Consider the following 130,119-nt stretch of genomic DNA (forward strand, 5'->3'; position numbering starts at 1 on the left):
AAAAAAGAGGGATTACCATGTGAAAATGGTTTGTCTCCTTTATTACCTCTCCCATTTTCATATAAACGTAATATCAGTTTTCTGCTAATTGTAATTCATTGACAACATAAGGAATTTAATTGTAAGCATTTTCTCTTTGGATATATAGACTATGGTTTCTTAAGCTCAGCGCTAGTGGTACTTTGCGCCGGATAATTCTTTGCCCTGGGAGGTTGTGTGTGCATTGTAGGAATTTTAGAAGCAGGCTCACTTGATGCACACATATCCCCACTTTGTGACAACCAAAAATGTCTCCAAATATTGCCCAGTGTTTCCTTAAGCAAAATCATCCTGAGGTTGAGAACCACTGATATAGACCAACTATTAACCTTTTTATCTATGAAGCTGTAGCAGGCAGAAGCGGTATTTCTTCCTAGGATGTCTTAAGGGGGAAAAGAAAAAAGAACTTGAATTTTGGTCATACTTGGTCTCTATTCTTTAGTCAGTTCCTAAAGTGTATTCATGAGTATCTTCTGGGCAAATGTTTTCAGATGTATCCATTGCTATCTTATTGCCCAGTTCTTTACATAAATAAAAGTTTACAAAAGCTGTTTCACACATAGATGTCTTCAATTCCACAATGATAAGAAGTGGGTATGAATAACCAGTAAACTAGGAGTATGGTGTCTTGTAAAGGAAGATTTGTAGGAAGACAGGCCAGAGCCTCAATTCTGGCACCACTGTGCATTGGTTATGAAAAGTTAAGCCACTTCTTCAGCTTCTGGGCAACTCAGTTTTCTCATCTGAAATGTGTGATTATGAATATTTTACAGGGAAGTTGGGAGAATTAAAATAAGGTAAGATATGCAACAGTATATTTTGCCAGATATACTGATATACTGATGCCAGTATATCAGTCAGTTATAGCTTTTGTTTGTTTTTTTATAACTGCAAGACAAGAGCTTTGTGTACTACACTACATTCCTTCCTTCTTGAAGAATTTTCTTCATTTGGCTTCCAGGACACAACTATCTCTCGTTCTTTTCCTACCTCACTGACTGCTTCTTCTTGGTCTCCCAAACTCTAAATGTTGGGTTACCCCAGGGCTTAGGCCATAGACATCTTTTTTCTTTATCCGCTCTTTCTCGTCAGGTAACATTAGCCAGTTTCATGGTTTTACAAACCATCTTATATGGTGATGACACAAAAATTTTACCTTGCCCCTGACCTTCAGATTATACCTTTATTAGGATCTCTAATGGGTATCTCAACATGTCCTAAATGAAGCTTCTGATTCTTACCCTTCCCCACAACCTATTCTTCTTGCTGTTTTCACCAGCTCAGGAAATAGTAACTAACTCCATCCTTCCGGTTGGTCAGGCCAAAATTTGTGGCATCATCCCTGACTTTTTTCTTTCTTTCATAACCTATGTTCAATCTGTCACAGACCATGTTGGTCCTACCTTCAAACTGTATCCAAAGTTCAACATCTCACCACCTCCACTGCTCTTATCATGGACCAAACCATATAATTATGTTGGTAGTCTCCTAGTTGACCTCCCTACTTCTCCCTTGCCCTATATAGTCTTGTCTCAACATCACACTCCTTCAGTGTGCTTGTCAACTAAATGCCCTTAAAAACTGGTACCTTTGACTGTTGATGGAATTAAGACAAAGTTGAGACAGACGCTGACCAACTTTTTGGGGAAGGGCATTCTTCAGCTTTTAGGGAGGTTGTGGTTTTATCCTGGGATTTTCACTCCCTAGCCCATTTATGTCTATTTCCGAAGTTCTTGGCTATGACTAGCCCCAAAGTCCTGCCGGCAGTTTTGTCATTCTTAATTCATTTCTCCCCTCCAAAGTACTTTCCTTGTTCCTCTGTTTTCCCACCTTGAAGTAGAGGTCCTTATCTTTTCCCCAACAAGACACTGAGTACCTACAGGGCAAGATTTTGGTGCAATATGGCTTAGCCCTCCTCCTCCAAACACACACAGGCTCTAGGCCCCTCCCCTGGAACTGCAACCTTTTTAAAAGTTTGATGGATTTCAGCGAATGGAGTTTAGCAAACAAATAATGAGTGCCTAGTAGGTGCCAAGCATTGTATCTACCATGGATGCATGGATGGTACCACGCTCAAGGGGCAGCCAGCAAGGCCAGGAAGGGGCAAGACAGGACAGGGGGGTCTGGGAAACCCAGGGTGAGAGAAGGAGGAAGAGAAATGAGAAGAAGGTCGGGGAGGGGGGAGGGGGGGAGGGGAGAGAGGGGGGCGGGGGACGAGGAGGGGGAGGGGGGACAGGGAGGAGCTTCAGGTGGCCGCGCGGCCTGCTCCGCCCTGTCCGGATCTGTGGCCACATGGCTTCGGCCTCTGCTGCTGCCGCGTCGGGCCGCGGGGCCCGGAACCTGCTGCAGTTTCTGCGGCTGGTGGGACAGCTTAAGGTGAGAGGGCGACGGCGGGGTGTCCGGGGCCGGGGCGGGCCGCATGGGGAGAGGCCTGTGCGGCCGCGGGGCTACGAGACTCCCCGCTCTCCGCTGGGCCTTCACCGCCCTCGGCATCCCCGGGGCTCGGGAGAGGAAACACCCGTGGGTGCTGTGGTGCGCCCGGACTGTAGGCGGAGGAAGCGAGCCGCGGTTACCGAGCGGCGGGGCTGCTAGGCCGACCCCAGGCCGGGTGGGTCTAAACCGCAGAGCATCCCGTGTCCGGAGGCGAGCACGGTGCTCGGCCAGGGGCCAGCCCAGGTGGCCGTTCCGGGGGTTTCTGGGGAGTCGCGGGCGCGGTGACGGCGGGACCCTCGGCCCTGGCCCGGGTCTGCCCTTTGGGAGTCACGACCCCGCAACGGGGCGGGTGGGGATGGGTTTCTGAGCAGCAGGTGGGAAGATCAGAACACACGGGTCCTGCAGATTTTAAGTGGGCTGCTCAAATCTGCCTCACACTTCCTTCCACAAGTAGCAGGACTTTGACATTACATTCCTCTGTGTGTGTGTGTATACTGTGCCTCTCCCTCCTCTGCCGCCCCTTAGTGATTTTGCAGAATTTCTCCACGTGCAAAGCAGATTATCTGTTTTATGCTGCTATCGCTAAAGTTTATGAAAGTCTTGAGAAATGGAGACTTCAGAGGAGAAAGGGCAGTCTCACGAGATCACGTTATGATCTGAATAAAAAGAAGAGGCATGATTGCTGGTAGCATGGAGCGGTTAGAAATGCCTTTATCCCTTCTGCTTCAGAACGTGGAAGTCTGTCACTTGTACCAGTTCAGAGCTTTCACCACAGTATTTTCTACTTGTGTCTGTCTAATGGGGTTGTTTGAAGGCAAAACTTTCCAACTCTTGTAGTTCAGAAAACTAATCTACTATTTTGTTTTTATGTCTAAAGGACTTGCATGTTCTGTAATTTACATATCAGTAACAGAGTAACTTGACTATTGGACTTTTGTATACTGGTGAATTATTCCTCCCCCTCTCTCTTTCTCATTCGCTGACTTCACTCGTTTAGTTGATTACAGATATCAATCATTTTGGTTAGTTAAGTGTTTTCTTAATATGTTCTGAAACCATTACCCTATTTCTGTGCCTTATTCCCTGGGCTTACGTTGAAGAGCATAGCAAGTAGTTAAAATATTTATTTTTATAAACTTCTTTTTGTGCTTCATTTTTTCAGAGAGTCCCACGGACTGGCTGGGTGTATAGAAATGTTGAGAGGCCAGAGAGTGTATCAGATCACATGTACAGGATGGCAGTTATGGCTCTGGTGACCAAAGATGACCATCTGAACAAAGACCGGTAAGCTGGGAACTTTGGTGCTTGGTAGGGTCTCTGGTCTATGATGATGCACTGCTTTTCATGACTGAGGCCTGTGTCAAATTCTTGTAGATTAGTTTCATATATCAAGAAACAGTATTGGAGGCAAACCATAGAGATTTAGGATGTGGGAAGGGGAATGACGTGTGTTGATTGCTTCTGTTATTAATTGTACTCTGGGTTTTCTCTTGGCAAGTGAAAGAGCCTGCCTTGGTCTTAAGGCAACGTAAGTGTGGTATGAGGGTTTCAAGGGCCTTTGCAGGTGAGTGTGTTATGTGTAAAATTCTATGATTGTATTAGTACACTGTGTGCTTTTATCTAGCCCCTTTTAATGAATAGTAGCACCCACCTGTGAGGTGACATTTTGCAATGATATGTACAAGATGTAACTGAGAAAGAGATATCCTCTCTTCCTTTGATCAATCGACCGTGTTTAGAATGCTTTTTGAGCACAGGTCAAAGTTTCCTAGCAATATAAGACAGTAAATAAATCCCAAATGAATGACACAGGCCCAAAGTGGCTTCTATAAAAAGTACAAAATAAGTTACGTTAGAAACTTAGCATGATGTTCTAACAGGAGAGATCACCTGTTCTTGGGTGATCTTATTGGAGGTGATAGAATCCGAGATGAGCTCAGAAGGGTTGATTAGGCAGAGAAGTAGAAGAAGGCACAGCACGCAGAGGGAAGGGCATAGAAACCAAAGCCCTGATGGCAGGAAAATACATTGAAAATGATAGGTAAATCAATTTAATTGCATCAAAGGTTGTTTAGGGAGTCTGAGAATCCCTGTACCCTGTAGATAATGTGGAGCTGAGATTTGTGCCATAAGTACACGTGTCGAATGGAGATAAACCTGAGTAGTCGGTGATTTGAAGTGGATGAGAGAGAGACTAGGTGGGGAAACCTAAGAAGAGTAGGTTAGGCCTGTACTGTCTTGGTAATAGTAGGAATATGAAACAACTTGGCCCTCTGGGGCATTTATCTCATGACCCGCCTTCATTGATTTTGATGATGATTATCCTAATTATGAATCATTATCACTAAGAATCATAGCCATTTTTTGAATGATCAACATGTGCCAGGAACTTAAATTATCAAATTTAATTTTCATACTAACCTTATGAAGTATATTCTTTTTTATATAGATGATAAAATGAAGGCTGAGAAAACTTAGCATTTAAAGAAATTACGTAACGTGGCAAAGGTCACACAGCTAATAAAATGTTTCCTGGATTTAGCCCCCATCTGTCCAACTCTGTTCATTTCTCTAGAAAGGGCCTCATTTTGATATCTAACTATTTTATTGAGGAAATAATTATTTCTGAATTTTGTGTCAGTAAGTAAATGCTATAACCTGATTATCTCCTAGCTTTGTAATCTGAACTTATCAGTCTTTTAAAGTGATATTTGAGAAAGCAGCCATTTAAAAAATAAAACACAGGCTAACAATTTCCCCTGCACTCTCATGTATTGTGTTGAATATTATCTAGCAGTTTTGATTCAGAACTTTTGAAGGTTGGTAGAATATAATTACTTTAGAGAAGAAATTTGTAGTGAATATAATTCTGTGTAATTATTCACCATTTCTTGCCTGGTCAGATGTGTACGCCTAGCCCTGGTTCACGATATGGCAGAATGCATCGTTGGGGACATAGCACCAGCAGATAACATCCCCAAAGAAGAAAAACATAGGCGAGAAGAGGTCAGTGTTGACTCTTGACTGTCCAGGAGACCACCAGAAAAACCTGTTGCTGAAGCAAAGCTAAGTTTATCAGATCTGTTGGAGTCAGCGCACCACTTTGACAGTCTCAGTGTCTCAGGAAGGGAAGGTCAGGGGAGGCTGTTTATAGAGTTTTAGGGTCTGGGGTGGAGGGTGTTTAGGTGGATCTTAGAAGATGGGTAACTGGCTGAGACTGCATAGAGTTAGAACACGGTAGCTTTGGGGTGGTGGCACTGGGGAGGCAAAGTCTTAAAGAGACTCTCGAAAAGTAAGCCCTTAGTGTTTCCTCTATTTTGGGTGGTTTGCTATCTTATCTTCCAGAAGCAGGGATTTCCTGGAACGAGAATGAATTGGTTTTTGCTTATCCTCAACCTTATTTAACACACGAACAGGAAAGTATGCCTGCTCTCAGGGAGGGGAAACTGTGTTGGTGTCAGTTCTCATTAGTATGTGGGCATAGATAGCACGGCTTTCATTAGAACAATGGAGATAGCTGGAACTTGGCGGAATTCTCCATGTGAGTTATGCTCTTTGGAGAAAATTTCTATGTATTATAATTATAATCATTTTTATAATATCATTTGGTGAATTTTAAATTAGTCATTTAGTGGTCAGAAGTAAAGAAAAATATTTATGTTAGTAAGGAATGAACAGCATCAGTAAAATATTAAATCTGTTACCAATTTGGCCTCTAAACCCAGAGGCCAGGACCAAAGAGGAAAACATATTTGAAGGAGAGGCTGGAAAATCCAGGAAGACTTTTTTTTTTTTTTAAATAATGCTAAATGGCTGGTTCTCAATTCAGGGATTATTGCAAGCTACTTTTATTATAGGCCAGAGATCCTAAATTGTTAAGTGGACACATCCTTTATCAAGATGGTTTAACAGGGCAGATGGCCTTAAATAGCTGTTCTCAGATCAGCAGCATTTTTGCCTTTCTAGAGGCAAGAAAATCCACAAGGAATCCCAATTTAGGAGATCCAACACATTCTAAATTACGGGAATAAGAGGAATAGTGTAAGGAATGTGTTCTTCCAAAATGCAAGCCCAGAATACAGGCTCAGCATCATGACAGCCTGTAAAAAGGGAGGAAACTAAGGAAATGTTTCTCTGTAGTTTAGACTGTCGTCGTGGGGTGATCACTTCATAAAGTATATAAATATCTAATCACTATGTCGTACACCTGAAACTAATACACTATTGTATGTCAACTATACCTGAAAACTAAATTAAAAAGAAAAAATCTAAAAAGATTAAAAGCCATTCTTAAAAAAAAAAAAAAAATTCCTTGCTTGATTGACAGAATTAATTTAAAAAGAAACCAATTAGCTCAAGATACTGAGTTACAGAAAGGAATTAGCCCTGAACCAGAGGATGATGCTATGACATAGAGGAAAAGAAGGGGAAAAAACCTCCTCAATTATACAGCTCAGTTCAGGATATATGATAGTTTTGTTTGGTGGTAAATCTGGACATTGTGGAGGAGAAACCATATACTGAAGTACCAGTGGGTAATGAAAGACCTTAAAGTGACACAGAGGAAGAAGAAAAGACAAGCTGTCCCTATGTAGGTATATAGTGAATATGAAGCTTACCCCACAAAGAAGCAAGTCAGAAGTTTCTGAAGAAAAAAGAGTCAGTAGGAAGGATCTCCAACCACTGGAGGTGAAGGACCTACCACTGTCCTGACGAGCTGAGTCCTGGTCCCCATGGAGGGGCAGAGAGGGGACCGGAACCATCAGAGAGTGTTGTTGTTTTCCCAGGCATGTATCCTGGTGATGATGAAAAACGTTCCTGGCCTCATTAATCCTACTGGATGCTGCCCACTCCTCCTGATTCACAGGATAATTAATAACTTAATCAGAAGGGACAGAGGGAAACATCTTAGAGAGCCACAAGGTCTTGGATAAGAAACCAAAGGCTTGGTGAGTGCTGATATTAAATCCTGCTGCTGGCTAGGATTTGGGAACAGAGAAAGTTTTGGGAGGTGAACCATTCTTTATGCAGAGGGTGTTTATGAGTAAGATACGGATGTCTGAATCATGCATTCAGATAATTAAATGAGGGTTTCTTGGCTGAGGTGGGATGCACATAATGAGAACCGGAAGCATCATTTGCCCAGAGGCTGGCTGACGACTTCAGGAAGGCTTTCAGCTGAAGGAGGAGGGAGGAAAAGCACTTGATAAAACCTGGAAGACTGGCTGTTTTGGAGGAGAACAGGTGTTAGGATGAAATGGAGGATGAAAGCATACAAGGGAAAATTTAGGGTCCAAAAGCAATACTTGTAGTGTGATCCCCCTCCTACACAGGATAAAACATACTTTATATTACGTACAACCTGAGTTTGTAAAGGATGCCTGGTCGAGATCATCAGGAACTGGTGGGATGGAACTTGAGGCTGGAATACAGCAGTGGCAGGTTATTATATTGCTTTGCAAAGGGAAAAATGTACTAAGATGGAAGGAGAGTCAGGGTATGTATGTATCTGTGAGGGTTCAAGTTGCAAGAACCGAGAGTAAAAGAAGAGCCAAACTTTGTTATGAGCTTGAACCTGGCAAGATGGAGAAAAGGAGAAATACAGCGAACATTTTACAGATTGCTTAGTATGTGCCAGATAACAAACACTTCATATACATTACCTGTGACATCCACACAGCAGTGCTTCCAGGTCGGTAGCATTACTAACCTCATTTCCCAGATGAGAAACCTGAAGGACAGGAAGGTGAAGGAACTTGTTCAGGGTTCCACAGCTGGTAAATGATGAGCCAGTTTCAAACCCCATCTGAATCTATCGCGTGTAACTAACTCCTGCCCTGTGCGGCCTCCCCAGTGATGTCTGAACGATGACAAATGCTTTCTGGGTCCTTGTCGCATAACTGACACAAGACGTTTGCTGAAAGCTTCATTCAGCTCAGGACTTGAGGCATATTCTTGACAGGCTTTGCTAATAGGAAGAAGCTAGGGAAATTATCACTTTAAATCTAGGTGTGAAAAAGGCAAAACAAGTATAGAAGAGAGAGTGGCAGGACTCACCCTCAGGAAGGAAAAGTCTGGCATCTTCAGATGGACCTCAGCAAAGTTGGTTCAGAGAGTTCATGGAAAAAGGTGGGCAGGCATCTGTGGCATATGCTGCCAAACAAGGAATCTCGACTACCTGAGAGGTCTCAAAATGCAATTCTGATTGTATCGTAACAAATGATACCATGGTGTTTAGATCCAGAAAATTGTTGCTCAGTTTCTGGAAGAGAGTAACAACAATTATCTGTTCTGGGTTTTTTTTTGTGTGTTTTTTTTGTTTGTTTTTTTTTAATGGACATGATAATTTTAGTCAACAGGAAGCTTATTAATAAGTCAGTAATTGGATGTGATCTCCAAAAAGCCAGTTCAGGCTTAGGTTGCATTTATAGAAATATAGTGTCCAGTATGAGGAGGCTATGGTTTCATTCTGTTCTGCTGTGATCAGACCACACATCAGTAGCTACATTCAGTGCTGGGTACATCCCTGAAATGGAATAAAAAAAATCACTGTCAAAGCAGGACTTTTATGTTTGTGTTCTAAAAGTTTAGATTTTGACATGCCCACACATAATATGTTATTCATTTTATTCTTTTCAAACAAAAGCAATGGACAAACTTGTGTTTTGGAATAGTGGAAAGGAAGGTGAACTATTTATGAAGACAGCTTTAATTTTTGAAAATGCAAAGTATTTTCTCAAGTATTTCACCAAGATTTATGACAAAGAAACAAGGGAGATGCAGGTACAAAATCACCTAAATTTCCTACGTCTAACGGTGGTATGATGCTGCAGGCCATTCCAGGTGGTGAAGTTATACGTGCAAGAGCAGATTGTGGACACTGGCAAATACGTTTTGCTCTTGAAGTGGTTGTGTTCTATAACATGTTTTCCTCGCAATAATAAATAAATATACACACAGATACCCATTTTTATTTTTGTTGATTTTCCCCAGTTCACTTTTTGATTTTATATAAGATCTTTGCCACTTTTATATAACCACTTTGTCAAAAGCGATTTTTACAACTGTATTCTTAAGGACCCTAACCTCTGGTTAGAACTGAAGCAGATTAAGAGTTGTAGGATGAAGATGGTCAAGGGATTTGAAGCCATTTGAGAGTAACTTGCCACAGACCTTATCCCCTCAAAATAGGATATTTTAGGGCACCAGACCAATACAGAAATGAAGGAAGTGATGGGAAGGAGGGTGGCTCCTGGAACGTCAGAGATGAGAAACAAGTACCAAACACCCTCCACTCCCTCATTCTCGCTTACCCGCTTCTCTTAGCGTTTTGCTCTTGCAGGTTTCTACTTTTGGCTTCTCTCCCAGCCTCTGCTGGACAGATCATGCAGATGGCTCCCGAGTGACTGGTTTACGATACATGGCTATTCCTTGGACCAATCACTGGCCACAAGAGATCCTGGCCCCTGGATCACTGCCCACCTGTTTGAGCTTGTGTTTGTGTGAGAGGGAAGAAAACACGAGATACGGGGTTAGGTACAGTGGAAGAACTACAGGGACAATTTTCAGCTTGATAGAAGAAGGTACTTGCTGTCAGTGCTACCGAAAGCCCATTTGGCAGTGTCGTGAGGTGCTAGGTTCCCACCACCAGACATGTTTGTGGCGGGAGGGCAAGAAGTGTTCAGTGATGCTGTTGAAGGGTTCAGATGCTACATGGATGGTTTGGCTAATTACCCTTTAGCATCCCTTTTCAGCCTGTGAGTCTATGAGCCTACACGATGCTGTCATGTAATTTCCTTTATGTTAATGACAGCTGCTCATTTGTGTGGTGCTTTACATTTTGCAATAAAAACATTGATAGAAAATGAAAATAGAATACAAAACATTTCTTTGAGCTTGGTAATTCAAAGTTATTTTCCTATTCTCCCCACTCTCGGGTTTGTTTTGAACTCTAGTACGTAAGATTATGATTGAAATGTATGTGGGCATCTTGTGACTTATCCACAAGACGTAAAATCCTTTGCCTCATTTCTGATATTTGTATAACCATCTCACACCTTCTTTTTGTCCTTTTCCGTGTGTGGTGTGCTGCAGGCTCAGTGATGAGCTTCACTTATTTACTTGACACTTATTTACTTAATGTACACAATTGCCCTTTTTGTAAGCCATAAATATTATCCAATATTCTGCTGCCCCTTTGGAAGTTATTTGTAAGAGCCCTTTACTTAGCTTCGTATATGTATTGTTAACTTAGATAAATGCGAACATGATTAAAATAATGATTTTGATATTTCAGGAAGCTATGAAGCAGCTGACCCAGCTTCTCTCAAAGGATCTTGGAAAGGAGCTCTATGAACTTTGGGAAGTAAGTCTGTATATGATGGGTTGCTTTTTATTTATTGTAACTGAATTTATATGCCTTATCAATGTTTTAGTTAATTCATATTATCTTAACAAGCTGTCTCTAACTTACCATTTTCAGGTTTGTGTGTGTTTCTCACCTTTCAGCTGCTGTAGGAATTTCTCATGAGTAATCGAAATTTTTCTTCCCTCCAATTTCCCCGTTTCCCTTCTCATCATAATGCCTGGTATTGATCTTGACTCACAGCCCCTGGATTTCCTGATGCATTGCTCTCACCTCCAACCCTGACAATACCTTAATTTCGAACTTCTCGCTTCCAGAATTATAAGACAATAATTTTTTTTGCTTAAGCCACGCATTTTGTGGTACTTTTTACAGCAGCCCTAGGAAACTAACTCATTTCTCTCGCTCTCGCTCTCGCTCTCGCTCTCGCTCTCCTCTCTTCTCTCTCTTCTCTCTCTCTCTCTCTTCTTTCTCTGATACCACTGGTATTGTGCAATGGATACTTTATTATAGTCTTACCTGTTTTTTAAATTGTTTCTGTTTTTTGTCTCTATGGCTTTTACTATATCTGTTGGAATTTTATAAAGTTAAAACTGAAAGAAAACCATTTCCAACTCCTTTATTTTGTGGATAAGAAGACTAAGGGCTGAAGTGCCTTACCTTGCCCAAGGTCTCTTAGCTAGTGGGTGACAAAGCTCGGCCACAAGCCCATCTCCCTAGTTCAGCATTTTCTTTATGTCATTATGCTGTATGTTGGTTAATTGAACAAGCATTTATAGTTCTAGTGTACTCATGATACTGTGTCAGCTACTTATTAGTAAGAGACTCTTAGATTCCAAGGGCTGTTGTAACAAGTTACCACAAACTTGGATGGCTTAAAACAACAGAAGTGTATGGTCTCACAGTTCTGGAGGCTACAAGTCCAAAATCAAGGTGTCGGCAGGGCCATGCTCTCTGAAATCTCTAGAGGAGGATCCTTTCCTTGCCTCTCCCTATCTTTTGATGAAAGTCTCTTTTAGCTTTGGCATTCCTTGTCCTGTAGACACATTGCTCCAATCTCTGACTCCATAGTCAGATGGTGTTCGCCCTGTGTCCAAATCTGTACCCAAATTTCCCTCTTATAAGGACACCAGTCATTGGATTAGGGTCCATCCTAATCCACTATGAATTTATCTTCATTTCATTACAACTGCAAAGGCCCTATTTACAAATAAGTTTGCATTCGTAGGTTCTACGTAGACATGAATTTTGAGGGAACACTATTCAACCCGGTACGCTGTCTTACATTAACTTAAGCATTTTTATAATTCATGTCCAATATTCAGTATCAGATTTGGTTCAAATACTGGTTCCTCTGTTTACTAGCTGTGCAATCTTGGGATATTTTAATGAACCTCTCTGTACCTTAATTTCCTTATCTACAAAATGGCAATAATAATAGTATACTTGTCTTACAGAGTCATATGGCAATCAACTTAATTAGCATATGTAAAGCACGTAGAATATTGCCGGATGCATAGTAAGCTCTATTTTTCTTGTCTCCAATTTATATGTTCTGATTTTGGTTTAAGAAAATAAGGTCTTTCCATACCCATGGAACTTAGAATAGTACTAATAGAAAATGCCAGTTGATTGATTTCTGAAATGTTATTCACAGCTATTCACCACTATAAATAGCTATCAGCCCAGAGGGTCACATCTGTTTAAAGCAATTAAACATCCTTGATTATAATTTATCTCTCGCCATAGAAGTGTGAAATCAAATTGCAGCAAGGCGAGAGGAAACATTTTCATTTTTTTTCTCAAATTACCACAGAAAGAGGCCTATCCCATCACCTGCATTTCACTTTGAAGAAATAAATACCCCTTTGCATCCCTGGGCATAGCAGGAGTTGCTCCCCCTACCCCCCTGTGCCCAATGCCTGGCACACCCACCTGCCCTTGCACTGCCCCCCCCCCCCCATTTTTCCTCCACATTATCTGAAGTTCAGTCAGCTGGAGATGCAGTCAGGTTCACAAGAACTCTTTAAAACCTGTCTCCCTGTTCTATCCTTTGAAGTACAGGTACAGTATGTTATTGTAGAGTTTAATGCAGAGCAACAGGATGCTGGGTCCTGGTGGGAGAGTTACTAGGAGGAGGGAGAGCGGAGGATGCAAGAGATGAACTTCATATACATGTCAACGTTAGTCAGGGCCAGCCTTTCCCCAAGGGAGAGGGAAGAAAGTTTTCATCTTCCTCTCCTTTGCTCCCCTTTTCGCTTTAGTCCTCCATTTTCAGGACCTAGAACCTGCACCTCTTTCCTGCTTGAACTCCTGGCCCTTCTGTTGCTCTCCAAAACCCCAATCCGAGTCATGTCTGTCATCTGTCTCCCTCGCCCACCTGATGGCGGCAGAGTGCTGATGGAGGGACCCTCCCATCCCCCACTTAGGAACTGGAGTCACCACCCCTCAAGGCTTCCGAGCTCTGCTGAGCCTCAGAGCTGCCGCACCTCCTCAGTGGCACCCAGTCACCTCTTTCTCTGGCTCAGCAACTGTCTCCTTGTTCAACCACCTACTTTGCCATTTCTCCCCCAACTTTATAGCAAGTAATCTTCCTTCTTTTGTCTAGACATGCTGTCAGATGGGAACTTTTTGAGCTTTTCGTGAGTCTTGTAAATATGTTCGCACAACCCGATTTTGAAGATTTTGAAATAAATCTCCTTGGATGCCACATTCCCCTTGTTCTCTTCATTGTCCACACTCCCCGTTTCCTCATAGCCCACCAGTGTGACTTAGCCTCACCACGCCCTGCTCTTGCCAAGGTCACGGTCTCCTCTGTGTGACTCCATCTAGCAAGCCCTTCTCTGCCACGTGCCACTCAACACCTTGGCTTCACAGGTGATGTTGCCACTCGTTATGGACGTTCTCTCATCCCTCAGGCCTGTGACATTGCTCCCTCCTGGTTTTCTTTGCGCCTTTCTGGCTGTTCCTTCTTCACGTGCTCCGCTTCCTTGGCCCATCTCTTCAGAACCTTGTTCCTCTTCTAGGGCGGTGTCCTAGGCCACCATCTCTTTTCTACACACTTCTTGTAGGCTTCAGGGACCACGTGCTGATCATTCCATGCGTTCTTCCGGAAAATCTTCCTCCTACGCTCCAGACTCATGAATCCAACAGCTCCACCTCAATAGCCACAGGAGCTATTAACAGGTTCATGCCCCACTCATTGTGGCCGTTTTTATTATTTTAAATCCTTTTCTTGAAAAGTAAAACACATACACTCACACAAAAAATAATGTATAGCATAGGGAATTCTTAAAAGGATAACTTCCTTATAACTACCATCCAAGTCAAGATTTGGCACTTTTGCTGTTTTTTCCCAGCAGCACTTTCTTATCCCCTGACCCCACGTAATCCTTCCCTTTCTCCAGAAGTAATCACTACCCTGATTTTCATAGTGATCACTTGAATTTATGGTTTTATCACCCAAGTGCTCCTCCCTAGATATTTTAGTTTGATCTTGCCCATTTTTGTAAAGCTTAATATGTCTTTTAAATGTCTTTTAATGTACAGTCTCTACCACCCACCCCAGCCCTCTCTTTTTCTTACAAGTTATCTGTTGAAGAGTCCAGACCATTCAGCCTATAAAGCTTCCCATTCTCTGGGTTTGGCCAGTTGTACACTCATGATGCAGTTCGTGTTTCTCTGTCCTTTTATTTTCTGCAGATTTGCAGCTGCATCCAGAGGCTGGATCAGGCTCAGGTTGTCCTTTTGGCAAAACTCGAGGTGGTGTCGGATTCTTTCATCATGAGGCTCAGAATGTCTGAGTTTTCTTGATCCTATATCCCTTAATCCTTTGGGGTTGTAAAATGGTAATCTAATGTTTTTATTTTGTGTTCAAAATGATTTTATTACCAGATGCTTCTTTCTCATCTACTCTTTGTTTACAGTTCATACTGGAAAGGTGTGAAAATGCTTGACTTTGACAGCTTCTTTGATAGCAGGAGTGCAGCATGTTCCAGCTTCATTCATCTTGACCATGCTCTGGCCAGACCTCCTGTTTTGTTTTTTATTTATTTTTAAATAGAAACTTTTATTTCAAGACCACAAGATGGACACTAGGGATGCTCCTTGCTATTAAGTTGGTTATTGTTTCTATACTTTTTAGTGAACAGAGCTAGCAGATATATACAGATATACCTCTATATATCTGTATATATCTATGTACCTATATCTATATATCTATGTGGATATAGATATATAGATATCTATGTATATGCATATAGCTATATACTATATATCTCATAAGTTCATAGTGATATTTCAAGTTCAGCACTACACAATTTTTACTTAACCTCTTATATATTATGTCGCATATCCTTTCTTTTATACCAGGAATCCTCGCTATAGGCTTTATCCCTTTTTACACATGTGCCTACTTAAGAATAATAATTGTATATACTACCATCGTCAATTCTGATTATTGAGAACAATTTAAAAAATTGTTTTATCTGTGCTCTGTCCATTCTCCCCCTATTTTTTTTTTTTTCCGGTTGTACTATATCTACATTGTCAATACATTTAACCATTACATACCGTAACCTTTCTCTTTTAAACCTCATTTAATCTTAGTTCTATAAGTACCTGTGTAGTGATGCTCAGCACCAGTCCTTAATGTTAGTCGCTGCCCAGTCATTCTGGTTTTCTGGAACTTGTTGTCTGGTAGGTTCTTCAAGAAAGGCTCACAGGAATAATATTCTCTAAATCTTGAATGTTTTTAAAAGTTCCTCTTCATTCTTTATACTTGAAGGTCAGTTTCGCTTGATATAAAATCCTGGGCTTCCAGTTGCGTTCCTTGAATATCTTAAATATGTTACTTCCATTTCCTTGTTTTCAAGCATTGTTGTCAAACTCTGATCATAATTTTACTTTCCTTACATATCAGATGCTCTTTTTGCATAGGTGTCTAAAGGAGTTTTTAAAGATTATTTTATTAGAATATTTCTTTGTGTTGGATATTCTGGGTTAATTATTTAGATTATTTTTTTTAGATAATTTTATTGGAGTGTGTCTTTGTGTTGGTTATTTGGGGTTAATATCCATTTTTAATATATACTTCCAAATTTTTTTTAATTTCAAGAAAAATTTCATGAATACAATTTTTGCTTTTGTCTTCGTTGGTTCATCTTTGCCTGTCTTCAGTATTTGTTACCTTTCAAATCTTTTATTATCTTCTTCATTTATTTTTGACTTTTAAACTTAACCTGCTTTTGAATGTCTGTTTTTTGTAAGGCGTTGTTTATCATGTTTAATTATCCGTGTTCTTTATTGCTTAATCTTCATTTCTAAAATGACTTTTTCTTTTATAGCTAATTGATTTTATGTTGCTCTTTTATCTTATTTTCTTAATATCTGTTAGTTCTTTTTGAAATACGTAGTTTGTTGTAGATTTGATCCTTTTAAAAAAAGATTGGGAATGTGTTTCTGATGTCAATTGTGTGTAAAGATGTTATTTTGTTCCCTATTCTCTGTCTTATGGTAAATCCATATGGAATCTGACCTCTGTGCTTTTCTTGTTGCTCATTTTGATACATATTAGTTTTACTGAACTTTGGGAAGGACACTGGTTCAGACAGCTTTTTTAACTTCACAGAGCTTCCTCCTCTGTTTTTTGTTTGTTTTGTTTTAATGTAGTGTTAAAAACATGGTGGCTTGCTTTCAGAGATTTCCTGACTTTGTGCCCCTTCCCCACTTTTATCTGGATCTTTTGTTTATTTCTATTGTCCATATCCCACTCAATTTTGATTCCATCCCTAGAATTTTCTCTTCGTGTGGCGCCCTGTCCTGGCAGGGAGCCCCAGCAGGCCAGACTGGCGAATTCACCAGAGCTGGCCTTAAATCAGCTGCTGTTGGAGTGGACAAAATCCCTCCAGTGTTTTCCTCTGTTCTTAAAATGTGATAATTCAATGAACACGTGTCGGCTCTTTGGAGATTCTCCTGTTCTTCAGTCCATCAGATGCCCTGTTGCTCCACCTGGCTTCCTGACAGACGCTGGTTGCACGCAGGGCTTATGGCTGGAAGTGGTTTGTCCCCACTCATGTATATTTTGCGATTCATGGTAATGTTATGTCCCTCAGTATTGTTATAAATGTTATCCACACAGGTTTTGGTTTTGCTATTTTTTGGTTCTCTCAAGGGTCTTTTTGTTTGTTTGTTTTGTGTGTTTTTTTGTTAGCTTCTGTTTTGCTCCCTATTGAATTACCCAAGCCAGAAACTAGGGAGTCACTTTTGACTCTCCCTTTAATTCCCTTTCACATTTTCGTTTGCTTCTTTATCCTTAACATTTCTCAAATCTGCCCCCTTTCCCCCATCTTCATTGCCACCCTCTTAGGTCAGACCAGATTCTCATAACTTCTCTGCTAGTGCTACAAAGTCTCAACCTGATTTTTCTGCTTCCAGTGTATCCATTTTCCACACTGCAACTAGAATGATGTTTCTGAAATACAAATCTGATCATGACAGTGACGTCCAGTCGCTGCAGGATAAGCTGAGACCCCGTAGCACAAGCCACAAGCGCATTCAGGAGCTGGCTCTTCCTTCACCTTCAGCCGCTTCTTGTTCCCCCTCCTCCCTTCAATACTTTGTCCTGCCAGTATTTGCAGTAAGTTCCCCAAAAATGCCGTGGCTCCTTTTACTTCTAGAGCTTTGTCTGCAGGGCTCTTCTCCCTGCTCTGCCTCCTTATTGGAAAATGAAATTGGGGAATCCCAGTATCATTTTTTGAGAGAAAAACCAGCAATTTAAAAGAAATATGTAATTTCACTAGAGTGTGTCATTTCCTACTGGTCTTGTAATCTTTTTTCTCACTTTCAACAGAGAAAAATCCTGGACTGCTATGCTTAGAGTATTCCATTTTTTTTTGTTTAATAATGAATTTAAATTTATTAACTATACATATATAACTATAATATAAATACACATTTAAATTAAATGAATTATTTCTAAGTGCCTTTGAAATAAAACAAAACGTATTTGGTTTCATACTAAAACTATTTCCCTGTACAATTTTAAGCTCTATCAAAATTCAAATAGTTGCTTTTTTAAGAATAAGACATTTAATAAAAACCCAAAAATCTTCAGTGATTCACATCCCATTATCCTGCCAAGAAAGCATGACAGGTTCATTATCTGAACACATCTGGGGTGGAATTACAAATGAGAACTTTGCAGGAAAACCAGTTGGGAACACTTTGGTCTTAATAGGAGAATGATTCTATACGGTATTAATTGGGGCTTGTGGTTGTGTGGCATGTGTCGTGCTGTAAGAAGCAGACTTCCTGTAGCTTCTTGTTTCAGATCTGCACTGAGGAGGGAGGGCAGTGGGAAGAGGAAAGGTAAAAAAGCTGCTCCTGTCCACTCCCTTCATCACCTCCCTGCTGCCAACACATGTGCACACAACACTGCATGAAGAATCCACAGATCCTGACTAGATCCTCAAGAGTCATAATTCAGAGACTTGATTAAATCCTTCCTATTTGGAAAGTAAGGACAGAGATTCCTAGTGTAAAGTGATAACCACAATTACATGAGAAAGCTAGAAATTCACTTAAAAGGGAAAAGGAAACCTGAAATTACCGTATTTTGCCATGTATAATGCTGTCCTGTGTATAATGCGCACCCACATTTTTGGCCAAACTTTCAGGGAAACGGAATTAGTACTACCCATGTATAATGCACATCCTTATTTTCCCTGACAAATTTGGGCAAAATAGTGCACATTATCTATGGCAAAATATGGTACATGGAGGAAGAAATAATTTGAGAAGCATGAGATGAAATATTAGCTTGAACTTAAAAAGATCCTACACCACTCAGGTGGATTAGAGAATAATGATCTTGAAATGAAGACAAGATACTGAACAGGAAGAAAAATGCTTGGAAGTGTCAATATGAACAAGTGAGACTTCCAAGCACCTGGAACATGTGAAACATGTGAAACTGAGCAGCACATCCTTCTTGTGTGGAGTGCTGATGTTAGCTGTAAAATTACAGGTGGAGCGTACCTGTGAGGGTCTGCATACCTGGAGAAATGTGGCCAATACAGGATGTGCTTTTAGCGGTGACTGATTTCAGGTTCCAGAATCGGAATTGCACCCTCTCATGCAGCCCTAATCATTCTGCTCTGATTGTCCCTTTACTTAGGAGTATGAGACCCAGTCTAGTGCAGAAGCCAAATTTGTGAAGCAGCTGGACCAATGCGAGATGATCCTTCAGGCCTCTGAATATGAAGACCTCGAGAACAAGCCTGGGCGACTGCAGGACTTCTATGATGGCACAGCAGGTACTCAATGCTACTTTTATTTCAGTTTGGCTTAATCCTAGTGTAGTGACTCACATTGCATTAGTGCACTGTTGTTACCCTCTTCTGACCCTTTCCTTCTGGAGCATCGAACAAAAACAATGGTGGGATTCATGGTGAGAAGTGGCCTGGCGCATGAGCACACTGCCACGGTGCAGTCTGAGTGCCAGGTTCACATTCACACCTGCTGGCTGTGTGCCCCTGGGCAGTCTCCTGCCCTCTCTGTGCCCTCTTTGGAAAATGGAAATCATAGTATTTACCCTACTTCAGTCATAGGTTGGTTTTGAGATTTAAGAGCGATAATGGATGTGAAAGTGCAGTATAATCTGTAAGTGCTATATAGATGGAAGGTCATGTAAGCTGGAAGTAGAAATAGAGATTTAACACAAGAAAACCCCAAATGGCTCTAGTCACCATACCACTGTTATTACAGTGCTTCATAGCACAGATCTGGAGTCAAACTGCTTGTATTTGAATCCTGGTTCTGTCACCGAAAATCTCTGTAACTTGCAGTAGATTACTTAACCTAGCTCTTGGCCTTAGTTTCCTTATTCTTAAAATGCAGGTAATTACAGAATCTAGTGTTATTTGAGGAGATAGTGTGTTCATTTATGTGAAGTGCTTAGAATAATACCTGGCAATAAGCCTTAGCTAACTTCATTTTGATAGTTTCCAGAGTAAAGCGCGAAGTACCCTGTACTAGTGATGGCTGGTGTTCGTATTGTTCCCTGGAGTAAAACTCCATCTCTTTTCCCTGGGAGCCCTTCAGGCTTTGCTCAGCCTCCATCTTTCCTCAGGGTATGTTAGAGACAGTCTTTCTGGGACCTCTCAGGACCTCATGTGGCCTCACCAAATAGAGTAAGGTCCCAGCTCACAGACGATGGTCCAAAATACAGTTTGCATGATAATGATGTTGGTTTGATTTTCCTCCTCTCTCTTCCAGCCCCATTACCTCTACTCTAGACAAGGTCCTCATTATTTCTGTATTGGACTGTTGTTATAACCCCTAACTTAACCTGCCAGGCTCGCTAGTTCATCCTGCATGTCTCAGTGTTTTCCTCCTTTGTAGATATAGATGTGATCACATCTTTGTTTTAAAAACTCTTGCAGCTTTCCTTTTCCAAAAAAAAATAAATAAATAAAGTAAAATCCTGACACTTTTGAGTGGCCTAAAACTCTCTGTAGTCTAAGGCCGCTCATCTCTCTGGTTTCCTCTCCTAATCCTCCCTCTCAAAATGAAGTGTTCCCTTCTTTTTGCCCAATCTGCACGTGGCCTAGAGATTGCCCTAGTGTTGTCACAGTCTGAATTGCGTTCTCCTTAATGATGTTCCTCGTTGGGTCTCTCCCCAAACCCCCACTTGCTTACCCCACCCTATAGTAAGCTATTTGATGGCCAAGACCAGCTATGTCTCGTCTGTCTTTGATACCAGTGGTACTCAGAGATGTTTGACTTAAGTTAAATGAGTAACGTTGTAAACCGGGGGTCAGTAAACTCTGGCCTATGAGCCAAATTAGCCTGCTGCTTATTTGTATAAATAAAGTTTTACTGAAACAGCCACCCTCATTCTTTATGAATTACCTATACTGCTTTTCTGCTAAGCAGCAGAGGTGAGTAGCTGGCAACACAGACCATATATAGTCATAGTTCACCACGCCTGAAGTATTTACTCCCCGGCTCTTGAGAGAAAAGGTTTGCTCACTATGTTCTAAGCAATGATTGAGTTCCATGCTAGCACGTTTCACCAATGGTATAACTAAAATACAAGTCCTGTTATGTGGTGCTTTGCATTTAACACTGTAACCTTTTATTTTGATACATTCACAATGAAAAATAGAAAATGAAGCATGAAAATAAGAGTATAATAAAAAATGTGGGAGCTGGAAGGGTCATCTAGCTTAAACTCCACATTTTACGGGTGAGGAAAAAACTTGAGCCTGGAAAGAGGGTGAGATGCCCATAGCTGAGTTGAGATTAAAATTCACTGCACTTTCCACTCTAGTGCATGACCTCTTTTAAAAAATTAATAAATACAAGTACTGTAACTGCTATAAGAAATGGTTTGTTATTGAAATAATGCTTGAAGAAAAAAAGAACAACACGAGTTTAATTAGAGACGAAGGTGTAGACTGCGACCAGTACGAGGGTTTTGAAGAGGACTTTCTTTGTTTGGTAACACTTCCATTTTTATTTCTCTAATTCAATCACAGCTTAGTGCTTTCTTTTTCTGTATTTTTTATGTGAAACCTTGTTTGTTGAGGAGCAATATGGAGGCCAGTGTGGCTGATGGGGGTGGATGAGAGGAGAGGGTGGGAGAGGAGCCCAGAGCAGTGGACTGAGGGCTGCAGGGCCTCACAGGCCAGCGCTGGACATTAGCTTGTGCTGAGTGAGATGGGGACCCCTGGGAGGAAGTGGGGCACAGGACTAATGTCACACGACTTGTGTTCTCAAAGGGTCACTTGTGCTGGAAACAGGGAGACCAGGTGGGGGCTATTGCCATATCCTAGTGAGAAAGACGGTGGTTTGGACCAGGGTGGTAGTGGTAGAACAAGTAAGAAGGGGTCAGATTCTGGCTATGTTTTGAATATAGAGTCGATGGGATTTTTGTGTTGCTTGTTTATAAAGAGAGTCCAAGGATTTTGGCTTGAGCAACTGGAAGAGTGGATTGCCACTAGATGGGGGAAGAGTGGGTTTGGGGGCAGAAATTCAGGGGTTCCCGAAAGCCAAGGGAAGAAAGTGTTTTAAGAGGGAAGGAGTGCTTATCAGATTGAGCAACGTGGAGCTACGTGGTGTCCTCAACAGGAGCAGTCGTGGTGATACGGTGATATAGTAACAGTCTAGCAGCATGGCCTTGACACGGAGGGGCAGAGGATGGCCTGGGATTAACGACGAGTGTGGAGCACAGGTCCAGACCTGGGCGGAGAATCTAGTGTGAGGGAAAAGAGCTACTATGTCAGAGGCCTGTAGGGCAAGGACGAGCCACGTGTGAGTTAGGGCCAGAATGAAGGGAACATTCAGAGAGAGGCTGAGGATAGGGAATACGTGGACCAGAGTTAAATAGGAATGAACAGTAAGCAACACAAGGCACTGGTAAGAACAGACAGGGAAGAGGGTGGTTTTAACATGCCCGTGCCAGCCGCCATCGACCTAACATAAGAGAGCTCGACCTTGTTGCCACCCAAGGCAGAATTCTAGGGATGACTGAGGAGCAGGCGACACAGCACAGTCAGCTGGTTTCAGGAGAGATGTTGGCAAGATACATGCTTGCGTTCCTGTTTGCATCCTGAATAACCCCCTGGATCTTCCTTCTAGTCTTTTTATATGTAGGTGCTCTGTTCCTCCAATTAATTGCAGATTCAGAATAGGCAGAGATTGTTTTCAGCTCTCTGGGCTCCGTCCTACGTGAGTTTCCCTGTAGTTTCTGATAGAGGCATTCAGAGGCTGTCTGGTAAAGTGTCTCCTAGCTCTATGAATCGACAGTTCTTTGCTTGATGCTCATCATTTTGCACAGTGGCATGCGAGATGATGGCGAATAAGCTCTGGGTGGTTCCCTTCGGCTCCTCTCCTAATTGGAAGGACGGACCTGGAATTGTGGTCTTCTGTGTTAGAGTGAAGCATGGGCAAGATCATAGAATTGAACCCCTGATGAACTGGAATGAAGCTGGAGAAATTGACGTGTTCTCTTGTCCTTATCTGTTTCCTGTCTTCTTGTCTTGTAGGAAAATTCAGTCACCCTGAAATAGTCCAGCTTGTTTCTGAACTTGAGTCAGAAAGAAACGCTAACATAGCTGCCGCCACCAGTGAGCCGTGTTCCTGAGTTGGTCTCTGTATTGTTGCACTTCTGTAACAAACTTTTTTTTTTTTTTTTTTCCATTTCATGGTACTGTGTTTTGCCACTGTTGGTCTGTTGATTTCCTCAGATGTGAATCTGTTTATTTTCAATTCCCTGGACTCCATCAAGAAACGTGATACAATTTGGACTATAAAAGAAGCTACGGTACCGGATGTGGTCTTGAAATGCGTGGATGAAGACTTGGGTGTGCGTGCCTTTTTATGAACTAAATTAAAAAAATTTAAAGACCTTAAACTTCGGAATATTTTTTGGAGATTTTAAATCATCTAATTTTGCATTAATACCCTACATCTACGAGGGCGAGATTCATTGAATGATAGAAAATTTAATTATGATTGCTTTTAAGAACAGATTATTCAGCTGACTTCATGAGAAGGATTCAGGAAAAAGAAGGGCGTCATGCACTCTCTCCTCAGATGAAATGGAGCCAGAGTTTTCACTTTTTCTTGCTTTAGGCCCCTGATTATAGACTTGTAAACCTGCTAACAGGTTCCTTCCCTTCCCCTAACCCCCAATCCTTTTTGTCATTTGATGATATAAATTGGGGCATGCACTTTCAAATGCCACTTGTCTTCCTCTGTTTTTCCCTGTCTGATTTACAGATCTTCAGACCTTGGTTATAAGAACATCTATCACCAGGTAAGAAACTTATACTAATAAGAATATTGCTGGGGGCACTGGGCCTTCTATAGGGAACACACCAGAAAAGGTTTCTTCTCATTTCTCTTTCATAGGATAAGGAATATGCCCCCTTGCCTTTAAATCCTGTACAATCATTGAAAGGCAAGGAAGGGGAAGGCTGTCTGTGCAAACCTGCTCAGTATTTTGGTGTGGAACATGATGACTCTCCCTTTAATGCAAATGTCATTTGCCATTTGAAGAAGGGCTTTCAGGCTGGCATAGTGAGAATTCTCGGCAGCGTTTCTTTGGAAACTGCAGTATCCATGGATACCCAATGTGCTGGAAGCAGGGCGCACAATCTCTTCAGCAGCAGCACACACGTGCACATCTAGCTAATCTGCACTGAAAAGAGCAGTGGCGGTCTGCATCCAAATGCTGCTGCATCATAGCAAGTCTGTAAACAGTGATAAATGGCTCAGGATCAGCAAAGTGTGATTATGGGAGATACGGTTAGTTGGAAAACAGAACTACATTACTCAGTATTTTGGAGACTTTTCTCCTGGCATGAAAACATGCACACAAAATAACCCCAGATAAGGTTCAAATATTTATAACCAAAAAATTTTCTGTGGCCCAGGAGTTTTATTTGGATTGTTTTGCCTTCTGTGGTTTTCATAAATTCGCAGTGAAACTTTGGAAGCATCTACTGGGTCAGACTTAATATTGGTCACTTAATCATTATCCCAGTTTTCCATTTACCTACCAGGAAAGTGTTCAAACAGCTGTAACCCTTCCTTACTGAGGTAATACCTTTAAAACCAAGACTACCTAACTAACAACAATTGATTTAATTATTCTAATTGATGATGTGGCTTATTCACACACATCTGAAAAAAGACTACTCATGTCATGGCCATTCTATCACTCCCAGATCAGAGTGAATAGAGTGAATAATTAAATACCTTTTCAATTATTTTTGGTGATTGAATATAGTTTTTACAAAGCTGATGAATGAAGAATGGTTTCAAATAAACAGCTAAAATATATTTGAAGCTCTGAGGCATGAACACTAACTTTCTTGATTGTTTTTCTATCAAATTTTGATACTGTGATCTCAGAGTGTAAGACAGACTACCGTGTGCGGGAATTGGTGAATGAAGAGATTTGTTTACAGTACCATAACTGCTTTTTCTAATACATTGCAGTGTGCTCAGTGTGATCAAAAAGGTGGTGGTGGTGAGTTTACAAAAGGTGGCCATTTCAAATGCACCAGGCAAGAAGTACAGATTGGGCACGGAGAAATGAGTACACATACAGCAGTGGGTAAGCAACATGGTCACAAGCCAGAGGGACTGGGTTTGGCTTCAACCAACAGGCTGGAAGGATAAATCAGGGAGAACGCCAATGCTCCTACTGGCATGGTTTCTTTGTCCACATTTGTCCACTCTGGTGCAAGCTTACAGACGCATAGCTCTCTCAAAGTCCAGGCCACAGAGATTATGTGGCCCTGAACCAGCTTGATTTTTGGTTAGGTGTACAGATTGTCCTGCTCCATTAATTATAGAATTTTTTAGATTAGCTTTATTTCACATATATCCACTTCTATTTAATAACAAATTAAAAATGAACAAACATTACATATGCTATGGATTACATGGATTATAAATATATGTGATAAATGTAAATATATTTAAATTGTGTTTGAGTTAGTAGGACTAGTCTGCATTTAAAAAAATGCATATATAGGATGCATCTCTGCTACCTAGTAATAAATGTCCCATTTAGAAAAGAGAAGCATATGATGTAGAAGGTACACATTACTGCAGAAATCTGATTATATTAATGCTTTTTTTCATTCATGTGAGCAATTTTATAAACTGGAAGGGGTTCCAGAACTCTGCTTGTCCCATTTTCTAGTTCCTGTATTCCCTTTGCAGGTATCCCTTACCTACTTAGTACTCGTTACCTGAATTAACTACTATTTCTATATAGACTAGAGAGAATTTTAGAATTGAAGATTGTTTTAGCATCCTAAGGTAGCCACGTTTATAATTACTTACATTTCCTCTCTTCTGTTCATCAGATTAGCAGAAGTTGAGTTAAAATAACGTCTGCAGAGTCATAGCTACCACCTTTTAAGGTCATCAGTAGCCCTGAGGACTTAAATTAAAACTTCAAAGTCATCATTAAAATCAATTATTTTAATTGCTTAAATAGACATGTAATTGATGTAGGTGAGGGAGATCACAAGTAATTTGATGAAATTTGCAGGGTCACCCCATTGCTGGAGACAGAAAGAGCTCCAAGTGGACTGACTGAACCGAAAGGGGGCGCTCACTCAGCCTTCACTCAGCTTGGTCAAGGAGTCCAAGCAAAAGTCAAAACAAATAATAGCTCATGTTTGGAAAACATGTTGAATTACAAAAAAGGAGAAGGGTCATGACGAAGTGTATGTGTACCTGCCCAAGTCAGGACATACTACTAAAAGCTGATAATCTATGAACACTGAAGTGTGATGGTCAAGTGGTCCATTATCAACACAAACAGAAATGGAAATCATTTTATTAAACTTTGTGGAGAGACCATTTGAAGAACAAGGTCAAGGTCTGGTTTTCCCAGTGGGATTTTGGTCTTCATATCTGGTGTGCACGGGCGGTGGCGAGCCTCTGGAGGTGGCTGCGGGCGGGTGGTTCTAGCACTGCAGTTCCTCCTCTGCGCGCGGGGTCTCTCCCCCCGAGCTCTGCGCGCTGGCGTGGGCCGTGGAGCTGAGCACCTCTTCAAAGCTGCCTCCGCCGTGGTTGGTTCCGCCTACTTTCGTCTGAAACCAGCAGAGACGCAAAAATGCAGTTAGTTCATTATTTCTGTAATTTTTTATAAGAGCGATTCCTTTCAAGTTCAGAGATACTTTTTTTCTTGAGAGGTGATGTAAACAGATGCAGAGAAATTAGTTTCCTTTAGCGGAGTGCTAGGATGTCATTCATACTTGGGTTCTGGGATTGGATTTGAAACTCATTTTGTACAGTTTTTACAACACTCTATCTCTTCTACGTTCAAGATTCTTAATTCCTTTCAGGAGCATAACCAGATCTGTGGATTTGCACCATCTACTCACTCACCCAGACAATCAATTTAATCAAATTGTAACTGGATTTTAGACATAGTCCCCTAATTTTACAAGTGTATGAATATCTTTAAATGACTTCATCTTAGGTTTTCTACTTGAGATTTAGCCCGCAGTCTGCATTTCTGACAAATGTCTCTTGAAAAAGCAGTAGCTCAACTTAACATGATTTCTGGTCTCTGCTTTGAGATTTGGAGATGAAGTTTTGAGCACTGGTCACTTTACAACTTCCTCCACAGCTGCCTTTATAGGAGGAATATCCCTTAAAATGCAAAGTTATGATGCTTTACGAGGCTCTCTTTTTGTGTAGGACTTGTTATTGGCTAATAAGAATAGACTCAGGAAGAAATCAATTTATAATTAAGAAATATAGTTAAATATTTTGAAAGATTCCTCCTTCAAAAGAATATCAAATGGTCCACAATGCTTAATGCGAGTCATTAATAGTCACATTGGCTTTCCTTGAAGCATTGACAGTATGGAAAAACACTGAGGTAAAGAAAGGTATAGAATAGATGATGCTATTCCCAAAATGCTGTCTACACCTCAATATCACCAAAGTGATCAATCACAAGAACATAAACCACACAGGAGAATGAATATCTACCTACAGCCTGGCCTGCCCTTTAAAACCTTAACCAGGGTTTAAAAGCATGCCAATCACTGCAAAACAAGCATACACTTTTCTCCAATTGTCACTAAAATCCCTCTCTGCCTTTTAAATTCAATTACTAAGTTGAATTTTCCCATCTGCTGGAGGTTGGGAAACTTGTTCTGGAAAGTGACAGATAATAAATATTTTAGGCTTGGGAATCACATGGTCTCTGTCAAAAATACTCAAATCAACCATGGTAGAAAGCAGCCAAAAACAATGCATAAGTAAATGAGCATGGCTGTGTTTCAGAAAAGGCTATGGAGACACTGAAATGTGAATTTCACGTAATTTAATTTTCACACATCACAAAATATTATTCTTTGATTTTTTTTTTTTCAACCGTTAAAAAATGTAAAAAACATTCTTTGCTTATAGGCCATTCAAAATAGGTGACCATATAGATTTGGCCCACGAGCCTTAGTTTCTAGACCTCTGGCACAGAGCTTTGATTTTTCTCCCAATTGGTGTTAATTGTTGCATTGAAAGAAGCGGGGATGCTTTCAACTATGTGATTTTTCAGTATGCTTATTTCTTTCCTGAGAGAAACAAGATTAATCCAATGTAATGTACCTTATTAATAGTTCCCATTCTCCTCTTTATGTTATTTGTATTCCCTTTTGCAATAGAAGTCACACACAGTACTGAATTAGATGAATACCAATTACTGATGTTTCCTTTTGGGCCTGTTTCACTCTTCTCTCCTAGTTCTTGATTTCCTCACATCAAAATAGAAAGATACAGAAGGAGGGAACCGCTTTTAAATACAGCAATTTGGCAAAAGGGAAGTGGAATAAAGGGGTTTCCTAACCTTGTGGGTTTAGTGACATCACACTTCAATACCTTAGGCAAGGACCTGCGTAAGCAAAGATGTGAACAATAAACCTCTCCTGGACCCTTCCCTTTGTAATAGTTTTTCATCCAATAATTTGTCACTTTGTCCTCAAAATTATAATTGTCCTTTGCAAAAAATTTTATTTGAATTACTGAATTGGGGCTTCCTGATCTCATAATAACTGGTTGAAAGACACAAAGAAACAAGTATAATATATCTTGCCTTTTTAAGTCAAGTTTTTCATTCAGGCCATGCAAAATGCAATGTATTCATCAACAAAGAGATGCACTAAAAATATGGTCTGATTAACATGGATACAGGGCGGTTGAAAGGGATGTAGTTACTTGTCATTCACTGGAACATGGCAGAATATACCAAATACAATTTCATAGGAACAGATTGTGGATCTGCTCTGTTTTAGATGAAATAGAAAGTGTGCTCACTGAGGGTACAGGTGACACCAGCTGAGATGTAATCAAGTAATACATTGATGTAATCAAGTATTTCTGGTTAAGGCAGAAGGAGTAAATTTTATGATTATGATGAACTAGGAAGTTTTTCATGGAAAGTCAATCTACAGAATTGGGTATAACGGGAGAATAATCAGTTGGGTGCAAATGACACAGTGTGTGACAGCCTGTGTGAGAAGATGGCAGGAACGGACCTCGGTTCACAGCAGAACATTATTTCTAATAGAACACAAATATGAACGTAATTCCCTTTAAGTGGTGGTTTAAAAATTAAGCTTAAAGCAGTATGTGAGCGAAGATGCAGCACATAGGCCTGCAAGGACTTGCACTCATCCTCACTGATTCGTGCGTCATTCCCTCAGCAGCAAACAGCCTCACAATTGAAGAAAGTTACAGAAATTTTGTAGAAGACTTAGGACACAGAAGTAAACTGTGAAGAAATTAAGCTACATAAAGAAGGGTTAAACATCATTATTCAGTCTGGAGAAAAAAAGGACTGAGAAATTTGTAATGATTGAGGAAGTGGGAGGTTTTACACAAAACCTGATTATTTGCTAGTCTCCATTGCCTGGGTGGGCAGGAAAAGAGGAAGTAGGCATTGAGCGTGACACAGACAGTAGGTGGGATGTGAGTCTTGTTAAATCCATGGACAATCATGCAGACACAGAATCCACTTTCAGGAGGTCTTGACACAGGCTAGTATCCAGTTGGCTGAGTTAGTTTTGTGCAGGTCTGAAGGAGAAGGCAGGCTCTATACCTTTCATCCCAATGAAGCAATAAAGTAGGCTGAGAGTGGGTCAAACACTTAAATCATAAAATCGTATGTGAGCTGTGAGCTTACCAGTTTCCTAAAAGCAAATGAAAATAGGTTGCTCTTTATTCTTCTTTTGCTTCTTCATAGCTCCTTCTTCTAAAGAAAACCTAAAAAGTACAACTTTTCCTATGTCAGAACTTAGACGTCTAACAAACAGCAGAATCTATTCTCTTTGGATGTATAGGGCTGAGAACCAAATGTTGAGAAATTGACTCCTAGAATTTTTTGAGGCTTTTGTTTGGAAACTAGATATTCTGGCAAGAGAAATGTCCGAGATACTGCATGTTTTCCCTATTAATGGGGGCAATTGAATGGCTCCTGCTGGTCACTCAATAAGGGATTATGTTAACAAGCAGAATAGTGAAACTGCACAACTACTGTGTTTCCCAGAAAATAAGACCTAGCCGGACCATCAGCTCTAATGTGTCTTTTGGAGCAAAAATTAATATAAGACCCGGTCTTATTTTAATGTAATATAAGACCGGGTCTTATATAATTTCGAGGAAACAGAGTAGAAACTGCTGGTAAACGAAACCAGTGAAGGCATAATAAATGCTGAATAATAATTTCATTCTTGGGCCTTAAACATCTAACCACAGGCCTAATAAAGTAGTAGATTATGTTAAAGACCCTCCCCGAAGGGGAAAGAGCTTCCAGGCCAAAATCAGTTCGAAATGAGAGCATCTCAGACCTCTAGTAAGGAATAATTTATACTCTCACAGACCCTTCTCAGGCAGCCCATGTGAGAGTAGAGTGGTGACAGAGTATTCAGAAGTAGCTGGATAAGCATGTGCTTTTGATCTCATAAAAGGTCATATATATTCTTAATTTTCCCAGTAATACAGTAGTACAGAAATGGATTGTATTCAAAATAGTGGTAATGATTATCAAGAAATAATTACGTCATTGTTTGGTGATATCTTTAAAAAATATCTTAGTAGTTTCAACGATTTTCTGTGTTTTAAAAGGTCCATCCATTTTAAGATTAGATAGATTTTAGCTTTGCTCTTTTTTCCTCTGTAGACTAACTTACCTATGTGCAAACAGTAAATTCAATGAATTTTTTAGCACCTACTATGCAACAGGCATATTTTTAGTTTATACTCAGGGATCAAAAGCACTATTATAAAATAATGCATTTTGTGACTCAGCTTTATTTTCCCTGCATGATAACCAAACTGCGCTGTGCTCAGCGTGTGAAATGAGTAAACAAGTCTAGACAGTTGACAGGGATGGCAGTTTAACACATGGAGCCAAGTGTGTTTTTGCTAGCCCATGTCCAAACAGGAGGAGCTTGATCTGTTCCTGAGCTTTCACTTACACTCTAAATTCCGAATGCACAGCTCCTTGTGCCATCCACATCCTCTCTCACATATCTACTTTTTGGGGAATACCAGTAAGAGTTCTAACTAGCAAAGAGATGAACACAAACCCCAATTTCCTATAATGAACAATTCATCCCGAATGGTTTGTATGAACAACTTTGTAAGGATACAGTAACACCATTCCATACTGGGTTTAGTTATAGATTTTTATGTGAAAGAAAGGACTGACTGTGCAAGGCTGCCTTCTTCCTGGCACCAAGGGCTGGTGGCCCCACCTTTGTAACTAACTGCACCAATGTCTACACTGTCCTGATTCAATGGACCCAATCACACAAAAATCACTTCATCTGTACCTTAAGGCTTGTGACAGTTGTCTCAACCCTCTCCTCAAATGATTTGAAAGTAGGAGAATTCCTAAAATAACAAAAAAAAGAGAGGTCAGCTCTAATGACCTAGCTGTCTCAGCAACCACACTGTCAGGTTTCCGCTCTTGTTAACATCACCGCTGGACCAGAGCTAGCTGTTGGCTTACTACCTACACCGACCATGGGCTAATGTATTATTTCACTTCTGCTAGATCCAGAAACCATAACCTGACACAGACTTTTCCTAAATAAAAGAGTCAGATACTCAACTGTAGAATAAATACTATAATATTTGACAGTGACACTACTGTAATAATTCCATGGTGAACCGTAAATCATTTTCAATGAGGCAAAGGAGTAATAGCTTAATTTTCATTTACTAATTGTTTCTATCACAACACTCTTTTTCCAAACTCTTTTTTTGTTTTGTTTTGTTTTTGGAATCATGGAAAGTCTATCTGAGGAATGTCATGTGTGACTTGAACCATTTGGAATTTTAAAGTTATTTATTTCAGTGAATGTGAGACCAGGCAGAAATTGCTCAAGGAAAAGAAGGTTTATGCGTTTTATCTGTTCAATGCCTTCAAAAGTAATCACTTGGTCAATGTCCATGAAGTGGTGTTTCTGAAAGTCAATGCTTTCATTATTCTACATTGCAATAACACATAGCTAATGATTGATTAAAGTGGTGTTATTAGCACATGGTAGTTTTCCTCCCGAAGAGGATATACCTATTTGTTCTCTTACCAGAGAGAACCTTCACCATCTGTTGGCATTTTCTTTATGACTCATCATTGTGTTAAATAATCTCTATACCATTTTGTTAGAAGGGTTAAATACTTCATTTGGTTCTTTTTGGTTTCCTATTCTGGACTAGGCCACATGACATTATGATTTAATGACATCATCATTAAAAACGATATTAGCAAGGCCAATTAAACAAGAACTGAATTAAAAATATGTCTTAAATTTTGTATCTCTGTCAACTTTCACCAACAATGACAGCCATCATTTTCCGATCAAATAATTCAACTGAATGTTACTATATTTGATAAGCCACTTGTAATTCTCTCTTGAGTGCAGAAGAGATAAGAGGAATGGCCTAGAGTAACTTCATAAGGGAGAATGGCTATAAAATATGGGCTTCATTGTATGGTGTGGGATGAGGCATGGCTCTAATACTATCAAGAGGAAGCTAATACAGAGAATATGTTTTTGAGTGAATTTGGCTTTGTTAGGAATTTTCTCCCAAGACCCTGATGCTCCAGATGGTCCGAAATGCATTTGCATTTAGGCTGTATGAACTAACAATGGTGAGATCAGGGAACCCCAGCAGGGCATCACGTCTTGTATTTGATTCAAACATAGTCAAATTCCTATGAGCAATCCTCCATAATCCCTCTGTTTCATGATGAAATATTAGTGAAATTATACTTGAATAACTCAAAAGTATACACTTATTGGCACCTGACTTCCACTGCAGTTTCTATTTAGCCAGGTCTGCTCACATGACTGCTGTCATCCATCAGTTACACAGGACGGCAGGAGGCAGACCGTTTAGCCTAATGGTTCCTGGCTATATGTTAGATGAGTAAAATCGTTTTTTGAAAAGTTCATTTCAGTGCTCGCTTTGGTAGTACATATACCAAAAGTTCATTTCAGGCAAGCTCATGAAGACTGCATTTGACCCATAAGCCACTAGATGGATTCCTGACTCACAGAGCAAAATCATGTTAATTTTTTGCTTGCCTTCTTTGGACACCTAGACTTAGAATCTGACAAGTAAAGGAACTCAGAGCCTCAGGTTGAACTACTCAATTTGGGTAGTCTTATGTTAGGGGGAGCAGATCATTCAAATATGAAGTAAGCAATCTTGACTCTCTGCTCTCTAATTTACCACCAAATTAAGGAAATCAAATACTGTGGTTAAATTTCCAAAGTAACCAAATAACCCCAGTATAGAAAAGACATGAGACATAATAAAACAGTCTTTGCTCTAATGAAATTACAGTAGAGCACATACTGGAAAACAGAGAAACGGTTTACTCAGATTTAATCATATCATATACAACTATAAAGTTTTAGCTCTGCAAATGACCCCAGAAAGACCTTGGCTTCAGTGCTCTCAAACTATTTAGAGTAACTGAACCCCCTCTATAACATATTCACACCACAATAGACGCTATGCTGCAGGTAGAAGAGGCATAGTTCTCACTGAAGTGGGGGAGGTTCTCAGAGGCTTGATTCCTCCCTTGATTCCTCCCTCAAAACCACATCAGACAAAGTCAAGCACCCAAGCACCGTGGGAAGAGCAGTAAATCTGGTTCCAGCCTCTTATTGTAAACATGGTGAAACTGATATCACTGAGGTGAGTTCTCCAAAGCTGCAAAATGCATTCTTGGCAGAGTTGGGTTACAACCTGCCTCCCCTGATTCCCAATCTAACATTCATTCCTCTATACTCCCATTACTATTAGCTTGATTTTATCTGACAGTATCGCAAAGTCAAGCACAGTGGAAGTGGAGAACATCTTTCTCAGTTTTCATCCAGACAGTAATTTTAATGACATTTTTATCACTCAACAGACACCTCACCTTAATATATACCTTAAAAAGTCCTAATGATATCCTTTCTAGAACTGTAGCCCTCTTAATCGTCTATCCTTTCATTTATCTTTCCAGGTTTGCATTTAATTCTGAGGAAATAAGAAACATTTCCACCTTTGCAAGTGTGCTTAGAATGTTCTAGGCCCTGTACTAAGTACACAGGTTACTTTGTTTACATCTCACAACAACCATATGAGATAGGGTCTTATTTCTCCCAGTATACAGATAAAAGAATGAAATCAAGGTGGGTTTTCAGGTCACACAAGTCAGGAGAGGTTGGATTTAAGCCTGGGTGCCGGTCAAACTCATTGCGCCTACAATACGTCCACAGAACTGTCAGCCTTTTCTCCTGCAGGCCATCAGAAAGGAGAATGAGGCAGTTTATGGCACTTCCTTTCAAAGGCGGAGAAAAACCCACAAAGTAAATATTAATAAAGTAACACTTCATACACATTCTGCATTAATATTATTTATGTAAAATAATTTACACACATTACCTCATAGCAGGCATACTTATGGAATGGCGAATGGAGTAGCTTCAGGGCAAAAGCAGATTAAAGGGGAAAAAAGGAAGAAAGAAGACAGCAAATATAAGTACATGAGAAACTCCCTATTCATGGTTCTAAAATGGCAATGTCAACTATCTGAAGTATTTCCTGCCCATCTCACCAAGATCTTTGTTTTCACTGCATGGCGTGGGCCAGTCACTTCCAAGGGTATAAAGGAAGAGTAGGCGGTCCACAGCTACTCTAATAATATAGTCCATATTATTTTACTTCCTGTAGGTTTCCTGTAGGCCAGGAAATCTGAGGAGAATGTTTGGTTTCTCCCAGATCAACCTAGTAGCCCCTGGCCATCCTCTCCAGGTCCAACTCCCTCTCCTCTCCCTGCTCCAGGAAGGGCAGTATCCAGGAAGTAGAACCAGGCAGGTAAAAGCTAATTGTTCCATTGGAGAGAAACTCTCTTCAGAGGAACAGACATAGTTAACAAAAGACGATGAAGAAAACACACACCATACAAACACACTTCACAGAGTCTGACATGGGAACCGGGACCTCTGCATCCATTCTACAACATTAGTTACAAATATCAACATTTCTAGAGAACTCTAAGACCTTTAGCCTTCTCACCCTATTAATCCAACAGTAGCTGACTCATTTTCCTTCTGATTGATTGATTGTTATTTCTATGTGAGTTCCACTTGGAAATTAGACGGGGTGGAGGGAGGAAGCAACATTGGCTCCATTTTCCTGGGTTAGGGCTCCCCCATCGCACCGTCCACCACCACCCCCTTTCTTTCCTCTCAAGCAGCTAATTGGTAAGGGATCAAACTCATCACCCTTCCCCAGCAATATCCACTGAGGTCATTAGTACGGGCGGCACTTTACTAGAATTCAGAGAGAAAAGGACAGAAAAATTCAGGGGGTACTTATGGTCCTACCTAAGACACTCCATTTGGAAACTATAGGCAAAATAGTTCCTCAGAAATGACATTAAAAAAGAATTACTAAATGAAATTCATCAGCATTATCAGTCTATTAATCTTCTTAAATATAGGCAGTTTTCTTTGAAAAACAAATCCCCCCAAAAGTATATGAGTCCAACTAAAAAAAAAAAGCTTAATGATGTCTGTACATCTCCTAACACATGTGCTTCCCCAGTAATTTTTTCACTCTTCAACTTTAGAAGGTACAGAAAGTTGAAGGTGAACCATACCCATAAGTAACAGTTACCAGTTATAAGAAGTTCAGAAAAACACGACACTTTAGAGAAAATTATTTTCGGTTTCTCGACCTTTACTTTCTATAAGTTTTATAAAAACACACAGCTCTCAATATCCACTTTCCTGTTTTTCTTCTTTCAGTTCCATTTCTTTGCCAATACAGAAAGGAATGATGCAGAAAAAGATTCCTAAGCAATTGCTTAGCAAGTGAAACTGATGTCACTGATTCAGAAAAGAGATAAGTGCTTAAATAAATTCAAATGCATTAGGTACCCTATACTCTGTAACTCCCTGGTCAGGAATACTTTCAGGAAAAGAGATCTAGGTTTCTGGCTGAGGCACACCCACAGGGAGGAAAAACCAGCGGGCTCTGGGAAGAAAGGGACAGCGAGGGAGTTGGCAGGGCCCCCCATGCAGTGCTTACCCGATGGAGTGAGACCTGCAGCCAGGACAGCACAGGAGAGAAGAGTGGGAGCAGAGTTAGCACATCAGGATGCAAAGACAAGACCACACTGCCACTGTCCCCAAAGCAAAGGTTAGGTAACTCCATGCATTACTCTTTTGGAATATACTGACTTTTTAACGTGTCTTAACAATTACTTTACCAACCGGTTATAAGTTGTGCTTCAAAATGCTATTCTCATGAATACATAGAGATGGTTAGACTCGCTACTAAAATGATGTGTCCCCTCCAAAGATTTCATCTCTGCTACATCACACACAGTTTGAACACATTTACTGAGAAGTTCCAGGAAGATGCCAGCATAATAAAAATTATCCAATGGCTTGCCTTTATTCAGAGTACTTTCATAAATGTGACCTCATTTTAAATTCACAGGAAACATTTTAGTTAGGTAACTATTCACAATGTTACTTTTATGGATGGAGAAGGAGACTGAGCAATTCCCTGACTGGGCTAACACTTAATGACCATCAGGTTAGAATGAGAAGCTTGGGAAATACTACTTATTTTTACAAAACATATAAATTAAATTCTTACAGAGGGCTTTTCATTCAGTTATTTAAAAGGCCCAAATTCTAGGTTTTCAAACTCTGTATATATTAACTTGGAATTATTTTAAACAAAAATTAGAGGTACTGTTTTCCTTCCCAGGTATCTGAATGTTGGTGGCAATCTTTATAAACAAATTCAGAAATTTGTTCTCAGAACTCACAAATGAATTTTTATTATGTAACTAATAAAGATATGGAATATACTCTTAAACCAAAAAGGCATTCAAAGCAAAATGTCTGCAATAAAATTTAAAAATGTTCCCATCATTTTATAAATTGACAAATTAATGTGAACAAAAAAATAAAAACTATTTTTCTCATTTAAGACTCTTTACTAGAGTAAAGTTAAGCAACTCTCAAATATGACTTTTACTTATATTACTTCTAGCATAATTTAAAACTGAAAATTCTTTGCAAAACTTGTTGCTTTCACAGGGATTGTCTTCATTTATATAAAATGTTAGATACTATAGAGAAAAATATAGCTCTGAAAATACAGGTCTACAGAAATATCGTAGGATCATTATCTGAGTCTCCAGTAACGTAGGCTACATTTCCCATTATATTCGGCCACAGTTCATAATGAAAATGCTGTATCCTCCAAATAGAGCAACAATTAATGAAAACTTTGGGACTCCTGGGAAATAGGTTATCTATTACACTAAAACAAAGCCACACGGAAACAGGAGGAAAGACAGTCAACACAATCTTGATATTATACCCAATTAGTGTATGAACATGACTACACCAAGATACTGCATACGTGAAACAGTCTTCATTCTTCACTGCTTAGAAAAATGAGCACAGCCTTTATGAAATACACTGCACTCCTGTTAATGGACTCTCCCTAATTTCTGTTGTATGGGGCCACCTTATAACAGAGATGGTCACTTAGCAAAGATGAAAACTAGCATTTATGAGTGCTGAATACATGGCAGGCTCTCTTTTATAATAACTCGATGTTGTTACTCTTCTCTCCATTTCATAACTGAGGACACCCAGGTACAAGCAACTTAAGTTACATCTGGCCTTCTCATAAACTCACCACCTGAAGTCAAATCACCTGGGAGCTTGTTACAATTGCAGATTCCTAGACTCCACCCAGGACACTATTTCTTGGCTATAACAGGTAATAGGGCCGTCCCTTTTTAAAGAATTATTTAATTAGCTTAGATACATGTTTTAATGCCATTGAAATGACTGCAATTTTTACTTATAATAAAAAGCAGCAGTTGCCTTCTGCCCTGCATTTCTTGTTGCTAGAATTAACTTTTATTTAATAAAATTAAGGTTAATTAATAACCCAGAACATTTACCTGTTCATCACATCATCACATGCTGCTTCTGAATGGCTTTTCCTTACTGCACTATTAGTAAAAATTAAGACAAAACAATGTCTTCAGATTCATGCATATGTACTTAACTTTAGCCTCATGAAAGCCAAGTGGTTAAGATGTGCATGAATATTGGGCACAATCCAGTAATTTGTACCAAATATTTGTTTGTACCAAATAAACACAAAGGTACAAATATTTACCTTGAGGTATGAAAGCAACAGAGTAATAAAAAATATAAAGTAATAGTTTAAGAATCCAGTGAAATAATATTCACAGATCTTTTTAAAGAAGAAATTTAAAGTGTAGTTAAAAAGTTTTTAAAAGATGAATTTGATTTCTAGTGAGAAAACTGATGAAATTGTTTTACAAAGAAAAATCTAGGCATGTCAGCTAAATTCAAAATAAACCATGACAGGTATTTAAACAAGCAAAAAAAATATGAGAGTAACAACTCTGTGTGAGATAACTTCCTAGAACACAATATACACTCGTATATACTAAAGTCAGTACTACACTGTTTTTCTGGTGCCTTTAGTGAAGACATTTGGTTCTCAGTTCAAAATCTTGATGTTTACCCTAATTTTATATAACAGTGAAATATTGAAAATAACCACAATGTGCAAGGGACTCGTTTAATAGTTTTGCTATAGCTATGAACTGGAAGATACTACAGCTATAAAAATGAAGATATCATAAACATTTATTAACATCTTCACAATAGATTGCTAAAGTGAAGAAAGGAAACTACCCAAAATATATACCACATGGTACCTTTTTGGAATAAAATAATAAATATGTATGTATTTAGCATAGAAAAAATGTACTAGATGGACATATACACAAAAGTAACTAGAATAGTTTATCAGAGCATATTTCATTGAATGCATATTTTAACATACTCTTTAAATTACAATGATTAAAATTCAGTGTGTGCTGCATTCTTTTGCAATCCACCTTCATTATTAGTGATGAAAGGCACCCTCTATCTTCAATTTTTACTAGGTTGTGTCCTAGTGGAAAAGGCATCTTTGGGTCCAGGCCCACTAAGTTGACCTTCAAGCAGAAAACATCCCAATATAAAAATTTATCTCAATCACCAATCACTCTCAGCCACATATAATTGTGATCCAATAATAATAAAAAAAAGAGTATGGTAGAACTCCAGCCGATACATTATGAACTCTCCTGCCATCTTGTAAAGAAAGCCAAGGTCTCAGCACCATTCCCACGATTCTTTCCCACATTACCTCATATCTCCAAACTTCTTGCTGATGGCTGTCCCAACATTGCTGAAAGCAGCAGTTGCCTTCTGCCCTGCATGACTCAGGGTTTCATGTGTTTTCTTGTAGCTAGAAGTAAAACAGAACAATAGTAACACAGTTTACATATCATGATCGCCCATAAAACATTCATTGTCCTGCTCTCTTCTTACTTTGAAAATTTCCTTTCCTAAGCAGATTTAGGAAGAAAGATGATCCACAGAAGTAATTGTTTCTATTCATCGTTTGGGAATGATGGGTTGGCCGCCACTCATCAGAGGGAAAGTCAGATCATTAAATCTGAATTCAGGAAGGATATACAAGTACAGATCTGAATGTGCAGATCTTTAATCACAAAGACTGGAACTGTTCTGAGAGTAAGCAGTTATTCTTAAAGAAGTATATTAACTCTGTTTAAGACACTTGCCAGTGAAAGCTCTAGCCACCAAAGTTAACACAGAAATTAGAAAATGTATACTTCAAAGAGAAATGTAAGCTTTCACTGTTATTGTGGGTAAAAGTAACCAGAAAAAGGCAAAACATAATTAATATTTAACTTATTTTTCTAATACTTACAATTGGGAGTAAGAAGGTCACATAATCTTAAGCTCATATAGAGACTTTTTTCAAAATAGTTTTAGGAATATAGTATTGCAATGATCTGTTCATAAGCCTATGTCCCCATTAGACTGAATCCTTGAGGGCAAGGAAGCCATTCATCTTTGTGTCTCCAGTATGTGGCAGAGGGTTGCAGGAGAAATACTAGATGAATGAATGGATGGTCAAAGAGAACACTCCTCTGTGGCTCTGAATTGGGAGTCGTGGCAGTAAGAACGGAGAGGAGTGTGGGGGAATCAAAGAGGTAGAATGAACAGACTTGACAGGAGGTAGTAAGTGACAAACAGAACAAGACGAAAAGATTGGCTTGGGGTTTTGAGCACAGTGACAGGAAGAACATGAGTATATCCATAGGGACGAGAAATTTCTAAGAGTTGTTTAATAAAGTGGGAAACAAAAGGCACCTAACCTGAGGGAATAAAAAGAAATCAACAAAAAGTATCCATCATTTCACAATTATGTGTAATCAAGTCATAATGCTGCACACCTTAAATTTATACAGTGCTGTATATCAATTATAGCTTAATCAAATTGAAAACAAAACAATAATGCTTTTATAGATTTAAAAACAAAATTAAACTAGTTCTTACAGTGCCCATTACCGTCTTCTTCCAATATATGCCGCTCCCAGGTAAATCTGCCCAGAACTACCTGTGTAGCCTATAAAACTAGCATGTATGTGGTACCTCTGAGAAGTCTTTATATCATATGAAATCAGTTGTGTAGGAACTTTACTTAGTCCTCCATCCTTTCCATCGCCCCAAGTCATGCAGTCCTAAATGTACTACCAGGCTCTAAGGCAATGCTTTAAAACATGCTCCTTGGTCTTCCTCAGGACTGAAATTGCTTAATTAATATAGTATTGTATTGTCTTTTTGTTAGTAGGAAGGAATGAGTTTACAATATTATCAGCACCACGTTATTTATTTACATAATGCTTGTTTTCCAGGAAGTGTAAAAATCATATTATCGAGATCATCAAACCAAACCAAATATTCATTTACTAAACAGACACTTCTTAGAGACTATGTAAAGACTGAGAGGAATAAGGGTCAAAAAAGAATCTGGTGATTAGGAGCGAATCTGTGTCTCTGGACAGAACTGTGTGAGTAAAATGGGGAAGGGGGACCCCAGATGGCTCTGGGTCAAGCAGCAAATGAGAAGTGAGAATATGGAAGAAAGGAGCTTTTGGGATATTTGCCCATTTTGTTTTCCATGAAGGTACAAACATATCAGCCTATTCAAATTACAATTTAATTTTATATTTTACTGTATGACATTAGGTTTTAATTACGGGGAAAATGTTTTTGATTACAGTGAAACCGTGGAATTTCAGGCAGTTTACATGTGAAATAAAATATTAATATCTAACTTGTTATTAGTAGTAAGGCAGTTAAAATAGTACTAAATGTTAATGACCAGAAATAAAAACATCAGTCATTATTACGAGACTTTAGCGAGACCTGATCATTCTTCAGCAGAAACATGCTGCTAAACAGGTTCCCAAAGCAGGTCCCAAACACTTGGATTAACTGGGCTTAGAAATAGTTTTTGCTAAACAAAATAAGTCAAATGGAAAAAGTTGAGAACCCTACGATTTCACTCATATGTGGGATATAAAACTGAAAGCAACAAACAAACAAGACAAATAAACAAAACTCATAGACACAGACAGCAGTATAGTGGTTACCAGAGGGAAAGCGGTGGGAGAGAGGTAGAAAACGGAAAAGGGGGTCAAATACATGGTGATGGAAGGAGATTTGATGTTGGATGGTGAACACACAATGTAATATACAGATGATACACTATAGAATTGGAAAAAAAATTAGTCTTTAAAAGAAAGATTTAAATGTAGTGATTTTAGCCTCAAAAACAAAACAATTTCCAAATTAAGGAAGAAAAATTTGGAATTCTTATTCCATTATATTGTTAGGATGCTGACAAAGTTTTCACAAAGTAGTAATTGAGCCACAAAATCAGATCTATGAAAAATGCATTTAAAAAATGGAATCCATACATGTTGGAAGTGAGGAAAACACAGTGTTATATGCAGATACAATGTTCTTGTGCTATGGATGGGGATTTAGAATTAGGCTTGACCCAGGACTCTTTCTACTCACATTACCATTCTGAAAAATATCAAGAAAAACTTTTTTTCTATGCAAGTTTCTCATGTATATTGGTGGGGAAATGGCATAATCCATTAAGCACCCCAAATACGAGACTTAGTATCATCTTTGCCCCTTCTATTCCTTTTATAGTCCATATTCAACCCATCAAGAGATCCTGTTGGTGCAACCTTGAAAATACGTCAAGAATTTGTCTAGTGTCTCACCACCTCTAGTGCTATGCACCTTCGTTCAATCACCTGGGCTATTGCAGCAGCCTCCTAATCTTTTAAAAGATTATCTCCCATGAGTCCCTTCTCCACAGCAGTTAGAGGGATCCATTACAACATTAAGTCACTCCTCTGTCACAACCCTGCACTGGCTCCTCATTTCACTCAAAGTAAAAGCCAAAGTCCATACAACAAGCCTTGCGATGCGCTTACACAAGTGAGTCCCCTAGAATTTCCTGCATCTCCTCTTTTTCCTTGCTCCCTCGCTCCATTCACTCCATCCACCCTGACCTCCTCACTATTCATTCCTCAAACATAGGAGGCCCCATCCTGCCTCAACTAGGACTTGCTGTAGGTGTTGTGCTGTTGTGATACCATCAAATGTGGTGAGAAAAGGGTTTTGTTGTATTGTGAATGCTCCGCTTTGAAGAACTAAAAAGATCTGAGCCTGCACCCTTAGGAAGACTGGGAAAGCCACCTTTTCCTGTCCAATCAGGACCAGAGGTCCCTGAAGCTTTGGCCAAGTGGGTGTCAGCAGAAGAGAGCTGGGCTCGGGGCGGGGGGAAGGGGAAACGATAGAAAAGGCAATGAGAGAGGGTTATAAGGCCAAGGGAAGCAAGTCCATTGGGCATTCACCCAGGACTGGCTCTGGAAGGCCTGAAAGGGGACTCAAGGGAAAAGGAAAGAAATATTCTGCAATATCTGTGAGGTTGGGACTGGGTATATTTAGAGAATTCCTTCTGTTGGTCCTGCATTTCTTCAGGAATTTCTTGCGATTAGAGTAAATGTTTAATTTTCTTGTAAACTGTTCCATGGAGCTTAACATTATATATTTGAGAGTGCTTTGAATTTGGAGATAAGAGGTGATGTTTGAACACTTTTGTGTGTGTAACATTCTGAATTTGCTGGGTCAATTTAAAAATAGCTAGCTACAGAGAAGTCCATGTAGTAAGCAATAAGCATGAACTACATTGTTTTAAAGACACTTCTATATCAAAATGTGATGGAGGTATACACAGGCCTCTGACCACTTTAGAGAGTTTTTAGTGACATTATGTCCTCACCATGAAAAATGCAACTCTATATGTGAAATTTCAAAGTTAAATTCAACCACATGGATAAGTCCGTGGGGTGTTAAAGAGAGATTTTTAGGACTGGAAACTATTTCTGAGAATTATATAATGTTAAATCTGAAAGGCACTGGAGCCCAATCCCTCCAGACTACAGACGATGAAACTGAGGCCCGGAAGAGTTATGTGACTCCTTAACGACAGAGGCAGAGCCAGGACCCAGCCCAATGCACTTGCCTTCCACTTGGAAATGACAGATATTTGGAGGGTGAGTTAGGTCAGCTTTCTATACCGCCAGTGTTTGTAGAGGGAAATAATAATTTTGTATGTCATGAATTCTAAGATGCACATTTTCCCCCAACATGTTTACACCTCTTCCCTAGGCTACCCATCATATTTCTTGAAAACAATTAGTAGTCCTTTCACATGTTACTTAGTGACCGATCATTGAGGGCAAGAGATTTCAAGGCAGTAGGCAATGAGAGAGGGTTATAAGTGGGGAAGTGATTTCCACGTAACCAGGGACCCCGAGAGATGGGCCAATGGACAGAGAACCCTCACGAGCTCCAAGGAGCAGCACTCACCTCACCGTCCAGGCACAGGGTCCTTTTGGAGTTGTGTGCCCAAGCCTATAACCTTAGGCTGTATCCTCACTAGGCTTGATTTTAAAAGTGAGTAAGGAATACACAATCCCATCTAGAGGCCAGGAGCCCGTATCTTGACAAACGACAGTCCTGTCGGGCCATGATAACCCCAAAGGATGTCAGTGTATTTGCATTTTGCTCCCATTATCGGGCCATGGGATTTGGTATACAGTTTGTATTACTAATACTTAAAGTGACTTTCAACCCTAACATATAAAATTATGTTCAATAATATTCAAATAATGAAAAACAACTTACATACTAACCTTCTGAATGATCTAACAACCTTGTAATTTAAATGGAAATGGTATTTAGCATTTTAGATTACTAGTGTCTCTTATTTTAAGCTAAATGTAAGTTACACCACTGCTAACTTACATAATTGATACAGTAGGGGACTAATACATTTTCTTTAAATACATGTCAAAATGTTAAGATAACCCCAGTTTGCTGTCAACTGTACATTGAGAGGCAGACAAATTGGGAGTATATGCTTCAAGAAAACTTTATTATGTGCCTCTCTCCTGTGTTCCCCTCGTCCCCTTTGCACAGCTCTTTCCAAATATTTTCCCACTGTGGTGCAATTACGGTTTTCGAATCTGTCCCCATGACCTGCCTGAACTTCCTGAGGGCAGGGTCACATGGTGCTCATCATCGCTGTCCCGGTGCCAGCATAACCCAGAGCAAGAGCCCATGAGGCCAAAGGAAGGAAATGGAGTCCAGTTGGATTCCCAGATTTCAGCTACAGGTGCAGAGTAAGGGCTTTCCGGCGAACATTTCTAACTCTGGAGGAGAGTAATGGAAGCCTTAAGGTGAGTGAAGGGAAGTTTGTTCTTACATGCTTGAAAGCAATGCCAGCAAACATCAGCTTTGCAGGGATTTGCACCCAGTAAGGCTGGAATCTTGTCTAGCAATGAACATTTCTTGGACGTTGGTTTAACCATGATGACAAATTGCAGTTCACAGTTACTGAGCATTTTATATACACCGAAGAGCACTTACTGGGAGATATTTTTGTTTTGAGTAAAAGGAAACTTCCTATTTTTCAACGAAAGTCAATAGGAAAATAGACTTTACTTTTCAAAGATTCAGTTTGACTGGAATGAGTGGCTTTTTATTCTGATTTATCAAGGTAAATGAAATTGTAAGATATTTAATTGTGATGATTTGATAAACGTGTACATTGTGTAAAATTTCCTCCCATCTAGTTAAGTAATACATCCGTATAAACCTTTAAGTTCTACTTTCAGCAAATTGTAATTATACAATACAGTGTTACAACTATAGTCACCATACTATATTCTGTACATTAAATTCTCAGAGTACATTCATCTTGGAACTGAAAGTTTGTACTCTTACCAGCTTCTCCCTTTTTCCCACACCCCCTCAGCAAACCACCCTTCCACTATCTTTCCAAGAGTTTGACTTTTTTTTTTAAGATACCACCTATAAATGATACCACCCAGTATCTGATGTTTCTTATTTCACTGAGCGTGGTTATGCCCTCAAGGTCTATCCATGTTGTCACAAATGGCAGGATTTCTTTCTTTCTCACGGCTAAATACTATTCTATTGTCTCTATATGTACTCCAGCTTCTTTATGGAATGGATAGCATGGCATGGCCAGGACAGGTTAGCTGTTTGGCCAGCACACCGACAAGAGGCTCTTCAGTATGTGGGGTGAGCTTCCCTGCAAACCTGTCAACAGGCATTCTATTGACTTTTCATGCACGTTCCTCCTGTCATGTCTTACTAATTTGAAAGTCAGTATTAATAATCAAAAGGAGAAAGCATGTCATCTAAAATGGTTTGCCGTAAAGCATTTTCTATATATAAATAGAAGGAAAAAATTAAACATTCAACAGTCTTTTTACAAGATGATACTTTATAGCATGAATTTATTTTCTATTATGGGATTTAGAAGAGCGCATTATTTTAATGGTTGCATATGCAGCATTTCACCAAATATACAAACAAACAAACAAACAAACAAAAACACTTCAGCTTATTTTCTTCCAAAGTTTCCCTAAACATGTTATCAAAACATAGATTTACCTCTTGAATTAAAAAAAAAAAAAAAAGAATGTACTTCCTGCCCTTGTGTGATAAGATGGAAGATGAAAGGTAAGAAGAACGGACGACTGTGTGAAAGAATGGCTCTGTGTGTCTATTAAAATTAGGTCTTTAATCTACACTGGCACTTCTGAACTCAATAGTGCTGTAACAGCCTCCTCATAAAAAGAGATAATAATCATTACTGACCAAAAGGGCCTGGAAGTCTTAGAAGCACAAAATCAAAGAGTAAATAAATTATAAACTAAACTTCGATTTTCAAACGCTGTGCATTTTTTTTTTTTAATGCTGAAGGTTAGAGTCTTGTTCCTCCTTATATAGGATGAAGTTATTAAGCTTTCCAAAAACATGGCATGACTTAAATTCCTTTCCAAGACCTTCTCCCATTTGTAGACCTACCATTTGGTCTGTGGTGCAACTCAGAGGGGTTTATTAGTGGGGAATCTCATGGGTTAGCAAAGGCTAAACACTTTTTAAAATGAAGCCTTATTTTAACTGACCCACATTAAACTTGACCCAGCTTAAATGACCCACCACAATGTTACATTTTGAGTTCCTACTCCTTCCGACAGAAGAGATTCAATTCAATTTCTCCTCCAGTGGCTTCCCCACCCACTACACCCCACTTACACACATCGCCCGTGTCTCTTTGAAGCCTAAAGACATTATAAAAAAGCAGCAGAGAACAGTAAAAAACAAAACAGAACAAAAATGATGGGGGAATATTTTGTGTCTGCTCTTAGATTCTCTCAAATCAAAGCATGTCAGTTCCCTGGTGGTCTAGTGGTTAGGATTCAGTGCTCTCAAATCAAAACATGTGAAAAACTATGACAAAAACAACAACAAGTCCTGGACAGAGGTGATTTCTTGACCTTCTACTATATGGTTATCTTTCTAGAATGGAGGTAATTTCAGTTCGCTGTGTAATTATTCCTACGCATCCAGTCCTATTTCAATTTGAATCACACCACAGACTAAAATATGCCAAGATCTTTTATTACCATACCACTGATTTTCTTTTCATTATAAATCAATCAAACTAAATATGTCATAATCACTTAATCAGTATGCAAAGCGTTGCCTCTGGGAATTACCTGCAGTTCTCTGACAGCTAAAATTCTTTTTAGTGCTTTGAAATCTAATTCTACTCAACCTAACCCCACCCCAATTCCTTCACATTGAAATACTCATTGCATGAGGTGTAGAGCTTGTCCTGGAATGGGTATCACGGACACTAACAGCAGGGATTCGATTAATTCATGAGGAAAATAGATTATGCTATCACCCAACATGTGATGAAGACTTTTCCTCTTCCCTCAGCAGCCAAGAGAAATGAGTGGGAGGAAGACGCTCTCCCAAAATTAAGTTGTTGATAGACATATGCCTCCCTCTTAAGAAAGGGGTTGATTGTTCCCTACAAAGGCAAGTCCATGTCATTTCTAAAGGTTAGGGAGTCCGCCTTCATTTGTATTTATTAAATCTCTGAGGAAATGTCATCTAGTCCTATAGCTTTCCATGATATCAATATGCAGATGGCTCCCAAATGTCCATCTCTGTCCCTGACTTTTCCTCCAAGTTGCCTTCTCACCATATAAACTCATTTGTGTACTGAGCATTTCAGACTTCACATAGCCAAAATAATTCTTAGGTCTCCCCACCAGACCTGTCTCAGTCTTTCCTAGAGCAGTGAACATGCTTCCAAAGTATTGGACAGGGTCCTGCGTGCTGCACAAATACTGACTCATTGAATCCTCACTACCTATGAAATAGGTACCAATATGACCTCAATCCACAGATGCAGAGAGGCCTAGATTTCAATCCAAGCCACTGGAGTCCACAGCCCACGGGCTTAACCACAATGCCATACTCCCACAGCAGTGAACAGTCCCGATACTCATCCAATAGCCCACGCCACAGACAGAAGAGTCACATTTGATCCCTCTATTCCCCACCACCACCTCCATACCACTGGGAAGTCAGTCCCCTTGGCCTGACCTCCAAATCGTGTCCGCTCATGTCCACAACTCTTGTTAAGCCATATTTAGGCCAGGAGCAGAAACCTTATCTTAAAAGCCATCTTGCCTTGATCCTGTCTCGCTTTATCTCCTAGGGGCCTGTGGTCAGTGGGCCTGGGTGGTCCGGATGGCCACCTGGGGCCAGGGTATGGAGCTGGAAGGCTTGGTCACGCCCTGAAACCCTTTGTCATTGAAGAGGGAACAGCCTGGTTTACCCCCTCCTATAAAACTCCACACCCCTCTTTGCTCCGCCAGGCGAGCGAGGTTATGGTCTTTTCTAGCCTGACCTCCCGAAGCTCAAACATGCCAAATAAATTCCGATAGACCAATTTTGGTCCCCCCGCGACTCATTCCTCTGGCCATGCCTAACACCTCTGTCACCATCATCACCACCAGGACTACTCCAACAGTTTCATAAATGATTTTCTGGTTTCCACTGCTGCCTCACCACAATCCACAGTCCTCAAAGTAACTAGAGTGATCTTCCTAAAAGTTGAATCAGAACAGGTCACTTCCTACTTCAAACTCTCCAATGGCATCCAGAGCCCTTGGAAAAAAAACCCCACGACTCCCCATGGCCTGGGAGGCCCCAGAGGTCTGACAATCCTCTCCTCTCACTACACTCCAGACATACCACTTTCTTTGGGCTCCTGAAAACTGCAAAGGTATTTCTGGCCTCAGGGTCTTTGCATTAACTTTGGTCTCAGCCTGAAAGCTCTTCCCCAGATCATCACAAGAGATCTTTCTTATCATTCAGGTCTCAAATGAAAGTAATGTTCCAGGACAGGATTTTCCCCACTGGGACCCAATCACAGCAGCGTCTCCCCTCTCCTCCCAAGTCACTTTCTAGTACATCACTCTATACTGTTTGCATCATAGCACTTCCTGTTATTTCCTCATTTTTTTATTTTGTTACTTGTTTCTTGCTCTTTTCCTTTTCAACACACAGAGAGTGTAGGATCTTTGTCCCTCTGGTGAATCCCATCTCCTGAGGATTTAGATTAGCCGCTGGGTAATAATGCCTAATAGTAGACACGCCTTAATACTTGTTGGATAAATGAACTCTCAGGACCCCTTTAATGGTTTTCTGTTGCCTGTGGATAAAGACCAACTCTCTTAACAGATGCCATAAGGCCACTTCTCTCTGCTATGCCCACAACACTAATTAACTAGTCCACTTTCCTCGGGAGGGGCTGCCTCCCCTGCCTGCCTTCACCGACTGTGCCTCCTCCAGGAGATTCCTCCTGCTCTTCTGGCCTGATTAAATTCCGACTCATCCTTCAGATTCTGCTTAAACCTCTCTTACTCTGGAAACCTTCCCTGAGACCCCAGCACGGTTCAGGCTTTCCACCCTGACAATATCCTGTATTTGCCTCTATATCATTTTTCACACTTATCTTTTTGAACTGGTAAATTGTAATAACTTGTAAAACAAACAACAAAACTCTGTTTTCCTGACTAGACTGTAATTCCACACCCCAGGGAATAAATCTGTTCTATTCATTCAACAAAAACGTTGACACTTAAGTAGGATACCTCACTATAAAACCAGTTTGTTTTTCAAACATGGGAAAAACACTAACTACAGAGTCTCCCCTGCGTGAAGAGGCTAAAAGCCTTCCTTGAACTTGTCTGCTCTAATTCCATGTCCCAGGATGACTATAAATCGCTCCCATCACTGCCCTACCTCCTACCCTGCCCTCAGCAGACCAAGAGAAAACATGACCCACCCTCCGCACAGATACTTCAGGTTCCCTCCCTCCCTTCAGCAACAGAATAGCCAGAATTGCTGGGCCTTCCATTTGGTTAGCTTATCACTGCCCTGTGGTTACGGAGGCCAAACAGAAATATCCAGCCTGTTTCTTATACCCCAGAAGTTCAGATCAGTGTGACATGAAGTCCCCAGACTTGGATTAAATAGGGAGGTGACCACACCCAGGGAATTGGAGATCCTTCAGCCTTATGATGCCAGGCCATTAACTGGTATAGGCCTATAAGGTGCAAAGACAGAGGCTTCAACGACTGACAGACAAGCTCATTTAATTTGGTGCCTAAAATCCAGCTATGCTTTTCAGGAGATTGTTCATATGGTGTTATAAAATACAAATATATCAATGTGTGGTGTCTTATCTTCTTCCATAATTGTCATCTTCAGGTTGGGGAAGGGTGGTTAGCCTCTGGAGATAAACTGCTGGGCTCCCTGGCTCCATCCTGCCCTCCTCTGGGCTGTGCACTGACCCAATTTGTATGAACTCTTGGGGTTACAAGCATAGAAGCCTGCAGAATTGCTAGGCTGTTATAACAGGAGAGAACACTCTCCTTTCACGTGGAAACTAAAGGAACTGAGACATGTTAGTTAGTATGATTACTAGGTAGATAGGGAGGTCCCTGATGGAATAAACAAAAAGCAGCCATACCCTGAAACTCCAGGTCAGGGAATGTCTCCTTCACTCCAGGACAGAGACAGAGAATACGCCTTAAGGTTAATAGATAATCTCAAATCCCTTCTGGCCAGACAAAGGAGCAGATCTGATAGATAGGAATGGGCTGGTGCGTTAATCCCTTCAGGATGAGCAAACAGGACAAACCTGATATCAGGATGAATTCAATTAGAAGGCTCTGGTCCCCTTCCCCAAGCAGGCCAGGGAAGGTATAAAAGTAAGAATGTTTGCCTCAGTCATGGGACACCCCCACTCGGGTACCCCTACTGCTCGGGAGCTGCAACCTCTTCCCCTGCCTCTAATAAACTATCCTCTTTTTAAAACTTTTTGCCTCTCCCTGGTCCGTGTTTCCATTCTTCGGCTTCACGAGACACGATCCCAGCCCGTACTCATAAACTGCCGGCAGACCCAACATCACCTACATCATTTGGGGAGTCATAGGAAAATATCCCCACATCAGAACCACAGTAGGGTAACATCAGCTCCTCACACAAAGGGTACCTTCACAAAGGAACAAATGTTCTTACTTAGACCTGGGTTCTCAGGAGCCAGCAGGCAAAGCTGGCCCCCAGCAAAACTGAAATAACTGCTGCCCATCGCTGGTACCTCCCCCTATGGACTAATAGGCCTCTCTACGGCCATTTACAATTTTATGAGAAAACATAAAGAAAAATATTCATCTTTAACAAATGTTTAAAAATATTAATAAAGAGAAAACAAATTTCAACTGTGCAACCACATAAAAGTGGTCTAAGTGAAAACAGAATTTTGGTGAACAATGTTTAATTTCATGAAGCTACTTTCTAGAGTCTGCTTCGCAGCACGCAACATCTTTAATGATTATTCATATTTCTTTATTTTACTTCTAGAGAAATATTTTTTCCACCTAGGCACAGTACCAAAGCAGCCTTGTAGGAAAAAAAATAAAATAAAAAACATGAAAGAGCGGTGAGGCAGCAGGTTAAGTGATTTAAAAAAAATTATCTGAATATACTTACGCAGTAGTAGTCTGCATGTCATGCCAGCTTTTGCTGAAGTTCTGTTTTAATTCATTCATCAGGTTCATGCCGAGTTTTTGTTTTATCTCAACCAGATGCCTTTCTTTCGCTGATAAAACTTGTCGCAATGTTGTAATTTCGTCTTCTAGCTACAGGTAGGAGGGAAAATGGTGGGGAAAGATGTCAGACCAGCTGAAATACACCCTTGCGGAAGCTTTGAGAGCCACATACGAGGCAGCCTCTGCACCCTTTTGTTTACACCATATGCTGGGCTTTAGCAAACACATCCTGCAGAGATGATAGCCTACTATTTAAAAGCAGACATAGGTTTGTTAGTGTTAATGCTTATAAAAGTAACCACTGCTCCTTGTAAAAACTTTTATTTGCACAGCAAAATATAAACAAGGACATAAAAATCACCTGTAATGTACAAAATAGTCACTGCTTAATTTTTTTATTTCTAATCTTCCAAACATTTTTGAAATTGTGGATAGATATAATTTCGGAATAAAAAATTGGTTTTGGATTGTGGGCCTTCTTTTATAAACAATTTCTTTTCAAGTGTCGCTAGTCGGTATTGTTTGTTTAGTTTCTGCCAACTACACACAGCTGCATTGGTGTCGGCATGTATTTAGCAGACATTGTGGTTTTGCCAAACTAGTACCTTAGGAAGGGAGGAAGAAGGGGAGGAGGTGATATATGTAAGGAAGCTGTGTTGCTTTTTCTTTTAAACAATTTTATTGACATGTAATTATCATACAATAAGCTGTATACATTTAAAGTGTACAATCTGTAAGTTTTGACATATGTATATTCCTGTGAAGTCATCACCACAATCAAGATATCCATCCATTACCTTGAAAAGTTTTCTAGGTCCTCTTTATAATTCCTCCTTCCCTCTTCTCCCCCATGCCCCTGGCAGCCTCTGATTTCCTTTCACTAGAGTTTTGCATTTTCTAGAATTTCATGTAAATTGAGTCATACAGTATATACTCATGCTTGCCTGGCTTTTTTCACTCAACCTAATTATTGAGGTTGAGCTACATCCATGTTGTTGTATTATTAATGGTTCTTCCCTTTTTAGGGCAGAGTAGTATTCCATTGTACTGATATACCACTGTTTGTTATGTATTCACCTGCTGAAGGATATTTGGGTTTGGCTAATGCAAATAAATCTGCTAGGAACGTTCATGTACAAGGCTTTATAGGCACATGTTTCCTCTTTCCCCTTTGCTGCAGAAAAGCAAATCTCTTCAGCATTATAAAACTGCTCTTGCAAATGTAATTTCTAACAAAGAGTTTGTAAAACACCCAGATTTTAGAGTGTTGCTATATCCCAAGAAAATAAATTGGAACTTCCACAAAATCTCTGATTCTAATTGGTTGTTGTATGTTTTAATGTATTGCCCTGGTAATATTGCTGAAGTTTACACCTTTGTTTTCTGAAAAGTATAAACACTTGTGACTTTCTTTGTGAAGACAGAATCATTAGTACTCCCTTAGTCTCTCACATGCATGGAGGTAACAAAAGTCTGACACTTCACTAGATTTCATATTTAAAAAAGAAAAATGGAGCAGCTGTGTCTCATTTACATTCAAAGTATCACCCTACTTCTGACCACAAAATACATCACTAACTCTTTCAGTTAGTGTTCTTTGCAAATGTGTTCCTTGAGTTACCAGAGACATAGCTACTAGAAGAGCAGCTCAAGAAAGATATCTAACTTTGCAAAAATGTGTCTTTTTATTAGCGCAAGGAGGATTTTGCCCCAGTAGTGAACAGTAGGAATAGTGTTGTCGCGTCCCGCACGACGAGGGTTGTGGGGAGCGAGGAGGGCGGCACAGGGTTAAGAAAAGACAGTAGCCATGAAGAGTGAAGTGGGGGCCAAGGAGACTCCAGCCTCAAGGACTGGGCCCCAAATTGGGCCTACGCATAGGTTTTATTAGTCAGGTGGGGGAAGTAAAGGAGATAAACCTTGTCAATCTCAAGATCTGTGAATCCTATACATCATAATAGGAAACTGATTCAAGCCAATCACCCTTGCCTGCAGGCAGCTGAAGCCTAAGTCTCAGAATGTATATACTTCCCCAAGGGACAAACCCTTTATGCATATGAATAGATAAAGAGCACATCATTGAGTCACTTCCCTTGCAGGTTGTGGGAAGGAATGCAGCCACAGAGGCTGAGGCTCTCCTTAGCCAGGGGAAGGTGGAGGGCTGTGCCCACCTCTATCAACCCTGTGGGTCCTCCTGTTGGTCCCCACTCGACTGTGTGTGGCTTGAGTTGTCCCTCCCCGTGGGGAATCTTACTCGTCATTGACTGACCAGCCATCTTTCTGGGGCCAAACAGGGAGACATAAGTTGCAAGCACAAAGGTGAAGCAAAGTCCCTGAAAGGATCCATCTCACAGACTCTCCTTTCTTTAAGGGCAGGTACATGGAGACAGATGGGTAGGTTGCTGCGTGGCGACATAGTGTTATAAACATTCATACACAAATAATAACAAGCAAAACAGGCAAAAATACTGAATCAGAAGCATCTTTACTACTACAGTAGAAAAGAACAGTATCTTGGGGTTTTAATATCAGCAAAATGTCTTGGTAATTTAACATCCATTTTTTATGTTCATGGAACGTTCTTTCATGCTCACGAAAATGCATATAAAATCTTTCTAAAATGAATTATATTTTCCATAAACATGTTATGATCAATAGGACCCTGTCTTTTCTTGATGAGCAAGAGTTTTCGGACACAAACGTATACTCATTACTGCAAAAGAATTATGCTTGGAGACCACTCACGGGGATAATGCTTTTAGTCTCTCATTAAATGAGAACACACTGTTATTTTAAAAATTAAACCCGTTTCTTCTTTTGCTAGCATGCTATATTCCCCTTTTTCATCTTTGTCAGTGTGTCTTCTTGCATTTACTCTGCTGCCTGATATCTCAAGGTTGTATCTCTAGCTCTCACCAAAGAAAATGCTTGGGCTACATGTCAGACTTTTATTCTGTATTGCAAAGAACTTTTCTGCTTTCTTTTGAGTAAATAATTTGTTTTGAGGGACTGATACCACTGGGCATCTGGTTTTTGCTTTGTTTTTATTTTGTTACATCAGATATTACTGTAGTTTCCACTGTGTAATAAAAATAATGGGAAAAATTTAACTTCCAGGAAGAATTTATAGATGTAGAGGAGTAAGAGGCCTAAACATCATGATATTTTCAACCTTATATGTATGGAACCTCAGACATTCAAAATTGCAAGGGATGGGGAGTAGGATATTCATTAGTGGGGAATGAGTAAAAGATTCATAGTTTTATTTTTAAAAAAACATTTTACACTTTATTTATTTGACATTCAATAAAGATTCCTACCTTTCTAATGAAATGCTTGATCCCCAAAAAGTGAGAAACACTGAAGTGACCCATTTACCAAACATCACCCTAAAGAAAGAAATATAAAGTCCCATACCTAATAATTTAAAAATTGAAGCACATATAAAAAGATATTTGTATGGAAGAGACTTCTAATGATGGAGACCTGAACTTGGTTATTCGCAGGTTTTGTAATGCAATTCTTGCCATTTCAATAAAATACAAGACACCCTTCATAAAGCTTTCAGTATAATTATTGGTGATCTAAATATATGCCAAATCTATTAAGCAAATGTCAGAAGTTGAAAAAACATATAATTTTAAATTATATTAACTTGCAAGATTGAAAATGGCCAACCACATCTCTTTCTGCAGAACAAAGAGTCCTGCCACAACAGGAAAACCTTTTATCACAAATGCTTTAAATGATGATCGTGGTGAGATTCAATCCCTCATTTAACTAATGAGATGTTTTTGGTCTGGTTACACTAGTGGTTCTCAAGTTCAGTTTACATAAAAGTCATTCAGAGACTATATTTAAAATGCAGATTCCAGATTTATGGTCCTTTTAATGCCCTGAAATTCTGATGTCTTAAATTTGGTGGGGCCAGATAACGTACATTATTTAACAAGCACCCCAGGTATTCTGATGAAAGTAATATGGAAACTCTATATTGTAAGTACCTTGTAAGACATATCCACTTCCTTTTGGAATGAGGTGGAGTACAGGTAAATCATTAATTAAAGTGTTTAATATGTCCTTTCCCCTTTAATTTTAAATTAATCATGCCTTCATCAGAAACTAATGTCTGGTTCTTTGGTGTCTTGACTCCCTAGAAGATCTCCTTATAGGATAAATATTTATGCCCAGGAGTAGATATTTAAATTTGATTATTTAAATATTAATTAACAGGAACATAATAAGTATTGGTGAAAATGTTGAGAAATCGGAACCCTTGTACATTGTTGGTGAGAATGTAAAATGGTTCAGCCACTGTGGGAAACATTTTGGTAGTTTCTCAAAAAGTTAAACATTGACTTACCATGTGACCTAACAATTGCACTTCTAGGTATATTCCCCAAAGAATTGAGAACAGGTACTCAAACAAATATATGTATTATGCATGTTCACAGCATTATTCATAATAGCCAAAAGGTAAAAATAGCTCAAATATTCATCAAAGGATGAATGGATAAATAAATTGCAATGTGTGTGTATTCAGCTATAAAAATAAATTAAGTACTGAGATATACTACATTCTGGATGAACCTCAAAAAACATTAGGCTAAGTGAAAAAAGCCAGACTCACGAGGTCACAAAATGATTCAATTTATATAAATATCCAGAATAGATAAATCCATAGAGACAAAATGCAGATTCGTGGTTGAAAGAAAGAAGGGGACATGGGAAGTAACTACTTAAAAGGTATAGGGCTTCCTTTTGGGGTGATGAAAACATGCTGGAACTAGACAGAGGTGGTGGTTACACAACACAGTAAATGTACTAAGTGCCATTGAACTGTTCAATTTAAAATAGTGAAGTTTATGTTCTATCAATTTACCTCAATGAAAAGTGAAAAAAAATATACATTAACCAATATGAATTAATGACTAGCTTCAATATGAAATTGATGGTTAGAAGACTGAAAATTGACTTTTCTATTTTATATGCTAGATTATGTAAAATATCTAAGTTAAATCCAAAAAAAGAAAAATACTTTCATAAACTATTAATCCTCAGTATGATGTTTAGGAGTAAGAATATTTGGTGTCTTGCACACAGTGCTTCAAGGCCTGCCTCTTCCCCTGGCTATCCCTGCCCTTTGGCTAAGAGTCCAGAAAAACTAAGATTAAAATGCAGATACTTCCTGGAGGGTTGGGTGCTTAATTTTACATATTAACTTGCCTGGGCATGCCCAGACATTTGGCCAAACATTATTCTAGGTGTGTCTGTGAGGGTGTTTCTGCATGAAATTAACATATGAATTAGTAGACTGAGTAGAGCAGATGGCCCTCCCAAAGTTGGTAGGCCTCATCCAATCAGTTGAAGGCCTAAATAGAACAAAAAGGCTGACTCTCCCTCAAGTAAGAGGGAACTCTTCCTGTCTGACTGTGTTTTTGCTGGGACATCGTGTTGCTGTTTTTTCCTCCCCCCGCCTCCTTGAATTCAAACTGACATTGTCTCTTCCTGGGCCTCAAGCCTGTCAGCCTTTTAGACTAGAGCTAAATCATGGCTCCCTTGGGTCTCAAGCTTGCTGATTGTAGATCTTGGAACCTGTTGGCCTCCATAATCACATAAGCCAATTCCTTATGATAAATCTATATCTCCACCCTATTGGTTCTATTTATCCGGAGAACCCTGACTAATACAGAGGAGAGGGGTGTTATAATAAGACATTATTGGTTAGGAACACTTTAGTTCATAACCACTAGCTCAGTCCAGAAAGAATAAGAATGAATGTTTTGAAGGAAGGAACTCAGAGAGAAAGGTCAACAGCCCAAAGCACTTCTTTGTAAGTCTAAGAGATGGGAGTGAGGGTCAGGAGGGAGGGGGGAGGGCACGGTGCGTTCTTCTTTAGGAACCACACAACAAAGGAAGAGAGAGGAGCCAAGAGAGAAATAAAGGGATCCTGAAAATAGGTTCTGCCTACCTGATAATACTGTCTGGTATTTTTCCTAATCCTATTAATGCCACTTTCCTTGAGTCATTTTGTCCAGGGGACATTGGCAGTATTTAATTGCTATATGACACAAATTTATAGTATTAATGCCAATACTTCATCCTTTTCAAAAGACAAGTCACCGTATGGAATACTAAGCATAAAATGCAGCTTAATGAAATGGAAGTGGGAGTCGGGTATTAGTAGCATAGAAATATTGAGCAAGTTTATTAAAAAGGGAGAGAGAAAAAAACAAAACTCCACCGAACAGATGTGTAAAGACCTCAGAAAAGATGTCAAGAGCAGCTGGTAACAAGACAAATGAGCACACATCTCTGAAACAAAACTATTTCTTTATATGCTGATACGTTTATGAAAAAGCATCATCTACTTCTGGTATTTACCAATATAAATATTCACTGAAGTTATAAAATAATTCAAGTTAATTATAAATCTTATTGCACACGTGCTATACACAAACCATTGCACCAGATCAGAGGTGATAATGGCCTCACGTGGAAGGAACCTTTACAAAGACACATATTACAAAGCCACAATAATAACAAAGACTAAATTATGTTAACAACAAATTATTTTTTAAAAATGCAGACATGGTCTAAGAAGTAGCCTTTTGGACAACGCTGGGTAATTTTATGTCTCCTGCTACAAGGACTTCTATTGGCAGCACTGGTGAGCAGGCAACAGTACGTGGGTGGCATGGGTGAATGGAGTTGGGAGTTCCCCCGAAGTCTAGGGCATCCTCATGGGACTATAACAAATACCAGTTCAGGATACAGCAGTGAGGGGGGATCCAGCAGAGCCTGAAGACAGTAGGAGAATCTGAGGAAACTAGGGAGAGGAGTGTATTGAAGAGGAGAATGGACCCCCTAGCCCAGACCTGTTTTAAGCAAAGTAGTCAGAAATAAGAAGTCCTTGGACACAAAGGTCTTGCTTAAGACTATGGCCACAGTCGATTGCCTGACTCAAAGACAACCTAATAGGCTGGTCTGTGAGGTATCCTGTTACCCAAGTGGCTAACAGACCCAGTAGGATCTTTCCTCATACACAGGGAGGGGTCACTTAGACCAGGGGCCAAGGAAGAATGTCCATGGAGAGTTGAGACAGAGAAGCTGAGCTGTCTAAACGATGTCTCGGTTCTTCATAGGGTCAATTGTGACACTGCTGAGATGGCGTCGTTGTTATAATTAAACCCTAGCACCTGAGGTAATCTGAATGCAAGTGTGATCTGAAAGAACTTGATGTGTATGTGTGTGTGCGTGTGTGTGTGTGTGTGTGTGTGTGTAGCACATGCCTGTACTTGGAGAAGGGCAAGGAAAGCGGATTTAAGAAAAGAATGAGCAGGAAGCAGAGGTGGCCTGAGGCGGAGGGAGAAGAAATGGAAATGTGAAGAGGGAAAGCTATGAAGACACACTTGCTTTGCAACATACAGCTGTGCCCGTGAAGTCACAAAGCTACCTTGGCAAGATGCAGTCCTTCTTCATCTCTGAAGAACTCAGAAATAAGAGACAGGAAGCATGGAGACGAATGCATTCTGAGGGATGAAAACATGAATCCTAGCAACCTGAACACAGTAACAGGAGTCCGGTGCTATTTTCAGAAGCCAGGCTTAAAAACTCTTAGGAGTGAGACATGCTGTAAGCTCATTAATGTGCCCAAATAAGAGGAATTTCTGAAAACACTGCTGGTGTTTTACGTTTATGGGGCCTTCATTTAGAACCAGAGCTTACTTTTTTCTTGATTATAAAATACATGCTTATTGTATTTAGAAAATATAGAATGCATTTAGAAAATATAGAATGCACAAAAATACATCAATGCATGTATGTATGTACGAGTATGTATGCATGCATGCATGTATGTATGTATTATGTATAACTCAGTAATTCCAGGACCCAGAAACATCAAGCCATAGTATAAAAAGTGGTCTGTTACAGAGGTTATGTCTGTACCTAAACTTGGACTAAAACGTGAAAGAGTTAAATTTTAGCTTAGAATCAGTTAGCTTACACCGGTCTACACAATATAGCATCGGGACACCACAATTGACATGAACAACTTGTGAATCAGAATTTCAGGCCTTAAGATATGGAGCTGGTACACTCTCCATTTAGGCTGCCTTTGGTCCGTGCATTCGGGCACGTGTGGTCAACCTGAAGGGTGGCTGTGGATCAGCGGTCACAGACATACCCCCTAAAGAAGCAGGCTACCTTATTTGAGGTACTGTGCTTACTGAAATAATTTCTGCTGTACCAGAGGAACAAGCTGCTCTTTTATTTTATAATGAACTTATTTTAGGGTGTGTCTTGTGGAAGCACCTGAAAATCTCCAATATTTTTATGAGCTGTCATAAACACACACTATCAGAACACGAGAGCTTGAAGAGTTTGGAGTGGACAAAGTAGGGTGAGGGGTAGGTGGCGCTCAAAGCTCTGTCCCCTGCCTGTGGAAGAGGCAAGAGCATGAGGGCAAAGACTCGCTTTCAGGAGCTTCCTCCCCACTGAGCCAGGGATTCAGAGTGGGGAGGGAATGCTGGCCTCTTCCCCTCTCTCCCCACCGCTCATTCTATTTGAGAAGCTCCCCTCCCTCCTGCAGTGTAACCATTCCTTAGCAAAGTGGTTAAGGGTTAGTGACACTGCAAACAAAGGCTTGAACAAGGAGCTGTGTTTGCGATGAGCCAGGCATCCTCCCCACCTCTAGGTCCAGGTGCCCCAACAACTACACAAGAGCTGATGAAGCCTACATTCGTCATCACTTTCCTCTCTGTCTCCAGAGCTTTATTCTTCTGCAAAAGAGTACACAAGTCAACCAATTCGGTTGCTTCTATGATTGACTTTTTCATTGCAAAACAAAATCATTTCAAACTATTTGTTGAGCTAAGTTGATAACCCAAAATAAGAACTGCTCTTAAAAAGCAGCTAGGACTTGTACCAAGGTTTTCAAGAAATTCTACCAGGTTTGTAAGTGATTTATTGTTCCCACAGTATTGTGATACTAAAGAGAACAAAAGATGTATATTTACAACTAATTATCATTGTTGCTTCAGCAGCACAGCCATTTATTTTAATATTGTAATCAGCAAGTAATGGACAATTAGCCTGACAAAATATCTCAGAAAAATAAATCATCTGCAATCTATCATTTATTAAATTTCATTGATTGAAAGATAGCAATTGTAATATGGGACTTACATCAAAGTAATAGTACCTCTCACAATCCAGAGGTAGACATAGCAACAATAACACAACTACTAAACATACCTGAACTAATTCTGCTTTTAACTCTTCTTTCTCCTCCTCAGAGAGCATGCTAGAGAAGTCGGCACTGGTTACGGCATCCTCATCTCTGCCTTGCAGTGGTTCAGTCTCCAACAAACCTTAGGCAAGATCGAGAAAACACAATGCAATTTTAAAAATGAACACACAAACAAAATCAAAACAGACTCATAGAAGCAGAGACCAAAGGGATGGTTGCCAGAGGGGAGAGGGATGGGTGAAAAAGGTCAAAGGGAATATAGTCCGTAATATTGTGATAAGTTTCTAGGGTGATCACACTGTAAGGTATAGAAATCTCAAATCACTATATTGTACACCTGAAAGTAACATAAATAATATACCATTGTATACCAACTATACTTAAATAAAAAATTAAAAATAATTTTTAAACATGGGTTTAGCTAACTTTTAGTTTCACAGTTTGGAGGACTATATACACTGACCCACCTACTGAAAAGCAACTAAAAATGTCAGGGAAAAGAAACAATTGTTCTAAATGTGTCATGAGCTGTCAAGAAAGTAAAGACTACTAAGAAGAAAAAAAAAAAAAAAAAAAAAAAACGAAGTGAAAAATGGGAAGCCAGAGATGTAAACAAAATAAGTTTTCAGTAGTTCCACATTTGCCACCCAGATGGATCCCAGCTTTGGTTTCCTCTGTCTCAAGGGGCGTAGGGGAGAGAGGATAAAAGCCCAGGGCCACCCAAGGAGAGGACTTTAAGGTGAGACCCCTGCATAAATCCATCTCCACAGGGCTACACCCTGAGAATAAGGTGAACTGGAAATAAATATTTCCTCTCTACACAGGGATCTGCAAGGCAGACTGACTGCCTTGACACTCAGCACTGAATGCACAGACCAAAAGAATCTCCCCTGAGAATTCATAACCCTGAGCGGGCCTGCGTCCTTGAACGATTACCACCTGGGTGGTCCAAAGCAACCTTGCTACAGAATTTAGAGTATTAATTTGTAAGCGGGCATTTTCCTGCCAAATCGCGTCATAACGCGGGGCTTTTTTGACATTCTCTCGCCAAAAGTAGACTTTCCGTAAAATATTCATATCTTTCGATCTATTTGATATTTTTCTATGAAACTTTCAGTGTTTTAGTTTAAAAAGAGGTCTCTATTTATTTACTTTGCAAAATTTTTGCCGGTTCCAACTAGAGGCGATATGACAAGTTTACTCGTTTCCCGCAAAAAATGTGTTAAGACCTTTGTCCACTTTGGATGTGGGAATAGGCAGGTATGGAATCTGGAGCAGCTGCAGCTGTGAGGAAACATCATGGACAAATTGATTCGGACAAAGGGAAAGTAGGAAGCGCCTGGGTTCTTGATGACATCGTGGCGCCACAGACTAACCCGGCATAGTTCAATTTCTGTCACGTTACGTGAGAGAAATGCCTTATTATTAAAAATATAGAGAAGTTCCCTAGTGGACTGAATGCCTTGGCATCTGGCCAACTCAAATGCATATGTTCTCTGGAGGGCCCAGGATACAGGAGCACACATATATGGACGCCTCTGTTATGACATGAGTTATGACAGAGCTGGCATTTATACATCTGTGGGGAGAGGAAGTAATGAGTTATCTGGGAACAAATGGTTACCCATATAGAAAAAAATAAGATTGGACATCTTCACCATTCAGATAAATCAAACTATAAACATTTTATAAGATAATATAGGAATTTACATTTATGAATCTCTAAGTGGGAATGGATTTCTTAAGACACAAAAAAGAACAACAATGAAAGAACGGATGGAGAAGATTAAGAAGGCCCCTTCATCAAACACACTACGAGGAAAATGCAAAGAGAAGTCACTGATTGGAAGAAGATAACTCCCACATGTATAACTATCAAAAGATTTGTTCCCAGAATATACATACAGAATACCTACAAACCAGTTTTTAAAATGTTAATAACCCAATGGAAAAATGGGCCAAAAGACCGGAACTGATTCTTTATAGGGAGAAATAATGGTTAATAAGCCCAAGAAAACACGCTCAACCTCACTGATGTTCAGGAAAATACAAATTAAATCATTTCACACCCACTGGATTAGCAAAAAGTTAAAAGTCTGACATTACTGAAAGTTGGTGGCTGTGGAGTACAGAAACCCTCATATACTGCTGGCAAGAATATAAATATATATATATATATATAAAACTTGGAAATAATTAACACTATCTAGTAAAATTGAACATTTAGATACCCTACAATTCGGCAATTCCACACCATATATATGCCTGGGACACTTAGACACCAGCACCAGAGCTCATTAATAAGAACTTCCATGGTAGCAAAAAAACGTAAGTCATGCAAAAGTCCACAAAGAAAAGAACATGTAAGAATGCCAGACTGGACAATAGTGAAATGAGGGAACTACAGCCACAGGTGAATGAAATTTGGGAACAAGACGCTGAGTGAAAAGCACAATTTGCAGAAGAACAAAAAGTATGATGATTCCACTTATATGAAGCCCCAAACATGAAAAACTAACTAAAACATTGTTTAGGAATAAAATGATAAAACATTTAGGACCACGGTTTTCTTTGAGGAGGGAAAGAAGGAGATGGGAATGGAGGACCCTATGGCAGCGCTCGGAAGGGTTAACAGCGACACTCCATTTCTGGGAGACTGAATTTCTGTGCCTTAGTATTTTCTGTACTTTAAACTTACTTTGTAAGTATTCTTTTGTACATTTAGCATTATTATTTGATAAACCAATTAAAAATAGCTTTTGTCAAAAGTCAAAAGAGAAAGGTAAGTACTTATCCTACAAAACCAGAACATTCTAGTTAAAGAGAGTAAACATAAGGCCGAATCTGCAAAGTTCTTCTGAAGCTGGCCTCACTCTTGAGTTCACTGTCCCCACATCTCTTTGTCTGAATCAACATACCCTAACACAAGTCAGTGAACGTGGCAGCTTGCTTGCCCAAGTTAATCAGGTCCTTGTTTCCTCTATGTACTCCAGAGGCCAGTGTCACTGCTAAATAACATGATGTTTCATTAAGTAATACTGTTTATTATAAAGGAGAGTAAAAGAAAATTACCCATTATTAATCAAAATCACTATTAATCACACCACCCAGAAATACATATCCTTTTGGTCTATCCTTGCTGATATTTCTTCTATGCATACACCATATCTCCTTATATATTTTTATATCATTTCCTATTGTGAACTTGATTTATTTATTCATTTAATAGGATATCATGAAAATCCTTTATGTCTAAAACCGCTTACCTATATATGTACATTTTTGATGGTTGTACAGTATTTTGTCTCATGCATGAACGATAATTTATCCTGCTTATTGGGGAGCTGCAGGGAACGTCTCCTAGCCAAGTCATTAGGCAAAATTTTGATGACGTCCTATACGTTAGAGGCCAAGGGCACGGACATTTTGAAACCCACAGCCTAATTCAGGAAAAGCTGTTCCAGTTTCATGTAAGCATCAGCAACCTATAAGAATATCCCCAGACGCAGTATAACAATGTAAATAAGTCATTTAAAGGAGAAAAAACACGGTCATTTATTTCTGCTAGTAAATACTATGTCATATGTGGCCAATGTATTATTATTATTTTTTAGTCATTGTTCCAGGATAAATGTCTAAATCAGGAATCAGCAGCAATTCCAAGCACAGGTTTAAGAGATGGGCGCAGAAGGTAAGCTGCCCCCTGCACTGGGGTTAGGAAACAGTACAGTAGGGCCCTGTAAGAAGACACTGTGATTTTTCTCCCCAATTCAGCCTGGTCCAGGAACTAGGACTATTGCTCACATTTAGCTAGAACCCGAATTCTGAAACGTTTCCTCCCATGACAGTATGAGAGAACATATGCCAGGCCAGGAAACAGATAATAGTTCTAAGTAATTAAGACTTTTCAAGACATCAAACATCTTTAGGATCTTCTTATATTCTAGGAAGAAAATAAAATTTAAAATCTGTTTTCCTTGATAATACAAGGTTTGGGAAACTTCTAGTGAATTTAGGGAAAGACAGACTTCCCACCTCTAGCAGGAAGCTTCTACTTTTCAGGGGGGAGGGACATAAACTTTATAAAGTGAGATATTCTGCACTAGCCTTCAGCGCAGATCTGTCACACGTCCTACTCCTCAGAGTCATCATGCATCTTTCAAAGTCTCACTCCAGAAATGAACCGTTCAGGAAATCTGCCTGGAGGCCAGGTTGCTAGTTAGTTCAGGTCTAATTAGACTGTCTTCATTCTTATCTTTGAAATTAAATGACAGTTCCCCATCTTCTTTTTCTACTTACACCTCTATTTCCCTGCTGCCCTCTCTTCCAGCCGGTTTTCTCCATGTCACACAGTTCAGCACAGGGGCCAAATAAAATGGAATCAAGGCTTGCTGTTCTCACTGGAATATGCTCCACTCACTGGTTAGGGACGTGGCAACCACAGCATGAGGTCAAAGGATAATTGCAGAATCAGAGTAGGGGAAAAGAGAAGTTGGTTAAAAAAATGGTTAACCAGTGAAACTGAGTCAGGACCAGGAGAAAGAAAAAAGGAAATGGTAAGAGATACCAAGTGGCCGATGATAATAATGTAAGAAGGGCAGTAAAATGAGTATAAAATGACCTAGTTACTATGGAAGCAGATATTAGAAGAGATTAAAAACATATTTTTAATAAAAATACTTATTAATGTGCAAAACTGCTCAAGAAGGGCCCAAGTTTTAGCAAGTGTCAGTACATTATGAGGCAATTTCATGAATTTGGTTCTCTGTTCCAAATGCTCTCAGCCTCTGCCCTTTCTGTCTGGCATAGGAAAAAAAAGAGCACTACCTCGGGTGTCAGATCAGGAATTCCATCTGTGGGTTTGCTGCTAATTAGCAGGGTACACTTGACCTCATCTGTAAAATGGATACCTTACAGGATTGTTCAGATTAAATGGCATTCAAGCAGATATGTGAAATGTTCAAAAATTTTAATTTGCATATATAAATTACAGCACCATATTGCTGAAATTGAGAGGAATAGTTTTTAAAAATATTAATTTGCTATATTCTCTTTTGCCTCCCCAAGAATGTAGTGTATTTCCCTAGTTGGTCTAAGGCATCCATCTATCTGAGGAGGGCAGAGGAGCAAAAGAAACACAAAGAAAAAAACACAAAGAAAAAAATAATATTCATATTTTTAGCATTTGAAATTGGATTTGCCAGAAAGGCAAACAGCTCTGCAACACAGGCAATTTTCTTAGGAAGGAATGTTCTCCAACCTTTATTTCCTCTTTGTACATCAAAAGCCAACCCCAGGAAATTCAGTCAAGGAAGTTTCACTTACGTACACAGTGTGCTAGGATTTACCAAAGATGGATGTGCCTCCTGTTCTAACCCTGGGAGACAGTGGAAAGAGGAAAGGGAGAAAGGAGAGAGAAACTGGGAGATGTGAGTGTCTAACCTTTCTCTTTGGCCTTAACCCAAAAAGATTTGTAGAGGAACCTGCTAGAGATTCTGTTTGCCCCTCCAGACTGGCTCTCAACCTCCTTCCACCCTGCTCTGTGCCCTGGGAGACTGACCTAAGGGTTACTGTAAGATTCCTTTACCCTTTGCTTCCTTTCTGCATTGGCCAACAGTGGGGTGGTAGGGAGTGGGAAGCACAGCGCCACAGGAGAGCAGGAGAGAGGGGTGGCAATGGTGACCCCCGACTGCCTCCCTCCCTGACAGGCTGCACTCTCCAAGTTTCAGCTTTCCACGACACAGACCACAGCAACTATAAGGAAGCCCTCTTCTACAGCTCAGCTCTTGTCAGGTTCCAAGTGCCCGCCCTCTCCTCTGGCCTAGGGACTATATTGACTTCTGGGTGCTGCTGTTCCAAGGAGCTTCAGTGTCCCCTGTAGGTTTCCCTTAGCTCTTTCCTTCAGTAAACTCTCTGCCATCTATCTGCTTCTTTCCTGGTCCCTGGTCCCTCCCTCGTACAGGAAGGCTGGTCCAATCTCCTTTTTGAGCTCTAGAAAAAAATACCTTTCAGGCTACCCCACGCTAATCTGGAGCGCAGCCGCATGCCTGTAAACTGGACAGGTGCGGGTGGATGGGCAGACCGGTCCTTGGTGTTTAGTTCCCCAACTGACACTTCTGTAGCCAGATAACTATACATGGGATGCAGAACGCTCTACAGTACTCGGGGAGAACAATGCCCCCTTGGCAAGGGGTTGGTGCCTTGGCACGGGGGTTACTGGCCCTGGCCAAAGGTCTAGGTGGAGGAGGTGGAGAACATCTCCCACCAATGAGAGCCAAGGTGAGGCTGAATCAGATTGGAAGGGCTACTAGGTCCAAACCTAGCTGAGGAAGACAAGATCATGAGTCGTATCAGCAGAAAACATCTCATCAGAAGACATCGTGGGCCCAGCTGCCTGAAGAGCCAGCAGAGAACACAAGGCACTGCATGGGTCCTACCTGCTTCCATAAACCAGATGCGGCCTTTGCCAGGGCAAGGGAATGGGGAAGCTGACTAAGAAGAAATCTGAGCTAGGGCTCACTTTACTGAGGAATTAAACATTATTTGAAGGGGCTTTAAAAATTATTGCATTGGAGTGAACTAAACCTATTTTTCTTTCTCACCACCCAAAGCCTAAGAGCTCATACCCAGATCAGATACAAGTTTAAAAAATAATAAAAATGGAGCACATCTATGTACACCAAGATATAGTGTGAATAAATTTTGTGATCCTGCTAGAAGAGTATTTTGCCCCTAAAGACAGTCATTTTATTTTCATTTACATGCAAGAAAAATATATAGACTTGTTTTGATAAAGGCAGGAAATACCCACAGGTCTGACTGTAGTACAGGAATTGTGCTTATCCATTGGCCAGGTGACATCTTTGGGAAGCAGGTCTGTCTTTGAGTACTTGTCAAATGTTACCATATACCTGCTTTCACGATACCTACCAGTGATGACTCACTGAAGTCCCACACATGGGGCTGAATGACACAACCAACTAAACCACATCCAACTGAGAAGTCACTGTTGCTGGTCCCAGCCTTTCTGACGAGGACCCAAACCCATGCTATGTGGGTTCAGGGTCTGGCTCAGCCAGAAGTTATTGGGCTCTAACTTAGTCTCGTCTGATTCTAAACCTTACACCCTTCCCTGTCTTACAACCATCTGAAGAATAGTAAACAAAATGTTGGTAAGTAGAAATCAAGAGGTGAGTTTTGGATTAAAGTGCCTCCTTCAATCTTGAAATGAAATCACCCATTGGCACCAAGAAACTTTTTTAAGGCACCTTGTCAAGCACTCCAACAGATTAGGTGATAGCTTCACACACATAACTAAAACAGTACAAAAAGCTGCGAGTTAAAATGATCAAAAACTATGATTTCAGATGAGTGAACATATCTTGCATTGCTGGAAAATATATAAAAGTTACAGAATTTCTTTTAAATGGCAAAATAATCTTGCATGTATGCGTGTGTGAACCATATTAAGGAATTAACAAATGAACCCAGCTGTATAACCAAGCAAAGAAAGAAAAGCATATACTTTAAAAAATAACACAAAATTATCCCAGGACTTCATAAAACAAAGAATACAATAAAGTAGCTTAAATGAAAATTGATCATGTTTTAAATAATATATTTTAGACTGTAATATATATTACTTAATTATATTTTCTTCATGATGTTTGGTAAAAATAACCTCAGGCAAACATAAAATTTCAAAAGATCTCCATTTATTCTCCAAGGGAAAAACTATTGAGCTAATCTCATTACTGCTGAATTTATGATTATTTTTCAGTGCACAAAAATTATACATGTTAATTCTAGGAGGGTAGAAATTAAGGATATAAACAAGTTTATTTATCAGAATCCTTTCTGCACATTTACTGAATCTACCACAAAATCCTAAATGTCATTTCGTATGGACCTCCATTATTGAACTGCTGCTTTTCATGCATTTACCAATAACTTGTATCTAGTCTATTATTAAACACGTGCATACCGTGTCTCCCTGAAAATAAGAGCTAGCCGGACCATTAGAGCTGATGGTCTGGCCAGGTCTTACTTTCAGGGAAACATGGTAATAGATAGGACTTTAAATGTGTTTCTTCCTGTTGTCCTGGAGTTTTGGCAGAGGCCTCAAGGGCTGAGAACAATACAATGGGATGGAGCACTCCTACATCCTTGAACCAAGGCGTGAACCCTGAGGCATGACACACTAAGAGATGTGAAAATTAGTTCTGCCAGGTCACCTACCTTTAGCCTTTGTAAAGAGTAAAGCAAGGAGAGAGCAGCGTTGTAGGAAATTTGCATACACAGACAAGCAATAATTAAAGGCAAACCATACTCTCACCTCCCAGAGGTCACCACTATAAAACCTTCATGTACATCTCTCCAGATCTTTTCCTATACACTGCACAGTTTTTCTTCACTTAACATTTCTGAAATCAGGATGCCTCTTACAATCAGTGGTGTCTTAATTGGCAGCTTTTTTCTTTCTTAGTGGTATATAAAACAATGAGTATCTTAAAATCTTTGGCATCTTAGCTTTGAAAAATATAACAGAGATAAATATACTTAAAATATAATATGTATGAAATACATAGTTAGGTATATCCATATATCTAAAAATGAGATCACATCTCCTAAACCTTCTCAAGTGTCCAGGGTGGTACACTTGAAGGTTTCTCCCAAACCTTGTTCAACGAATGTCTCCAGAGTTCATCCCCTAGGATGGAAAAACAAGCCATCAGGTCTTCTTGCTGCCCCTTTCATATCTTTTCATTACCTGTCATATTTGTCTATCCCTTTTAATTTCCGTTGCTGTAACAGTGATTCAGGTTTTGTCACCACACACTTAGCTAAATTTTATCTCCTTGCTTGTACTCTCTTTCCCCACCATCCAGTCTACACAACACTCAAATCAGTATTTCGAGCACATTACTTTCCTCATGTCAAAATCGAGTTGAAGAAAACATTCAGCGGATGGAATTGCTCCAAGTATAAATTTGAAGATTCTTAAACCAGCATTCAAAATCTTCCATGCCTGGCTACTACTAGTGACCATTCCAATGAGCCTGCCTATGATTTTCCCACCAAATCCACGAAACCTGCCAGGCTACCATATGCAGTGTCCCTCAGTCATGTTCTATGCAATCCTATGCTTTTGTGTCACTCCATCACTCACGAGGGCCTCTCTCCTCTTCCTCTTCAGTCTCTCTTCTAAGACCCCTAGCAAGTTGCCAACATCACTAGATTAATGAGTAACATGTGTGCCTTCAATTGACCTAAAATTTTGACAATTTTGCTTTCTATCCATATTATTATATGCATTACTATATACTACCAAATACTACATATAGTATAAGCTACATTATGACTTGCATTATAAATTGCATTAATTTTATATATTATATATTATGTTATATATATATAAATTTTACACATATTATATATTACTATAATTATAGCTACACAACTTTATGAAAAAGTATTTCAGACACTGTCTTGTAGAACTTTATTGTCCTTCTTAAAACATGAAGAACACATGAGTCACCAATATTAATAGCATTGTTTTCTAATACTTTGGTATCATTTAATAATGCATCTTAAAAAAGAATCATATATGTAATTCCCAGTCTGAGTATACTAAACAGTTGAATAAAGAAAGATTTTATGCTTTTTACTAAGCATTTTATCGGAAGATACTGCTGAGGTTGTAGATTAAATTAAATTCTTATATTCCATTTCCCTACTTTTTAAAAATATGCTGATTAGGTGACAATCCCAATAGTTAGATGTTGATTAAAATTGACTCTAAGATCTAAAGAAAAATTTGTGACTGGCCAAAACCAAATCCTGGTTAAATATGGAAGTGACATGCTATTATAGATAGAGATCAACAAATATATGGAAATATTTCCTTCCCTTCTCATTCATCCAATTGTAGAAGGCAACTGTCTTCTGACTGCAGAGGAAACAGAACTTTGACATAAAATTCTCAGGCTGTGTATTGTTGAAGCCATCAAAATTCAACAGACTACTAAAGATAGCAGAAAATATATGAGACCCAATAGTTAAACATGTACTAAATGTTCCTGAAGGGGGGGCAACCTTTAAGGAGGTCAAACCCATTAGGGATGCACATAAACCTAAATGATCATTTCTGTGGTAAGGTCTGACCAGGACTGCTACTCAGCTCCAGGGATGAGAATCCCAGAGACCCTGAACATGCCCAAGTACCTACGGCTTCCCTGGTCTCATGCCCAACCCACGATTTTAGGGCCCTCCTGAAGGCACTGAGAGCTGTAGATATTTGTGGTGATGGATAGGAAATGCTCGCCCTATAGCTATAGTGGCACTGCCCAGGGCCATGGGAGTGGCTTGCTTCATGACATCATTTTACTGGACCAACTATAGAAACTATCATTGCATTCAGGCACGGCTTTGATTACTGTGTAAAACCAGCTGGCCATTCAGGCTGGCATCCCCAGGTTGGCTACATATTTGAAAGGTATAATATTCCAAGATATAATATATGAGGCTTAAATTCATGTCATTTTCTGTGGTTCTTTAGGTTCAGAAGTTTTATTTTACCAGTTCACACTGCAGTCACTGGCCTCTTAGATGACAGTTCCTACTAACAAATCTCCTGGGAGACTGATTTGCCAAGTAGAACAAATACGTTAGGGCAAATTCTGTGCTCTTTACATCCTCAGAATAAAATCAATTTGGGAAACCAAACGAACAACAAAAGATTATTTGGTAAGCATTGGGAAGAAGAGAGTTACATGATTTCAAGATATTGTAGCACTTATACTGTATTTTAACTGCACAATTCACTGTCTTTCTCCTCCTTTAGATTATGAGGTACTTCATTCACTGTTAAAACTATGTGCTAAATAAATACATATGGAATCATTTAATTAGCTCTCATCACCTTACATATGTACTATATGCTTACAAATTAACTGGGATGTTCAGCCAGTGGAACATCTCTCTTATTGTCGTGTTTCAGGTAAAATAACTAAGACTTACAAGTGATGCAATGGGCATTGAAAGAAATTGCAAATAACATGTGACAGAGAAGGAAGAGTCAGCACACATCAGTATATCAGTTGTCCTGGTACCACGACTCCATTTTTGTTATTGCATCTAGTCGCTTCAAAGACTGCATTAAGCCAGAGATTAGCTGTCATTCTATCAACATTCTGCCTGAGTTTATTCAAAGTCTCTAGCCCCTTGAAAAGGCTACAAGTGAAAAAGATTAAGATGCTCTTCAGGATATGACAGGTGACTCTAGAACGTTTACTGCAATTGGTAATAGGAGACACCTACAGCAGGACCTTATCCAACATCCTGGTAAGTTGAAAACTAATGCATATCTTAGGTTATTTGTGGTAGAAGGGTGTCTCTTCATGCCACCAGGACATAGCTGTGCTATACTTTCCAACCTCCATGTTGTTTAGAGTATTTCAATACAAGAAAACTTCAGTTAACTGTGAATACTGTAGAATATTTTTTTAAATTGTTTTATAAGTAGGGCAAGGGAACAAGTATAGAAGACATCAGGTTTTCTGAAATGAAAGACAGAAATAGAGAAGCTTAAGTTCCTTACAGATGAGGTGGTAGGTGTGTTCCTCCAGGGGCTGCTTCTGAACTTCAGTGCAGTGGGACCCACTTGAATCACAAGCAAATGGGGAGCCGCTCAGACCAGAGCTTTTATTCCTCACATGAGGTCACATGACCTCACCCACAACAATGGCTTCTGTGCTAGTTATGAGCATTTCAGTGACCACACTCAAAACCACAGAGGAAAACACTAAGTCAATTTTCAGTTAAAAGATGTAAAATATTTATCACAAATCTCCTCAGCTGCAAATGTAAGATTTAGGCATTTGGGATATTCTTCCCATTTCTAACCACCATTTGCTACTTTTTGAAAGCACAGTTTGACACACATACAAAATAGATGCACACTGGATAAAACTGCCACTCAGACCAAAATAACCCCAAAACAAAGACATAAAAACACAGCAGCCACAAATCTGTGAATAAAAATACCAAACAAATAGTTATGGAAAAACCAAAAATAGCTAATGTTCCTGATGGATAGACTCTAGGAACTTCCTTTTCTGAATGAAGATCTGCATTTCATTAAAAAAAAAAAAAAAGTATTATAGGAATATATATATATAGACAAACCAAACATAGGTAGACCATTATAACCTTTCAACCATCCTTTTCTCTGCATCCCCACCCGCATTGTACACACCTCCCCACCCCCCATAAAATTTACCTCTCCTGGAACTCAAGAAAGGAAGCCAAACATGAAAAAAGATAAACCTCAGAATTTAACACCCAGTCTTAGATTTTTTTTGCTTCCAGCAAGAAGGGAGACAAAGACAGTCTAGTCTCACTTATATGACTAAGAAAATTCCAGGGTAATAAATTATTCTGAATTCAAATTCATTAACAAAAAGCAACACTCATTTAAAGAAAAAGAAATCCCATTTCTCTCCTTCCTCCTCTCCTCCCTCCTCCTTCTTCTTATACCATCAGAAATAGACTTGAGAACTGGATTTTCCATTCTTTCATTTGGTGAGTCGTCCTGAGATACCCAAGCTACAGCCCAGAACTCTGGGACCAGTTTATACTTCCTCCAACCCCTGAGGGAGTGAGACAGACACAGCTGTGCTTGTGGTTAGCTTCACTGGACAGGCTACATTCCCATCCTCAGTCATTCCTTGAATGCTCACTGGTCTTTATAAAGTGCTGGGCCATCCTTTAGGGCAAGTTCAGGAAAATAGTAAAACCATTCCCTTTTCAATGGAAGACATCCAACATGAATGTGAAGCAGGACAAAATCTAACACCCCCTCCCCAAGGCATACATAAGAAAGGGGTAGGTAGTACGAAAGACCTCTTCAGACATGCCTGAGCTTATTAATGTTCTCTAGTCCTTACAAAACATCAAGGCTACAGTGAGGGTTAGAATTACGTCTTGACACCAACAAGGAAAGCCTGGATGTATGCCTTTTGGTATTGCAGACAGATTCAGAGGCCTGATCACTTAAAAAGCATTGGTCAGAGGTATAAGCAGTCTTCACTTTACTGTAAGCAATCAGTCCAGTAACATTCACATTTCTCTCGTTTCACTTATCAAATCTTTAGCATTTCAAATAGCTGCTACTGACAATGTGTCCAGCAGAAGAATCTCTTTTTCTCTTAAACTCTGGGTAGGGAAATAAATACTACAAGATGAAAATATGTGTTTCTGAATCATGAAATGTTTAGTAAAAATAAAAGATGCAAGGATTAGAAAAGTTTAACACAAGTCAATGCAATGGCCAAGTAAAATATGAAAAGACAACCTTACTAGTAATAAAGGAAATGCAAATTGAAATCACAAAGATATACCTCTTTTTTTTTTTTTTTTTCTCATTTAAGAGATTAGCAAAAATGCAAAAGTTGGATAATACCCTGTATGGGCAAGGTTATGGTGAAATAGGTTCTCTAATGTGTCACTGTCTTCTGGACTATGACAGCTGATTGAGAGACTTTTTGACCTTGCCATCCCACTCTTGAGAATCAATCCTACAAAAAAAAAAAAAAAAAGCTGATCTAAGAAGATAGATAGTAAACATTTACTGCGGCATTGTTGGTAGTGGTAGAAAACTATAAAAACCCAGACGCCCATTAGTAGGGGACCAAATGAAACACGTAGAGTGTACCCACACTGCACACTATTTTTTTCAGTTATTAAAAATACTGACCAGAAGGAATGTTCATTGTATATTGTCAAATGTAAAAACCAAGTTGCTGAGTCATGGTTGCATATAATCCATTAGGGAGAGAAATGAAAATTGTTGGGAAAGGCAGTCCCATGCATACAGTCTTTGGACCCCACTTGGCCAAAGAAGAATGGATCTTGGGCCTGGAACACTTCCTACCAAGAGACACAGAGCCCACATAGCCTGTTGTCAGCTTGGCTTATCACCTTGTGAGGAAATACCTTTCCCTATCTTAGACTCAGTACGAGCTCTTTTGTTCTGCTTAAGCATGGGGGTGTCAGTGGCCCTCAGGCGCACCACCAGTTTTCAGTATTTCAGACTCCACGAAGGAGGGGTTGGAGTCCTTCCCTCCATTGCTGATAGTGTTAGAAAGAAGAGGGGTGTACATAGGCCAATTGCCCTGCATCAGCTGCTGGGAGCATAGTGGGGACCTGTTAGCTGTAAGGGACTGATGCACACCACTCAAGCTGATCTTGCTCTGTCTCTTCTCCATGTAAGTACAGTGTTGTTCCATCCAGTGATTGTGGTGTTTTCATTGGCAACTCAAATCCCAAGACGCAACAGACAGTGGTATTTGGATCCCTCCCCTGACACTGGTACACAGTGTTATGCTCTCTGGGGTTTAATAACCAGTACACAGTACTCTGCTTAATAAAAATATCTTTTATATGTGAATTGAAATGTCCATGTAGTTTGTATGAGCATTGAAAAAGCTGAGAAAAGCTACATACCAAATTGTTAATGCTGATTACTGCAAAAGGGTGAGACTGGATGGATAAGGAAAAGAAAACTCTTGCTTACATACCTCTGCAGTACTTGGCTGGTTGCATAACGTGCAATGGACTAAATCTTTGTGTCTCCCCAAATTCATATGTTGAAATCATAATCCTGAATGTGATAGTATTAGGAGGTGGGGCCTTTGGGAGGTGATTAGGTCACAAGGGTGGAGTCCTCATGAATGGGATTAGTGCCTTGTAAAAGAGGCCCCAGGAAGCTTTCGCACCCCTGCCATCATGTGAGGACACAGCAAAAAGATGGCTATCTATGAACCAGAAAGAGGGCTCTCACCAAACGTGGAAGTTGTTGGCACTTTGATCTTAGATTTCCCAGCCTCTAGAATTGTAAGAAACAAATATGCATTGTTTAAGCCACCCTGTCTATGGATTTTGTTACAGCAGCCGGAATGGATGAAGATAGCATGTAATTGTCAAACATTTTGAAAACTTGTATTTTAAATTGAATTTACATACAAATAAAATTGAAAAGGATTACAGAAGTTGAAAATTTTAGATATAGACATAAGATACTATCTATCCTCACCAAATTTTGTAAGAAAGATAGTACTTAAATCCTGGCTGCTTATTTTTAATGATATCCTGAAAATGAGACTATAGGTTCAGGAGTTGCATGGTGGCAAATACTGCCTCACAACTGGTATAGTAAGGAAGTCCTTCCTAACATCTAACTCAGATTACTCTCACCACCATCAAAGCCTCATTCCCATTTAGGTCAATCAACCAAAATTCATTTATTATTATCCTTTCTCAATGGATTTATTAAACAAATACACAATATCGTTGATCTGGTATTATTATACTACCACAATATTTACTGAGATATTCAGCAAACTATTACTGAAGAAAACAAAAAAGATGAAATACGTTAAATGTCCAAAAATGGAGGCTTATTTATATACGTTATGGGAAATCCATACAAGGGAACATTATGCATCATTAAAAAATCATTTTCCAGAAAAACAATTAGTGATAACATTAAAAGCTCAAAATATCATGTTAAAAATACACAAAACTGTAGTTTCAAATTTTTTATCAAATATTATATAAAATGCATTTATTTTCTATGCATAGAAAAAGAGTATAAGGAGGAAATCCACAAAAATCTTAAAAATGAATACTACTGGCAAGTGGATTTATAGGTAATTTTTCATTTACTTCTTACTACTTTCCTGCATTCTAAAATAAACATATATTAATAAAAAAAAATGTAGACCTTTCTTGATTGGGTTCTTTGGGGCCCCTACGTCATACATATTCCACCTAAGGATAAGCTGGTCTATAACATCACAGTAGAAACTTGGATGGCTTTTCACTGGGTACAGAATAAAATATAACCCTTCAGAGTCCTTCAGCCTTTCTCCATCTGACAGCCTAGTCTCCAGCCACTAGTTTTACCTGTTACTCTCAACGCCTTGGGCACTTTCTGCTCCCTTTCCTCTCCTCATACTACGGTTGGCAAGTCACACTCTTTCCTTCCATCTTCATGTGTCCAACTTTATTCATCCTCAAAGCCCAAATCAAATGGTTCCTACACTGTGAAACTTTTCTCTCAGTTAGCGGCTTCCTCATGTATCTTACCTGTTCTTACTGGTTCCATCCTAGCACTTATCACATTGAATTTAGTGTGCATTGGTCCTTACCTATGAACTCTTCAAGAGGAGAAACACTGTCTTAATCTGGCTGAATCCCCAGCACTGAACACAGTTGTAGCACAGAATAGGTGCCCAAAACTATTTGATGAATAAGTGAATATATAATTAAATAAGAATAAAATACAAGTTTATATCCCGTGAAACCACACAAAATTATTGGAACCTCTGTCCAAAACTCACCAAGGAAACAGAAAAAACAAGAAGAATCACTGAATCGGCAATGTTTATCCTGAGAGTGCCACAGGGTTTTGAAAGAGAAACTAACGAATCGTAATTAAAAACAAAAATCAAAGGTCATTTTAAAAAATCCATACTAGAGAAGATAGATTTTTTTCTATGTACAAGAGTAGAAAGAATAGATGAGTCTTTTCAATGCTAAATGTTATCACCAAAGGATAATATACATACAGTACATAAACCATCAAGTAACTCGTCTCACTTTATGGTTTTGGTTATCAATGAGAGGCAAACACACACTCTTCTAAATCATGAATGGTGATTTTATTTCAAACATAGAATGAAGGAACATGAATAAATTTTCACATATGTAAACCATGCCAATAGGATCCAGGCAAAGTAGGTCTGGATTTTAGAAGGTATCCAATGGGACAGTATCTTTGGACACCAGCTGAGCAGGGACAGAGAGAACACATAGTTCCAAAGTTCAACTGCCCCGTAAGAATTTTGTCTGTATCTCTTAGACAGTGCTCATGTCCCTACTGCAATCAGAAATCACACTCCAGCTGATGGACACACAGCCGTTGATCCCTCTGGGGATAAATGACTACTGAGGAACATCTAAAAATCAGGTCATGTTGAATTATTGAGAAACTGTATATATCTGCTGTCTCTATTTTCTGAAAACATTTCAAATGGAAGTTTTGTAAAAGAAAATATGAACTTAAGTCTATCTTTGGCTGGTGCAATTGTAGTCACTTTTCAACACATTTTTAACAAATGACTGAAATCTAGAATTATTTTTAAAAAAATAGATCAAACTACCTTAAGAATTTACTAATGGAATTTATGGTATGCTAAACATGGAAGCAGGAAGAGGCCCAAATTCTTTTAAAATTTTTCCCAGTTGGCAAACAAAACTGGAAAAAAAAAAGTTGAAAGTCTGCAAAAAAGATGACTGAAATAAGGATTTTAGTAATAATCATTTGTTTTGAAAATGTATGTTCTTTTAAAAATGGTGCCAGAAGTTGCTAGACCATGGACTAGCAATTGCAGAACACGGCAAAGACTGTGGGACCTCTACATGTCCCAGGGAACCCAGCCAGGCAGTTGGGTGGTGATCCACCCACTAAGGAGACTTCACCTAACAATGGAACAATGTGGAAGTACAACGAAAGTCAAGCTTTAAAAATGCCCTGTGACTCCAAAGCATTTTCATGAAGCTATTTTAAAATTTTTATCAGCATCTGATTTCCAATATTTTGTGATATCAGTACTCAATTCTAGCACATTTCACTTTTATATTTAAGGCAAGATAACCCTAAATATTTCTTTTTCCTTTAGAGTCTCATTTGACTTGACATAAAACTCTATACACAGAATTTAACAAGGGACTTTTTCTTGGTCCTCTGTGTCATGCAAATATCAGTATTTATTTAGTAAACATACAAATCTATCAAAAACTTTAGGCTGTATTATTGTAAAATATTGAAATCGACAAAATCCAGCCTTACTGCAATAAACTCAGTTGAGTAGTTAAAATTGCTTAAACTTTTTTAAAAAATCCTTTACTTTCTCTTTAGAATGAAGGAAAAGTTTTCTTTCACCAGAATTGGATTTAGTTTCACAGCAGTATGTAGATTCTGTAGGCTCTCTGACTCTTTAAGTGCCAGGTGTAGTCAGTGATGTTAGTGTGTTAACATATTATTTTTCCTAAGGATGAAGGAAAATCAGCCTTGTCCATTTTTGTTATGACTACCCAGCTGGATGGGTTTCTCAACCAGGCACTATTGATAATTTGGGCTGGGGAATTCTTTGTTGTGTCCTGTGCATTATAGGATGTTCAGTAGTATATGTGGCCTTTAACTGACAAATACCAGTAGTACCCTTCCCTCCAGTTGTGATTATTAAAAATGTCTCCACACATTGGCCAATGTCCCCTGTGGGGCAAAATGACGCTCCTTCAGAACCACTGTGAAAGCTCTACTCTCCCACAGAGACAACTCCATCTCCATAACTGTGGCTCTAGGAGGAAGCTGATACTTGTTTTCACAATGTCAGGTACTGGGCTGAGGGTTTTACTCACATTAATTCATAAGGGTAGGTATCACTATCCCTAATTTGTAGAAAACTGATGTGCACAGAATGTGGTCAAGATGAGTTCCTTTATTTTTTCTATATTCAAGTGACCTATCACCTTAGTGTGCCCCTGGACCTCCCAGCTTTAGAAGCTGGCCATGTGTTTGTAAATAGATTTCCCCTGCCCCCTGCATCCAAGTATGTGTGTACAGGGATAGAATTGAAGCAGCCACTGCAAGTGGAAAATAAAGGAGAGGAACTTTGCAAATTTCCCATCTCCAGTGAATAGGTGAAAAATCACTTATCAATCTGGCCCTTATAGGTTTCAAATACTACACAAGACAACTGTGAAGACAGAAGGCACCAAAAACTCAAATTGCCTTAAAGGGTTTAAAGCACTGTAAGAGCCTCCAGTGGCTGAAAACCTTTTGGGTTGCCTCTGCTATAATCAGGATTCACTGGAAACAAACCATAGATCTTCCGTCCCTGAAGGCAGACAGACCTTGGCTTGGGTTCCTTCTCCTCTCAGAGAACAAAACAGAATTCAAGATCATACTCAGATTAGGCAGAGAGCCACGGTGTTGGTTTGAAGCCCAGGGTATTATCCTAGTTCCTGGTAGGGCTTGACAGTGGTGACCTTCCCAGGTCCTCGCTTCTGTTTATTTAACTGGTGCCACGGGCTCACTCAGAGGTCCCTGGGCCTTGAGTCCCTGATCACCTTGACCATTGTCGTCTGCTCAGCATTGCCTGCATGGATCCCAGCAATGAGCTTCTGTTAACCACATCCTGTTGTGACATTCCCTTACCTCTTCATTTCCTTGTTTTCTGGAGACACTAGTGACTCTACTGCTTCAGATAATGGATAATTCAAATGTCTTTTTAGACTCTGAAAATAGACAGTGCAACCCCTCACCTCTGAGGCTTAGTGAGCTTCAACTCCCTTTAGACTCTTCCACTTTACCAGTCATGTACTCTTTTGCTTGCTTAGTTCTTACCACTCATCTGAATCCTTAGCACTAAAATGAAAGGAAAAGCAACTTGACAAGGGGTTCTAATCTTGCAGGGTACGTCTTAGTTGAGAAGCACTCTTATTTCTGAAGTGTGACCTAACTACAAGAAAATACATTATACGTTATTTTAGTGGTAGCCAAGTTTTCATACTAGATTTGTACTGTTATTATATTTTACTTTGTATAGAAAATAGACTGCTTTTAAAAAAATCCTTTCAACTATTCTGTGTCTTGAGAATTCTGAACCGTACACTCAAAAAAGTCATTACTTTTGGGCCGGCCAGGGAGTAAGAGGGGAATATCTCCTGCTTTAGGGGATAAACATTTCTCTAAAATGCTGATAGAAAAAGAACTCAAAATGAACCTAAAAATGAGTTGCAGAAAAATATGGAAAGTTACATCCCTTGCAATTCTGAGCCTGTAAACTTGACTGATACCCACTCTAGACTGAACTGGATTGCTTGGTGCATGTGTGTGGTTTAGAATTATTTAATTAGAGCTCATGAAGAGAACAGACCTACCAAAATGAAAAACTGAAATGATTCAAGGGTTTGGAAGGTCAACGTGGTAACATGTAAAAACAGATTTTAGTCTGGAAAAGGGAAATCTCACATCAGGAGGTGAGTTAAAAGGAAAAGGATAACAGCTGCTCTCTCAGCAAGCAGTAAGAAAATTGAAATAAAATTTTTAGCAAGCACGCTTTTGAGTCGGTTTAGGAAATACTTCCAGATAATAAATTTAATGGCACTCCTCATGGTCTAGGAAAAGCTGAAAAAATCTTTTCTGGAGATCCTCAGTAGGAGATTCACCACATAACTATCCAGATTAAAAGCACAGACTTGGCCAGATACCTCTAAGGAATAGATGTAAGGTTGTTGCTTTTTATTTTCCTATCTAATGATTCAGGAATATGACTACTCCTTTGATAAAAAGGGAAGTGAATTCTAATGCTGGGTCTGCCACTAGCTGGGTAAAGCGGTTCTGCACAGGATTCTTACTCATTCTGACCTCTATGCCTCAGGTGTAAAGTAAGATTGGACAGCATGTCATACTGAGGAATCTGTTTAGATACCATGGTGATAAGGAAGAGTCTAAGAATAAAATGTGATATCGAATACATAAATATGAGAAAAAAGGGAAGTTCTATTTTCATGGAAATTTGTCACACAATTTTACTGGAATTGGATAAATACCGACACATATTATGAATAAACACCAAAGACATGTCATGGATAAATAAGCCTTTTTTCAAGTTATTCAATGTCATATACTTTATACAAGCTAACAGAAAAACGACCATTTAACATGTAGTACATTTCTTAAAAATAATTTGGCGATCGTTGGTCGTGTTTTGAGACAGAAGCCCAGTTGTTGATTACTTACATTTCTTCTATTTGTAGGGCAACGTATCAAAACTTGTTTATACATTAAAACTATAATTAAGCTCTTACATTACTGAAACAGTAATTAAACTTTGGACCTGCCCCAGACGTGTCTGTGGCCAATCCAGGTTCATGTTTGATCTAATTATCTCTCTGTGACAGTCACAAGGATTAAGGCTACGAGATGAGGATTTAAAATAAAATATAGAAAGTCTTACAAACAACCACAACTTTGGAAGCTATGGAAAGCTTATCTTCCTTGTTTTCCTGAGCCTTTGATGATTCATACACTTAAAGCAACCTTGCACATCTGTTATTTTAAGCTCTCCTGATGGGCAGCCAATATTGAAAACCACTGATTTTAAATAATATGATGTAAGTGGCACCGCTGTGAGCCACAAACATCATAATATATATATGTACATAATATATATACATAATATGTACATAATATATATATACACATATAGCTATATCTCCATCCATGTATATGTATGTATATATGTGTATATATATGTTATTTTTTCTTTTTTGGGGGGGTCAGGGGGAAGCAGATACAAGGAGGCACATCACACTGGGTGACAAGCAGCCTGCTGGCAAGACCCAGGACAATGGTAGCCAGAGATAGGGACACCACCATAACCAGACAGAGGTACAAGAAGAGGTCGACCCCTCCACACCACGGTCACCAGCCTTTCCAAGAAAGATCAGCGGCCCCAGGGTGACATCTGCTTCTTCTGTCACAGGCCTGCAACTACAGGAAGCAGGCTTGTGCCACTATCTCACTAGGAGGGAGAGCCTCCTGGAAGGGCCCGGAAAGCCATAGCCACCCTTATTACAGGATGAGATATCAGCAGTACCTTCTACTGGGAACCAGCTATTGGAGGACTTGTCCCAAGTCCTGGAAATACAATGATTATTAGAGCAGACAGGGTCTCTGCTCTCATGAAGCTTAAGAGACACATGCTGAGCAGACAAGCAACAGTTTACCTGGTTGGGGTACTGCTACAGTACAAAAGGATACTGTGACAGAGCGATTAGAGACACAGCCTGCAGTAGTGTGAGGGTTCAGAGGAAGACTTCCTAAGATGGGTCAGCTGTGAGGGACCCAAGACAGATGCCAGGTCACACTCAAAAACAAAAAACAAACAAACAAACAAAAAACAAAACAAAACACAAAAAACAAAAAACAAAACAAAACAGGTTTCCAAGGAGAGGTAACAACAAATTCAAAAGCCCTAAGGTTAAAACCTGTCTGTGCATCAAAGGGTCAAATGATGCAAGTGTGATTAGGGCAGCTCCAGATGACAATGCTGTCTGTTTGTCCAGTATTATCAGGAAATTCCACCTAGTTGCCTTTTCCATAGATCTCACATGCACTTAATGTTAAACTGTTTAAAAACTACTCATTTACACAAAATCTTTCTCAGTGAAGGTGGATAGAAAAAAAAGTGCATGACATATTTTTCTCATCCTGAAAGAACAAAATAGAGATCCTCAATGTACCCAGCCAACTCCAAGTCAAGAAAGAATGTATTTAACATTTTTAGTCAAGGTCTAAGCCATGTACGATAGGATCAGAGCGGTGCTTAAGGAAGAAAACACTATTTTTCTGATGCTACAGTGTGCTTCATGGGTGACTGCAGGGGCTTTTAAACAGCTTTAAACAAAAAGATCAGAAAATGCTGAGACTATAGCGTCGGTGTGTCTTCCAGATCTTTCCCTGCTGTCAACTGTCATTTCTAATTGGCTGTCAATCAGAAGTTGCCAAGGAAAATGAAAAAGTCACACTTAATCCTGTAACTGCATAAATAAGCTTGAAATCCAAAGGTGGTCCCAGTCAGCAATTAGAACTAAAAGGCATGGGGCTTTGTATTAGCGTTTTGTTTTTTGTTTTTCGTTTTTTTAAATTCTCTGGCTATGTAAATCATGACGATCTAAGAGAACTGATCTATAAATTGAACTGTCAGTGTTCTCCTCCAGAGAAACAAAAGCTCTTTGGGTTGTGAGCTCCTTGCAGGCCTAGCATGGCCGTTATCCCCACTGACGCCCCCTCTCTGCAAGGCTCAAGGAAGAGCTGCTGCACGATGAACGTGTAACAGCTTAATACCCTTACTGTGGCTGATGCTGGAACTGGGAGAGGGGGAAATACTTACAGTTGAATATGTGTATTTCAAATGCATTTTCTCATATACATATATATTTTTCACGTACGCGTACATTTTGTATATGGATGTTTCCCGTGTATATATGCATTTTATGTGTTTCCTATTTTCTATATACATGTTTTGCATATTTATAGAAGCTGTTTTGCATCCTTCCTCAGTAGTCTGCAACTGTGTGTGCCACCTGAATCTATGCCATCAAAGAGAGAACTCTACGTGCAGGAAGTCACAGAAAAATTGCTTAGGGATTTGTCAGCTCTCCTTCAACCCTCTGGTCTCAGTCTATTTTCCATTACAGGACACCGGAAGGCTCCAGCACAGCACCTTAGGAAAAGTGACTCAGAGTAATAGTGACCTTCATTGGTGAGGACCGGTACTCCCCCTACCCACCTATCCAGAAAAGCAAATCAGACAGAATGGGGAGGACAAACAGGGGAAATGGGAATGGGAATGGAAAAGGGGAATATAAACATAGCAGCTGAAAAAAATTCCCTAAGTCCTGCTATAGTCTACCCCATCAGCTGAGAATCACAGTATAATTTAAGAATATGGCCTTTGGATAAGATGGGCCTACGTCTAGTCCTAGCAACACAATTATTAGCTGAACAATCCTGGCCACCTCATTTTGCTTCTCTAAGCTTTACCTTCCTCATCTGTAAAATAGAGAAAATAGTAGTAACTATCTCAAACAGTTGTTTTGAGGATTAAATGCAATTAACACGTTGCGTACGGATCACGAGAATCTTCGTTTTTTCCGGAACAGAGGGGTATGAGGGATTTAAACCCCGCCGTATGCAACCTGTTAAGTTATATACACCATTGGGTACAATGTCTAACACAGAAGGATAACAAACCGATGGCAGCAATGACTATTATAAACAACCAGTCAGGCAGAGCTGAACTGTACCGCCAGTGCCCTTATAATTTAATGTTTACCATGGAGGGCATGGATGCTAATAAAATCTTTCAAGACATCAGGTGGGGCACTTGTGACAGACACAGCTCCCATTGGAGTGGCCACATGTAGCCCTGGCTTCATCAGTAGGGTACGTATGGGAGTCAGGTGCAGAGCATGAGAGAGGCAAGTCCACAGAGATCAGAATAGACTGAGGTCCACCACCAACACAGACCACAGCAAAGCCTCGGTTGGTGTTTGCAGTCACGGCTTATATTCTCTTTTCTCTCTGGGCTCTTTGCTGCACAAAAACCCAAGCCTTTCTTTGTTCCCCAGGAAGTACCAGTAGATGAAGTTAGAATCTCTGGCAACAGCATGTCCCCTAGTGACTACGTGATGTCACAGCAGGTTTTTTTGTTTTTTTTCCATTAAAGGGAAGAAGTCTGAATGTGTCACATGACCTCTACATGTCCATTTCTCCCCCCTTAATAGACTGTGTTTCTTATTACCAGTAAGTACATTTTGGGATCCAGAAACACAGTTGGATCGCTACAGATGAAGCCACAAGAACTTCATGGAGCAGGACCAGCTGGGTTCTGAACCCCTTGGCATTCAGGGCAGGTATCAATAGGATTGGGTGGGTGATAGTCATAGAATTAGAGTTAAATGTCTGGTGTCCTGGGTGCTAGCCAGTTTCATCAAGAAAGCAAAAATTTCCACTTGAAATCAAAGCCGTCCTCAACTCCTCCCATGATTCTCATACAGCAAAGGCCCTGAGGAGAACACTGATGAAAGGACATTGTTTTCTCCTCCCAGCTCATCGCAGAAGTCATCAGGAAAGCTGGTGGCTATGTAGCAGCTATGTCGGTCCTTCATGGATAATTCTGTCCACATCTTTCATGACTCTACTTCAATTCTGCCTTGGAATAGCAAGTTACACATGCTATTACACCGTGTAAACATTGGTTCTTTTTTACTTTTCTTGAACTTATCTTGTTTAAAAAAATAGTAATAGTTCATCCTGACAAGGTATGCTGCTGTCCAACGAACAGAATGAAGGAGCAAAAAAGAGGTATTTGAAGGCCACTGAGGACTGGGACATGTCCCTCAATTGCCCATTTCTCCCTTTGCTTAGAGCTCTCTCTCTCCTCAGATGACAGGGAGAGAGATGCTTAGAGTATGTTTGGTCTTATTGTCAGTCTATACCCTGTTTCTCTATTTTGACAGACAACATGTGAGAATAGCCAGCCAAATGGAAAACACTGCTGTTCCTGGGCATCTATAAGGCTATGCCAGTGATATTTGACAGAGGGTAGGTTCCTCTACCCCATGTCAGTTAGAAGAAATAATGTCATTCACTCAATTTTGAACACATCGCTATCCCTTTAGCTTTTCCTTTTGCAATTAAGGGAAAAGAAGTAAATCAATATTTTCATAGAACCTAGAAAAGGATGTGTGGTCTCTCTCTTCTTCATATAGAGAACCAGTGTGTGAGAACTGCCGCCTCTGCTCACGGAAACACATCAGCAAGTGGACAATGGGTGAGAGACAAGCATCAAAGGACAATTTGTTCCCCTGAAAAATCACCCACGAGGAAATAAAGCTAGGAATATTATTGACAATAAAGAAATGGGGAAAATATAATTTGAACAAAATAATGAAATATACACACACACGAGTGTGCAAGCACACCAAGAACAAAACCAAACCCCAAGGTCAGCAAGGAATTAGTCAGTTGAAAAGAAAATGTTATAGTTTGGAAGACACTGAATTTAAAATCATAGTAAGATTCCATATAACAACATATGCTATAATACGAATCCCTATAGTCGATTTGTAGAGTGGAGACTACACGAATGGATGGCATAGCAACAGAGAATATACTGAGTACTCCATAAATATTATAAGGCATGCTGATGTAATGTTGATGGCTCTCGGTCTCATCAATTTTCTGTTATTACAGTGACTTCTATATGCCACCTATACTTCAGTCTGTTTTCATGCCACCTACTTCAGTCTGTTTTCAGAGAGAATGACCTAGGACTTATTCTGAAAATGGAGCACCAGAGGCAGAAATCTGCTTCATTTGGGACTGGTTACAAAATTGGTGTCTTGTTTTTTGACAGTCCTACAAACTCCAGGAAAGGCATATTCAGTCTTGCCAGTGACAGAGTCACAGATGGTAGAAATAGCTCAAAATCATGACCACTATAGTATAGAAACTACTTGCAGCCTGGACTTTCAGTTACTTTGAGGTTAACTATCTTCAGCTATAGAAAGAAGTGGCAAATGTCTTAAAGAAGAAAGCTCTACCTATACTTTTTTTTCCCTTTTCTTTTCTTTTTTAATGAGGGCGCAGCTCACTGTGGCCCATGTGGGGATGGAACTGGCAAGCTTGGTGTTATTAGCACCATGCTCTAACCAACTGAGCTAACCGGCCGCCACCCTATGCTTTCTATCCTAACTCCCAATACTGCCATGTTGGTAGAAAATTCTAGCAAGGGAAAGACAATGAAAAGGTGAATTTTAGGAGTACCTAGACTTTGACTTTCTACATCTCAGCATACTCTTTTTGTTAGGTGTTTTGTCTTCTGTAAGTTATAGTTACTATTGCTTTTACTTTACATTCCTTTTTTCCTGTGATGCTTATTAAATAACTTCAAAAAATGGCTCAATTAATGTCAAATACTCATGTAGTAAGGAAATAAAATCAAATTCCTACAATATCAGATTTGGAACTATTTCAGAGTTAAATGGAAAATAACAATGAGGTTGGTGAAAAGAGTCTTATGGAAAAGTACCAAGGAGAGAGGTTGCCAATCTTCCTCCTCTGCTCTTTCCCCATGTGATGAACTATCTTGTGACAACACCCACAACATCAAAGGCATCAATGGTTAATCACTAGGAAGAAAATAATTTAGATGTTAAAAAAGCAATGGCAGGGTATAATGGCCTTTCTTTCCTAATGAATATCTAAAATTCATTTATTTATTTATTTTTATTTTTTTATACACATCTTAACTTTGGTATACTACGAAGGATGCCATCGGCAGAGTGCATTTTCCATCTTCTTTTTGAAATTCTTTGCTCCCAAATCTAGTTAGATATTACATACATCATTTTCCTTTGTGGTCAAAGTATGAGTCAGGTTTTCAGACACTTCCACTTTAAAGGCCTGCACACAAGCCGTCTCTGTGCTTCTGACCCACACAAATCCTGTAGGTGGAACAGAGTGTACTGGTCCTAAGAAGAATTAATTTAGCAGTTTGCCCAATTGGGGGTACTAATTACAAAATATACTTAATTGTTATTCAGTTTAGTATGGCAATTCTTCTCTTTCCAACTTGAACATACAATTTTAAAGTCTAAGCGGGAAAGATCATCCAAGAATGCTCAGAGCAGAGGTGAAATCAACTGAGATGTCTTCTATTTATACCAAGATGACCAGCCTTCTCATGACAGTCCCAACTGTTGGAGAAAAATCATAACCTAAGGCATCAACCACAGCAGTAAAAAAAAAAAGAAAAAGTAGTTGCCCCCAGTTTAAGCTCATTCTCTAAAAGTATCACAGAGCTTTGCCTGAGACAACAACCCTAAGGACCCTGCTCACGGGGACTAAATAAAACAAAACATGCCTTGGTCGGGATCTGACCTCCCTAAGTAACTGCCTTGCCAGTCCAGTGGAAATCTTCTGACTGTGGAATGCCATGCATGCAGTTTTGATAGGAGTCCTTCAAGGCAGGGTTATTTACTTATTTATTTATTTATTTATTTTCAAACTGCAGGTCACTACCCCACTCAGTGAGTCAGTAAGTCAATTTAATGGGCTGTGACCAGCATTTTTAAAGTGAAATAAAATTAAGTAGACTAGAGTAGAAATTATTGGGAATACCCATAGTAAGGGCAAGTAATGTTTTGTTTCAGTGACAGTCATTATTTTACATATATAAACAGGATGAGGCCACTTTTACCTGTACTCAGAGCACAAGTGTGGGAGGAAGAATCAATATCACGTGAAGAAGATAAACAAACGGAAGCATAAAAATGTACCTTTCTACTTGGATAACAAATTGGTGATGTGGCTATCTTAACAGAGGAGAGAAGCACTGTAAAGTTTCCACTGGAGTCACTGGTTTTCTCAGCTATGATAACTTGCTCTGAAACCTAACCAGCTGTGAAGGCTTTGGTGAAAGGTACAATATGCTTGCATAACTGGGGGATAGCTTATTCACTAGGTGATGCCACAAAGCCTGGATACCTTCTTGATAGAAACTTTCAAAACAAGATCTCTGATAATTATTCTTAAATAGGAAATGCTCCCCTTACTCCTCCCTCTAACCCCCAGCTAAAACCCTTTGTTATTCAACACCATTAAAAACCTTGGTACATGAGGTATCAAAATAAACAGGCATTTGACAGGTTCTGGATTTAAGATACTATAAGATTTTGTTTATTTTTGGCTGTGTGTGTGTGTGTGTGTGTGTGTGTGTGTGTGTGTGTGTGTGTCTGTGTGTGTGTACATACACATATAATTATATATACACATGCAGTTTTGACAAAAATGGCCTCATATTTATATAGTCCTCTGTATCTTATTTGACAAGTCATACTACATATATGTGCCAAATGGTACAGCTGTAACTCATTCTTTTAAATGACTGCTGAATATTTTACAGTAAGCAAATGCTGTATGTATTCAAACATTGCTCTTTTGATGGGCATTTATTTTATTTCACATTTTTCTGGGTGGGCAGGTACCTGCTATAATTAGTGCTACAATGAATATCTTTGTGCATTTATCATTAGTGTTAGTAGTGTTAGTTCCAAATCAGTAGTGTTAGCTACAAAAAATTCCAAGAGAATTAAAATTTTAATAGATGATGCCTGTTTGTTTTCCAAAAAGACTAGGGCAATTCACACTTCCACCAGCAACATGTGAACATTTCCTCTTTCTCTTTCCTTCTCACCAGTTGGAGTTATCATACTTTTCACCTTTTGCTTGTCCAGGGTATAGAACACAGTATCATATTGTTACTTAAATTTGTCTTTCTCTTGAATAATTAACTTAAGCATCTTTTCATATGCTGTTGGCCAACTGGATTTGCTATTCTATAAATTGTCATTCAAATTATTTGCCTATTTTTCTTGATCTGTCAAATTATTAGATTTTTCATATTTTATTGATATTAATCCATTAATTGCTGTATGTGATGAAATTCTTTATTCCATCTACTGTTTGTCTATTGATATCTTTTGTCATGAAAATATTTTTAAATTTTATATATTATAAAATAAAATGTCTGTTGTGTTTCTTTTGTATCGTCTGGGTTTCCCCTCTTGCTTTAAACGTTTCCCTGGTTACTACATTGTAGACAGTCAGCTCATTTTTCTTTTCATGTTTGCATTGTTTTATTTATTGCAGTAATGATTATAATCTATATAAACTTTTATAAGGCACAGAATGAGAATTAAACTATTTTTTTTCAGATAGTCAAATATACTAGTACTTGTTATTAAATAAAGCATGTTTCTCACTGAATTGCATGCTTGTATATTAAATTTCAGAATATTCTGAGAGCCATTCTGGACTCCATTTGGTGGTATTTATCTATGGTGTCAATGTCATGCTGTTCTGAAGAAAGTGACTTTACAGTATATATTAATAATTCATAAGGGAACTCCTTCCCCCCACCCAATTGTCTTTATCATGATGCCTTATCTAGTAACACACATTTATTCTTCTGGTACTCTTCAGGTACTCTAAGTATTTTATCCAATTCCAAAATATCTTTATTGGGACTTTAAATGGAATTACATTAAATATAATTATTAATTCATCTACTGAAATTTTAAATTCTCCTTGGATCATTTTGCTATACTTCCTCTGGTTCAAGGGTCAGCAAACTATGGCCTGCAGGCCAAATCTGGCATCCTGGCTATTTCTGTAAATAAAGTTTTCTTGGATCATAGCCATGCCCATTTGTTTTTTTATAAAATTTCTATGGGTCCTTTGTCCTGCAGTGACAAAGTAGTTGTGACAGAGACCGTATGACCCGAAAAGCCTAAAATATTTACTGTATGGAACTTTATAGAAAAAGTTTGCAATTCCTGCTCTAGGTTTAAAATTTAGATTCCAAGCAGTTATACATGGTATCCTCAAGCTTCTAAAATTTCTTCCATATTTTAGTTGATTTTTTCATTTCTAACTTAGCTCTCATTTATTTGGAAATAGGTTCACAAAAGGTTTATAACTTTCCAAAGATTGACTTTTGGATTTACTTATCCTTTCTACTACTTTTGTTGTTGCTGTTTCCGATTTTATTAATTTCTGCTTCCATTTTTTTAAATTCTCTATTCTTTAAGTGTCCTTTTTTCTAGTTTCTTAAGCTTTGACTTGCATTATTTGTAGCTACTCTGTGTCTCATAGATTTTGGAGTGTTCTCTTTTCATTGTTTTCTAGATAGTTCAGAATTTTATTTTGATTTTACCTCTGGCTCAAGTGTGTTTCTTAATTTTCAAGTTGTTAAAAGTTTGGGGTTATACTTTAATATTTATTTCTAATTTTGCTGGACAATAATTAAAGCATGTGATCTATAAAAGCTCAGATGAACGTTTTAAGGTAGTCTTTGGGCCAAGTATTTCACTAATTTCTCTAAGTGTTTCATGGCACCAAGGGAGTTAGGGAAAGAACATAAAGTTCTATATAAAGTTTTATAATATATCTTATTAAGTCAATTTAATTGGATCAGTCAAGACCCTATTACCTACTATGTACTCATTAAAATCAACCAGTATAAAACTAAATTATTAAACAGTTCTCCTTGCAATTGTGATAGCTTTTCATTATGGATGTCTAGCTGCTGTGCCATTTGGGCACAGAAGATTATGACTTCACAAATTGTGCCTCTTTTTCACTGTTTTGTGCTTTCTTTCCGATATAATTATTGTTCCTCATGTTTTTATTTTTTTGCTTTTTGCCTTTAAGTATATTTCTTACAGCAACTCTCATCTATGTTTATTTTATGCTAACAGTCTCTCCCTTAACCTGGGGGTACTTTGACCTTTTATATTTTAATGTAACAATGGTATACTTTTTTTTTTCTTATTTTACATTTACAATTTAATTTATTGGTTTCTCTTTTTTTTCTCTACTATTCTGCTGGCTTGATAGTTTCTGTTCATTCTTTTCTTCTCTTATTAATTGAAAAGTTCTACTACTCTTTTCAATTATGTAAGTGGTTGGCTTCCCTTCACAAACACTTGTATCAAAACCTTCTGAAAACAAAAAGCTTAATGCTAGTAACCAGACAAAACCAGATGTTTGCTATCTAAGTATATAAATATTAAAATATAACCACAAACTTCTAACAACTTTGAAACTAAGAAACGCTCTTGGGCCTAAGGTAAAAACAAAATGAAATTCTGAACTATCTAGAAACAATGAAAAGGAGAATACTCCCAAATCTATGAGACACCGTAACTACACATAATACAAGTTAATATTTATGAAACTAGAAAAAAGTACACTTAAAAGAAGAGAGAATGCTTATACAACCAACCATTTCTTCTTTCCAAATACGTTATTCCTACATTGCTTCCCTTTTGTGTTGGCAAGATGAGAGCTTGAATTTCCTCTGTGTGGATATGCCTGCCTCTACAGCCAAGTCCCAGAAGCAGGCCTCCTGGGAGCCACAGGACCACATGCGACTTTAGTTTCATCAGTCAGAAGCCTTCCCAGGCGATTTGCGAGAGCAGAGAAGTAGAAGCTGCACTTCAGCCACTTCTGCTGTTCCCTGCAACCAAGCAGTCCTGGAGGCTGCGGCTTTCTTTAGGGGAGATCCCAATGTTTCCCCTCCCCCCAATTCATGGTATGACCCACCCATTTTGCTGCTGCAAACACAGCAGGTCCAGCACTGTTCTGGAGCCAATGGCTGGAGCAGCAGCTTGGTGACGAGGCAGTTCCTAATGGTTCTTAATCCCAAATGCTTCTTAATAGTAGCTGTCTCAACAACAACATGGGGCTCCAGTTTTGAAGACCAGCTTTAAGAGTTGATCCCGAAAGCTTAGTTTAGAATACTGCTTCAGCCATAAATGATTCTGTGGCCATATAACCTGGCTCTGTAACAACTTCCTTCCTGTTTAAGATAGATAGGTGGATCCTGTCCTCTACAATTGGACCCTGAATGATACGCTTCCTTCCTCCCCACAGAACTCCCAGATTTTACTGAGATAATAATAATCTAGTACTACTGGTTTTAGATAAAGTCTCCCTTCCAATATGTCTTTTCTATATCAAGAATCTTTATCCAGTCCTTATATTACACATTCCCAATCACTATCATTATTTACATTTAACCAACATTTGAGTATCACCAAAGTTGCTAGAGACTGGGCTTTGCAGAAGAAAGACTGTTAAAGCTTACTCTTCTACAGTCGCCTTTCACAGATTTTATAAATGTTTCGCAATGTTATTCTCATACAATCGAGTGATGCTTTGTTTGTTGTTTTTATTAAAAGCACTTCCCTTAAGATTTTCCAGTGGAGTCATATAGAGAAACATCAGTGATATCAATATGTGCTTCTATCCAAGGCCCTTCACTAGGCATTCTTCAAGAATCTATGCTTCTTTCAAATATTCATATCCTATCATTTTTAACTATAAAACCTGGTTCCAAGTTCACCCCTCCAAGAGGCTCTGCTGTGAAGTTCTGAACCAGCTGGCCACCCTGAACCTCCTGAATGCTTCCATGTTCTACATGAACCTCTAATGCTGCTTTCCAAGTGTTCTTCTCACTCCTCATTTTCATTCATACCATGTTTCCCCCAAAATAAGACCTAGCTGGACCATCAGCTCTAATGCATCTTTTGGAGCAAAAATTAATATAAGACCCAGTCTTATTTTACTATAACACCGGATATAATATAATATAATATAATATAATATAATATAATATAATATAATGTAACATAATATGACTGTGTCTTATATTAATTTTTGCTCCAAAAGATGCATTGGAGCTGATTGTCTGGCTAGGTCTTATTTTCGGGGAACAGGGTACTTATTGCATAAGGACTGATTCTATTGGAAATTCCTCAAAAAAAGGGGGAATTTGTCTTTTTGGTTGTCCTCACAGTTTATAATACAGTGATTGGCATGAAGTCCAAAAAAATAACATTCCTTGCATTGTTAATTCCCACAATATGTGTGTGTGTATTCATATGTGGTATATAAACACACATACACATGCACATAGTAATTTTTGAGTATTTGGAATACAAATTACTTAAGTTCTCTAGGCCTCCATTTATTCATCTGTGAAATGGAGATGCTGTCACCTACCGCATGGCTGTGTTATAGAGAAGATTAAATGGGATCCTGGATAGCGATGCTTACTTAGCAGTTGTCCAGGGTCCCCTGATGAGGAACTTGTAGGGATGATGATATCTGACAGACAAGCCAGTCCTCTTAACATCTGACTCCCTCAGCTGTTCTCAGCCAAAATAATTTAATGTCCTCTTCTTTCCACGTACCCCTAAAGCGAAGACTACTTTAAGAAGCTGTATCGAATGCCGGGAATGTTATCACACACTCAGATGGTAGCTTCTCTTTCTTTCTACCTTCAACCAACTCTCAGAAACCACCCCCTCAACAATTGTCTCCTGACATAAACTATTACTTCTCTCCACCTCACTCCCTCTAAAAATGTAACTCCTATAACACTTAGCTCACGACTTCAGCTCACGACTCCCGAAAAGGGCAGCTTTTGTGTTTATTCGTGTTTAAAAGTGACAGCACCGTGCAGCGGATCAGAGCTTACATACTTCCCCTGTGCCTCTATGAGCTTTTGATGTTCGCACATCTGCCTTAGAGAAGGCACAGTTGCTGTTTAAAGTGGTTTGTACAAAGCCCAACCAAGTAACACACATTTATAAATACTGGCTTAATAAAGACCTCCAGCAGTGACTCAGCATCTATGCCTATCTGTCTTCCTAGGGACTCTTAGTCATTTTGCTTAACTGGTTTCTAGAAAGTTCCACTGCAAAGGAGCACAGAAGTGCCTTCCTAAAGCCAGAAGTGTCCTAGGGGCAGCCTTGTCCATAAAACCTGCCCAGAAGGGATGATTTAGACAGAAACCACCAGGAAAGAGGCAGTCCAAAGCCAATTTTCCAAATGAAACTCAACCACCCCAGAATCTCCCTAATGTCCCAGAAATTCCTTAGGCCCTGGAATCAGTACTATCCAATACTGACTCACTCCAGTTCTCCTGGAAAATCCTGGCCTTTGACAATCTAAGAGAAAAGAGAAACTACGCAAAGACCTATGGCAAAATGAGAAGGACTGGATATTCATAATCATCTGTGCTGACACATTTCCGCATCTGTTCTAGTTCATTATTGTATCCCCAGAATCTATACATTGCCTAATGCACAGAAGAGTTCACCAAATATTTGTCAGTAAATAAATATTATCATAAAATAACATATGCTTCTATCCACGTCTGTTCTCAGTGCTAGTATAAAACACCCAGATTCTTTAGCTGTTATTCATTGTCTGATATTTAAATCCCATGATGCTAGTTAAGTCTCAGTTTGGTTTCCTTTCTTTTTTTCTCTCTAGAAAACAGACAGCACGTACATAATAAGGTAAAATGGCTAGTTTGCCTCGACACTGCAGCTGAACTCCCCAAATGCCTTAGGTTAGTTCTTTGTTGTACCCTGGCCAAAATGTTTGAGTCTCTTAGGTAGGTCTGTTATTTAGTTCTCTTGGTTATTCTGGAAGTCCTCTTGAAGAACTACTGTACCGTGTCTCCCCGAAAATAAGATCTGGCCAGACAATCAGTTGTAATGCGTCTTTTGGAGCAAAAGTCAATATATTATTATTATATTATATTATACCCGGTATTCTATATTATATTGTATTATATTACATCCAGTATTATCTGATATCATATTATACTATATACCCAGTATTATATATTATATTATATTATATTATATTATATTATATTATATTATATTATATTATACCCGGTCTTACATTATAGTAAAATAAGACCTAGTCTTACATTAATTTTTGCTCCAAAAGATGCATTAGAGCTGATTGTCCAGCTAGGTCTCATTTTCGAGGAAACACGGTATTATATTCTGATCTCTTAGCCTTCCTTAAGCATTAGATCTTATGCTAATCATATATATAGATCACATATTATCAGGTTTGCTAATTAGTTGCTACAAATTAATTATTACAGGGTACAAATTAATTAATTATGGCATCATATTCATTGCTTGGCTCACTGCCATCAGATTCTTCCCCTTTTTAGATCTTAAAGAGAAAAACAAACTGTAGGTTTGAACTCAACTCTAAAACATCTTATTTTTCCCTCTTATGGTTCTAGCTTTGTAATCTGCACAAGAACAATACCAGCCTCCTTCACACCACCAGAAAACACTGTGAATACTCACAATTAGATGTATTGAAAATCATTCAGCAAATATAAAGGGCTATGGTAATAGCAAGTCACTTGGCTGTGAGTCTGTGGGCCCCCAGAGCCAAAACTGGTATGATTCTGTTCTTTATTTAAAGAGCAAGTAAATTGAAAACATTCTCGATAGCTAAATGTATCATTAGAAGGACTAGGAAACAGTGTTTTATATAGGTGTTAAACAGTCCCACTGCTTTCAATTGTAAATTGAATTCTCTAAAATGGGGTAACTAAAACTCCCTTTATGTTCTCTGATCAAGAAACAGCTGAATATCTTTATTTATTTATTTAAAAAGTATGTACCACATTTAATTTGCAAATCCAATGTGTCAGTGACTCAGTAATTTCAGGACCTTCAAGGTTAAAGTAAAATTTTGCTCAATTAAAAAACATTATAAACCATGCTTAGCTTTAACTGTGCCCAATTAACCATAGGAGGTGGTAGGTAATTCTGGGAAAAGACTCACTTTCAAATAAATCTGTCTTTGAAAAGGTAATAGTACAAGCCTGCCTTTCTTTTCCTTCCTTCCCTCCCTTCCGCCTTCACTCCATAAAGTCGAAATGGCTTACATCATATATGATGAACCAATACATAAAAATAAAATAGGGCTTGTGCAGCAAGTTATTTTAAAGGACAGAGGGAAAGTGAGACATTTGATGACTCCCAAAGACTCTGAGAATAAAAGTTACCCACGTGAGAGAGCACGCAGTGAAGAACAGTGATAACCAGAGCTACTACGGGTTAAAAGTGATGAAAGTAGTGTCACAATGGCATCAGAATTCTGTCGGGTGGTAGATTCAGTGAGCTCACCAATCCCTAACCACCCTCCCTAACCATATTGCCTATAAGATACTGCTCTCCAGAGCAAAACAGCCCTCTTAAAAACTATCTCCGAATTTTTCTTAGAATGCTCAAATAGTAGTATCACGCATGAGATCTGGAAAAAAAAACCTCACTTTAAATAATAGCTGCTTTCTCAGCATTTATTTCCATAAAAAAGATCACTGGTATTCAGAATAGGTAAATTGAAGGAATAGAGAAAAGAAGTTAGTAACGTAGAGTGAAAAGAAAGAAATGAAAAAAGTCATTTTGCTTCACTGAAGCTATCCTGTGAAAAAGAACTTATGCCTTAAATATATACCACATACAACAAAATGATCAACATTGTAAAAACAACAGTAGTACAACTCACATTATAGTAAATCCTGCATAGAAAGGGAAAGGATGAGATGATCTGCTCGTGAAATGCTTTACATGATCTTTAAAAGAAACATTCAACCACTAATACTGAGGAAAACTAGCATTCATGTAGTGGTTCTTCGTTTACAAAGTGCTTTGAGGCACGTGGAAATGGTTATAATTACTATTCACACTTGAGCACAGACTCTGAGCAGTTGCCTATGACCAGAAGGATGAGTGAGATGATGCTCTGTCTTTGGGCTGCACTGTTCTGCCTTAAACAACATGTGCTGAGGGTCTACTTGGGGAAACCATTGTGCTGGACAGTATACAATGATAAACGAGAAACAAAACAGAGCTAAGGCACTGTGTTTTCCCTCTTGAATTTCACTGTCTCCTGGAGAGCTAAAATTGATCAGAAAAGTGACTTGGAAAGTTGTGTCCCAATTGCGGGACAAAACCAGGAGGTGCCTGGAATTCAGTCAGCTATGTCTGTTAAGATTGAGTGGTTTGAAGAATATGAAGGACGTCAGGGCTACATCAAAGATCTCTACCGTTGGCTGGAAAGTATGTTTACATTTTGTAAGAGCCAAATAAATATAAAACCCAACCTATTGGTGTGGGGGGTGCAGGTTTCCCTTTAGAAGTCACTGAGAGGAGGACTCAGGAATCCTAAATTCAAAGTATTCACTATAGTCACTAGTGATCACCCCAAACCTCAGGCCTTGTGCAGCCTCAAGTGTACTCAGAACGTACTCTGCCGGAAAGTAAGCTCAGTTAACTGATCAAGTCTGTACAGAGATGCAACAGAGATGTAGAATCCTCTACGACCACACGACCCACCCCCACATTTCACGACCCCCTGTCATCAATGTACTGTTTTCCTTAGCATTTACCAACATCACGTATACTACGCCTTAATTAATTTATGTTGTTTGCTATTTGCCTCTTCCCAAGAACATGAACTTCCTGAAGGACAGAAATTTTCATTTTGGTTGTCTGTGTTTTTTCTGGAGCCGAGCGAATAATGCCTGGCACATAGATATTTTAGATAATTATTGAATGAAGGGATGAAGGAAGAAATTAATAAAACCAAACCCACAGAACTACTGTTTTTGTGGGAAGGCATCTGAATATTTGGCATTTTATATGATGTTTGAGAGAATTTGGTTTATTGAGAGACTATCAGACTTGTATGTTTAATCAGGTCATGGCCTATAGGTATTAGAATTAGATTTTACAAAGAGAATGCATTTTTAAATTATACAGTAATTCTTGGCAGCTTACTTAAAAATGAGGTTACACTACTTCATTAGTAGAAGGCTAATGATGACTCAAATATCATCGTACAGAATCCATCTTGAGTTGTACGAAATTGAAAAAATACCCACATAATTTGATATTTCTGTAAAAGATTTCCTCTGCCCTCAATTCGGAACAAAGCTTAAAATACTGTGAATTGAAAGGTCAGTGAAAACTGGAGTTGTGTGGATTCCTATTCATCAATATTCCAAACCCCAGCAGGCTGTCAGTGAGGACTTGGGGGAGGTGGTACATTAAGGGAAGGAAATAAGTATTTTTCACGTTTAGTTCAATACCTACGGGTAGCAAGATGTTTTTAAGCAACACAAAAATATGGACATATTTTCTCATAAATCTCTATAAACTAACTAATCAGAGCAGACCACATGTGTGTGACAGAAGAAAATGCCACCAAATTATTATAGCTTCTATTTCTATAAATGAGACTTTCATCTATCCAATTAAAACAATTTGAACAAGTGTTGCCAACCCAAGGTTTTCAACTGCACTGCAAGTCAGCTATGCAAGCAAACCATTGCCCTTGGCAGTGGACCGCAGCTCTCTTCTTCTCACCTCTCTTCTGCCATGTTGGACCCTCCATACCTGGACGGACAGAAAAACATGGGCACCCAAAGCACATAGTTCATTTGCACATCTCACACTGATAAGCTAAGTATTTGCTCAATATTTGCTTAATGGAGATTGGGAAAAATAGAATACTCACTTATTTGTTTGTATAGTATACACCAAGTATCCCGTGACTTTTTAAAAGCTGTCTTGCAACAAGACTCTATTCTCACAAAAAATTTGAATAAGCAGTGCAAAATTTATTAAAGATACCATAGAGGAAACCAGGAGATGGTTTATAACGTTTCCTGGGAAAACATCATTAGAAGCATCTCTTGTCCTAAGTTTCTGTCTCTCACTTTATTATTTATCCCTCCAGAACTCAGTCTCTGTGAGCCCTTTCCCACCCGCTTCCCATATTTCCCCCTTACCCTCTCCATAGCCCCCTCACTCTCCTTGTCTTAAGAGCAACTTAGTTTTATCTCAACTTCTATCTTTACGTTGACATACCCCGATTCCTAAGCTTAATGTCATCTTCAGGATTTCCACATCGGGAATGACATTTAATGACAGTGGAGGAGTACTGTGAGTTCTTACGATCACTCTAGCACTACTTTCATTTGGGGAGCTTATATGAGAAGCTATAATAAAATTTTTTTTAAAAGCTACTCATTTCTTATAAAGGTAGAAATATGCAACCCCCATTACACCTTGCTAGGGTCATATATGATGTTATCTACTCAATACTATTAGTTCATTCATTCATCATTTTCCCCACAAGTATTTACGGAGTGCTTTCCGTGAACCAGTCATTTCTAGACACTGGGGATATGGCAATAAAGAAAAAAAGTCACAGTCCCTGCCCTTAAGGAGCTTCAATGCTCATTGGGAGAAAAAGAAAACAAAGAATCATGCATAATATTAAATAATGTGGTGCTATGAAGAAAAATAAAGCAGAGTAAAGAGGATAGACAGTGATGGGATTACATACACACACACGCGTAAAGTTTTTATTTATGTCTTAATGTCGTATTTTTTAAACAGCTAAAATAGCAAGAGCAGAAATCTACATTTGTCATTAGAAGCTTTTCAGAATACTCAGAAATCTCAAGCATGCTGCTAAGCCACTGACACCAGGATCTGCAAAGTCCTGCCATCCTGAACACACACCTTTCTCCATTGGCTTTGCACTCCTTTAGAAAGGCTGCACTGTAATAACCTACAACCCAGCCACAAGAGACCAGAATTAAGATCTCCTAACTGAAAAGATAATCATTGCTGGCATTTCTTCCCATGATTTATTACATTATTATGAGAGAAGCAATGGAAACATAAGCAAAATATTTAACCTGTGTCATTCTCAGAATGTGTCCAAACAATGAACATTGCTTTGTATGCCTGCTATGCATATGTTTAAGCTTTCATCTAAGTTAATGAAGGAGGACCAAAAGAGAATCATTTAAAATATTTATCGTCTTGTTAGCAAAATTTCAGTGTGCTTTGGTAGGTAAATAATAATATGGTTGGGAGGTTGTTAAGTAAAAACAAACAAACAAAAAACACAAAAAAAACAAGAAAACAAAAAACAAAAAAAACCCATATTCATGTAAACAAGTAATTAGAACAGTCATGAGACTATAAAAATCTTTTCTGGGTGTTTATTGAATTTATTCGTCCCTTCAGCTGGCATCACAGATCCAATCTTCTAGAAACACGCACGCAGATCCTATGCCTTTTATTTATTTTAAAGTCCTGAGATTACTGGATACAGATGAACACCAAGTAGAATAATATTTGAACCATTCCACATTTGAACTGGTTTTTCCTCACAGTATGATAAAATTCTATACTGGTTCTAAGAATCACATGTTATGTGACTTTTACAGAATTCTTCATCTCAAAACCAGAACTGAAAAAGTAAGCAGATGATACATGAACATTCTGCCCCCACCAACTTGGCACATTATGGGGCTTGTTCTTACAGACCTCAGGTAGTCTGGGTCATATTCATAGTCCCAGATCTAGACCCTGCCCACATATGGGATGAACAGTACAATTAAATTCTGCCCTTTTAGAAACCCCTTGACCATACAGAATATAAAGCAAAATCTATTATTTACTTCATACACTGACGGCTAGGCACACCAATTTAAGGAGATGGTATAGAATAGTAATTAAAATCCTAGGGTATGGAGTCAAACTCTCTGATTCCAAATCCAGGGTCTAACACATCCAAGCTGTACGAGTTGGAGAAAGTTTTATAACTACTGTCATGGTTTCCTCAGCTGTAAAATGAAAATCACATTATCTTCCTCATACTTTGTTGTATTAAATAACATGGTTTTCTTTAAGTGCATACTATGGTATCAGGCATTAAAAAAAAAAACACTAAAATATTATTGTTATTATAACCCGCAATGTGAATTTGTTCTAATTAGCACGTGAGTACCCTAAAAACTCACGGGATGGAAATACGTCATCTCATCAGTTCTATATGCCATTACCCACAGGGATGACTCTCCTTTGCTACCCTCCCTGGAACGATGGCTCGTGTCAAATTCATCTTTGTTTCCCATTGTCACATGTTGCTCTACGCATACTGAGGGACACTGTAGTCAGTGACGGAGCTCATACTCCCGATTGAGAGAGGCATGGAGTCGAATTCTGCCTTCCTTACCTAATTCTTCTGACCTTCTGTTTCCCTGTCTATAAAATGTCTTCACAGTCATGGTATCTATCCCATGGTGTTATTATAAGGATTCAATAAGATAATGCATGTAAAGTTCTTGGTATATGCTACTGAAATCAACAACAGATGTTTATATAGTACTTACCATGTGCTGGGCACGGTTTTAAGAACTTTGTATTACCTCATTAAATCCTTATTACAATACTATTATTTACTCACTGTTATTATCCTTACTTTACATATGGAAAAACCAAGGCCTCCAGAGACCAAGTAACTTGTTCAGGATCATATTAATGGTGACAACAGCAGGATTAAAATCCAGGGAGTTTGCCTTGATTGTGGAATTTTAAGCACTATCTCCTGCTATCACTCAATATTCAGGGCTTGTCAAACATTTGCTTTTACTACAGTAATCAATAAATATTTTTTTAAATATTTATTTAATGATTCAATAGTTGTGGAAGTAATTACTATTTATTGTAGCTCACTAAGTACCAAATCTTAACATAGGCCACAAAAATAAACTTTCTTGCTTCTAAGTTTTTTGAAGTAAATTCTCAGATTCTGCCTACCAAGAGTATCAGAAAACAAGGAGTATTTAGGGAAGGCAATTTAAAGTAGGTTCCCATATATAATATCTATAATTTGTATAATTAGTTTTGTTAAGAATTTCAATTACAAAAATAGTATGATGTATTGCAAATGACTGACTTCATCTTATGTATAGTATACATTACTACCTACTTTAAAACTTTTATTTTGTTCGAAAATAAAACAATGGGAGGTACCTCTGAAGACAGTAAGAATGTTTTTACTGATACTTTTAAAAATCATAAATCAAAATGTATAACACCTAGCTTCCAGTGTTTGAGCTTTAGGATTATATTGCCTGAAATTTGCAATACTTTTTTTTTTCCCTTTGGGAAATCTGATCGCTACAATATAAAAAACTTAACCTGTTGCTATTTGGCAGAGGGGGGAGGAATTGTTCTATTGTTTTGTAACAAAATAACATTCTTTGTTTACAAAGCAAGAATTTGTTTTCCATGCAGTATTGATAAAAAGAATATAATAGTATTTATTTCTCTAGCACTTCATTCCTTGTTTCATTTTCTGTTCTTATCTTTGTTTACTTTCTTCTCTTTCTAATTTACCTTATCTTACCGTGTTTCATATACCTATCTAAACTGCCATGAGTTCTTCATAGAGCAAGATGAAGGTAAATAAATGTCCTGTGAGCAGAGTATAATGTCAGGTATACATGACATTTTCACGTTAGTGGAATTTGCAATCAGGCATGATTAATCTGACAGTTATTACTTTATGTCATTCATGGACTTCTGAGAACCCTCCTGAGTAGAATGTCTGAATATAAAAACTAGTTACTATAGTAGGCTGAATAATGGTTCCCAAGGACATTAGGTCCTAATCCCTGGAACCTGTAAATGGTACCTGATATGGGAGAAGAATCTTTGTAGATGTAACTAAATTAAGGATCTTGAGATGGGGAGGTTATCTTGGACCGTCCAGGTGGGCTCTAAATGAAATCACAATTGTTCTTATCAATTGGAGGCAGAGGGAGATTTGACACAGACAGCAGGGAAGGCAATAAGGCCATGGAAGAGGCAGATATTGAAGTGGCACAGCCAATAAATGCATCTGTAGCCACCAGAGCTGGAAGGGGTAAGGAATGTCTTCTTTCTTAGAGCGTCCAGAAGAACTGAAGCCCTGTTGATGTCTTAATTTTAGTCCAGTGATAGTGATTTTGGAATTCTAACCTCCAGAACTGTGAGAATAAATTTCTGTTGTTTTAAGCCACCGCATTTATAGTAATTTGTTACAACAGTCATAGAAAACCAACATCGCTATTAATCTGAATATATACAAGGATTAAGTGGGGAGAACATTGTCTTTTAAACATTAAAGACACTGGGAAAAACAAAAAGCTATTCCCTAGAAAAATGAAATACAGAAAGGTAGTTTAAAAAGATCAAGAACTTTTTATTTTAAAGGACCGCCATATGTTTGAGGAAATGCTACATTACTAACCAGACTCCCTCTCTAATATATCACTACATTAAAGCAAAATAATCTAGTACCAAGAAAGCACCCGGAAACACTGGTATCCTGCAGGAGGCAATTCCATACTGTTCTCCAGCAGCTCCTAATTGAATCACTCTGCTCATAGTCCCACTTCTGCATTTTCTGTTCTACAAACATCCCAGAATGCATCCTTGTTTTGCTTGAAGTAATCTTTTCTTTTACAAATTCAAAGAACATATTTGCAGAATTCCACTTATAGAAAAGTTTCTAGGACCAGCTACAGCCTTTCTGGAACTATATGTGCAAATAAGGTCCACAGCACCTGGTGGTCTCCTGGAAAGTGCGGGGGACATCGCATCAGCAACTGCCTACTTAACCTCACTCATCTTTGCTCTCTCTAGAGCCAGAGGCAGAAAGATAAGCCATCCTCCTCTCTAGAGAATTCTAAAACAAACTATGTTGATGATACAAACTTATACGTGGAACTCTCTTAGAATCTAAGAGGCAATTCATTTAGCCAGAAAAATATGCCAAGAGGAAAGCAGATTTTCCCTTTAATATAAACATTTTGCGAAAAGTTTTATTCTTAAAGAACTTAATATGGCTGCTGCTTAAATGATGAAAACAACTCATCTTCCCCACCCACTCAGGTTCCAGCCAGTCATGGGGGGGGGGGGAGGAAGCATGTCCCAGAAGTCAGGGGAGAGGTGGAGACTTAAGTTCTTATCTTTCCTCTGCAAGTGGTAGGCTTTGAGTGGGAATGGAGCACTCACAGCATTAACTGTTACTGACTACCCACTTGATTTACAAGGAATTTATATCCTGTGCCTATTTCCTCTCTAATGGGAATGAGAACACTATCTACCTGATGGGACTGTTGTGAAGAAGAAATGAGTAACACATGTGAAGCCAAAGAACAGAAACCAGGACACAGTAAGCAAACTTCACTACTTTCATTATCACCTACCAGGCCTAAAGTTTTTCAGGCTGTCACTGCACTATGTGGCCCTCTTTCCTATCATAAACACAGCTGCAATTTCACATTTTTCAACAAACTATCCAATCAATGTCTGTCTCTTCCTCTACTGTAAATTCCAGGAAGCAGAAATCAAGTCTGTGTTTGCTTCTTCTAGCACCGTGCTTGGCAAAGGAAAGCACTGCAATGTTTGTGAAGTAAATCTCGCAAGTAAAGCAAGCCAACGACACCATGATTCCAATCTGGAGTTTCGGATGTCTTCAGGGTTCAGATGAACACTGTTTATCTGTTGTAGTTTTTCTCCAGCTAACCAAGTAATAGACCTGGAAAGCTTTCAAATATACCCATACCCAGCCCCAGAGATTCTAGTTTGATAGGTGTGGGATTAGCCAGGGCCAGTAACCTCTCCAAATGATTCTAATTTGCAAGTCAGGTTGGAAAGCTCCAGTGTTGCTCTCACCTGCTTCAGTTCAGGAGGGAAGGTTTCCAAACCGACCTCTGCTTTTGAATTTGACCAACAACGCCTCCCTTTCCCCTCCCCCCAGACACTCCACACACAAACACCGTTGGTTGAATTCTTCTTTCTTATTTAGATAATGGAAAAAATAATACTGGAAGCGGCAGCTTTATGGACAGGACCTTGGCTGAGGAAACAAACGAGGATAGCTCGCGCTGTTTAGACAATTGTAATCCTGGCTACAAACCTGTTGGATGGCTCCCGGCCGATGCACCAGCCAAACCGCTCTCATTCACGTCGCTTCTGCCCCTAGGGGGCGAGAGCATTGGATCACGAATCTTTTTCTTTTTTTAATGGGCTTTTTTATTTATCATAAAAGCCATCACAGAATTTCCCACACTATTAAAGAAAGGTGGTGACGACTGTTTTAAAGGCTGAATAAAACTACACCTCATCCTTTCTTGACGTTGTTCCCTAGACCCCAGCCCAGAGTCAGGGTCCGTCTTTCCAGTCTCGTGCTCCACATCCTCGATCTCTGCTCCTTCCTACAGTCCGTTACTACCATTCTAGCACGATGCTATCGGAATTCCCTAAGCCTGGTCCAAGCGTCAACCCAGACACGAGGTTGCCCTTCGAGAAGCCGTCGGGGATTCCTCCAGCGGGATGACCAGGAATGGGGAGCTGGGCGGCCGGACCGTGGTCAGGCGGGGATGGGGATGGGGGCCGCCCCTCGGGGGGCAGAGGGCGCTCCCCGACCGTGGGAAACCGGGATACACGTGTGGGTCTGCGCAGATCAGCGTTTGGGTACTGCGGTAACGCTGTCTCCATCTGACAAGGCCGGTCCCCGCGCGGCAAGCCGCTCGGAGAGACCCTGGTCTCGGCGGAGCCACCACCTCCGCGCGCGCGCGCGTTCAGCCCGGAACTTGGGAGCCGCAGGACGCGAGCCCAGGGCTGGGGAAGTAGAGCTCCCTCCGTATTCCCCCAGGGGAAGGGAACAAAACGCGGATTCCCGCTCCTACACAACAGGTCCTTTGGGCCCCAGCGAGGTTAAGGAAGCGGGGAGCGACTGGCTAGGGAAAAAGAGTAGAGCATTCCCTGGGCACATTTCCTGCGGAGGAACCTAAGCATTTAACGTTTCCTTCACTGGTCCCCAGCCCCACAGAACGCCCTGAGTTTGGGGAGCAAGAATTATCACGCAGGCGCGGGTGGGGGCAGAGTTGCGGACATGTGAAGATCGCACCGGTCCACTCTGTCCGAGAAGTTAAGTGATGCAGAAAAAGCGCCTCAATGCGTTCCCCGGAGCTGACCCTTAGGGCGATCGGCGACCACTCACCTTGTGCCTGTGCTTCCATGGTGGCAGACTTCGGACCGAGCGCAGCGGGGCTCGCTCAAAGAGAAGCAGACAGCGGTGCCAGAGCTCAGAACACAGCCAGCCCAGCCGCTTGCGCCCTCTTCCAGTTGCTGCGTGCAGGGGGTGGGGAACCACGGGGCAGCCACCACTGGCCGCTTTTGGTTACCTCCGCCCCTTCCAGTCTACCTGGCTCAGACCACGCTGGGAAGAAGCCAATCGCCGGGCGCCACCTGCCGGCAACTCTGTGCTGGAGGGCTTTTACTGCTGGCTCAGGGCGCGTGCTCAATTGGGCTCAAGGCCCAATAAATGCCTGACTGAGCTCAAGTAGGTAGGCCTGAGTTCCACTGTACCAGGGCAAATATCAAGGGAGAAAGGAAGGAGGAGGATTTATGGTACTGAACCATTGCTCCTGGTGGAAATACAGTTTGGGTCCTGTGACCCTCTGCACGCAACATTTTTGTCAGCTGATCAACACAGAACCTTGTTCTATGTGTGTTTCTGTTTAAAGATACCTTAACATATATTGTTGACTTATTAACATTGAGCTCACCACTAACAGCACTATAACCCACACCTGAATGAAGCTTATTAAGCTTTTGTAACTTATATGTTTTCTCCCTGGGACACGAGACAGCACTTCAGCACTATGCTTGGGGGCCGTTTTTAAACAGCAAAATCACCCCCAAAAGCACAAAAATAGTTTATTTGTAGTCTGTGAAAAGGGCACTTGTTTATAGTCTGAAAGCTGAAACAAGAAGGTGGAGCTTAGCCTTGCTTGTGTACATCTGCCCCAAATTTTCAGGGCTGTGCCCATGTCTGGCAATAACCGTGAAAGAAGGTGTTGTATTGATTTTGGTGTCATAAAGAAATGTTAGCAAGGAGGCAAATTCACAAATATGTAATCTGCAAATAATAAGCATCAACTGTGCATTATTTTCAAATCCAAAACCCACAGGCAAGTCTGTAGGTTGATGAAATAGTCACGTTTTCAGAGAAAAGACTAGAAACTTAACAGTTCTATTCCAAACCTAGCCTGGCTGGCAATGTGACTAGAAAGCATGGCAGAGCCTAAGAAATATCAGCTCATGTCTCACATGCGCAGGTCTTTTTCTTCACATCTACACAATCCTCATCTGTAAAATGAAATGTAGTATTTATTTACATTTGCTCTTGGTTTGCCATTTTGTTTCCAGTTTTTATTTTCTTTCATAAAATACGTAGACAGTAGCAGTCTATCAGGGTCAAGTGGGAGTCCCATATTGAACCCCCCCATACTTCCTGCCAAAGAACCTTATATACATTCATAGCTCAAAAATGATTTAAAAATAAACAATTAGGGCCGGCCCTGTGGCTCAGGCGGTTAGAACTCCGTGCTCCTAACTCCGAAGGCTGCCGGTTCCATTCCCACATGGGCCACTGGGCTCTCAACCACAAGGTTGCCAGTTGCCAGTTCAATTCCTCGACTCCCGCAAGGGATGGTGGGCTGTGCCATCTGCAACTAGCAACGCTACTGGACCTGGAGCTGAGCTGTGCCCTCCACAACTAAGACTGAAAGAACAACAACTTGAAGCTGAACAGCACCCTCCACAACTGAGATTGAAAGGACAACAACTTTCCTTGGAAAAAAGGCCTGGAAGTACACACTGTTCCCCAGTAAAGTCCTGTTCCCCTTCCCCAATAAAATCTTTAAAAATAATAATAATAAAAAAATAAAAATAAATAAAAATAAACAATTAACTAACTAGTAGGTTGTATTTTATCCATGCCCAAATTACTGTCACAGAATAGACTAATAAACGTCAGTGGAGTCTTACATTTTTGCTTGAAAGAAGGGACACTCATGATTTCCTGGCACATGTACAAACATGTCTATGTTTTTAATGTTGAAGATATCCCTGATTTGTAATCATCAACATTAAAATTGCTCTATAGAATACCAAGCATAAGACTTTTTAAATGGCTTTTGGTGATAATGACTATGGGTGCTCCAAGTGGTGAATCAGAATCAGTGATTAAATCACTTTTAGAGTCTATTCCGTTGTTCTTGTCCCCTCTACCCTGGAAATTAAACACCAGGTTAGGGTTGACTCCCAGCTGTTGACAGGAGCTAAAAATAGTTCATGACTTTCCAGCTTGAGTCATCTAACCTTCATCTAAACTCTGACTCATTTTTCTGATTTATAAAAATTTAAGCTACTACACCCTTACTGTCTTTTATCATTGTTTCTAAAAATAAAATATTGATATTAATTCAGAAATATTTATTGAATACTCTGTGTCAGGGACTGTACTAAATGTGAAGGATACAAGCAAAGGGTGTGTTCCTTTTTTACCCAGGGAGTTCATCATGGTCTGGTGAGACGGCGGGATAAACAGATGCTTTATAAAGCAATACAATACTATATCTGCTGTGCCAGAGGTAAGCCCAGTGTGCATGTAAGCAATGAGGTAGGTCTTCTAATTCAGACTGCTGAAGAGATAAAGGAACATTTCTTTGAAGATGTGAGACCCTCAGCTGAGTCTCGAAGGATGAAGGAATTAACCAGGTATATTGTGTTAGCCCCCAAATAATGGTTTAGCCAAGGGAGATGCTTATGTTCTTCCGTTTGTCACTCATGATGGTGAATTTCCTTAACTTCCCTAAAGCTTAGTAAAACAGCCATCTACACCCTCTTGTTCTTCACCTTTGTAGCTACCCCACATGAGAAAGAATGGGTAGGTATTTGATTAGCCAATGAAATTCTGGTTCACTCCTCCAGAATTGATCTTTCTGCAGTGGTGGGGATGCAGTGGAAATCATAAATGTCCAAAAGGGAGATGTAACCAACATGCCTTGCCTAAACCTGATCAAGATCATTTGTAACATACGCATATATGGCAGGGCAAATGACTAATTACCAAACATTTGCTTTTCTTACCATCCTGCAATGAACTCCGTGGAGCCCCAAGGTGCCTCACTTCATCCTTGGCTCAGAATGTTATATATACCTAATTTTTCCTTTCTGTCTCTGAACCTCTCATGTATGCACGGTCACTGACTCTCTCATGTAGGTGGCGTTCCTGTGTGCACAAAACTTGATTTTTTTCTTCTTCATTTGTTTCATGCCAATTTTATTATTCAACCAGCTGAGAGAAAATGAGGAGGGAAGGGGAATTTTACAACAAGGCCATCAACTATGGTCCACCAGGGTCTATGGAGCCTAAATGTCTGTCAACCTCATCCAATTAAATATGGAACCATTTGGTTTTATCCTCTCTGCTCAATCCCCACCCCACACTCCACCAAGAGGAGCTGCTACCTAGAAGAGAGAGAGGAGAAAAAAAATCAGACTAGCTTTTTCTCTGTAACTCTCGAACAGAGAGAGAGAGAGAGAGAGAGAGAGAGAGAGAGAGAGAGAGTTTTCCCAAGCAGTGCTGAAAGAGGGGAGAAGAGGTTTACTCTGAGACCAAGAGAAGACCAGTTCATATATCAATATAAGATTGTTTTATTAACCAAAAACTAACTAAACTTAATAGATATGGACAGCTACCTGTAAGGGAACCATTTTCAAGCCAGTTGGGGTACAGTTATTAGAAAAGTACAAATATTTCATGTTTATCCCTCAAAACTTGTGACTTCTCAGTAAATTGGTTACACTACATAAAATAATAAAAAAACCTAGTTTACACATTTTGTTTTTTCCAATTTCCTCCAAAATTTCTAGACATATTCCCTGGATCTATCAGATATGCATGAAATTTCAGAGAAGTTAGAGGATAAATGTGCTTTCTTCTTCATTATAAGGAGACATATTGAATTGTACCCTGAGTTCCTGTATAATATAGGGAGGCTGCAGTATAGGAAGGTCTTCTCAGCCTAACTGGGGAGGGGATGTTTTGCCAATTTTTTCCACATAAAGCTGCTCTTGGAGTTTTCTTGTCTCTTTCTGTTGTCATCAGTCATTCCTTATCTGCTGTCTGAACAGATGCCATTGTGTAATAAAGGGCTCAGAGGGGCTTTACCTCGTTCCTACAGGGAGAGGGGACAAACAAGAGAAGGCAGTGTGATCAATGTAGCTATTGTCCTGTAACTGTATGAGGACAGTGAGAGAAGTTCTTTCTCTCTTTTGAGGTTGAACTGATCCACAATAGCACACATATCTATTGTCCATAGTCATAGGATAGATCACAAACAACACTGGAAAAAGGCGAAGTTCTGCCCAGGGACATACTTGACCTTAGAGTGGCCGTGTTCTTAACCCAGTGTCTTTTCTTCAGAGAAGGGTACCTAAGAAGATTAGAAAACATCACTTACCTGGGTCTTCAGGTTGGAATGTGACTATCAGACACAAGGAATCTGAGATGCTGGGAAGAAAGAAGACCAGGCCTACGCCAGTGATTTCAGGGTTACCATTTGGTTTTCTTAAATTCCAAAATGTGTAGTTTGAGAAATTGTCTATTTTCAAGCTGCTTGCTTTATGTATGTATGTATGTATGTATGTATGTATGTATGTATGTATTTGTTTATTTATTTATTGGTGTTTTTTTCTGCTTAGGGCTTATTATGTTTACTTTCAAATTGTTGAACTCTTTCAGTAGCACTAAGAAAAGAAAGATAAAAAAGCAATGTGTTGTCAACTAGGGCTAGGCCAGTACAGAACATAAGAGGAGTAATGGAAACAAAAATTATATATATAATTTATATATTTATATTAAACTGTTTGGAACTATAAGTATCCCTCTGGTTAAATCTCAAAAATAGAATGTTGAGCAAAAACCAACTTGCAAAAAATGTACAGTAATCTTGTTTCTCTATAGTTTGAAAATAAGCAAAATAATGTGTCATAATATTAATGGATAAAGGCATACTTGTCATTAATATAAAAGATATATAAGAATGAAATATAGAAAATTCAGGCTAATATGGAGGAAGGGAAGGGAATGGCCTCCAGTACACAGGGCTTCAACATTTCTGTAACGTTTTTTTAAAGAATTTGACCCAATATTGGTAAAAATGTAATAATTTAATAGAACTGAGTGATAAGCACACAAGATTGATGATATACTCTGCTTTTGGTATTATTTTTATAATCTTAATTAAATAAAAGTTTTAAAGAGATAGTTGCAGTGTTGGAACTAGATTAGAAGAGACAAGGGTGTTATTTATGACAATGGAAAGAAGTGGAGAGGCTTGAGAAATATTTGGAATGGAAAAGCCATTAGAAGTGGTGTTGGATTTCATGTGGGGGATGAGAGAAATGCCAGTATCATTGATGTCTCCAATATTTCAGACTTGTTCACCTGGATGGAAGGTGGTATCATTCACACAGACTAGAAACAACAGCATCAAAACTATAATGTTATGCTTTATAACAGTATGAACATTCTGTGAATTCGGTATTGTGGGAGAATAAATTGGTACATTCCTTTTGATAAGTAACGTGACTCACTAATCCCACTTATGATCATCTATCCTAAAATTATTTCTAAGCACAAAAGAAAATTTATGCACAAAAATGTATCTGTGAGGTAGTAGTATAAAAATTTGCAAAAACACCAAATTTCCAACGGTGGGAGAATTATTAAATAAACTGATATATTTACTTGGAAAACATTAAATGTCTCTTAAAGTTATGATTCCAAAGAGTTGATAATAAAATAAAAAGTATATAGTACCATAGAACATAATGATAGAAGATCCTCCAAATAAAAAACCAAGGCAAAAATTATATAGAAAAATATATTTCAACCATGTTTAAAGGCAGGGAATCTATATTTTTAAAAGACTGAAAGAAATATAACATGTTAATTAATAGTGGTTGTCTGAGTTATGGAACTATGACTGATTTGGCTTCTGAGTTTTTCCAGTTGTGCTTTAATGAACACGTTACTTTACCAAGAAATAAAATATTTAACTTTTAAAATTACATTAAGGAAAGAAGCACATGTAATTTTGGTTGTGCTAAGTAATATAAATAATATATAATAATATAACATAATTTAAATTATGTATACATTTTCCCCTCAAATGTCATTTGAATTGTTTCATATTTTTGCTATTATAAACCAGTACTACTATGCACATTTTTGTAAATATATTCTGGTGTAATTCTACAACATTTTTGTGAAAGTGTGCACTTAGAAATGGAATTGCTGGCTTGGAGGGTATCAAACATTCCATTTTATAATATCATTCTAAATTATTTTTTAAATTGTTTCCATTTTCTCTCATACTCTCTAAGTAGTGTATAAGAATTCTTGCTCCATATTCTTGTCAACATGTAAAAATGCTTTGTAAGTTGCAAAGGCTGTACAATGGAATAGGCTAATATGATTAATACTGATGTTTAGAATTATCTGTACAAACTTCGTCAATGTATGTTTATTTTTATGACCATTTTTTATTTAAATAGAATGTATCTGAAGTGTTACCAACATAGTGGGTATAAAATTGCATTTTCAATGTAGTCTTAAGGTCTTCCTCCTAGGATAACAAGATTAAGTATATTTTCATGTGATGACTGACCATTATGTTTCCTCTTTTGTGATATGCCTGTTCATTTCTTTTACCCACTTTTCTATTGGGTTGTTTGCATTTTCTGGTTAACTTTTGGGAGTACTTTGTCCATTCTGTATACTAGTCCTTTGTCAGTTACATGTATTGCAAACATTTTCTCCCACTTTGTAGCTTCTCTTCTCATTTGTTTTCTATATATTTTTAATTAAAAGGCATTCTAATTTTAATATGAGGTCTGACAATTAAACTCATGAACTTGTTGCAGCAATGTTGCTAGCCTTTTTTTTATATATATAAAAGGGATTATTCATTATGAATTCGTACCAACTGGACAGTTAACCAAGTTTATTATTTGGAAATGCTGAAAAGGCTGTGTGAAAAAGTTAGACGACCTGAACTTTTCGCCAACAATTCATGGCTCTTGCATCATGACACTGCACCAGCTCACACGGCACCGTCCGTGAGGGAGTTTTTAGCCAGTAAACAAATAATTGTGTTGAAACACCCTCCCTACTCACATGATCTGGCCCCCAATGACTTCTTTCTTTACCCGAAGAGAAGGGAAATATTGAAAGGAAGACACTTTGAGGACATTCAGGACATCAAGGGTAATACGACCACAGCTCTGATGGCCATTCCAGAAAGAGTTCCAAAATTGCTTTGAAGGGTGGACTAGGTGCTAGCATTTGTGCATCGCTTCCCAAGGGGAGTATTTCAAAGATGACTGTAGTGATATTCAGCAATGAGGTATGTAGCACTTTTTCTAGGATGAGTTTGCAAACTTATTTGTCAGAACTCATATAACTTTTTCTAACTTTTAGCTTCAACCTTTCTTTGTTGTTTCTCATGAAGAAAATACTGCTGGATTTTTTCTTTTGTGTAGTCTCACAATCTATTCTTTTAACACTGATTGTAATTACCTCATATGTATTTATTGATACCACCTTATTGTAGACATTTTTTTTCTAATTTTTGCTTGAATCTTTCTTTTTTCTTATTGCACTTATTCCCCTGTAATTGTTTCAATATATACACAATAATTCTATTATTTTGGTGCTTATCTTTATATTTTAATATGTATATTTAAGAAAGTCTAAAGTTAAAGGTAAATATGTGTGTGTCTGAGTGTGCACATAACATCTCTTTAGAGGTAGGTTTTATTATCTCCATTGAACAGACAAAGAAACCAAGTCTTAGATTATTTAATGGACTTAGGTCAGACAGTGGAGCCGGGATATGAGCTCAGTCCAAATTCCTCAACCTGTGTTCTTAACACAGATAACAGTCTGCTTCCAATTTCTGATTTTCTTTCTCTCCATTCCTGGGGACAGTAAAGCAATTACTATCACAGTTCACTAAGTAAAAACATCAGCGAATAGTTGCTGAAAATACAAATTAAAAACCAAGTTTAATGGACTAAATTCACCTGAAATAAGTGTTCCATAATATCAATGAAAATTTTGAAAAAATAAAAAATATGCTGACTTCCTCTTAAAAATATCGATTTGTATCTGTATCAGGATGCTTCACTTTCTGTGTATCTAACAACGTCTGTTAACCAATCACCTATCTTGTTCAGAGGAGGAAGAAAAAGACAGCTCTATTCATGAGCTGGAGCAACAATTTAAAGCAATCACTAGGAAAATGAAGAAAATTAACATAACCTGACAAACTGCAGGAACTTTCAAGCCAAGTGACATTTCAAACCACTTTAGTAAGAAACATGCGTAATTATTTCCCGTAACAGTCAAATGATTACAGCAGCCATATAACTGCCAGTGAATAGAGTCAATATGAGAGCAAACAGGATTGATCACACTGCTTGAATAATTCAGTGTCCTGTAAAAAAGGCGTTTCTTCCTTTTACTTCTCTTACATGTTCAAAGAGTTTTGCTTCCTATCTTACCTTATTTTTTAAAAATTCTACCTCTCCCTATCTCCAAACCACTTTTGCCAAAACACCACCCTGCACTAATATACACACACTCACATACTCTGGTTATGATAAATCACAATGAGAAGAGGCACATTTGGTTTCTACGTACTATGTCATGAGCTAAAGTGTTCCACCTAGATGTATCATTTTCAATAAAAGCAGCATGAGAATTTTGAAGTACACAATTATTCAAGTAAAAAGGAAATATTTTTCTATAATTTATGTGTTGCTACTGAGCACTTATTCTACCATTTATTCTATCATTGTGATTCTCCATTTGCTATTACTCAGACTTACCTGCTGTCGCACTAATTTCTGCTTGGCATCTGATGTTTCTATATCATTTTAAGAAGTCTTTTCTTCTGTCAGTTCTTATATTCTCTTAGGTTGTGTCATTTCTTCCAATAAACTCCACTGCTTTACTTAATGAATCTCTGTTTCTAGAGGGTATCAATTATTGCCTTCTTGTTCATAATGCCCTAAGACTATTTTTTAGGTCTCATAGTTTAAAAAGTCTGACATATGCAGTGATTGCATTATGTTTCTACACGTGGACTATGGGTTATTCAGAAATAATCTAACTCATTTGACTGTGTCATGCAGGGTCTCAGCTCCCGCTCCCTGCACAAGAACGCAGGACATGGTGAGGCCGAAAAGGAACAACAATGGAGCCATAGATAGGGGAGTCTTACCACTATATTCTCGCTGGTGGCTGATCGAGACACAAAAGCAAACATTCGCAGTACCCCAACCAGCACCCCCATCTTGGTGGCGGAGGGCCAGACACAGGAAGTAGGATCAACACGATCTGCAATCCACCGTCCGCTTCTCTGCCAACCAACCCGTCCCCTATTGTAGCCATGGCAATTATATTAGTGGCTAATAGCTAACTGGTTACAGCTGATGGCCATCTACTACCCAAGCCAGCACCTTTCCACATGAGGTCGAGAGCCTGGAAACTGCTCTCTGGGACTCTGTCCCCACAGACAGCTTCTGTTTTTTTCTGACTTTTCCTTGAAGTCAGCCACCATTCTGTAACCAATGATCTTTCCAAAAAACATATCTAATCATGTTATTACTGTCTTTATATAAAAATAAACCTTTCCATAACCCAAAGGCATTTCTCATAATTTGTTCTGCCTGATATTTTGTATGTATTTCCTATGATAAATAAGAACAAGTAAGACAACACTTTTAAAAAAGATAACTGCAAGGTCTAACTCATTGGGAGATCTGCACATCATAACATCCTCTTAGAGTTTTACAGTGCTGTGACAATTTCTGCAATAAAAAATAACTTATTTGGTTTAACTCAGCATTTCCCAAACTTGGCACCACACACACACACACACACACACACACACACACACACACACACACACATTTTGAGAACTGAGGGGAAACATTTTCTAAAGTCTTGTGGAAATCTATTCTTCGAAAAATGATGACACTCCATGAAACAAGTGCACAGTCTTCCTTCCACATGACATAGGAGGCTTTCTCAGGTGTGGCATCTCTTTATGTACTGCCCACCTCTATCCAATTACTCACTTGCACTCTGAGGTCTAGCTGTTTGTAACGTCTTGCAGTTCCCACAGTGAGGCAAGTGCCTCCACAGCTCTTTGTATTTACATATATGTATTTTACTCTGTTGGGAAAGTCCTTTGTCCTCTTGTCCATTAAACCCATCTCATAATTCATTAAGATTCAACTTTTAAAAATTGCTTCTTTTGTGAAGACTTCTCTTACCGATCATATCGTGAAATCTGTTTATATAAAATAAGGTTTCCCAAGTATTGTATGAGATATAACTCTGGATGGTACTCAAATTAAAATTTTGTATGTTCATAGTTACATATTAATTTTAAACTATGTTAAAAATATACTGGCTTTCCATTTATCATAATGATAGAAAACTGATTTTGGAAACATATTCATTTTCCCTTAAGAAATGAGTTAGTTAAAATGAAAATATTAAATAAGTAACAGCTCATTTGGATATGGCAAAATATGTAAATGATAATACCATGAAGAGGTACTGATCTAAGTCGGCTTAACACTGCCAATTGATTCAAAATAGCAGTGCCCAATATGTACACCAGAGGGCTCCAAATCATAAGCGCTTTAAAACAGAAGCTTGTAAAAGATGACCTCATTTCAAGGGCAATAAATCCAGTGATAATAGCTGTCATTTTTTTATTATTCTGTTTTAAGCATTTTGCTAGGCAATTTACATGTATAAATTCATTTATTCCTTACAATGTCCCTTAACATTAGCTATTATTATCTCAATTTTATAGATAAGATAATAACGTTATAGATTTGGTTTGTTATTTTTTTTCAGTTTGATCTTTCGAATGTAACATTCTTCCACCATGCACTGTGCTGAGGCTTTGATATAGATCTTCTAAATTATAATTTTCAAGAACTCTGTGAGTAGGTTATATTGCATTCCTTGTTTGTAGGTAAAGAAACTGAGGCTTGGGGAGATTAATTTATTTACCCAAGATTACATGGTAAGGCAGTTATTGGTGGAGACAACTCTGTCTGAGGCTAAAGCCTCTGATTTCATTAAGTGAAACAGCTCCTTAAGGATCTCAGAGTAAATTCTTCCTGTTTTTCTTCATGTGCATTAAATATATAACATTTAACATAATTATAATGCCACACAGCAGTGTAGTATTAGGTTAAAGTTTTAAAAGCAATCATCATATAAGCCATAATAATGTTGGTACAGTGTTGGAAGTTTATTACAATATTCTTACACAAATTTATCAGAAAGAAGAAGCAAGAGGATGAGCCACTAGACTTAAGTAAATTCACCACTGTACATTAGATGCATTTTATTTAATATGATATAATAAAGTGACTTGTAACAAGATAAGAATAAATTCAAACCTAAAGTCATTTTTGGCTACAGGATTCTGGATCATTTTAGAAATGCAAAAATTAAATACCTTTGTATTAGGAGAGTGCTCTCCTAATTAAAAAAAAAAGAGAGCGAGAGAAAGCCAAAGGGAGATTCCAGGATAATAATTACCATTATTATGGCTTTAATAACCAGGTCTTGATTCAGCTAATATTTATGCTGTGAAATGCATTTCACTAGCACCTAAAGTGTTCACAAGAAACTTTCATTTTAGTTTATCCTAGAGTGGAAAAATCCTGAAAGCAATTTTAATTGTGAAACTTAAAATATGATAGTAGTCCTACATTAGAATATGTACTTAACTAATAAATCACCTGGGAAAAGCATACATAGAGTAGCATTGGTTCCAGAGAGCAAACATGGTTATAGAATCGAAGCATTGGCCTTTACAAAGGTTTCTCCCTTTTGCGTGTTCTGGTCATTTTAACAAATACTTCTCTGTGACAAGCCTTTCTACCTTTGGTCACCGGATTGTCCTCTAAATTGGTTGAAGCTTGTGGATCCTAAGTTATAAGTAAGATCTTGCAAATTGCAAGAATTTATAAGCAATATGATGATTTCAATAGTTGGAATTTATGCCAAAAATGATTATGTTTGAATTGTACAACACAGTTGTTTTTTGTTTTTAAATGGCAAGGCAGACCTTATTCAGGACCATCACAATAAGTGTAGAGACCACTGCAAAGGATTTTTACAGTGGAAGAGAGAGATTGGATTCAACTCTGAATACAGCACGGACAAGTGGGAATTTATAGCCAAGGAGCAGGGTACAGATCAGTGGATAGAAAATGACGAAGAGGAAACCTCAGGAGTAAGGGGAGTGGGGGTCTGGCTAAACCAAACTGAAGACAGGCCAGGGTGATCATACATCACCTGGGGGGGGGGGGGAAGGATGAGTAATCGGATCAGGTATCAAGAGTTGAGGGTTCTGGTTAAACTGACCTAACTGGGTTCTTGCTAAAACTAGATTTTACAAGGAAGTGCACACATGGGCCTAGGAGAAGGTTTAGGAGCCTGATTAAGATTTAGTTAAGCAAAGAATCATTGACAATGTATACACGTTTTCTGGGCAGGAGCTTGACACACTTGTTTTTTAATGAGGAACTTTAAAAATATTGGTATTGGAAGGCTACTTGTACTGTGTGTGCCCATCCTTGAATGTCTGGTAAATTTCATGAGTACATCAGTGAGGCTATAACAGATTGTCATGTGACTATTACCTGAGCTAGTGTCTTTTTTTATTTCCCTATTTAATCTGTGGGTTGGTAGGTGGTGGCCTTAACATTTTATTCTTGTTTTCAAGTCTATTTCTTCACAGAAAGGCTCCTATGGATAGTTACTATATTGGAACCAACAAATTATTATTTTTTTAAATTTATTTTTACTATTTTACCAAAATACAATTTACAAATAGTTTATACCTTTATCACGTGTGTTTATGCATATGCACAAACACATATACCGTGTTTCCCTGAAAATAAGACCTAACCGGAAAATAAGTCCTAGCATGATTTTTCAGGATGACATTCCCTGAACATAAGTCCTGATGCGTCTTTTAGAGCAAAAATTATTATAAGATCCGTTCTTATTTTCGGGGAAACGGTATACACACACACACACACACACACACACACACACACACACTAGTGGTGTGCTGGTAGAGCAGCTCTCTGTTCCATTCCTCTTCCCCTTTCCAATGCTCTGGTTTGTACATTTTGCCAATTTCTGTAACCACTCCCATCTTGGCCATTTTGAAACTACCAACTTGATGTCACCGAACACAGCGTCCGAGAAAGATGAACATAATCTCTTCTCAAAAGCTGATGGAAGAGCTGAAGCCAGCTCTAGGAGATGCACACACATATCCAGGGGTGTGTGTGTGTGTGTGTGTTCAAGGCTGATGCAATTTTCCTTGCCTAAAATGCCTAAGAACTTGTCTTAGTTCTCTTCTTTGTTGGCATATTTATCTCTACAATGCTGTATTGACACCTCTTGTGCTCTCACATCTCCTCAGTCCAACATTTTACTTCAGCCATACAGAGGCCACCACTGCTAACAAGTGTAATATGGCAGCAGCTTCCTCAGATTTCCTTCTTGGAAGTTCTCTGCCTCTACTTCATTGGATGCCCTGTGGAGCCTTTGAGACTCATTGGCAAACATGCAAGTATGAGGGAGTTATTATCCCATAGAGCAATCCTGGACTAATGAGAGAAGTTAGATGTATAGCTCCTCTTCTGTCTTTGGGCTGCTCAGTTCCGAGGCACATTCTATGTGGCTCTTCAGAGGGTCCTGTAAGACTGAAGCACAATGCCCACAGAGATGTCCTGATAATGTCCTGATAATGTATCCTTGGAGAAGCTTTCCTTCATGTTCTGTTTCATTCTCCCAGCCACTCAGTTCTGTTTCTTGAATTCACATCCCCAAATAAACTATTACCTTCAAGCGTGATTTAATTTGGGGTTCTCCTTTTTTGGAGGGTGAGGCCTGAGATTCTAGGCTTATTGTCTAGGCTATATGATGATAGTAATTTTATGAAATGTAATCACCACCAACACTGAGTAGGTTGTTAGTTAAATTTTTGTCTACAAAATACTTAATTTGCTTTCTCTTTAGTTTAATTGCAAATTAAAACAATTTGGCTTAGATTGTAAATTCTAATAAAAAATAAGAGAGCTATATGATAAAATCCAAAAGGGCCCTAAAAAAAGGAGAAAATACTTTCAATACAATTGTCTATAAAATCAATTGCTTTGGTCTTCTTCTATTTAAGGTTCACATATCAGCAAATTATCAAAGACAAATAAATATACATTGACTCAGCAATTTATCATCTATTTCTCCTGCCTACATTCACAAAAAATGAATTCTTATTGTCACATACTAGAAGTAATACGTTTAACAAAACATACAATTCTTATGTAGTGTTTAAAATCGTTATGGAAACAATCGTAATCATACTAAAATAGCAGAATATTATTATTAAGTTGATTTTCACATCCGTAAGTAAAAAGAAAATATTAATAATGACCTCAGAAGGTAGTTTTAACCCATAATCATTCTGGGTTACAGATTGGGTTATATTATTTTTGGCTTAAGTTTGAACTACTTAAGTATGGTAAGACAGCTCTTTCTGATTGATGTGTTTTGTGTTTTTCTTCTCTTTTGGATAACCAGAAATCAAAAACTTAATATTGAGGCATGTTAATTTCAATAAAATAAAGCAAGAAACACTTTAAACACACAACACATCAAATGGGTAAAACAAATATAAAATTTAAATATTCTTTAATACCTTCCTGGAAAATACCCAAATACATAACCAAATGAGTAATACTATATTTAATCTAAGTTGCTTATTTAGAAAAAAAATTATTTTTTCCCAATGTTAAAACATAGAATCTGAACACAAAAAAGGTATGTACATAATGATAATTTTAAAAATACAAAAAAGTACATGGAAGAAAATTAAATCCCTCTAAACTTAATTGAGTGTGTTACCAGGACCTCAATGTTTTTGTGTCCTTCTGCCTGCATGCACTGGCTCCTATAAGTACAGGAGCAGAAGTTTGCAGTATAGTTTAATATTAAATTGGCCAATCTGGAGATGGGAAGCTAATGCTAAATACCAGACTCTTGATGACATGTAGGTTACAGATTATATAGGGCAAAATCACAAGATGCTGTGGATTAGGGGGTTTGGGGTCATGTTAGTAGATTGGTCAGAGGTGAAGTAAGGGTAATAAATCATCTCTTCAGGCCTTGTGGACAGTTCTGAGGTCTGCTCCAGCATTCTTCTTCCTGGTTTCATGGGAAAGTAGCCAGAGGGTAGTCCACCTTAAGGCTCAGGAGCTGAAACATAGCTTAGGTCAAGATGCTGTCTTTAGCCTGCCAGAGAGGTCTGGGCTTCGTAACCATGAGTCAGGTCCAGGGTACTGTCTTCTGCTGCCTCTATATCTATCTAATCTCTCTCTCTCTCTCTCTCTCTCTCTTTCTCTCTCTCTCTCTCACTCTCTCATCTATCTATCTGTCTATCTATCTATCTATCTATCTATCTATCTATCTATCTATCTATCATCTATAGATTCGTGTATATATAGATATCTATCTATATATCTGTATATACATACAGAGAGAGAGAATTTCTATAACTTGGGTTTAAAATTAAATTTAATCAAAGTCATAAGGACCCTAGGTTTCAGGTGTAGGAAGATTTTTTTCTTTTTTTGTGTGTATGTAAATTTTAAAAAATTTAAACACTCTCATTGAAGTACAATTGTCGTAAACTCTTAAATTTAAATTTAAAGTATACAGTTAAATGCATTTCCACATACTGTATGTATAAATCATTACCACAATTAAGTGAATGAACACTCCAAAAAGTTTCCTCAGGTCCCTTTGTAATCCATCCTCCAACCTCTTTTTTCTTTCTGCCTGGGATTCCAAGTGCACATACATTAGAACTTCTGCTCTTGTCCTAAAAAAGATTGAAGAAAAATATATAGAATCTTGTCCTTAAGATTCTGTATATTTTTCTTCAATCTTTTTTCTTTTTATTCTTTAGATCAAATAATTTTTATTGATCTGTCTTCAAGTTTACTGATTCTTCAGTCTGTTATCTCAGCCAATGAAGTTTTCATATATTACTTTTTTTTTTTATCCTAACATTTTTGTTTGGTTCCTTTTTTTAAAAAATAATTTCTATTTTACTTGCTGATATTTCCTCTTTTCATTCATTTTCCCTTCTCCAGCTCTCTCCCCATTATGACAGCCCTCTTGTTCTGCCTTCTTTCTGTAGTTCAGAAAGTAGGTAAGATGGCAGAGTTTTCTAGTGGAATCTGAGCAGCTGTGCCCTCTAAAACAGTCCCTTTGGGGCAAAAATCATTAGAGAAATACAACTAAGGCCCTTACCACCACGGGGTGCACTTCGGCACGTTTGACTCCCCACCATACTCTTGTTTATTCTCAGACTTTTCAGGTCGTGGTTTTTTTGTTTGTTTTGGTTGTATGTAGTGGGATTAGATCAGCTATAGAGGGTTTACATCATCATAGCAGAACCCGCACTCTGCAGAAACATTTGTTATAAAAAAATTTTGGAATAACTGAAAGTATTATGCAAAGAGCTAGAATTTTATAATTAAAAAATGGCTATCTATAGCTTTAAACACATTTGTTCAGCTTCAAAGAAGTTTTGGGGTTAAAAATTGGGGGCCTCTTTTTGGTTTATTTAAGACTAATAGCCAAATTGTGTTGAAATGGCCATGTGGAAATAGGTTTCAGATGGTCATTTGATTGCACTTGATACTTTCCAGTTCTGTTCCTGGACACATGCCTAATGAATTAGATTATTGCAATTTTCCAGGCCTTCATTAATGCATTTGTATAGAAGATAAGCAATAAGAACAGTGTTCTTAAGATATGAGAGATATTTGAAGCTGTTTCCTAGTGACCTGGTAATTGTTCAGCAATGATGTGTGAAGTGTTTCAACAGAAATCTCATAATGCCTATGGTGGCCTTAAAAAATCTGATTCTGCTTTCTATTTTCACAATTACTGTTAGTCTAATGCTGAACAAAGTTTAAATACGAAGTAATGGAAGCTGAGAACAATTGGAGCAGTCAGTCCTTTACTAAATGCTTTTCATTTAACAAAACACCATCAGCATTTATTGATATAGTAGATATTTGATAAATAGTCATCATGAAGCAACTCAGAATAATGGAATGATTCTGAGTGCCTCTGGTGGTTACAGGAAATTTTATAGTGATGTGTGTGGTGTTTATTTCACAGATTTCTTCCTCAGAGGACTGAATAGTTCTAGCAGTGAGCTAGCAACATGACTCCAAAAGTTCTTTGAGCAGCCTTTATTCTTGTTGCTCAGGATTCCGGCTTATGGCCTCCTGGAGTTAATTGCAGCCGCCAGCCTTTCCTGCAGGGCCAGCTGCTTTTTATGGTCAGAGGAGATAAACAGAAGCTCAATGGGAGATCTATTTCTGGGTGTTGAAAGGGCCTCTGTGCTGCTGGTTGAGGGGGAAATCATCCAACCTCCTTCATGGAACGTCTGGATGATTTCTCAGGGCTGTCCTCCTGATACTGGCACTTCCTGTGCCCAATTTCTATAGTAGATTGGTTAAGAGAAACAAGCCTTAAAACGTCTGAGAGTATGCAATCATGTTTAACCTAGCAAACCAAAATTCGAATTTGGCAAGCCAATATGTTAAATTCATGGCCAGAATAAGAAGCATATTAATTAGGGACGGGGGTGTCACAATTACAACCCAGAGATTGTTAATAACATTCTCTGGGGCAAGACTAATTTGCTTGAGGGAGGGGTGGAGGGAGTTTCCATTCATTGAATACCTCCTGTCTGAACAGTATCCACAGTTTATTTATTCCCATTGTGCAGTTTTTAAAGCAAAATTTAACTTTGTAAAACTGTGAAAGATGTTTTAATTGCTATATTTTGATTTTATTACATATTACCGCTCATAGAATATGTTATAGTATGTTAGAGAGCTGGTTTCCCCATATTCAAGGGAAGGAGAGACTGAACACACTGTGGAGAGACTGTGGCTCCAAGGCCACAGCACCTATGAGCAGACAGTGGAATCCAGACCTTTAGACTCATGATTCAATGCTCATTTCACTAACCCAGACCATTGTATTTATGTGATATAAGTTTCTTCGTTAGAAATGCAAGTCAAGAGCAAAAGTCCTAAGTACAAAATTAGCATTAAGAAAAAAAAATCTTCTCTTTTACAATAATTTTTATTTCTGAACAGAAACAGCTTTATGTCTACAAATAATAAACTTTTTAGATATTTTTCACTATTACAGATTGATTATACAGAAATGCGTCCTGTAAAAGGAAACAAAAATATTCAATCCCAGCTCTGAGATCACTAAAATAATTTTCTAATAAAATGGGAGTAGCCTACATTGCTATTTAATAACTATTTAGAAACATTTAAATTAGTTAGGATCACCTTTACAAGTATTTCATTTATAGGATATATATATATATATATTTATACTAAAATTATCTATATATCTTCTATAAATAAAATATTGAGACCTGTTTATACTAAACTTATTGGTTATTTATCTAAAGTTAAAACTTAACTTAATGTACTGTATTCAGTCTGGTAATCCTAGGAGGGTTGTCTCCTCACAGCCAGCAAGGAAGTAAGAGGATGTCCTCATGTTACTCCATTTTTTTCATATTGGTTAGGACCCACTGATATGAACTCATTTTACCTTAATTATCACTTTAAAGACCCTATCTCCAAATAGAGTCACATTCTAAGCTTCTGGGGGTTAGGACTTTAACATAAGCATTTGAAAGTGGGACACAATTTAGCCCATAACAAGGTCATACTGGATGAGAGTGAGCCCCAAGTCCAATGACTAAAGTGAAGATACTGAAACCGAGGGTCATTATGACTGATTAAATTTAGTTTTAAACCCTAGTTCTAGAAATCATCTCTCTCTCTTTCACTAATATATATATTATATATAACATATAATATATATAATATATACACACTATACATCACACCATATATATATATATCTGAGAGACCTAGCCTCTCCCCAGATAATCAGCAACCCCCAAGGCAGCAGAAGACAGTAGCCTGGGCCTAATGGTCACAAGGTCCAGACCTCTGGCAGGTTAAAGACAGCATGTCACTGGAACTAGTTGGGCTGCAAGTCTGTGGCTGTGGGCCGCAGTTCTCAGAACTGCAAATATTTTGTTCTTTTAATCTGATACTGCTATGGTTCGCTTCTAGCACTGGGAGGGTGAGGGTCAGGCGAGCTCTGGGAGGGTGAGGAGGGGTTGGCTAGGCTCCATGCCTAAGCCTTCCATCCTCTGCTAAACCTCCATTTTCAGCCTTCTTCCCTCAGTCTTTGCTCCAAGGTCTCTGCCGTGAGCATTGGGTTCAGACATGTGATATGCTGATCCCTCAGGCAGGACTGTGGGCCATAAACAGAGCACTAGCGTCTGAGTTTTTCCCTCTCTTGTGGCTGCGGTAGCTCTGGAATGCAGGGAGCTTGGAGCACTGAGCTAGGTCTGTGTCCTGCGCCCGTGTTGCCCGCGTCTGGGCACTTCCTGCTTCCCTTCTCCCCCCCATCACGCAACTTACCCACCTTTAGATGATTTCAATTGTATGTTTCTTAGTCTTTCCTGTCTGCTGTGTAGGGAGTCCTTTGTGGAATTATAGTTGTTCAATTTGTTGTAAATTCCAGGAGAGATTTCAAGAGACTCACCTCATGCCGCCATTTCTATGACATCCTTCTCCGGAGTTGGGGTACATATATCTTTATGGGTAAATGTTTTCAAATTTTTTGGGTAGATACCCAAGAGAAGGATTTCTGGGTTATGTGGTAATTCTTAATTTTGTGAGGAACCTCCTGTCATGCAGGGACTCAGCTCCTGCTCGCCACACAAGAACGCAGGAAATGGTGAGTCCAAAAAAGAACACCAAAGGAGCCATGGATAGGGAGTTCATACCACTATATTCTCGATGGTGGCTGGTCAAGACACAAAAGCAAACATCCGCCAGTACCCCAATGAGGGGTCTTCCTGCACCCCTGTTTCGCTGGCCGCCGGGTGAGACACAGGAAGTAGGATCAACATGATCCACAATCCACAATCTGCTTGCTAACCCCACTTGCTAGCCGCAATTTGCCATCCACTTCTCTGCCAACCAACCAACTCCACTTGCTAGCCACAATTTGTGCTTGTCAGCTTAGCCATGGCAATTATATCAGTGGCCAATGGCTAACTGATTACAGCTGATGGGTAACTAGTTACAGCTGATGGCCATCTACTACCCGAGCCAGCACCTTTCCATGTGATGTCAAGAACCTGGATACTGCTCTCTTGGCTCTGTCCCCACACCTCCATACTATTTTCCATAGTGGCTGCACCAATCTGCATTCCTACCAACAGTATATGAGGGCTCCTTTTTCTCCACAGCCTCGCCAACAATTGTTATTTGTCTTGTTAATGACAGCCATTCTAACAGGTGTGAGGTGATAGCTCATTGTGGTTTTGATTTGCATTTCCCTAATAGCTAGTGAAGTTGAGCATTTTTTCATATATGTGTTGGCCATTTGTATATCTTCTTGAGAAACGTATCTGTTCAGGTCCTCTGCCCATTTTTTAATTGGATTTTTGTTGTTGTTGTTGTTGTTGAGTTGTATGAGTTCTTTATATATTTTGTATATCATCCCCTTATTAGAGGCATTGTTTCCAAATACCTTCTCCCATTTGGTTGGTTACCTCTTTGTTTTGTTGATGGTTTCTTTTGCTGTGCAGAAGTTTTTTAGTTTGATATGGTCCCATTCATTTATTTTAGCTTTTACTTCCCTTGCCTTTGAGGTCAAATTCATAAAATCCTCTTTGAACCCTGGGTCCATAAGTTTAGTACCTATGCTTTTTTCTATGCAGTTTATTGTTTCAGGTTTTATGTTTAGGTCTTTGATCTATTTTGAGTTAATTTTGGTATATGGTGACAGATAATAGTCTACTTTCATTCTTTTGTATGTGGCTTTCCAATTTTCCCAGCATCATTTAGTGAAGAGGCTTTCTTTTCTCTATTGTATGTTTTTGGCTACTTCGTTGAAAAATACCTACCTATATATATTTGGATTTATTTTTGGATTTTCAATTTTATTCCATTGGTCGCACAGATCTGTATTTAATTGCTGAAAGACATCTTAGAGATTTCCATTGCACTCCTTATTTTAGACTGAAGTCTGGAAAGATATGTGGCTAACCCAATACCATGGAGTAGATCTGTCAAAAAATTCAAGATACAAATCCATTTGTCCTAAAGCTTAGCCTAGCACTGTCTCCACTAGACCAATGTTGGCCTAGCCTGGTCTTCTCCTAAATGCGCATAGAGCTGAACTTTTATCAACATGGGTTTGAACTATGTAAGTCCACTTACGTGTGGATTTTTTTCAATAAATATGTACAGTATATTTCTTATAACATAAGAGGGGCTCTGTACAATACATGTTTAGTGAAAAAAATCATTAACTGAATATATAATATTGAATAGATTTTCAATGGATGAATAAGTCAGAGAGAAAGTAAGGCTCATTATAATGTATGTTTGCAGATATACTGTCTCATTTGGTGGGAAAAATAACTCTGTATTATTGTTCCCTTTTTCCCAATGTTCCTTGTAAAAATAACAGATGTTAAAAGACAGGTTGGGTAACTTATCTCTGATTCCCTGGTTAGTAAGAGGAGATTCTGAGAAGCAATCCAGGGCTTAAGGGTCTTAGGCCTGGGTTCAGATCTCAGCTCTGTCCCTGACAGACTGTGTGATGGGGTAAATTACTCAGCCTCAGTCACTATTAACACATAATACAACAATGGCGATTCTAGTGTTTTTGGACAGATCAGGACATGCTGAGGTAGTGGAAAGAAAATTGACTTTGGGATTGGAATCAGATAGGGGTTGCCACTGTCCTGACTTCATTGCATCCCCGCAGCCATCCAGGGCTCTTCCAGATGAACTCCTGGCCTCTCTTTCCTATCCTATCTTCTTATTTTTCCCTTTATTTTCTCTTTCATTCCCCTTCTCCCTTCCATCTCCTTTCCTTTTGTTCCTTCTTTCTTTCGGGTTGTGTTTTCAATGAAATGTAGAAAATGGATCAGCCAGGCTTATGAACGGTGATCTGGCAAATGGAAGATGTAACCAGGTACTTCAGGCAACTGTTTTCTAAGCTCCCCATAAAATTAATTTAATTGAAAAATTCACTTCCTCAGTTGAAAACAAACACCCTACTTTCTTCCTTTAAACACATGGGGAAAGATGACAGCCTTAGGACCTGTTGCTCCAAGTACTCAGATGCGCTGTTTTCTGGAGGAAACCTGAGGTACCCTGGGTCCCTTGGGGGGGGCAGGGGTGGAGGGGGAGGATTGGGGGGGGCAAGAGGTGAAGGGGGTGGGGGAGTGAGGTGGGGAGGTGGAGTGCTGCGCCTGGGCAGCATGTACCCCACTGTGGCATCTCGCGCTGTACAGCTGTCTCTCCGCAGGCACCCAGCCCCAGGGCAGTCACCACCCGCACACAGCCCAACTGCCCTGGCGCTCCAGCCTGCCTGCGGCCTCGTGCCAAGGTTGCTGGGGATGACGAGGCTACTGTGCACCAGCCTGCTTTCCCAGAAGGAAGGCTTTTACCTTGGTCCCAGGAGCGCAGTGGTCCAGGGGTTTCCTCCAGTGGACCGGGTGCGCCTGGCCTGAGGCTGTTAGGTGCGCTGGGAAAGCATCCGCTGAGCCCTGCCGGGAGAGACTGCCTTTCTCTGTGTGGGGATACCTGCCCCTGTGTGGGGATACCTGCCCTGCCAGGCCCTCTCTACTCTGGACAAAGGCAATCCTGACTTGTTTTTCTTGTTTTATTTTGTTGATGATGGGAGTTGGGTATTTGGGCGATGGATGTTGAAATTGTGAAAGGGTCCCACCCTCTTCCTTTTTTTTCACCCCCCTCAGAAGATACTAAAAATGTCCAAAGGGTGGGAACTGCATAGTGGCAGTCAGCAGCCCTGAGTTTGAATTAAGCTTTGCTGCTTGACTTTCAAAAATCACTTAACCTTTCTTACTTTCAGTTTTGTTTAATTTGTAAACTCTGTAAAATGTGGATAATAATAATACTACAGGGGGGTTGTAAGGATTATGTACAAATACACATGACTGTACTATGTGAACAAATATACTAGATGAACACTTAGAAGGCACTAGATAATATTTCTTCTGAAATCATCTAAAACAATCCCTCCAATTTAAGGCAGAAGAGTGAGAAGGCCCAAACAAGGTGATGTTACTAAGCACTCACGGTAGAGGGTGAGAACCCAAGGTTGGAGCTTAGGTTTCCTATTTCTTGAATAGTGTTCATCTCCTGCTGCTCTGTTGGTTAGTTCAAATCCAGTGCACGCACCCATGTGGAGTAGGAGGACCCAAGTTGAGTCACCGGCTTCATCATTTCTGGAGGTGAGACATCTTGGAAAAATCTCAACTTAGTAGTTTTGGCATTTATTCTACAAGCATTGCCGTGGCTGTGATGTACCTGCCAGTTGCCATAGAAGGCACAGGGGACACA

The 130,119-nt window shown here is 39.0% G+C and overlaps 2 protein-coding genes across 8 annotated transcripts; one reads left to right on the forward strand and one right to left on the reverse strand.

Moving 5' to 3' along the window:
- Positions 1-2,260: 2,260 nt before the first annotated feature.
- HDDC2 (HD domain containing 2) lies at positions 2,261-24,688 on the forward strand. 4 transcript variants are annotated; one of them, XM_074333537.2, is made up of 8 exons: positions 2,261-2,415; positions 3,635-3,756; positions 5,376-5,478; positions 10,769-10,837; positions 19,014-19,152; positions 23,089-23,207; positions 23,624-23,660; positions 23,756-24,688. In XM_074333537.2, the coding sequence occupies exons 1-7, from the start codon at positions 2,332-2,334 to the stop codon at positions 23,642-23,644; spliced, it is 657 nt and encodes a 218-aa protein (XP_074189638.1). In that variant the 5' UTR covers positions 2,261-2,331; the 3' UTR covers positions 23,645-23,660; positions 23,756-24,688. The 4 variants fall into 4 exon arrangements, with proteins under 4 accessions (XP_074189638.1, XP_088651598.1, XP_019585047.2 ...); XM_088795472.1 differs by having other exon boundaries at positions 2,273-2,415; positions 23,624-24,688; XM_074333539.2 differs by lacking the exon at positions 2,261-2,415 and adding an exon at positions 3,457-3,494 and having other exon boundaries at positions 23,624-24,688.
- A 1,500-nt stretch (positions 24,689-26,188) lies between these two features.
- On the reverse strand, positions 26,189-106,825 carry TPD52L1 (TPD52 like 1). 4 transcript variants are annotated; one of them, XM_019729490.3, is made up of 8 exons: positions 106,631-106,825; positions 60,675-60,790; positions 51,361-51,509; positions 39,152-39,253; positions 35,978-35,992; positions 34,328-34,366; positions 31,213-31,273; positions 26,189-26,460 (listed from the first exon to the last, which is right to left on the reverse strand). In XM_019729490.3, the coding sequence occupies exons 1-8, from the start codon at positions 106,647-106,649 to the stop codon at positions 26,335-26,337; spliced, it is 627 nt and encodes a 208-aa protein (XP_019585049.1). In that variant the 5' UTR covers positions 106,650-106,825; the 3' UTR covers positions 26,189-26,334. The 4 variants fall into 4 exon arrangements, with proteins under 4 accessions (XP_019585049.1, XP_074189633.1, XP_088651597.1 ...); XM_074333532.2 differs by lacking the exon at positions 106,631-106,825 and adding an exon at positions 105,545-105,565; XM_088795471.1 differs by lacking the exon at positions 106,631-106,825 and adding an exon at positions 93,995-94,015.
- Between the last annotated feature and the right edge of the window lie 23,294 nt (positions 106,826-130,119).

Source organism: Rhinolophus sinicus, chromosome 2, assembly GCF_057876585.1.
Source record: "Rhinolophus sinicus isolate RSI-liver-muscle chromosome 2, RSI-T2T, whole genome shotgun sequence".
Classification (NCBI taxonomy): Eukaryota; Metazoa; Chordata; class Mammalia; order Chiroptera; family Rhinolophidae; genus Rhinolophus; species Rhinolophus sinicus.

Coding starts and splice junctions, on each gene's coding strand:
- HDDC2 (XM_074333537.2), top strand. CDS start 2,332: ATGGCTTCGGCCTCTGCTGCTGCCGCGTCGGGCCGCGGGGCCCGGAAC. Junction 2,416..3,634: donor GGCTGGTGGGACAGCTTAAG/GTGAGAGGGCGA, acceptor TCATTTTTTCAG/AGAGTCCCACGGACTGGCTG. Junction 23,208..23,623: donor GCGTGGATGAAGACTTGGGT/GTGCGTGCCTTT, acceptor TCTGATTTACAG/ATCTTCAGACCTTGGTTATA.
- TPD52L1 (XM_019729490.3), bottom strand. Junction 31,274..34,327: donor ATAAGTATGCCTGCTATGAG/GTAATGTGTGTA, acceptor TTGTTATTTTAG/GAATTCTCCTACTTTCAAAT. Junction 26,461..31,212: donor CAACTGTCACAAGCCTTAAG/GTACAGATGAAG, acceptor TGCTGGTTTCAG/ACGAAAGTAGGCGGAACCAA.